This window comes from Coturnix japonica, chromosome 1 (genome assembly GCF_001577835.2).
Source record: "Coturnix japonica isolate 7356 chromosome 1, Coturnix japonica 2.1, whole genome shotgun sequence".
Taxonomy (NCBI): Eukaryota; Metazoa; Chordata; class Aves; order Galliformes; family Phasianidae; genus Coturnix; species Coturnix japonica.
Genome location: NC_029516.1, coordinates 63,687,130 through 63,831,308, shown reverse-complemented (window position 1 = coordinate 63,831,308; position 144,179 = coordinate 63,687,130). Strand labels below are relative to the sequence as shown.

At 39.6% G+C, this 144,179-nt stretch overlaps 1 protein-coding gene across 8 annotated transcripts; it reads left to right on the top strand.

Moving 5' to 3' along the window:
• The first annotated feature begins 41,398 nt into the window (after positions 1–41,398).
• Positions 41,399–136,917, top strand: SHISAL1 (shisa like 1). 8 transcript variants are annotated; one of them, XM_032446441.1, is made up of 7 exons: positions 41,399–41,576; positions 44,775–44,846; positions 60,338–60,389; positions 73,071–73,169; positions 81,738–81,951; positions 88,774–89,103; positions 136,842–136,917. In XM_032446441.1, the coding sequence occupies exons 4-7, from the start codon at positions 73,103–73,105 to the stop codon at positions 136,888–136,890; spliced, it is 660 nt and encodes a 219-aa protein (XP_032302332.1). In that variant the 5' UTR covers positions 41,399–41,576; positions 44,775–44,846; positions 60,338–60,389; positions 73,071–73,102; the 3' UTR covers positions 136,891–136,917. The 8 variants fall into 8 exon arrangements, with proteins under 8 accessions (XP_032302332.1, XP_032302327.1, XP_032302320.1 ...); XM_032446436.1 differs by lacking the exon at positions 60,338–60,389 and adding an exon at positions 56,736–56,849; XM_032446446.1 differs by lacking the exons at positions 41,399–41,576; positions 60,338–60,389 and adding exons at positions 42,019–42,036; positions 56,736–56,849.
• The last annotated feature ends 7,262 nt before the right edge of the window (positions 136,918–144,179 follow it).

The window sequence follows — 144,179 nt, the reverse complement described above, 5'->3', positions numbered from 1 at the left end:
AACATGTTGCTTCAGTATCAAACCAAATTGTACATCATTTGCTTACTGTGGGTTTCAGAGATCCTCAAAAGAAGAAGAAAAAACTAGGCCTATGGGGCATCTTTGCATAAGCTATTAGGATCAGCTGTCATTAAACTCTTGATGTGATAATAACCCCAACAGCCAAAGTGCTTAACCAGCTACCGAAACAGGAATGCAAGCCCTACATTCAGGCTCAGGTAAAGCTATTCACAGAGTATTCTTTATATGTGTTGTCAGCCAGACAATTATATTATCCACGTCTTTGCTTTGTGATAGTAGAGGAGAGTGTGAGAGGGGATGGTGATCAGAATGCAGATATTAATAATCCAGATTAACTCTTTGTGAAGGATAAAGGACTTGAGGTGAAGATCAAAGAATCAAATTATTCTGAAAGATGTAATGATTTTTCTGTCTTTTTTTTTTCAGTGACCACATCCTCACTGTGCATCACAGGAGTAGTTATCTCCCAGGAGGTACCCACAGGATAAGGCTTCTGGCAACCAAAGCTCAATTCCCTGTTTCACCAAGCACTCAGGAAATAAGGAGTGCTCCTGATCACTTGTGATCACTCTGAAGCACTTGTGATCAGGCGATAGGAAATATGAAGGATGAGCCCTTGGGAAGTTTGGTACAAGCAAGCCACCTTCATTTCCCTGAATTTTGCCTGGCCACACAGAGTTTTCTAGAATCTGCAGTATTATGCCAACCTTCAGCAATTGTTTGTATTTTCTATTTCCAACCTGCTCTATACGGTGTGAGATAATGTAGGGAAAATTCTGTGGATCTTCTAGGGAGTTATATATATCATCTAGGGAATCTTGGCTGCTGCAGCCATTCTCTGCCCCCTCTAAGAACCAGGTGGAGTGTGTAGTCTTCTGACTGTCTACATAAAATCCTGTTATCACGTAGGACATACAGAAATGGTACGTCTTAACAGACAGCAGGCTTCTCACACTGCTGTCTGCAGCACAGTCTACTCTGCATGCACATCAAATGGCAAATGCAAACTATTAGATGAAATATCACTAAGCAAAGGCAAAGGTGAATAATTTTAAAGTCATGTGAATTGCTCTATAAATGTCTGTTATCCTCAGTGAGGCTTTTGTGTCAATACAAAATGCCACACAGTGTAGCAATGTTTGTTTGTTTCATTCTGAAAAGGCCAATTCTTGAGACAAGACAAATGACAGATGAGCACATCCTTGTAGCCAAATATTTGCCAAAAGGAAAATCAATCTTTTTTTCCTTTTCTCCTGACTTTTTTTCCTCTTCTTGCCTGCAATAGTTCACTTCAAAGCTAGCAGAAGAGTGAGGTAACGTCCCTTATTTCCTGCACCCCAGTTCAGCCAGTGCAATGCCTGATGTGTGAGGCCAGCTCCTTTGCTTCTTTAAGAAGATCTATTGATTTACTGGGCCAATAGTACAGTCTTTGGTAACACCTCAAAACCAGCTTTTGTACCATTGTCAAAAGGTGAATCCTGGAGATTAGCCTGTCCACAGCCTACCCTCAGAGGGCAGATTTCCCTCTGAGAAAGAACACTTCTCATCCCTTTGACAGCTTCCTCTGCTCTCTCACAGGAAGCAGGATCCAGTTCCAGATGCACCAAGAGGAAAGATGGAGGCTGTATTTAGCTGGCTGCCTTGCAAAGGGGAAGATGACTCAGAAAATCTTTTTTCTTTTCCTCTAGTGCTGCTCAATTCCCCAACCCCTTTCCAGAAACCAAAGCACAGTTTGCTTCATCCTGAGCCTGTGTGCAGCAAGAGCCTGGAGGTGGCTGGCTGTGAGACAGGCGTGGGTGATCAGCTACCGGTGGCGATCAGCAATGTCATCTGTGCAGGTATCATCTGTAACAACAGGGTTCCAGCTTGAGCAGTGGCTGGGACTGGACAAGCCAGAAGGCTAGAACCTTCTCAAAGCATTCTCACCACATTTGGCAAGCTCAAGGAAAAATGTGTGAGCCTTTCCATTGTTATTGCCCAGCATCTGACAGAAAATAAGAGCTGAGCGCTCGGGATTAATGCAGTTATGTTTGGGGGGAAAAAATGAGGAAAAAACCAGGCAAACAAAAAATATGCAGCCTTGTGTAGTTGACATAACTTCCAAGGAGATGTGCTTAGTTTTCTTCATTGTAAAAAGTATTCAGACCTGTCTCACAAGTCGGTTAACTTTGGTAGTTTTATTTATGACATCTAAGGAACCTGTCATTCTAAATATATTATGGAAAGATGGACAAAAGTAGGGTTGTGCTTGCCAAATGCAGATTAATTCAAGATATTAACAGTGCATCCAACCCATTTATAATGAAATGACTTAATATTAATCCCCTCATTAGTGGGATAATTCTCTAAAAATGTATTAGAGAAAAGACAGTGAAGAAGAGAAATGTTCCAAGGGCTTGGAAGTGAATCTCATAAGCAGTATTAGCATTTAAAGGCTCTGAAATTTAATCAGAAAGATCCCCACAATGTAAAGCTGTCTGTAGAATCTCAGCTGAACATGAGCAGCAAATCCACCTGCAGGGAACCCACATGTGGTAAAGTCTGGACACATCCAGTGCTCCTTTACATGGCAGTTTATCCATATTTTAGTGTTAGATGTCCCTTCCAGAAATATGTGCAAGAGAAGAGGAGGAAAGCATTCTCTCTTATACTGGTGTTTGGGAGACTGTAAATAGGTGAAGACTCTGGATAAAGGTCATGTTATCCTACACAAATCTATGATGAAAAGAAAAGATAATGAAAGCTTCTGTCAGTATATACTGAAAAATGCTCACAGTTATTTCCTATGCTGTAGTTCATTTGGGAGGAAACATAACTCACATAATAAAAAAATTCAGTTCAGTACTGGATGCTTCTAATCTAAATAAGTGAACTTAAGCACACATAATATGCAAACTGAGAGCATGTAACAGAGCTGTGTTTTATCGCTTTGTTGAGTTCAAATTATATAATGGCTTTTTTGTGGAATTTCTATCCAAGGATAAGTGTCCTGAATTGAATTCAAGGTTTGTCACTTTGATATTCTTCTATTAAACATGTTGTGATTTACAGAAAACCTGCCCTCTCTCCCAGATCTCTGGCACACAGTTCCTTTCTTGACTTCCAGTCTTGCTCAGAAGGAAATGCTTGAGGATCTGAGACAGACTTTCCTTGTGTGGCAGGGTGACTGTATAACCTATCATTGTGTCAGGCAGGGGTTGCTGCCTTCCACTGCTAAAGCACCTATGGGCTTTGGGGAGAAGGAGTATGACAAAGAAAGCAGCACTGTGGAACAGATTAGGGCCATGGTGTAAAGCCATTCCTGGATGAAAATATGGCAGTAGCATAGTAGTGAGGTTTACAAACCTTCAGACACTGAAATCCTGTTGTCTGCAGTTTTCTATGTTTTGTTGTTGTTTACAACAACGTAATTGCTTCAGCAGTGCTCTGTTTCTTCTTAAAATAACCTTTCTCAAGTTCATTGGCAATTACCCGTAGCTGCTCTGGTTTGGCTATTGTTTATTACTGCAATAAGGAAGGAGGGCTGATTTTGTTTGACATGGTGTACCCCATGGAAAGACCTTGTCTGTATGCCAGGAATTCTACAGGAGCCATCTTCTTCTTTTCCACTGCAGTCACTTCACCTCAGTTCTGACAGCGTAAGAAAGTAGAACATTGCTTTGTGACTTACAATTATTAAATTACCACTACTTTGCAAATTTCTGTTTGCTCATGCTCTTTTTAATCCATCTGAGTGGAGAAGTAAAATTAGCTTAAGGAAACTATGTACTCATTAGTTAGCATACAACAAAGGTTATAGATTACCATGGTACCTGTTGATGAGCAGTAACACAAATCCCAGTACTTTCAGTACTCTGGATTGTATGACCATAGGCTTACAGCTTTTGTGCTAGCGTAACTATCATAGCTAAGGAGGGATCTGTTTATGGTTGTACTGATAGAATCCTTAGTATGGATCCATTCCATTGTTGTCAGTCCTTCTTCTTTTACCTTTAGATAACAGTAACAGTGAAATAGCAATGTGTCCATATCCATTTAGCCATGCTACAGGAAGGGCTTTGCTCCATATATTATACTTTGTAGAGAAAGCAGTTCAATTTGCATATCAACACAGAAGAAGGTGTTTAAATGGAGTGGGAGTAATACCTTTTAAATCAGAGATTTGACTACTAGATCAGCACTGCAGCAGTAGCTTTGAGGCAGCAAGGCCCTGGAGGTCTCTAAAAGGCAATGGAACACAGCTCTGCCCATTCCCCTGAGAGGTGTGCTGAGACTGGGATGAGCACAGCTGATGCTCAGGGCAATTATAGGCTTGTAACTCTGATGTTCTGCACAGTTTCTCATGATAGAGCTTTGTGAAACCTATTTTTTCACTGTTTTTGTGGGCATGAGATTACTTGTAATTGCCTAGTTCTGTTTGATGTTTAACCACACACGTATAAGATACTGCACATATCTCCTTAACCTTATGTATCTCCATAACACTGACTCAGCAACTTCTGTGGGGATTTTTCTTCCAACAGACTCCCTCATAGGCTTGATTTTCTGTTTTCCATATCTCTGTTGTGGAGCAAGGTGCTTTTCATGACAAATACTTTTTATGAGGTCTGTAATTGTCTTCAGACCAACGAGTCCCAAGGAACAACCTTTCACTTCAACAAATGTTACTGTATAAACCATATCTGTGCCTGACATGCACTTTGTCTGGGGACTTCTTGGCAACCAGGCCTGAAAAGCAAATCCAGCTTTGTTTCCAGTTTTGTTTGTTCTTCCATCAGCCTTGAGAGTTGCCATCCCAGCAGAAAATCTGGCTAACAACCAGAGGCACTCTTTGGAGAAGTTTTAAAAAGGGCTCCAAAGATCTTTTTCCACAGATAGCACCACAATCTCAATTTTTGCAATGGAAACATGGAAATCCTTGCTTACCTCCTTGAATGTCTTTAGTATCTTTTTGAGATATATTATTAATAATGCATAGTTTAATTTTTGCTATTACTGACTTTTAAAAAAAAAAAAAAAAGGGAAGAAATAAAATTTTAAAGGCTGCATTAATGTGTGATGTATGAGATAAAAGCTGCTCAGATTAAATCCATTAACAGTCACAATCAATTTTCTCCTTCTCCCTGGTGCCTTCATTTTGTATCCCTAGTCATAAGTCAGTAGACCAAATTTTTCTTTGACCAGATTTTGACACTGAACAGTGACAGGTACCATTGTCAGGTGCTGTGCACTTAAGAATGATAAAGGGAAGCTCAGTCTGAACTTCTGCATCCTAAACTCTCTGTTTGGACATAAGTGAACTTGTACCCATCCCAACCCTGCTTTCATAGAACAGCTTGGGTTGGAAGGGACCTAAAGGATCATCAAGCTCCAACCCCCCTGCCACAGGCAGGGCCACCATCCTCCACATTTAAAACTAGACCAGACTGCATTGGGTCCCATCCAGCCTGACCTTGAAAATCTCCGGGGACAGGGCATCCACAGCCTTTCTGGGCAGCCTGTTCCAGCACTCCATCACTCTAATGGTAAAGAACTTTGCCCTGACAACCAACCTAAATCTCCCCTCCTTCAGCCTAAAACTATTTCCGCTTGTCCTGCTATTATCTACACTTTCAAAGAGTTGACTCCCCTCCTGCTTATAGGCTCCCTTTAGATACTGGAAAGCTGCAATGAGGTCATTCCTCAGCCTTCTCTTCTCCAGGCTAAACAAGCCCAGCTCCCTCAGCCTGTCTTCACAGAGGAGCTGCTCCAGGCCTCAGATCATCTTTGTGGCCCTCCTCTGGACCCTCTCCAACAGCTCCCTGTCTTTCTTGTATTGGGGACTTCATACCTGGATGCAGTATTCCAGATGGGGTTTCACTAGGCAGAGTAGGGAGGAACAATCATTTCCCTGTCCCTGCTGTCCACCCCTCCTCTGATGGAGCCCAGGATCCCATTGGCAGGGAACCTTGCTTTTACCAGGACATCTCTTGCAGGGATGTTTAACCTCACCCAGCTGCTGGACCACTGAATGTTTTTTGCTTTGCTTGTGCTGTTAAACAAACGAGAATTTGACCCTCAGCTGCCACATCAGCAGCACAGCTCTTTAAAACAGTTTTTGAAAGCCTGTGACTCAGAGCAAGATGAAGTCAGAGGTGAAAGCTGCTTCAAAATCTGTATTGGTTCCTGAGTTAATTTCTCAATAATTGGGCCTGGTAACTGTTGAGAAGAGTAGAAAATGTTCTCTTCAACAGAGTACAGCAGAGCTTCAGTGTGACAAGTTTGTAAAACTCAAAGCCCTGTGGACCAAAATGTCTCCTGCATGGGAAAGTAACATCATACACCAGTACAGACAGTAGAAGCTTTCTCCCCTCTTACCAATATGCTGTGCTTCTCACACAAAGGGCATCATTTGAGGGGAGAATATTCTATGTGTGCCCTGAATGGAGACCTGTTTCAGAGGCCTTGACCCCTTAGCATAATCTTTTATTTTATCTTAATGGAATTTGTTTGAGTTTCTTTTTTATAATTCATTCTGACATTATATTACTCCTGAACTTCATCCTTTGGTTCTTTCCACTGAATACACAGAGGTTTTACAGCTCCACTTCCTGCCAGTACTTAACAAGGGGTCTTCAGTCTGGTCACAGCCCCTTTGAGCCTGGAAGTTCAGACAGTTTTCAGACCACCACACTGCTGACTTCTCTAGGCTGTACTTCACCAGTTTATCTATGAGCATCAGTGGTGACAGCTGGTGTGGAGTTTTGTTATTGACTAACGAGCCAAAAAACATTGCCATACCTTGGTCACTTAGGACCACATGCACCCTCAGTTGTGATTCTGTGGAGGGCAAACACCTGTGGATATCCCTCTCCATAACCCCAAAGTGGATGCAAACTACGTTTTCCTAACAGAAATCTTGCTGTCTGCACTGAAGGAAGGACTTTCCTATTCTACAGCACAGACTTTATAGTCAGTACAGCTTGTGAACATACAAAATGCAATACAGTGCTCTAGGTGTTTCCATAAGTAACACCACACTGTAGAAGGAAACGTTTGTGCTTTGAAGGATGGAACACAGCAGAATTCTTTATGATACAAGTTTTCTGCAAATAGGACAAAATCTTTCAAGATTACAGTGGCTGCAAATACAATTTTCTCTGCTGCTTGGGAATGTAGTCAGATCTCATGTACAGAAATCAGTGTTCTGGGCCTGAAGGAACTGAGGAATACGTTGCTCTCGTGTTGAATTCAGGGAAATTACAAGCCTATATTTTATTTAGAAGTTTAGAAATTTTATGAATTTAAAGCAAAATACAGAGAAATCTGAAAACCTTTGTATGATTTCTGGTGAAGCAATGCAATTACAGTGAGCTCTCTGATTTCCTTCTCAAGCCATAATGTGGATTAATGCTTATCAAATTCAGCCCAGCTTTGCTAAAAGTTTTATGAACTTCATTCAACCTGGAAACTAATTCGATTTTCAGACAGACAACATAATATCTAGGTAGAAAGTGTGTGGGTGGGAAGACAAATATGAGGCGATGACACAGGTTTTCATATCTGTTTGAGTTATATTTTGGAAAACAAGAACATTTGTAACAGCTGAAGAACTGACTTCAGAATCAATTTTCTTCAACAAAGCTTGGGTCGAATATCTGCAGCCCAAAGCTTATGGGAATTTCTGTCTTTGAGACTACTGCCTGAAAACAAAAAGTGAATGTTCAAGCTGCACTGGCAGAAGGAACTGCTTCTTCCTGGCACTCCCACATACCCACTCTCTCTTCAAAAGCTGAAATAACTGAAGCTCCCATAAGAGAAATTACATGTTTAGGTCAATTTATTTCTGACTGATGATAAAACCCCACTGTCAAAGATGGCAAAAAAAACCCAACAACAACAACGACAACAAAAAGCCAGAAATGTTTACCAGGCAAATAAAAAGTGTAGAAATAAGAAACCAGAGGCTGTAGAGTCCCATCAGCCTGTTGTTGGCTGGGGGACATCCAGGCTGGTAGAGTGTTTCCAGTTTAAACCTTATCTCAGATTTTCCTTTTCTAACGTTAAATAATTAGAGCAATCATAGTTTAGGACTGTTTAATTCCCTTCTCTCTCTGCCTATTCATGATGATAAAGAAAGCAAGGTGTTGCTATACTTGTTGAATAATTTCTCTTCACTGGTGGGTTTGGATGGTAATGTCCATTCCCCACGTGGCTGGGTGATCCAGACAGGTGTTGTTGCAAGATCATAATGGTGAGCAGAGAGGTGCTTAGCCCCAGATAGCTGTCCAGTAAATAGCATACCTTTAGTTGTCGCTGTGCTTAACAGCTGGCATATCTAGGCAGAGCTCAGCCTATTTAAAGGGCCATGATTCTACATGATCAACTACTCGTTAAATGTCAACTCGCTATGTAAATGAGCAGTCTTCACAAGGCATTGTCCTATGCTGGGTATTTTCTTTGGTTCACGCCTCATAAATCACTGGCAAGTTAAAAATCGGTTAACGTGTGTAAATGATGTAGAATTCTTTATGCAGTTAAATAATTTTCAAAATAGTACTCATTGCTATTAGGGCAGTTTCTCATCATGAAATAATTTTTCAAACAGCTTGACTCCATGGACAAAAGAGGCATTTGCAATAACAAGGCATCAATCTTGTTGCAAATGCCAATTGGAAAGCTGAAAGACAAGAGCGCTGTCAAATTCCAAATGATTCAAGTGCAGAAAAAAAAAAAAGTTATTTTTATCTGTTATAAAACAATCTAGTTGATTTTTTGAGATGTATTGTCAAATTCTTTCCATAGTTCAGATGTAAAGTACATTATAACTTCAGCACCCTGGATGAAAGAGAATTGTAGCTTCCCTTACTTTCTGAAGGAACAAAAGTTGTCCTTTAGATATTTCTTTGTGACTATAAAAAAAAAAAAAAAAAAAAAAATAAAAGGTAAATTTACTTCCAGGTTGTTTTTTCCACTGCAATATCATGCAAAATTTTTGTTTTCAGAATTCATAACAAATGATATTGCCAGCACAGAAGAAATGCTTTTTAGTTCTTTATAAAAAGTCTTCCGCCATATTCTGGCCTTTTTCAGCAAGTTGTTTTATCACTGTTGGAGGAAAAGGTAGAAATTCATAAATAATTCAGTTGTATGTGTTTACGCAAAAGCTTTATAGAAATGAATCGGAATCTTGAATGTACCCACACACTGATAGCATTGCTTCCACCTCCACCTGAAGGGCAAAATAAACACAACTGATACACTGTGGGCTTTCAGTAGGAATGACATAAAGCTGGCTGCTGAATGGGGAACATTGCTGCTTTGTGCTTGCGAATAGGGCTTTCAGTGACCTTCTGTCACTAAGTAGAGAAGTTAGAAGCTCCTTCAAGCTTTATTCCCTCTTTTGAGGCCCCCCTCATCACAGAAGACCGGTGAGAGCAAGTGGGGCCAGAGTTGCCTGCAGAGGGGAGGAGAAGGCTGGAAAGATTTGTCCAGAGTTGGACATGGGAGAAGGGCACTGGAGCAACCTGGTACTGTCACTAGGAAGACAACACAGACTCAGCATTTTCTTTCACAGAATCATAAAAGTAGCTGGGTTGGAAGAGACCTTAAAGATCATCTAGTTCCAACCCGCCTCCCATGGGAAGGGTTACCACCAGGTCAGGTTGTCCGAGGCCCCATGCACCCTGGCTTCCAATGCCTCTAGGAATGGGGTGTCCACAGCTTCTCTGGGCAGACAGTTCCAGTATTTCTGAGTAAAGAATTTCCTCCTAAAATCTACCCTAAGTCTCCCCTCTTTTAATTTAAAGCCATTCTCACATTTTCTATCACCATCAGACTGTGTAAGAACTCAGTCTCCGACCTGCTTATAAGCTCCCATCAACTATTGGAAGGTTGCAATGATGTCTCCCTGGAGCCTTCTCTTCTCCAGGCTGAACAAGCCCAACTCCCTAAACCTTTCTGATAGGAGAGGTGCTCCAGCTCTTTGATCACCTTCATGGCCTTCCTCTCGACCAGATCCAACAGCTCCACATTTTGCTTGTGCTGGGGGCCCCAGGCCTGGATGCATTACTGCAAGTGGGGCCTTGCAAGGGCAGAGAAAAGAGGAACAATCATCTCCCTCTACCTCTTTGTCCATTCCTAGTGTCTTAGGGCACCTTAGCTCAAACTGAGGCAAAATTAAGGGTAATTTCAAACAAAGAATAAAATGATACATAGTCTGACAAGCAGCACAGTTTCTTGGACAGGTTATAGGTTGCAGCTTTTGCACTTGAAAGCAAGTTTAGATTCAAGTATGAATGTAAAATGAAACAGCTGGTTTTGAAGCATGGATGTTCTTGTTCTTTAACAAATGTGTGCAGTCTGATATTGATTAATCCTTTACAAAAGCATGTTATGCTTGCATGGAAAGAATGAGATTATTCAGAAAAGGAACTTGTGAAGAAACAGCTACTGCACAAGGCCTTGTTTCACAGTGGCCATTCAGTGCAAGTCCCAGTTTTGCTGTTGTATCTCTTGGAGAACTATTTGCTCCACCTTCTCTCATCCTGAATAAAGCCATGGTGTATCTACAACACAGACAGTAATCAATTGCCAAAGTCAGCCATCAGAAGTTGCTAAGCAACACTACTGGGCCTTAGTGTTGCATTCAACCGTATAATACCCCCAGCCCAACACCTTCCAGAAACTGATCTCACATCTTCAGATCCTGCAGTTTAATTAAGCTCAACTAACAGGAATGATTATTTTGCGATTTAGCTCCAGTTACTCTGTAATTATCCTGAATGTAAAGATTGTTTGTACAATAGAAACCAATCATTCAATTAATACCCATCCATTTTAGATGCTAAAATCCATAATTTCTGATTGAGGTCAGCTGATTTTGTGATTTTAAAGTGTTAGTTGTAAAAAATGAACACAGGTATTGACATCATGTAAGTTTTGAAATGAGATAAACATTCATCCTGTAACTGTCGTAACTGTGCTTTATAGAAATGAGCCTAATATTGAGCAGTGTTCCACTGCTAGATGAGGGGGATGCCCTGGTAAACAGGGGACACTGAGAAGGTCAGATCCTGAACACCTTCTTTACTTTAGTCTGTACTACAAAGATTTCCCATTGCGAATCCCTGACCCTAATGGTAAGAGAGAGTGTGTGGGTAATGGCAGACTTCCCTTTGGTCAAGCTGGACATGGTCAGAGACCATTAAGACAAGCTCAGTGCACACAGATCCATAGGCCCCAAAGGGATGTACATACGCTGAGGCAGATGGCAGAGGTGATTGCTGAAGCACACTCTGTCATCTTTGAAAGGTCTTGGAGAATGGGAGAGCTGCCTGAGGACTGGAGAATAGCCAGTTGTCTTTAAAAGGGGCAAGAATCATAGAATCATCAAGGTTGAAAAAGACCTCCAATATCATCCAATACAACCATCCACCTGCCACTAATATTTCCACACAAAACCATGTCCCTTGGTACAACATCTAAATGTTTACTGGACCCATCCAGGCACAGTGACTTAACCACCTTCCTTCAGAGCCTATTCTAATACCTGACCACTCTTTTGAAGAAGAATTTTTTCCAAATATCCAACCTGAAATGTACAATCCAGCCATCCTCACCTCCATCCCTGGAAAGGTGATAGTCCAACTTGTTCTGGATACTGGCCTCCAAGCAATTGGAAAAGACAAACTCTACCAGGAGTCATCAGCATGGATTCATCAAGTAGACTGTTACAATGTCATTACTGGCTGAACAGATGGGAGGCAAGCAGTGGATGTTGACTTCAGCAGGGCATTTGACACTGTCTCCCACAGCATCCTTGTAATGAAGTTTAGGAAGTGTGAGGTAGTTAAGTGGAAAGTGAAGTGGGTTCAGCAAGTTTGGTAGTATCAAATGTTTTTAAACAATGAATTTTCAACTTCTTCAAATTTTTGGTTGCTCAAACATTCACAGGTCAGTGCAGGCATCTACAGAGAGAATTGATTGTTACTGGCAAAATAAATGCTTTTATTCATTTTTCTTTGTTTTGTTTTGTTTTTCCTAGATTTTTAAAATAATTTATGGCACTTAAACAATTTGCTGGCCACAGATAGAGATGGCTACTCTAAACTCCACTCTTTGTTCATTTTATTATATTGTTTATTTAAGCACATCTTGAAACACTCTTAGATAAAATCTGAGCAAAATTCAACGATGTTTAAGTGGAGTTTATCTTTCTATTTTCAAGCAAATCTCTACTCCCTTGATCTATGTAGGGGAAAGGGACCTAGGGGTCCTGGCATACAGCAGGATGACCAAGAGCTAGCATGGCGGTGCCCTTGTGGTCATGGCCAATGGAATCCTGGGTTATATTAGAAGAGTGTGGTTAGTATGTCAAGAGAGGTTCTCCTCCCCCTCTACTGTGCCCTGGTGAGACCGCATCTGGCATATTGTGTCTAGCTCTGGGCCCCTATGTTCATGAAGGACAGGGAACTGCTTAAGAGAATCCAGTGCAGAGCCACTGGAAAGGCTGAGGGAAGTGAATCTCTTTATTTTGGAGAAGAGGAGACTGAGGGGTGACCTCATTATTTGTAAATATATAAAGGGTGAGTGTCAGGAGAATGGAGCCAGGCTTATCTCAGTGACTTCCAAGGGTAGGACAAAGAGCAATGAGTGCAAGCTGGAACACAGGAGATTCCACATCAATATGAGAAAAAAACTTATTTATGGTGAGGTTGATAGAACACTGGAACAGGCTGTGCAGAGAGGTCTCCTTCTCTGGAGACATTCAGAACCTTCCTGGACATGTTCCTATGTGACCTATCGAGGTGTTCATGCTCCAGCAGGGGGACTGGACTACATGATCTTTGGAGATCCCTTCCAATCCCTGACAAACTTTGATTCTGTGATCTGAATCAGGTTAAAGCTGCTTGCTTTGGTTGGCCACTGAATGCAGGTCTGTGTTGCCATCTGTTCAAGCACCAGCCCCTTTGTGCAGAAGTCATTAGCTTAGGGGACTGGTAACGACGCAAGTAGCCTTTCCAAGAAGTGTGCTTGGAGGGAACTCGTTAAAATTCTACTTTTGTAAGTGGAAATTTTTTTGCCTCAGAGATCAGTCATTTTCCACGTATCATTTAACCGTGACTATGAAAGATGACTTACCTCTGAGGCTCATAAAAATGTTTAGCCTTGTGACATACATTATACTGTGTAAAATGTTAAGAGATGTGACATATAAAAATTCCCAGAGAAAAGAACCTGAATATTTCCGAGTAGCGCTGACTTTCCTGATTCCCTTAGAGAAGTCCCTCATCCCTCGTTTCTAACATCACACAATGGTCACTGTAAGGGAAACTGTTGATCACAGCCTGAACCTCTAATTAACCATCTGAGGCAAGCGATGATTCAGGTGCGGGAGCACAGGTGAAGGTAATTCAGCTGTGCTCCTGGAAGGGGTGGAGCTTGACTTCACCTCTCCTAGTATCCCATTTAAGGGTTGACCACCACTAAAGTAGCCTCTTTTTCTGGAGACTGCTCCTTTGTGGATCTTTTGTGGTATGGTGAGGGTCCATCTTCACCAAAGGCCTGAGTGTTGGTGAGTTTTTCCTTAGATACCCTCTGGCTATCCATTTACTCTGTAATTACCACTATACTTGTATTATTCCTACTATACAGTCACTAAAGAACTGTAAAATCAAGATTTTTTTTCACCTATAAAATTATTGAAAATTAGTGGTGTTTTCTTAACTGGTTATGGCAGGAAGGTAACAAATAAATAAATAAATAGAACATATTGTTAAAGCTGATAAATGAGGAAATCACAATTACCACAGTCCCACTCTCACCAAATAAGTGAATCCCATGTGTACTAACTGCTGAAGGTGTGCTAAGCATTAAACTAAACACAGAGAAGATAGAGGATGAAATCTTGGAACACTGGAAGAGTTAAAACCTCCTCTGCCTTCAGCAAGATAAAACATTAAGATTTTACTTGGATCACCGCTCTGGGCTTTTGCATCTCAGAGGCTAGCAGGCATAGCACCAAGAAATATGCCTGAATTCTAGCTCCCAAGTGCGAATTTAAACTCTGAAATAAATGACCTGATTTTTCAAAAGGGTTGAATGCTTTCTGGCTTTTTCTGATGACACTACTGCAATGAGTAGTCACTGTATCTCATTCTCACATGCTTGGACAAGTGAGTATTTAGTCCAAGTAAGCATTATTCACTTAGTCTTTTTGCATCTGTCACACTGCAAAAAAACTTTTTAGTGAAAAAGTAATTTTAAAAACTTACCAAAAATGATACTATAAAAACTACCCTTTCTCTTCTATGTTTTCTTCCCATATGTTTAGATGTAAAATGAGGATTGGCAACTTAGCTGCAGGATTGCAAGCAGATGAAAATCAGTGATTTACTCTGCTCCATGCTACATGGCCTAGATCCTCCACTGGGAATGCAAGGAAATAGCTGGTTCAGGAGCATGACTTGAACATATCAATGAAAAAAGGTAATCAGTATTGCATCAAATTGTGCATTGTAGAAAATCATTGTGATAATCAAAATGGTAGCTTTTAAATTTCTTATGCAAAAAGCTGCTGTGCTGCTGAACACTGAGTATATACTATGCTGTATATAAGTGTAAGAAATAAGTAAATAAAGACCAAATAAAGGATCACTGGAAGATATTAAATCTTTTTAAAAATAGGATTAGTTTCTAATACGATAATTATATGTAATGATTTTACGACATTGGTGGACAAAGGGATGGCTACCAATGTAATCTACCTGGACTTGTGCAAGGCCTTTGACATGGTCTCCCACCACATCCTTGTATTGGTAGTGGATGTTGCTTTGACCCAGGTACAAGACCTTGAGTTTGGGTTTGTTGAACTTCATGAGGTTCACTACACAATCCTAAACCCCACTGGATGGCATTCCTTCCTCTGGTGTGTCAACCACATCCCACAGCTCATTGTAAATCAATAAAGGAAACTTTCAAGTTACCCTCTAGTTTAATCCTTGGTAGTTTTGTACAAATAGAAACATAACGTAATTTTGTTTAGAAAAGACCCTTAAGATAATCAAGTCCAACCACTGAGAAGACAGTTAAGCAGAACTCAGGCTGATGTGAAAGTCCTGTTCTTGGAAATGCAGCAGTCACTTACCAGTGTGTTTGTTTACTCCATAACATCTAACCTGCTACTTAAAGTGTTGCAAAAGCAGCTTAAGTGAAGTCTGGTTTAAGTCTACTGAAACACTGTAGCCATATGTAGATGCACTTAAATCGATTTATAGTTGCCATATAAAATTCCATCATTTGAATTAAGCTAAATAAACATAAGCCAGTTGTAAATCAATTTAACTGTGTCCACATATAGATTTGCATCATGTTTAATGAAACTGATTTAAAGAAACAACCCTAGTGAAACCACTGATGCTTTCTTTTGCAGGCAAAGCCTATATTATGTTTATTTATTTGGAGCTAGAACTCTGCTGGCACACATATTGAATAGCCAGCATAACTCTACAGCTGCACTGCTGTACATAAACCTGAATTCTTGGTCTTGCTATTAATTTTGCTAATAAATTTCCTTGCATGAAACTAACTTTCTTCCTCAGTGAGACTTAACCCATGCATTTGTCTTCCCAAATAAGTTGGGATTTTTATTTATTTATTTTTCTTTTTTTGAGAGTAAGCAGATGAATTTAATCAATAGGGGATATTTAAACTCAAGTTTTTGTCCTGCCATATGTAACATAAGGTCCTCACATCCACAGTTATATTCTTAACATAAGAGTCTGGCTCTTCAGTTCAATTTATGAACACACAAACGAGGGAATTTTTTAATTTAATCAGAACAAATAGCCATGTATTGTCTAGCCAGCATGTTCTGGTAGGGTCTCAATTGTGTCTAGGAAATTTATGCTCCCATAAATTTATGGCTTCAGATGAGAGTAGTCTTTATGTTGGTTCTGATTAAATAAGAAAATCAGTTCTAGGATTGTAGCTGCAACTATTTGTACGTTTATAAATTGTGTAAAGATTAATTCGTCTCTGTGGCATATGTTTATATTTCAGTCAACAGAATTTTGAGAGTTTTGATTTCCTAACCAGAAGTCATGATATATTTTTCTCATGTGAATGTAATTCATTCTGATGAATATCTTCAAAAGGCAGCAAGAAAGGAAAATCTCAGACCAATTCCTAGCGTCTTCTCTGAAAATCACAGATTTTCAATCAATGAGAGACATACATATGAAATAATAATAATAATAATAATAATAATAATAATAATAATAATAATAATAATAATAATAATAATAATAATAATAAAGAGCACCTGTGGTTTTGTCCATGCTTCTTTATCCCTAGCTGTATCAGTTATTATAATAAGAGCTATTACCACTCCTTACTGACTTTATCCAGTTGGTGGACAATCTTTATCCAGCTGTAGATAATTAGAGCCACAGTAACACTGCTGCTGTTATGCTTATTGGTATTGTGTCTGCACACTGTCCAGTCAGAAATTCAGTAGAAGCATGGGGACACTAAGCTAAGGGAAAATTAGTAGTGATGTGGTGTCTGACAGTCATTTATTCTGAAATGATTTGCACTTCTATTAGCAGTTAATGTTGTGCATACTAATTTTTTCATTACTGTACTCCAGGGCAGTACTAGGCTTCTTATTTCACAATGCTAGATCCTAATGAATTTTTCTGCAATACATAAAGTAGTCTGTGGCAGTCATTTCTCTGTTGTCTCCACCTGCAGCTTTCTGTGAGCGCTCGAAAGGAAACTTAAGCAATAACACAGACCAGGAAAGCAGAAAAACTGTGACAGATGCAGAGCACAAGCCAGATCCACAACTCATGCTAGAGATACCAAGCGCAAATCTGTCTGCCAGCTGGTGTCCTCTCAGGGCTGTCATTCCCTGCACAGTGTGAGCATGATATTCTCAGTATAACACTAACACAAGCATCTCAATGTCTTGATATTTTAAGGGGAAAAAGTTGGAAGGCTATCTTGGACTTACTGTGAGTACTTTCTTAAAACTTGCCTTGGTGATTATAGCTTCAGTAAAGATATCCAAATGAAAATACTGAAGAACATGATCGGCAGAATAATCAGATATATAGCTACTGACTCAGTGTGTTTCATTACCAAAGATGGAAGTCTTCAGTCAAACTTCATATCTTTCACTACTTGAGCTAGGACAGCTGTCAGCTACCACTGACAGTAGTAGCAAAGATGGATAACCTTTGTGTAGACCAGTTCCAAATTACTCCATCAGTAGACATAATAAGTTTGTTGCCATCAGCAGATTAATGAGATTTAGACCACTATAGTCTCCTGGGACAAAGCCCTCCTTATTTTGACATGTTTTTGACCCATTTTACCTGCCTGTCTTTGAGGTAAACCCTTTCTACATCCACCATCTCTTGTCCTACATCTGCATTTTAAGCCTCCCAGTTCAGAATATCCCACTGTCCTGCCTTCATCTTCGATTCCCTGTGTTTCCAGTCTCAGATCTTCTCTTTGCCTTGTCCCAAGATACTGCCCAGCTCCTTCTGCCATTTCTTTCTTCAGTCGTAAGATATCGGAATGGTAATTGGTCTAGGAAACAATATAAGTTTTAGACAAGATATGCTTTCTACTCAGATGGTGGCCCATAGGGAATTCAGATGATTGAGAAGTTTTACAGGACAGAAAACTTAGCAGCTGCTGCTCTAGATTATAATTTCATGGTTAATTTGACAGTGATCTTTTTTTCGCTGTATATATATCTTAAAATATGTAGAAAATAGATTTTTTAAAATCTCAAATTTATTATATTCAACCTTACAATACTTTGAGTTGGCAAAATTGTCTATGCATTCTTTAACTTTACACTTTGGACTGACCGCATCTTTCATCCAAGCCATTGACTCTATTTTTGTTCCCCTAACTCATCTATTTTTACACAAGGTCTTTGTATGTTATACTTTGTGCTCTACTGATGCAGTCACACTGTCTTCCCTTTGTTCACTTTCACAGCTTCCAGAGCACTGTATCTTCCCAAAAACTTCTGTTTTTTGTGAGCTTTCCTGCAAGATTGTCTTTAGGCAATCTTTTGTCTTGTGATTGTCTTCAGACACTATTGTCTTTAGACTCAAGTCTCTACCTGGCGCCCATCCCATTGCTTCCAGGCACATATATCTTCTTGTCTTTTTATTTTGCCCTTGAAACTACTCCTGCAACTGTGAGATGTAGCTCCCTCTCTGTATGGTTCAGCAGAACTCCTCCTGCAGAAGCAGAGCAGTGCCTGCCCCTGCTCCAGCACCAGCCTCTGCCATGCTGTGCATTTATGCTGCTGCTCCCTGCTCACAATTATGTGCAGTGGAAGTAAAGTGGCTCCTGGTGACAGCAGTGTAAAGCAAACACGAAGTTTTTAAAGTGATTAGAAAGTTTTACCACATTTTCTTCAGATAATTTATATTCAGACCCTTTTGGGGCAGCCATTTTACTTATTTTTCTTCTGCAAAGTCAGAAAACCAAGTGCCATATGTAATTAGGCAATTTTAAAACTTGTCAAAGCTGCAAACAATGTAAGACCAGACAATACAGCATAGACATACCACATTAGACTGTTAGTTATAAAATAAGAGGCAACATGCATAATAGGGAAAGGAGTGAACTGAGGGCATGGGGTAGAAATGGAGGGCTGAAATTCCTTCAGCAGCCTCAGTGGTTCTTAAACAATTGTATCTCACTGCATGTTCCAAGTGTTTCTGAGCTTGTTTTATTGCTCTCTGGGGTGGAAAGCTCTTCACTCTTTGGCTGTTCCTTCAGAAAATCCAAGTACCCTTTTTCTATTCTGGGCTCAGCCTTATTTCCTGGTTTTCTGTAAACTCATGAACTTGATGCAGGCATGATCTCTGCAGCTGTCAAAAGCCAAACTCATCATGGTCTGACTTAATATATTTTGGCAAATGAACAAGTGAATGTGATTCACAGCAGAAGTTTGGCTACTGAAGATGGCTTTAATTCTTGATTCTCTCTCTGTTCCTTCAGCTGCCAGGCTGCTGGACAGACCCAAGTGACATTTACCCCCTGTTTTCATTGCTGTAACACTCCCAAGTAAAAAAGGCTTTTGCCTAGCTCAAACTGGATAATGTCTGATAAAGCTGATATTAATATTTGTTGTATGAAGAATTCTACAGGCCATTAAAAAAAAAAAAAAAAAAAAAAGCCTTTTCTATTATAATATACACTCTGTCACTGGGATCCTTCTGTGTGGTAACCTGCTTTCATAAAGTGTTTCAGGCTCATCAAGTTCTTCATTACCAAAGTGTACGTGAGAGAAGTTGTAGGGCGCTCTGGGACCTGTGGCAGTTCAATAGTATCTGACTGAGCTTCTTAGCTTTAATTATCTACACAATAGTAAAGACGTTAAGTCAGAATGCTGTTCGGTATTGGGAAAGGGAGAATACATTTGCCACTTTACCTATAATACTATTTGATTTCTTCAAACAATGGACAGGGTGCTAACCAGAATCACACAGGAGACCCCAATAAATGCTATAAATTCCTGTTTAATGAGTTAGAATAATATATACAGGGAGGCAAATGAAAATGTAGATATATTTATACAGCATCTTCATTTTCATACTTAAAATCTTTCTGCAGTAGCTCAGGAAGAGATGGTACTCCCTCTTCACCTCACTGGGAGAACTCGGGGTTTAAATAAGTCTTCTCTGGCAAGTTAAAATTTCTTGGCAGTTCATTACCTTGGTCCTTAATTGCATTCATTTCCCTGTGGAGCTTCACTGGAGAGAGATTCTCCATTACATGGCTGCTGGGAGATTTCCAACAATTCACATTTTTTCCACTTAATTTCAGGCTCAAATATTGATTCATTTTCAGAATGAGATGATAATAGGACTGAATTCCTGAGTTGGAGAGTCAGGTATATGTACCATGGGGTATTATCAGTATATGCTGTTAATGTATGTCCTATTGAGTGACTCTGTAATGTCTGCTGTCTAAATGAACTCACCAAGCTTTTCCCTCAGAAGCAAATCAAAAGAAATAACATGATGATGGCTTAATGCTTCTAAGGGTAATGAAATTGACAGACTCTTTATCTCATCGTGTGAGATGCTTGCGAGAATACAGGATCTGAATGCTGGAGCTAAGCACAGGCTCAAATCCAAAAGTTCATAGACAGTGGGTAAGTCTCCTTTTCCTCATGTATGCCCAATAAATCACACTGAGATCATTGGGTTTTGTGCTACGGTTCAAATAATTGGTGAATGTCTGTCAGAATTTTTAACAAATTCAACTTGATTTGGATGTGAAAAAAGAGCCCAAAAGCATTTTCAGGCTCTTCACTAGGACTTCATTCTATCTATGTTAGTTTCTAAGCAGCCTTCTGACAACACTGTTTAACAGATATATTAAATTGAAGTTCAAACACAGATAGATAGCGTGGCATCCCTGCTTTAGTCAGCAATCATGCTATTAGGACTTTCCTCATTATCACTGTCCAAAAATGACTCCTTAAACAGTCCAAGGATCTTTTAAGGAAAGAAGTGTAAGGCATGATGTGGAGTTTCTTGTGGTGATGTCCTCCAGGCTTTCCCCACTTTCAAGATCTTAACATAGAGCCCTCACACACACTGATGAAAGCTTCTCAGCTGGATTGCCTTTGCTCTTGGCAATTTTTGGATAAGTGACCTCACTACACTGGTGTGCTTACACCCACTGAGCCCTCATGTTATGAGAACTGAAATGATTCTTGCGTTCGACCAGAAACCTTCAGATGATGTTAATAATTTACCTGTTCTTGTAATAGAGCGCTGTTATCCTATTCAAAAGCTCTGTTTAAAGTAATCGGATCTTTCAGCCTTAATCAGCTGAGAAATGCCTATGTTTTCAACTAATGCCTACCTGTGAAAGAGAAATTCAGCTTGACATGCATGTACTTTCTGGAATCCATACTGCTATTAGCCAAAGATTGCTACATATCTGGAAATAGTCCACAACATCAGCTAAATTGAAGTTGTTCTGTTTTGGCTTTTTCCCCATCAAGGTATCTTAATTTTCCATAACGGTACATTTTAACCTTTCAACAAGACATATCTGATTGTGGATGTGTTACATGTTGAGAGAGTTTGTTTCTTCAGTTTGCACTAGAAAGTTTATTTATTTATTTATTTAATTAATTAATTTCATTTTATTTCATTTCATTTTATTTTATTTTATTTTATTTTATTTTATTTTATTTTATTTTATTTTATTTTATTTTTAATCTATTTCCCATGTGTCTATCGCTTGGATCTGTTACCATCCAGAGCACTACAGATGCTAGATCAGATAAAACAGTTGTGGCAGCAGAGAAGTCAACTAGAAAATTAACAAGCTTTTGCAAAGCAGAAAGAAATCTGTATGAGCACAGGACCAAGGTAATAACAAAAGTATGAATGATCTCTGTATACTGGATATATGAGCTTTCAGACATTACTTACCTGTACGTCTTCAAAATATTATTCCAGCAGCCTTGTAGTTTTGACTGGCTTACAGCTTTAAGGGCTAGATGTGCCCCACAAAGGGAAACAAAATACCAAAGCAATAATAGCAGCCATGTGTGTAATTTAATATACTAAAAAAAAAAAAAAAAAAAAAAATTAGCTGGAAAAGCATCTTAACCTCCAAAGCTGGGTGTATACACACAGACCAGCAGCAATTCATTGGATCCATCCTCATCTTGGTGCCAGGAACCTAGGGACACCACCAAGCTTTGCAACTACTTCTCTCATCCTGGGAGTTTGGCTGATGTGATGCAGATACAGGGTAGGGCTGCTGGGAAAGCAGCTAGATCAGGAGAAAGAACTGTGAGAAACCTTGCTGGAGGCCTCTCCTTCTATCCTGGGATCCACATTGTGCTCAGGCCTCATCCTTTGTCCTTGTTTAAGCTGTACTGCAGGTACACTCTGCCTGGCCATGCACTGATTTAATCTTGTCTTCATGGCTTGACTTCCCAGCTTGGTGGCTTAGGGGTTCCCCATCACAGTGGACATACCTCCTTGACATTTGTTAACATCCCTTCTTTCATCAGCTTAATAACAATCTGTGATGAAAAAACATCCCAATCAAGCTTACTAGCCTATTCATTTGAGATGGAGGCAGAGGTGGGACAAGACAAAAAGACATGATGTGCTTGTCAGGAAACTTTCTATCATTTATTATCTTTTCAGATTCTTTGCTTTTCACATGGCAGGACAACAAGCTGTTTTGTAGGGACATAGAACCTGGAAACTTAGAAAATGTGGTGTTCTTTAACTGGTAATAGGTGAATGGTTGGACTGGATGATATTTTAGGTCTTTTCCAACCTTGGTGATTCTATGATTCTATGATGTCAAAATGTTTCTGACTGTTATTGCTTCATCTTAATACCTTTGCCTAAGAGAGCAGTCACAGCAGCTTGGGTTTGAACTGAGATCTTAGACACCTTGGGAGCTTATTCTCTTCACAAGGAAACTTAGCACGCAAAGATCATTTCCTCTCTTATTTTAAAGGCAGATAGAAATGACTGAAGAAAAGTAGGTCTGTTGTCCCAAAGTGTAAATTCTCATCTTAAGGTTATTGTAGTGCATTTTATACTCCTTGTTGCTATGTTCAGGATCAAAGCATATTTACAGAGCCCTGGCTGAAAGACAGGGACAGAAAATCTCAGATACTGGGTAAGAGGGGTTGGAAAACAGGAGAAGAATCAGTGCCTGTGGAAGAGAGAGGACTGGTAGGAGAAAACGGGGAACATTTGAGGGGATAAAAGTCAAAGGTAACAAAAGAAGGACAGAGGAGAAGCTCTAAATGGATAGAAGTCACTGTACTCCATAGTCAACAACCAGTAATTACATTTGTTTTCTTTCAGCTGTCCCATCAGTGTGTCATCCAGGTTATTCATACACCATGCCATTTTGTGAGAGCAGCTTTCATCTGTGCTTCCAGCACATGCAGTCACAAACTTCTGTGGGCTCTGAGAAGTCAGACATGATGGAGGGGGATTCTGTGAGCACTGATTCTCAGAAAGAAAGTGAGTGCTTTCCTGCAGGGAAACCATCTCTTAGGTCTACTTCAGTGCTGAGATAACATTGCAGTATCCGCAAACAAATTATCCGTATTGATCTATCCAGCTAGGTGTGTCTGCCAACATGTCATTAACACTGCTACAGCTAGAGGATTCACAGAAAGCTCAGGTAGCAGATCACACAATTTAAATGCATTCTTCCTACTGATACTTCATTCCCCTAAGTGCTGTGTGGAATTAGTTTCTCCTTTTACACCCTTCCTGATTCAGCAATTTAGTAAGCTTGTTGTACCTATTCCAGGAGATAATAAAGTAGCAGAATGGAGCAGAAAAGATTACTAGATGCATTATTCACAGCCATTGGTTAATTTTTTGTACACAAGTAAGATAGACAACTGTAACAACTAAAAAGAATCTAGCGTGGGAAAAAAATTATATATATATTTATATTTCTTTGTTTTCTGAAAGTGAATATAAAACCAGTCTGAAAATTTCATGGAAAAACATGGTCTTCCCTGCTTAGCCTAATCCCTTTAAAAGTCTCATCTATCTTCTTCCATGTCTTTTGCCTAAATCATGAAAAACAATTGTCTTCATAATCTCTGTTCCCTAATACAGTTTCTTTACTTATCACAGACTAGCTGCATCAATCAATTCCTGAAGCTAAGAACTCAGTGTTGGCCTAGAAACCTGTAACCTATCAAAATCAAGTTTATTTTAATCTAAAAGTTCTTCATGGAGCAGGGGATGTAGTTTCGGACACTTCTGTTGTCTTGTCTTTTCAGGAACTCCTACAGCTGCAGAATAATCTCTGAAGTTCTCCCATTTAGGTCTGACATATCTTTGAATCTCTTATACTTGTCACATCATCAGCATGCTCCATTTGACTTGCTTCCTTCATATTACTGGTGTTTGCAAGTCCTTTAGTTTGCATCTTAGCCACTTCCTCCAGCTGAGAAATTGTGTGAGCCAGGCAAGAGAGGAAAAGAAGGCACAGTTCCTTTCAGCCCCTTGTCAGCTTGCAGCAAATAGCTACCCACTTACCTTTCAGAGGTTTTGAAGAAGGGAAGGGCCATCAGGAATTCATTGTGATGATTGGAAGAGGGTGCAGTACAGGCAACACCATAAAATGAAAGAGAACAAAAAGGAGTCTTAAAACAATATTTTCGTTAAGCAGTAGAATTTCCTGCTCTGGGAAACAGTGGGTGACAGCAGCTTACACAGCTTAAAAAGGACATTTGACAGGTTCATATGAGAGAAATACAATCAAAGGCTGTTAAATACAGAAGATGCCCCTAAACAACAAGCTTTTAGAAACTGAAAGAATATTGCTGGAAAATGTCATGCTTTGTTTGTTCCAGTGTTTACACTCCCCCCTTACTGGTATTTCTGGCTCCTGCTGGAGACAGAGTACTGGCAGAGATGGGCAATTGGTTTGACTCAGGACATGCCTTCCCTTACAATACTCGGCAAATAACCCACTTAACTTCACTGGGGGGAGGTATTTTTGGCTTGGGTTCTTTTCTGGGATAACAGGTCAGAGGCCAAAATGGAACACTGAGAATGAGGAACAGAAGTTCTTCTGCAAGGTGTTGATTTTTTTCTTTTCAAAACTTCATATACCAAGGTGTATGGGTTCTTTAAACTCAGCATGTTTTCCCATTTCATCTTGCCTTTTTTCCCTATTTAATCTAAAATGACCTAACCATCTAGAGAGTCCTGGATTCCTTTAACCTAACTTCAAGTATCAAGCTCAAGAATCTATATTTGGATCAAGGTCACCATTGGGTCCCTCTGCAGTCAATGAATAAAGCGATGCAACTCCAGTGGGTGATTCATTCCATAGGTGGGCTGCATCTCTCTCAGAAAGCATGAATTAACTATGTAGAAAGCCTAGCATGACCTTGTTTCTAATTTAAGCACATCAGCTAAGTGTCTAACTTGTCAGGGTCTCGAGTTAGCAAGGAACATAACTTACTATCCTTGTTGCTGCATTCTAGAGATTTATTATGTGCTTGTGTAGTGAAAAGTCACTGGCTTTTTCAAACTTCTAATTCATAGAAACCATGATAAAAATGTTGTGACAGAAATGTAAAATCTAAATGTACTGTTAAAAAAAAAAAAAAAAAAAAGGAAAAGGAAAAGTTGGAATCCTCCATTTCCAATTAGTTTTTATAAACAGATGAACGTTATCAAGATAAAAAAGAACAAGTTTTATAAGCATAATAGACCATATATAACACCATTTAAAACAAACATTTTTCCACTATCTAGCCAACAGTACAGCTCCTGGTTGACATGACTTATCATTCTTCATTTTCCAAGTACAGTAAGAAGGAGCCATAAGGGTTTTATTTGCCATACTATTGTTATATCCATCCCTATTGGAATTCCTTTCTAATTTAATAATTGAGCTAATTTTGTACACAATAAAATGTCATGATAACTTAATTCTGCATTTTGCAAGGGAAGAAGAAGCAGATGAATAACTGAGGTTTCCTGTAAGCAATCTAATGGAATATGATTCATTAAAACGATCACATAACGATTTTTACTTGGCAAAGGACAGTTACATACTGTTATCATAACCTTCCTTTGGAAGCATGTTAGAATGTACAGTATTGCTTCTTGCACTAGCAGCAGAGCTCTGGAAACTGTTATTTATTATTTATTTTCTGAAGAATTTTATTAGACGAGTAAGAGCAGTTTTGTTAACCATTTTGCTAATATCCACACAGAATATGAGGGTTAAATGCTATTTCTCATGATTTTACCAAATAGGTTTTCATTTTATGAAGAGATGATTCATAAACATATTGTGTTTGGTAAACCAGCTATAATGGTTTAACAAAAAGTAATATTTTTCAGTACTTATTTCAAGTTTCTTTTGTTTGGAATATCCAGATATGCTCATCTTACACATAAGACTCCTGTTCAAGTGTCTTCATATGCATCCAGAGAGCCTTATCTCCAGTTCTTCCATGATGCTATTTCACTTGAGAATGTCACGAAGCACCAGCTGACACAGAACTTCACAAAAATGCTAGTGGCCAAGCTATAATATGCTATTTACCTTTGAAGGCTACACTAGAGTCCACTCCAGTCCCCAACAGATGAACTTAAGTAATGTGTAGTAGAGACTTTTCACCCCAGAAGTAATCTCAGTCACTAAGTGGGTATAGCCTCAGTTTAACAGTGGAATCCAACACAAGACCAGTAGATCTCAACCTTGGCTGTTAATCACATAAGTTAATACACATCAATACAGTAGTAAAAAGAGATTCCTGAACTAGATGCCTGTTTGTGGTATCTACATACAATGAAGTTACCTTTAGCCTGATACTTCACTTGGGCACTTTACTAGTTCTTCTGGAGACAGCTGAGGCATGTCTACATGGTGTTTGTGCTACAACTCTAACCTGCTGATAGAAAACTCCTCTCCCAGTAAGCCATTAAGACAAGGAACATCTCTCATTGCCACAGAGCTGCTTGTGGACCTTCCATCCTGGCAGTCAGAAATCATATAGTAAGCATGAAGCTTAAAGAGTGAACTGTCTTATTTGCAACTAAATCACAGAGGGAGCTTAGGAAGCAAGAAATGTTTGGCCAGCTCTGAATATGAAAAGAATATTTGCATACCATCAAGCCAGTGTGGTGATATGAACAATAGCTGGAAGTGATTGGAACTGTGATGCTCTGTCTCATGCTAAAGCCAACAGTCCCGTCATTTTCCAGCTTTTCCACTGTTTCTCAGTAACTTTGTGTTCTCCAAAGGTTTTCTACCCCAGCTTCAACTCACTCTTACCCATTTTAGTGTTAAGGCCTGACAGCAACTCAGCCATGCCCTGGGAATGATACCAACTGTTCCCACCATGACAAAGAATTGTGTGAGAACACCAAGAGAAACACGTGGTCTTACAGAGCTTCTGGAAGAAAGAGTCACCAGCAAAGACTGAAACAACAAAAAGACAGCCTGCAAAAAACCTCAGGATGTCATTTTTAGTTTATCACACTCTCCCCCAGAAAAATAAAAAATCAATAATTCGGAGCAAATGGCAGTGCAGTCTGTTCTGAGAAAATTCCAGTGACAATTTCAAGCATACAACATGCCTTCCTACATTAAGGAAAGTTGATTTGAAATCTCTTCTTCTGGCTAATAAAGTTACAAACCCAATGGTGTTTGCAAAGTGAGGAATCAAGCACCAGTAAACAGATGGTTTTTCTACCATCTTCTTTAAGACTTTCTTTTTTCCCATGAAGTCAAAGTGTTCCCTGGTAATTTCTCTTCTTCTTTTTTAAATCATCTTTTCTTCCTTTGTCTCTTTTTTTTCCCAGAAATTTTATTGCAAGTCAAGACTCAAAACCTCCCAAAGAAAAAAAACAAACGGTCCAAGTAGGATAAATGAATAGTTTTCTGTTTTGATAAATGCCTCCCAAAGACCTCTATTTCTGAGAATATGAACACAGAACCCTTCATCAACATATTAAAAATCAAATCCTCATACACCTCTCAGTCCATCATTATTCATAAAAATAATGATGTCTTACATCTGTCATGATTCTACACTCTTGATTTCATTTGCAGTCATAAGCACATGGGTTAGCAGAGGTACCAGTAGTGCTTAAAATGTGAGGTTTTTTTAGAAAGTGCTCTTTTGTTTGGTCTGTGATTGTATAGTGTCTACTGCAGTCTGATCTGGATCAATAGCTTCAACTCAAAGACAGCATGTCAATGCACATAGCAAATAATGATGAGAAAACTATTCCATTCATGTGGGTCTAGAGACAGCAGTGATCCTTGCCCTAGCAGCTTAACTATATTTGGTGCTTGTCCTTTCTTTCTAGGAAGGATTGTCTTGTAGTAAAGCATTGCCAGAGACCTCAAAAGACGTTGGTTCAATTTCTGATTTTTTCTACAGATTTTTGGCAAAACAAGACAAATCATTCACTAAACTGAAAAGCAGATCATGGAACTTTCTTCTTCTACTCTGATATTTTATAAGCACTCTGTGTTATAAATGCTTTAAACAGAGAGACCACTTTTGTTTGTTCAGAGTAATTCAGTGGTAGCTATATTAGTGGGGATGTTAGGCTGTTCTCTAGTAAAAACTGAAAATGTTAGTGAGCATTCATCAATCAATTGCATGATTCAAGGTTAGATATATACACTTCATATTTTACAAATGGATCAGGCTGAGACATACTGCTAGGCAAAGAATGATTTTGGAAAATTATGACAAGCAGTGCCTTGAGTGAGTGACTCAGATTCATAAATTTTACTAATGATTTATTTACCAAAAAATGCATTTGTTCAATAGTCATAGCTCTTCACCGACTTGGCTGATAACTTAAAAATGAAAAAAAGAAAAATATCGGAAGTATAAAAATACTGTAATTCAATGTTTTCAAACAAGACATTTCTATTTTTGCCTTCAAAATTATTTTGAAGTTGCCAACGTAAAGAGTAAAAATTAAGGGTAACAGTTCTGCACTTCTATTTTGGTCAGCCAAAATATTTAGTAATTCGGAATGATTTCTTTTACAAACTGTTACTCAAAATAAAAATAATTGGGTTTAGCCCAGTAAAAATGTAAGGTAGCAGACACTCAGCTGGTATGGCTTAAAACAGGCAATTAGTAGTAAAGTTGACATATGTTGTTGGTTGGACTATCTAGCTGGCTGGGTATTCTTGGTTTTTTCTTAAAGCCAAACTATGAAGAAACTGCTTCTAAAGATTCACAGAGCTTTATTGCCATGAATATATGAGCAAATGTCTAAAACAGAACCAACTTTTCTCAAATTACCAACAATATGTCTCAAAATGCAAAAGGAGCTGTACTACTGTCCACATTCTGAATTTATTTTCAGCGTTCATCAGATGTGAGAAGATATGGTTAGCACCAAGAGAGACTTGGATTTTCATGTACTCCCTATAAAGCCATGGTCATTATAAAAGACAATCTGGCAGTGACATGATGTCACAGTAGTTGCATTATTCCACTTTAGAATATTAGCATTTCTCTTTCTGACTCACTAATGATGTTTGACAGTGCCTAGTGTGTGAAATAGCACTGCCATTCAGTCAGAATTAAAAGGCTTCATTCACTGTGACCAAATAACGAGCTCCATCTATTGCCTAAACACACCCCCACTCATTTTAACAGGCTTTTATTGAACTAAATGGCAGAAGACACTACTAAATGCAAGTCAGCAGAAATTACGGAAATGATACCTAAACTCCATGGCAGAATGGCTAGAAAGGTAGCTCTCCCAAATACATATTTTTAATGTCTTGTTTCCTAGGCAAGCATGAAGGCTACGTTGGCTATGCCTTAATGTATTCCCATGTGCTCCGACAACAGCATAAGCACAAAAAAAGTAAAAAATAAAAAATACAAAAAAACAAAAATGAAAACAAAGGACAATAAACAAACCAAGAGTATATCCTCAGCACAAGTCATCCAGTTTCTGCCAGGGGTTGAGGTAAAGTGCACAAGCATCTTACAGAAATGAAAGTGACTGAAGTAAATCAAATTATTTTTCTCTGTAAGTGAAAGGAAGGTTCAATTCATTGAGACAACCTAGCCTGACTTCTTCTGACTTCTCTCTAACTAGTCTTATATGGAAGAATGAAAATGGAAAGTTGTTTCAAATACCAAGTTTTCACCTTTCGGCCCCACCAAAATCTTCCTTTCTCCTTTCTCTTCTTATTGACTGACATTGAGATTTATGTTTGTCCACAAATGCAGAGCATTTGTTCTTCCAGTCTGTAGTAAGATGGTATTTTGGCAAAGCAATTTTTATCTTAGGAAGGACAGAATAAAACATACCAATATTTATTTTTTTTCATAGATAAGTCAAGGTGAGCTACAAGCTTGTATTTAGTGTGAACAACATGAACATTCTTCAAGGAAGAAAGACCCAAGCTATGGATGTTTCTTGAGTTCATGTCCCTGTTTTTATTGTGATCACAACTGAAGCTATCACAAAAGCTGGAAGAACAAAATCAGGAACTAGATGTTCATGTACATGGTGTAAGTTACTTCTAGAGATAAACCATCAGACTAATTGAAATTATAAGTACTTCTAACAAAAAGATTTTGTATAGCCTATATGTATGCCTTCCTGATGATTCCACATTATGATTTACTGTTCCATTCTCTAATAGTATTTCATTTTCTTTGACTTCATGGCTTATGCACTGTCATGCCATATTTCCTAAGAACTGCAAGAGTTAATTGGGAATTGCAGTGTGGCAATGTGCTGTATGTACTGACTTTGTTGAAAGTAGCTTATTCTGTTCAATTGAATCTCTGGCTTATTTTTTGTGTATCGCTGAACAATTTCAAAAAACATTTAACATAATTTGCTATTTAGTTTTCATCTGTGTTACACTGTAGTATCATGCTATGTTATATATCAGGCAGCCTACCATACAATGCTAAATGTTGTGCACTTTGAAAGCCAGTACACATTAGCTGAGTTGACAGCAATATGAATATTGCCTGTAGAATACAAGCCGATATTCTGACTCTCTGTAACCAGCGTGGGATAGCTACCTGGGAACACTGCTGGCTTATATTCAGCCAACTGTCCATTGGCACACCGATGACATTCCATTTGACAGCTTTCCAGCCACTCCTCCCCAAGCCTGTAGGGTTGCCTGGGGTTGTTGTGACCACAATGCAGGACCTGACACTTGGCCCTACTGAAACTCATGCCGTTAACCTTGGCCCATTGATCCAGTCTATCCAGGTCCCTCTGTAGTGCCCTTCTTCTCTCTGGCAGATCAACACTCCCTTCTCTCTGGCAGATCAACACTTCCTCCCATTTTTTTTTTATTTATGGTTCAGATAATCTTTCTTCTAACTTTCAGAGTACAGCGGACATAAGCACAAAAGCTCCTTACTTTGAGTAAAATTGACTGGGAGGCATTTATAAATCAGGGTTTCTGAATCCTGTTGCATGACACTCGTGCTAACGGTAGCATGGAAAAATAGTATCCAATTAAGGAACATCTTCTTGAATTCATTTAATCATTTAAGTTGTATTGTGTCGGACAAGGTGATGCTGTCTGTCTAGCCAAGGAGACTTTGTGCATTGAAGTTCTTGCACAATTCTCTGATGGTTCTTTCAAAATTATGATTGAATTCTGAGAGAGTACATTAAATACACTTTGTTCTTACACAGAGACACAGAGCTAGTTAAAACCTGCCTGCTAGAAGAGAGCTAGAATAAACCCTCATAGTAACTTAAAACAATAGTAAGATATAGATGCATACATACATAAAATTCCAAAGGAAATTACTGTCTTTAATAAATATTTCTTACACAATTTGCAATTCAAATGTTATACTGATGTGTGGGCGCTTGAGAGACCTAAAATAAAAATGACTGTAAAATAACTATTTTTATTGCAAACAGAAAGAAATGTACAAGGTAATCAAACAGCATATACAATGAAAGTAAATTAGATTTCTGAAACTATTCCTGTTTTTAGTGACTCCCACATGGCTTTTGCAACACAAACAAACTCACTTATTCTACAAGTAGCAGTCCAAAACCTTACATCTTCCATATTGCCTCTATACCACTCTAATGCCACAGGTGATGTTAAGTTGATGTCTTTCCAGCTAGCTTGAAAAGGTACATTGTCACCCTTCATATGCATCTAAGCTGAACTAAACAAACTAGGAGAGTTGGGCATGGACAGAATATAAATTAATACTTTGAGCTATGCAAGGAGCAAAATCAGGCCCAGCCAGCTGCATGTGAAAAAAGCATCATCTCCAGACTGCTCTGATGTGTCAGAGGACAGTCAAAATAACGTAGAATAAATATTAAACTGATATGTTAAGACAATTCTTTTCCTTTATAAAAAAAAATAATATACTTTTATGTTTTAATCAAAATTCCCAATCACACGTGAGACAGGTTAGAAACAGTGTTGGAAGACAGGAGATTTTACCTCAGTGGTGATTGTACAATCAATGAGTAAACAGAGGTTAAACAGATGTTTGGTTAAGAGAGATTATTGTGATGGAAAGACAAGTGACAATAAACGGAAATGCTCACTGATGTTGAAGGCCCACAGTAAAACTCCACAAAGAAGCAATCTCCAGAGACAGATCCTTCCTTACTGGCAGTCAGTCTTTACATGGCATCTAGGAAAGGTGCAGTCAGGCTCCCCCCCTTCCGGTAGTACAGCTGAACTGCCTTCACCTGTGCTCCCACAGCTGACTCATTGCTTGCCTCCAGTGCTCCATCAGAGGTTCAGTCCATGATCAACAGTTCCTATACAGTGATTCATAATAAACTGATCAGACCAGATAGATTTACTGGGAGCCATTTTAAATAATGGCTTTCATTTCTCAGTATTCTTCAGTATTTTGGCTTTCTAAATATTTTTGATTTAGCAACATCAAGAAGACTTGGAAGTTATGTATTCTGAGTTGCCCTCCTGCTTCTTCCATAATTTCCCTGGGTGATCCCAAACAAGTTACTTCATTAATTTTAATTGGATGCGTCATGAGAAAAGACTGGACCAGAAGTTTGCAGGCGTTCAATCCTGGTTCAGGCAAATGTCTGGTAATCCTAGTGGGACTTTTCTCTGTGTCATGACTGCAGGATCTGCTATAACTGCATGTGCTTAAAAGGCTGCAACAGCTGGATGTCGATTCTGGTCCCATGAAGATTTATTAGAATCTGCTATTAATACTTAACCTCATATCTTCTACTTGAGCATATTCAAAAATGGCCTTCTCAGCCCTTACCGCTTGATACCAGTCACAGCAGGAACCGTCAGCTGAATCTGTATTTATTCTAGCAGCTCTGCCTAAACCACCCAGATTCTGGGCAGGTCTTGGCAAAGAAGGAAAAAGCAGAAAATAATGTGTGACTTTTTTACCTACTGTTTTGCAGCACTAGACACTGGTTTCCCAGAAATTCTTATTATCTTGTCCCCATCTCAAACTGGGTTGTGACCAACCTGAGAGAAGAATAATGCTATCCTGACTTCATTTGTAGACCCAGCCAAATCTCTCCTTCAGTAGAAAAGACTAGAGGCAGTTTAAATAATTCTTACAAGACTCTTAAGAATACTGCAAATAAATGGAATGCAGCACGGTGTGAGAGTGCCTGATTTACATATCTTTGTAGAGCAAATATTGCTAATATAAGTAAAGCAGTAACAATCACTGATTAAACCATATCATTTTAGATGCATGCAAGAGTACAACAAGAATATATGAAAACTTGGTGAAAAAAAATATTGGAGCTGTGTAAAATAAAGACAGAAGAGATATTATTATGCCCTACTGCAACTATTTGCAATTCCTCTCACACTCAGTTCTGGTCCTCAGTAGACTAGGACAAGCACTTGCCATGTGGGAGGGATGAGGGGGATGTATTTGTGAACATTTGCTTTCACAACTGAGAAATAGCTCTGAAAATATTTGTGACTTCTTTTTATTTACTTATCTGTACATTTTCCTTTGCAAGTGTTTTTGACTCAAGAGAGTGGGATTTCATTGGATGTGTCTGGTCATGCTGGTAGCAATCCCTAGCTACCTTTAGCATGAGTGTCCACACAACAGGATTCAGAAACCGTGACGTGTAAATGCCACCATGCATTTGGGTAAGAAGGAATTGTGGTCACTATCACCATAATTAACATTAAAAAATTTGAGCTCTCTACTTCTGAACATGCATCGTGCAGGAGCCTTTAAACCCTTGCACACGAAACACCATAGCTCTGCAGCCATCATTTAGCAAGGGTAGCAAAACTTAAACATCTTATTAGGCTTGTACTGAATAGAAAAAAAACCTAGGTTTTCTTAAGTCTTACTCGTAATCCTTTCCCACAAGAAGACATGAAGAGCAAGATTTATCTTGCTGAGACAGAAGTGGCTGAGTTTCAACATGTGCTTCAGAAAGTGCAAGAATTTCTGATGCACTCAGGTCACCTCTGCTTGCTTTCTCCCTGGATTTGACTCCCAGCCCATTAGTCAAAACAATTCGTTTTCTGTCAGTGATGTGCAGCATCTTAATGTTGGTATAGCACATAAAATATTATTATTATTATCCTCAAGATAAACACAGTGCATGGTTAAGGGACTGAAATGCCAAGTAACCTACTTCAGTTCCTATTCACAAATAAAAAGGTTTCTGGAATAAATATGCAGGAAGGGAAAGGAGAAGCATGAAGCAAGCAAATTTGTATTGAAGTTGCACTTCAAAGTGGAGATAACATTTTCTAATACATCTGCGACCCAGATCCTCAAGGAGATGTAGAAGTTTTACTCCCATGCTTAAATAATATTAAGGTTATGAGTAGGGATTACTTAGAAGGATGGCTAAAACTCTGTCCTACAGTGTATTCCTTTAAGGAAAGGCTTGCAAAGGGGAAAATGCTTTAGAGAGTATAATACAGTGCATAACAGAGAAATGAAAACATTGTACAAACTCCTGAGAATGTCTAGGAAATAGCTGTGTAATGGTGAAGGTACTGGTGCAGCTTGGTTTACTGGCTCTTCGTATGTATTTCTGTAAATTACTGAACTAAGTAAGGGAAGTGACTGTCTCACTCTAAGCTGCAATAGCACCGATTCATTAATGTGTGCAGTTCTGGTTGCCACGGTACAAAAAGGACATAAAACTACTGGAGAGTGCCCAAAGGAGCGTTACAAAGAGGGAGGATTCAGTGGGAACATGAGGAAAAAATAAGCCATCACAGCAAGCTTCCATTTCAGGCAGGAGAGGAATTGTTCTGTGGAGTTAAAGGGACCTCTGCATCCTTTCCTGGCCCATCAGTAACCAATCCTAAACAGTATGATGGAATATTGTTCTGGACGTAATTGGCTATTAGACCACAGAGGTTTTAGATTACCAACCACTCTCACTAGAAGTACAGATATTTTTATTGTATACAATAGGTTGGCAGCCTAAGGCCTGTGAACGTGGAACATGGTGCAAAAGAAGTCTATTTACATGATGGTCTTACAGTTTATTTTTGCTGTGTCATTTCTCCTCACTGACAGATTCCAGAGAAATTGACTATAAAGGAAAACATAAGCAACTCTGTGAATTGTACTTCAGTCTCTGGATTCACCTCACCTCTTAAAAGTCCCCTGACCCAGTTTTTGCAGTTGATTGCATTACTATAGAAAAATCCCTTTATTGGTAGCTCTGTTACGTATTTCTCATTCAATTACTTTTTTTTTTTTTTTTTCCACAGCAGAGAATATCAACTTCAGGGGATATTCCCAGTGATATGTTAAGACATAAACAATGCAGATCTTTATTGTAGTAGAAAGAGGAGGGACATTCAACATCTTGGCTTCTTCTGCTGAGCAGTACATTTTGACACTTTCAATATTTTAGGTTTTCTCTCTTAATAACAGGGATTAATATAATGTGCCTACAAAGAGATTATCTGAATGAATTACATGGAAGATTAGGGGGATATCTCATTTTGTGTGCCCATCAAAATAAAACCTCTCCTGTCTTAAAGAAAAACAGCCTTCCTTCTCTCTCTCATTAGACCAGATCATTAATTGCACTACAGCAATCACTGGATTGGAGGCTGGTGAACCCAATCTACATTCCTAGTGAAATCCTAGACAATCTATCATGCAAAGGTCATTTATTCCAGCTAAGAAGTTGGGACATGCATTCAGTCCCATGTGCCTGCAGCCCATCTCACTTGTGCTACACATCTCTACCAGATTCCAAACCCCTTAAAGTGAGCCTGCATCAGGGTTTTAACTGCAGGAGAGCTCCTGTTGGCTCATGTTAAGCAAGTTGCAACAATGCCAATTCCTTCTCCTTTGAAGAATCTTAAAATAGCTTGCAAACAGTGCGTCCCCAGCACATCTGGGAGAACAGGTATATTTTTGTGGCTATGTTATGGGTAGCTAAACTAAAATGTTATCCACTCTTCAAGAGAATCAGGGAAAAAACAATTCCCAAGATTGTGCAGTAACCACAAGAAAACCTACCCTATTTGCTACTCTCCCTGCCTTGGTTTAGTATTTCCTAGTAAAATATAGTCATCAGACATCTGTTTGGCTCCTTCCATGTCAAGGATAGCAGGCTCCTCTAAAAACTGTAAAAGATACCGCTCAGCAGCCACAGTTCCACCCCTTAAGTGCAGCCTTATTGAAGCTGAAATGTAGCCACTGCTAAGCAATCCAGCTCTGTGTAATCCCTGTCAGGAAGCAAACAGTGACAAAATGAAACTTCTGGAAAAAGTATTAGCTGAGACACATTGTACAGTAGTTTAAAACATCAATTGTAGAGAATATAAAACTTGTCCCAGTGTTCACTGACTTTTCCTTTCACACTTCTCCATCTAATTAGAGTAACTTCACTTACATCTTTCTTCATCACTTTTATTTTCTTATTAAGGATTCCATATCGAAGTCCAAAAACTGCATCTAGGTGCATCTTTTTTTACAAAACTGGAGGGTTTGTCTGGGCCATGTGTCCACAAAGACCTGCTGTGGTATTATAGAGCCAATTCTTTTTCTTACTTTCCACTCCCTTCCTCCACTCTTCACCAGCTCGGAGTTAAGTGGTCCTGTCTAGCTCTGAGTCCTCTGGAACCGGTTCCTTCTCTTTCCTTCTCTGCCATGTGCAGGATGATTCAGAAGGGTGGATTGTCTCTGAAAAAAAAAAACAGATGCACTTAGAGAAGGCTAAGAAGATCCCTTCTTTGCTTTTCACGTCAGACAGGAACAGTGCTCCAGCTCTTTACCTTCTGCTTTACAAGCCCATTGTAACCCCATAAAAAGCACAGATAGGTCTATTAACCTTTTGGGAACAATGAAAATCATACGTTTTCTCTCAGATATGGAAAAGGAAAGAGCAGAAAGTATCTACAAGAAAGAAAAGATGTCAGCTAGGCTGGGGATGGTCCCACGTAGCTATTGCAGGATAACCAACCCACTGCATAATGTTTCTATGACAAGTGCTAATGGGTTTTAAATGTCAGGTGCTGTAGCATAGCCCATCATCTACATAAAGAAATAACCAGTATTTCTTTATTTGCTTCACAAAAATAGTTCCCCTCCTGTTGCTGCCTGCGGAACAGCACCTGTCTGTAGTGCACGTGAGTGGGAGAGAAGTGCTGCAGTCTGACTTGCTTGGTAGTCAGATTGAGTTCTGCATTCCCTGCATGTCCTTCCCTCCTTGATTATAGGATTAATACCAGTCCCAGGTATCAGGGTGTGTTCTGAGGTGAATTTACCAGTTCAAATCCTTGCCACGATCCATCACCAGCACTGTGTAAAGCTGTGACTCATTCTGCTTCCCTGGACAGGAGCTTGAAAGTAAAAATGTATATTTGTGTACATGTGCATATCTGCATGTATTTACTCCTCTGTAAATCACAGGACCGTGCATGCTTGCACTGCTATCACTGAGTGGTTTTTTGCCTTTGGTATTTTATGTTTGTTTGTCTATCTGTTTGTTTTTTAATGTTTCTTTCAGAAACCTAAGCAAATTAAAACATTAATAAAATGTTTCAGCTGTAGCTAATCCTTCCAAAGTCATTGCTCCATTAATGCTTACAGAAGTATATGCCAGTGTTTTTGATTCTCACCCATGTTAAGTATCAATTTCTTCTTGCAAATAGCACGTACGTATACGTGTTCATGAATACACAGCTTGGAGAGAAATACTAAGGTCTGTCCCTGAGTCATTTCCTTGACATTTGGTTTTGAAAAACATCTTTGGCAATTATTCAGGACCATGTGGTAGCCAGGGCTACATCCAAACCACCTGAGTTTGGACTTCCCTGTTGGCAGTCAGTGCTCTGATTATTAATTCACTACAGATGTCAACACTTCTCATCTGGTAGGACCTAATGCTCTGAGTGTAACTCGTTAGCATGCAAGTGCCTCACAAAAAATTGCATGGAAGTTCCCCCTTGATGATACTCAAAGATGAGTCATGAAAAATGGCCGAAATGATACTAGAACACTGCCTCTTTTCCAAATACAGTGTGGAAACACTGCGTGTTCCATGTCATAACAGTCCGATGAAAGCTATTCAAAGTACTAGCAAAGGTGAATTAGCCACTTCAAAAATGAATCTGATGCTGACATATGCTGTACTTGTGTGCTTATAGGGCATTATAAAGATTCCCTTGCATGGCATAGTAAAAAAGCAGTGTATATGATAGTAGTTACACAGAGGGTAAAAACACATGGCATTGCAAGGTTGGAACAATACATCCTTGTTGGGTTTGGCAAAATGTGATCCTTAGTGATGAAAACCTGAGAAACTTGGGGTCGATCCCACAAAGGCTTACACATATGCTTATCTTTATGCATAACTTGTGTGTGCAAATCATAACACTTGTCCTCTGCCATGTCTGCTTCAGCACAGTATTCTGTGCTTTAAAGACTGAGGTGTGATCTTGCCATTATTGGAGTTAGTGGATGGGACTTTCACTGTGAGCCAAGCTATCTGCGTGAGCCAGCATCACTGTTCTGGCCGTGGCTAACATAGTAAATTAGCTTCACAGATGTTGTGAACTTTAAAATAGTGCTTTCCTTTTGGTTTGGGATGAGAAATAAATCTACAGTTAGTAATGCTATACTGTGAGTACTCACTGGTTTGCGAGTATATTGTTTACTATGATATCATCTCAAGGCACAGATGAGGCTCCTGTTCAAGGCCTTCTTTATACCACAAAGTCACAAGCAATTGCTACCTGGATTGCAACCTTTTATTTTTTTTTTATTATTATTTATTTATTTATTTGTATTTTTATACAGAATTCTGTATTTGAAATCTTGAAATGGTGTAAGTTTGAAATAGTTTGGGCTTCATTGGGAGCTCTGTCACTGTAATACCTTGATCCTAACATCAGTTTCAGCACTAGTTTAGGTAGGGGTGAGAGATGCATCAGTCGCTTCTCCTCTTTTTTGTTTGGTGTCACTCTCCTTAATAAAGCATGTACTTCAAGATGGTGAAGGGCCTGTAGCATCTCCCCTATGAGGAGAGACTGAGAGAACTGGGTCTGTTTAGCCTTGAGAAAAGAAGGCTGAGATCCTTCTTCTGATTTGATCCAGGTTTATAAATACCTGAGGTGTGGGGGCCATAGTGGCGAGGCTGGTCTCTTTTCAGTAGTGCGTGGGGACAGTACTAGGAGTAATGGGATGAAACTACAGCATAGGAAGCTCCACACAAATGTGCGGAAGAACTCCTTTACAATGAGGATGACAGAGCACTGGAACAGGCTGCCCAGGGAGGTGGTGGAGTCTCCTCTGGAGATATTCAAGACCCAACTGGACACCTACCTGTGCATCGTGGTGTAGGGAACCTGCTTTGGCAGGGGGGTTGGACTCAATGATCTCTAGAGGTCCCTTCCAACCCCTACAATTCTGTGATTCTGTGATTCAAGTCTACACAATGACCGAAGTTGTGAATTTAAAGAGATGTTATTGTATGGCACATCAGTGCTAGAGCAGGAAGACTTGTCACTGTTTAAGAGAAAAAAAACAGTAGAAATTTTATATTTACTGCACAAGAGCCATACAGCATTGAACAGATGATGATGAGGCACTTGGGACACAGGCAAATGCCTGCTGCATTTGGAATTAGCACAGGATGGTCAAATCTCTGATCAGGATTTAATTTCCATTTCTTGTCCTAATTTGCAACTAAAGTCCTGTGGGTTTGGGAGCTGACCAGCTGAAGGCTCACAACAGTAAAAGTCCAATATTTCTTTCTGTCCTCATAAAAGAGGATATCTTCCCTCCTGCTTTTTCCTCTCGTGCATACACACATTCTACATCATCTGCTCCTCAGTAAATAGGCATAAATAATCCACAATCATTTGTGTCTTCTTTAAAGGAGCTTTTCCTTTGATCTCTTAGGACAATGGAGTGAAAGCATCACTCTGATAGAGAGGCCCAGAAAAGAATCAGGAATGTATGAAGCCTGAGCACCTTCCAAGAGTAGCTGTGAACCTGCATCCACGTGGGGAGAGGTTTCATGCTACCATTTGCTTAAGAAGAAAAATAAATGGAACTCAGGGTTGAGTTAAATTGAGATATCAGCACTAGCACAGAATCATAGGCAAAACAACAGACGTATTAACTGCTGGTCTACCATTCCTGTGCTCTGTAATTATTTTATGAAAGAACAGTAGCACCCACCTAGTCATAAGGAGTTTTATCTGGTGTCTGTAGAAGAATTAGTCCCACTGGGACAGTATAGCCTAGTTTCATGTGGCTGCGTAACGAGGGATACTCCAGCAAAAAGCTGGCACAAGATGACAGGGGACTTTGATTTCTGTTTGGAATCATTCAGCTTACAGATTCAAACAACTGGCTGAGCTTGGGGATGTGAAGAGAGTGAGAGCTTATATTGCTGTCTGATTTCAGAGGTACATCTGCAGCTGCTCCTTTCTATGTGCAACACCTGTGCAAAAAAGTGCACTTCACTTGCTCAGATATCCAAAGCTTACCTTCACCCGGGGGTATCAATCAACACATGTCAGGGAGAGAGAGCCTGTAGGGAAGCAGTTAGAGCCTGAAGACTGTGTTATGCGGCCACCTCATTTAACATAGCTCCATCCCCAAACAGTAAATAACGTACATGTGGTGGGCATGAGTCATCGCTCCCGCAACCGCGTCAGCGGAGCTCCCCGCTCTGCACGGTTTACGCATTAAAGTGTAAATGAAAAGAGAGCTTTTATTATACACCGAATCCGTACGAGGGACCATTCCGAGGCAGTGGCTTTATAGGGCCGTTTCCTCCTCGATCGCGGCTCCTGTTGGGCCGGGCGGCTGCGACACAAGAGGAGGGCGGGCGGGCGGAGGGAAGCTTTGCCATTTTTAGCAAAGTGAGCCCGTAAAGCGGCGTCCTCTCTCGGAGTTGCTTTGTCTTACGGAGGTAGGCTCTGCTACAGCAGCAGCGCGGCTCTATAGACCGCGTGGAGCCGGGGTCGCTCCCGGTCTCCCGGAGTCACCCCGTTAGCGAGCAGCGCCCGGCTGCTGTGTCCTCCTCAAGCCGCCCCTGTGCTATCGTTAGGAAGGGGCCGTGCGGTGCCCGCCCCGCAAAGCTGAGGCGCCGTCCAGCCTCGGAACCCCGCACCTCCCGTTCCCAGTCGTGGGGAGCTGCACCTGGCCCGGCCGTCCTTCCCAGCTGGTCGGGGGAAGTTTGCGGGCGGGACGATCGCAGCCGGTGCGGGGAGAGGCGGAGCTGGCGCTCCGACGTTCCACCCGTCGCATACAGGGACCGCGCGTGTAAAGAGCCGGCCCAGGTGGAGGGAGAGCGGCTGGTTGGGGCGGGGCGAGGGAGGGCAGCGGGAGAACGCGGAGGTGGGGACGCGGGCGGGGACGCGGAGCCGGGCGATGGGGAGGGAGGTGGAGGTTCCGAAGCGCCTCGTCCCTCGGCTCGGACTCTGACGTGCAGCCTCGGCAGCTGCTCAGCGCCGGCTGCGGGCTGCCCCCGAGGCTTTCCCGTGCGACCGTCGGAAAAAGTGCCCCGAGAACGACTGGGTGCCAGGTGAGCGGACCGCACGTTGGGGGTGTTTTCGCTGTGTAGGGGTTGTGCTTTACCCGTGGGTTCCCGAGCGCTACCTGCCGCGCTCCGGAAACTTTGTGCGGCTGGGGGCGGCTGGTTGGTTTGGCCACGAGCCGGGCTGCTGGCAGCGAGATTGTTGTGTGTGCACCGGGCTTGTGAATCAATATTGATCTGCGGGACTCAGGTATTAACCGCTTGCGTCTTAGAAGGCTCATTAGTGGTGACTCGTTTCCATGACAACGGGACCCCTCTGAGGCTTCGGGGTTATTGGTTTGCCCGCCTTGGTTTCTTTCCTGTTCGTGAGATGGATTCGTGCCACTGTCGTGTTTTGCCGCCGAGGAGAAAAACAAGCAATAAAGCCGGAGCGATCCGCTGCCCCAGTTCAGCGTTCTGGGCTGCGGTGCCTTCCTTAAACGATGCGTGGCCGGGACTGAGCAGTAGTGTGAGTTGTGTTAGGTCTCTTAGTGCTTGTTTTACTTCTCTAACCGTGAAGCTCAGACTAAAACATAGTTTGAATCATCGCTTGCTCCAGTTCTTCAAGACGCGAGTACTGGGGGAAGTGCGATGTTCGTTGTCTTTGTGTGTCTTTGATGAGCTCGGATTTCCCCCTCCCTCCTCCCCCATCCAAATCCGAGCTGCTCTGTGCTGGGATCTCTGTAGTTTATTGCTGCAGCACAGAAGTGGGGATCGGCTTCTTGACTTACAACGTTACAAAATCATGACAGTAACTTTGTCACCTTCTTGTTGTGTGACCTTGACAAGACCTTAACATCTGGGATCTTAATAGGAGGAAACACTGCCCACTGGTACCTGTGGTGCTCTCAGCTAATCAGGCAAACGGTTCTTCTGAGGTGAAGTAGTGTTATATTTGAACATATTTTTTTGTTATGAGTAGTAAATGTATCCTTTGCGTTCCTTTTCTGTTATGACCTAGGTGCAAATCTTCCCCTGTTTTTTTCTTTCTTAATTCCAGTCTTTATTTAATATAGGGTAGTCGCCCTACCTCTTCAAGATGCTCTGTCCTGTTATTATATAGCTGAAATCAATAATTCTAATCCCATTTACATGAACAACCAGTGACTGCCTTCTTATGTGTTAACTCTGTCGGGTTCAGGTAAAAATGGAACTCTTTGGCAGTTTTAAATGTGTAGGTATATCAACTATGACAACGAGTATATATCTAGCAAGGAGATAAAATAGCAGAGAAAGAAAATTCTGTAGAATTGAATGATGGTATTGGTCACTTGTCTTAGAATTGCAATGAAAGAGGGACTGAAAAGCTTTTTTCTTTCTTGGGTGTTTTGTTTTGAGAGCGAGAATGAGCACATGCTTTTAACTGTATGTCAAGTTAAACGTCTGAAATGGTTCAACCAATTTTCATAGTTTTCCAAGAAACATTTTGATATGTAGCTTTCTTCATAGAAGCATTGAGAGGGAGTGTGTAAAATGTTTTAGGATATACGTTTCTAAACCTAAACAGTGCCTGACTGATGTTCGGTAATAAGCATTTAAGATGATAGCAGTAGTATGTTAGGATAGCAGGGGAACTTCAGTAGGAAGTGTACATTTCTTTGTTGAAATGCTCCTTTCAAGTGAATAAACCATATCTGTTTTAAAATACGTATCTCCTTTATACCCTGAGGAAGAGCCTATCCCAAGCTCTGTTCAGCAAAGTGCTAAAATGCCTCGTTTCAAGTGCATTAGTGTTCTCTAATATCAGCAGAAAAACTGCTTCAAGCATTTACTTAAATATTCTAAAGAATCAAGCCTGTGACCCTGTCTTCTTAGCAGCTTGGAAGTGAAACGTATGTCTGAAAGCATCACTTGGGAACTGAGAACCTTCTGACCGTTACCAGCCCTAGTGAAGAAACTTAATGACAAACCTGCATAAAGAAAAAAAAAAGAAATGACGTCTGAGTATCTCATCTCCTTTAGTTGTCATTGAATAATGCTTCTATATTGAACTATTAAATTTTTACTACTTAGTGCTGCATAGTTAATGCAGGTAGATAAAAAGTGAGCCAGGTTTTATTCTGTGCTTTGTTCCCTCTGTAAAGATCAGTCTTCTATTACTTGTAGTAGTAAGACCAACAGGTATTCCATTTCAGTTCTCAGCCCCTGGTTGCTATGAGAGGGTAGATAAATATGTATTTCTTAAGACTGATAACAGAGTGGAAAGAAAGATACTTTCTATAAAGTCTGTATGATTTCTGTAGTTGCTTTTGAGAATCCTATTCTCTGGAGTTGTCTAATTGTATGAGCTGCTACTGCTAAAGGTGTTCTGTTTGAAGAAGCAAAGGGGGGGAAAAGCAAATAGGTATGAAGACTAAACCCATATGTATAGATGATCATATGAGTTCTGTGTTTTACTATACCAACATAACTTGGTTACAGTGTACTGGTTGTATTTTTGTTTATAATATATAAACTAAAGTGCTTCTAGAAGTGTTCATTTCCAAGCTATGTGTTGCACAAGCTGTATGTTGCTTCAACTTTACTGGCATGTGGAAGGTAAACTTAGCATTGTTTGGTGTTGGAAGTCCTTCAGGAGGTTTGGGAAAGAAGTAAATACAGGAGATGGTTGAGCTACTTTCTCTGTAACTGATCTGCTTTGGGCAAATTGCTTTATCCCCCTATTTCATCTTTTCTCTATTCATCGTCCCTTTACTTTATCTTTGGTCTTGTTTGTTTGGAGTGTAGGTACTTCAGTGTAAGATCTTGTTCTGTGCAGATATGGTGCCCAGACAAATCTCTGGAGCAGCAAAATGTTACAGCAGTGAGATAATGAGAAATGATAGGCAATATTTTTTTCTCTATCAGTCACCGAGCTGTTTGCATGAAAACTAGTTGCTATCTGAGAGGCAGTAAGTTTGTTACAGATCAGCGTGAAGGTATAATGGAGGGATTGTTTCTNCCCTTCTGTTCCTTTTGCTAAAACTTCTGGAGGAAAAGTTCACAGATTTAGAATTTGAGTAGTGTCTCATTCCTGCTTTTCTTGTATGTGTTTGTTTGCTGTTGGGGTGAATGTACTAGGCTTCTGGAGGTAAAAACAATGCAGTCATAAATTAAAGATTTGAATGGTGGTGGCAGAAGGCTCATCAACAGAAGAACTGAGTGCTAAAGAAATGAAGTAGAATCCACATTATTTATTTATTCTTTCTCTTTTTCCTGTGTTTGTAGGTGGGAGAAAGGCAGATGAGTTTCCAAGTATCCTTTTCAAGCTTATAAAGCACACAGCTTCATATAACAGCAGTAAGTAATGGCATTAGGAAGGTATGAGAGCTGTCGCTGTATTATTCCAGCTGGGAGCTTAATTATGCTCTCGATTAAACTACTGTAAGAATGTTTATACTTCAAAATATGATATACTTGGGGTAAATCCAGCTACAACTTTCTGGTTTCGTCTTACTTTTCAATGTTACTCTCATAATGGATATTGGAGATTTCAGACAAACTGGGCTTTTAGGCTGAGGTCCTTTTCTAGAAAAAATTTACAGATGAAAACTGATTTATTTATTTTTTAAACTAATCCCATTTCTGCTGTAGATAATAGATTGACTTCTTTTGTCAGAATTTAGTTGAAAAAATAAAGTAAAATAAGGTGAGGAACACATTTTTGCATATTATTGGAAGGTGAAGTAAATCTCTTCCATTTTGTATTCTTCTTAAAGATGGGGACTTTTATATATGAAGATCTAGAAAAGCTCTTTTCCATCCTTTCATTTACTTGCCTTGTTTTTAATGAGTTCTGTAGAATGATTTCAAAATGACTAGAATTTTAAGGCGCAAATATGAAACAACCCAAAGTTTTTTTTCTTTTAAATATGCCTGGCAGAGGAAAGGATAGGTCTCTAAAACACTTGATGTTGCAAATCTGCAAGCTGAGCCTCATAAATTCACTAGTGACTTGGTAAATTTTGGACCTGGGTCTATTTCCTACTTACAAAACAGGCAGGTGAAAGGATACATCAGCTTAAATTTGTTACCTCTAAATTTTATTGCTTAGACAATGGAGTTCAGTGGCTGTAGGGCTCAGCCAGTGATCAATTTGTATGTCACTGCAGTATAAACTATAGGAACTCTGAAGAGAAAGGCAAATCTTCCTTATCACAAAGACCCACTGGATGTGATATGGACTCCTACATGAAGGAAGAGAATACATGGGCGTTTATACAGACTTAAAAATTCAGAAAGGCATATGGCACTCTGTGAAGACTGACATTTCAAAAGATTTATGCAGATACCAGGGGTGCGAGTATTAGCAGTGGTGTTAATGATCACCAGAAGACCAGAAAAAGTGGGATCTGACCTGGAAGCAAGTTGACTGTGCTGCCTTACTGCTTCAGAAACACCAAATGAAACAGTGAATTTTCAAAGGCACTGAAAATAAAACTGTTTGTTGGCTTTTATAGATTCCCCATATGAAGTCTTCATGATCTGCATGCCTTACTTAACCTCAGTTGTAAAGAGCTCATCTTTCTGGGATTGGAAATGTCTGTGGTATAAGTCTGATTCAAAGAGGATGTCTGCTCTCAAGAGAGAAGCAAAAATCACATGAATGCCAAAACGTATGATATGGCAGATAATAACCAGTAGACCCGAGAATCCACTACCATCTTGAAAATGTAAGAACAGCATAGTGCAACCTTTGGAGCAGTTAATTTGCTTTAAATCTGATTTTATTTTTTTTTACAGTGGTGGGAAAAATAAAGGCAAATTAACCTATTACCAATTTCTACAGTACAGGTCAGATTTCTGCTTTTACTGGTACCTGAGGTATACACCAAAATGGAAATGAGGAACTCCCTACCCCTGAGAAATCAGTGGCAGCATGCGACACAGATAGTATTCCCCAGTTACACCTCAGTATTCCCTATCAATATAGATATTATATAGAAAGGCAACAGAGGGGCCACTGAGTACTTCAGGTAACATCACAACTTTTTGATGCTGATGCTGCATCTGAATGCCTATCTTCAGATGACAGTAGTACATCAATGCTTTTATGGTAGGGTTGGTGTGCTTTATTTCTTTGCTTGTAGGCAATAGGCTCTGAGCACAACAGCGGATGGATCTACCAGGCAGTGCAGGGTGGAAGCTAAGGTGCTGACTTTCTGTGTTCTCTGGAGTTAAGCAGGGAGAGACCTTATGTCTGTGTGTACAGCAGCCCCAGCATCGGCATTCATGCTTCTCCCTTTGAGTCTCTTGATTTGTAGGCTGACCTTTTCACAACGGTGAAGCTTAGCAGGCCCACACGATTTTGTCACTTTATGCTGGGATGTCTGATGTTGCAGACAGGGAGTCTGTTCCTGTTATATTTGGAGTCCAGGGCAAAATTCTCACTAATTTCCATAGGAACAAGTTGTGTTCCTAAACATACTTCAGTAGCTAGAAAGAAACTTCCTAATAAAGAACCAGACTATAACATCGAGCATAACAGTGAGCATTGTTTTATGCTTCAGACCCCTCGACAGTAATATGCTTGCAGACCAAGCATTGCAAACAACAAACCTCAGGGCATTCCTGGAAGGACTGTGGAGGATTGCCAACTCTCAGCCTGTGCTGAGGAACAATTGAGTCTTGATCATGTTACTGATAAAAAAAACCTCTCACTTATTCTAATGGGCACTATTCAGTCCATTAGAATTCCATTCCTGATGCAATCTAGTAGCAGTGAAGTTTGACTCAGTGGCATTACACAAGGGATTCACTCTCTCAAAGAGAAAAGACAGAGGGATTTCTGTTTACCCGGAGAAGGAGAAGGCTCAGCACTGATGGAGGAGACGTTTGGAAGATACCAAGAAAAACGCTGGACTGCATGCTGTTGTCTGAAGTTGTGATACTTTAGGCATATTCCTAAACAATCATCCTCCTCCCCTGCTTGGGTACTAGTTTTTGTTGTTTTTGTGGTTTCTTTTTTCTTTTTCTATTCTTTTTTTTTTTCCTTACTTCTCTTAATCTTACCCTTGGTGATTGCCTTGCTGCCATTCCTATGGTTCACTTAACAGAGAAACTTGTTCAGTTACAGGCTGGGGGGAGCTGAAGTGCCTAGAACTCATGGGAGGAAGACAATTCAAAAAATGTGTTTTGCAGAACTCTGTAGCTCCACGACTGCTTTTCAGAATCTCTGTATTCCACTAATTTTGCTGCTAGAGGGCTGCTGCTCTGTACAAAGCTATCAAAGTAGAAGGAGTTAGTTGCCTGGGTCGTGTACTCTGCACGTTTGTTTGTGTAGCGTTCTGAGATATGAAGATGCCAGGACTGACTTTTCCATACGGTTTTCAGCCTGTGGTAATTTGAACATCTCTTTCTTTGTTAAACATGTTTCACCTGGTAATCTCTCATCTTGCACTGGTTTGCTCTTTGTGGTGAGAATTTGTGAGATTTTTCTTTTGTATTCTTGCCCCACCTGGTTCTAAGTGTCAACATCTGACCATCAATGCTTACACTTTAAAATTATGTCACTTTCCCATTATGTCACTTCCCAGACTGTTCATCTTGAATATTCAAAAACGTAGGCAAAGTTCTGCAGAGGTAAAATTTTCCAAGGGAGATTGTATTCTTTTTAGATACTTTATCTTGAGTGGAAAACATAATTTTTCAGTAAACAATGATATCCTAAATACTGTCTTTTCACTACGTGGTTATGGATAAGTTTTTCTTTCTTTCTGCCTCATCTTTTCAGCCTTACAGTGGTATGTAGTTTGGATGGAAAGCTACCAAAATAGATACAATGAAAGGCATTCACACAAAACATCCCCAAATACAGGAACTGAATACAAAACTGACTGACTGATATACTTCTTTAAAGCTGTAAAAGACAGCATAAATCTAAAGGCAGAAATAGTATTAGCCCACACCATGAGACTTCATGGAAAACTTAAACTATCCAACTGATGGGAAACTGAATAATTATATCTTTACAGGATATACTTTATTGCTGTGTCATGAAAAATGTGAAGGCGCATTCCTCTAAGTACAATATTTTCCATTGTATCGAGTGTTAAATTCCACTTACAGTTGTATAGGAGCTCTGACAAAAGTAAAGCACTAGTTGCAACTATGGCTTAGTGGAAGTGTTGAGCATTGACGTGTTGGGCCAGAACTGAAAAGTCATGAGAGAACTAGGTCTGGGCTCTTCTCCATATTGGAACAATGTTTCCAAAGTAAGTTCAGTATTATCATTCTTGTTATCATTTTTTGATTATGTGGAGATTGAGTAATTCATTGCAATCCTGTTGTAAAATATGGTGACACAGCAGTATTTCCCTGATTAAGACGCTGCTGAATTTTCATGCTTAGAAATACTATTGGCAGGGATTTAGAAAGCTGGATTCTAGCCAGAGAATAAACAATCCGCTGAAGCCAACTATGCAAGGAGATTCTATATACACAAGTCAGAGACTGTTAATTATTGCTTTGCATTGCAGGCTCTCTTCTGTGTTTGGGCAAATCTGTGAATTCCCATGTGAAGTAACTCAGTAGCTATGCAACAAGGGCAGGGGCATTGGGGCATTAGCTAGTGCAGTACTTATTCGATCACGTGGTGACCCATGCTCTTTTCAGGACTTGTGGCAATGGAAAGGATCCTTTAAGCTCAGTGCTGTTCTACTTCTAATATGTGATTTGCAACAGCTCTCAAGTTGTTCTTTTGCTAGAAAAGTGGCGAAGTGTACAAATCATATGTTGTCTGAACCTGTGCTGCAAAGATCAGATTCAGCTACTCTTAGTTATTTCCCATTCCTATTCTTTTTTTTTAATTATTTTATTTCATTTCATTTTATTTTTTAAAGACTCTTTACGTACTCTGTCATTTATCTGTTGACTGTAGAGGTGTATACTTTATGTAAGAAACTGGCCCACATCATACATTGCTGGTATTTACTTTTTGGAGCCTTGTAAGTAGAACTGTACTTAAAAATTAAAAGCTCATATTGGATGAAAGAAAAAAAAAATCTTTTTTTTCTCTCCCTCCTCCCCATTCAGAATAGAAGAGCACAGGTGAAGAATTACTAAACAAGGCTCAAACTTTTATTTTTAATTTGAAATAACTACTTTCAAGACACAGGCCCTAATGACTGTGGACAAATTCCTATTTATTTGAATGGAAACGAAGTCAAGCCCCAGGTGGGAGGGATGATACTGTGAAAGCAAAGCCAAACCCCTTCTGAGTCCCTTCTGCAGAAATCAGAATGGACAATAATCTAAATATAACAACGTGATATTTGTGAAGAAGGGTACTGACATTAATAATACATCTTTTCCTTTCTACTCTTTTATCGCTAGCATCTCATGTTTTGGAGTCATTCTCTGCAGAGAACTGTTCAGTCCATTAACTGTCTTTCTTAGACTCTATCCTCTCTCATAATGACATATTCATAGCAGGGAAAGTTTTTATCCAACTTCAGTGTCTTAAGCCCTAGGGCCAGAGTCTGAAGCTTTGTTTCATCTTTTCCCCAGAATCTATTATATTGAAGAGAAATTAATGTATCAGTGCATACTCATATAGGTGTATGTGCATAGCTTTCACGTAAATGAATCTGCATAATATATGTTCACTTTGTACTCTTATAGTTGTTCTAATCAGTGATAATACAAGGGGAACAAGTTTACTGCTTATGGCAAATTTCATCCAGATTTTGAAACAGTTATAATAACTTTTTCCAACTCCACCTAGCTTCTCCCTGCATGTTCTGACTTCAGGCTACAGTGGAAGATTAATAGTAGCTTGAACACAAATCCAAATGACTGATTACTGGTAGGAACAAAATTTATTGCTTTACCTATTGAACGTAAGTGACAGCTTCCTAAACTTCCTGTGGTGGTGGAGCTGAAATATGGAATAAACATATTAACAATAGTTTAAAACATTTAATAGATTGTTTTTCTTGCCTTTTGTTCTTCTCGAAATGTGAAATTTAAGCCAGTAGTACTATCTAATTGCTGGTATTTATAGTCCAGCCTTAAAACATCAAGTAAGAGCTCTAAAAATACACGCATGCTTTTCAGATGTGCTCTGTACTGCACCTGTCTCACAGTAAGCCTTAGTGAAGACTCTTGGTGCTAGGTGCTTTTTTTAAGGAAAGATGAGAGGAGCAATAGTCTCAGTGCATTCAACACCTTTCTTAATCAGGCTGTGTTTATAGTGTTGTCTGTTTTGGTAATGAGTCTTTCAAAGCAAGCATTGTTTTTGCAGCTTCCTGCATAATAGTTATATTTACCTACAACAAGCAATTAAAAGCCATGTATAATATTTAAATAATGCAGATGAAGCTGTAGTGTTATTACTTAACATTCCAAGCTGAGTATTCTCTTCCTTTCTTCCTTCTGCCTTCTCAATCATGTCTCTCTCTTTAGATGAGTTTAGGCATATAGTGGAGAGATATATGGGATGTTTCTTTTTTTTTTTTTCTTAATAAATTATCAAAATCAAGACTGTGTTCTGTAGCATACTGATGTCATGGTGCACAGTTATAGGTAAACAGCAGTTAAACAGATGTTTTGTATGAAAGATTATCATGGTAGAAAGATAAGAGTTTGTTTTAAGGAAGTAAACTGTGCATAGCATTTTCTTGGAAACAAAGCTGAGTCATGGTCCTTAAGAAAGTTTATAATTTGAATTTTATACCCATAATAGTAATACTTGCTATAGAATCACTTTGTTACGCAAGTCCAAATAAAGTGTTCTTACTATGAAATATATAGAAAAGAATAATTTTATAGATACCAACTGGGTCATATGGTGGCATTGTCTCACATATAATTTGTGTATCTATGCTGAATACAACCTATCAGTATAAAGATTTTGCTCCTTTTGGGAGGAGGCTAGTGGGTCTGGAAGAGGAAGTTGCTTGAATTAAATTACCTAGCTATTAGTAGCAAAGCAGAACCAAAGAAGTAAGCCATCTGTTGCACAGCTTGTTACTGGTAATAAATGTAATGATACAGCAAATTCAGAGACTGGATTTTGAAGTATTGAGTGATGATGGATGTAACTGAAATTCAGTGGGATGGTAGAGACTTAGACCTTTCTGTACCTGTGAAAGGGATCCAGACCTTGCAGCAAGACTAAACTTGTCAGTGTTTTAAACTCGTAAGTTACTTCAATATTGCTGAGGTGCTTTGTTCTAGCAGGACAGTGAAGGATCTCTGAAAATGCAATGGTATAAATAGCTGTGGATCTACCCCATTAGAAGGCTGGAATAATGTCTGAAGAACATGGTTTTGTAAGCTAGAGGTGATAGAGTCTCACAATCAACAAATAAATGAAAATGCAATAGAAAGCAGAACTCTCAAAGCACACAGGTAATCAGCAAGACAAAAGTAAGAAGTATATGTGCTGAGATTTAGATTGCGAGTGGAGACAATGGGAAGATTCTAATTCCTTATGATAACAAACGGGATCTGCAGCTGAAGCAATTTAAGCACAAGCACAATTCTTTCTTTTTTTTTTTTTCTGAAGACCTTATTCTTCAGGAGCTAACAACTCAGTAGTGTGCAGACTGATCACTTCAATCTGCTGAAGTTTTTATCTGCTGTATACCCAAGGTTATGCAGAATTGAGTTAAATAGACAGTAGCTTTATGCATAATGATAAATGCATGTCAATATAGGAATTCTGTCCTTTTTCAGGCATCGAATGTAAATGTCCATTTGAAAAGTTCTCTTGTGTCCTCTGACCCTTAGCTGTGGCTTCATGGAATACTGCGGTATGAGAAGTTTCAAAGATGGTTTAACTCTTCAGTAAGACACAAGGGAGAGTGGGTTCTAAGTTTCAACTGGTGACATCTTTTTTTCCTGACTTTCTGATCTTGCATCTTTGATAGTTTGTATTTGCCTGTAAGCAGCCTGCAGTTACTTCCAGATATACACTCTCCCAGATGTATACTCTCCCAGCTCCAGGCCAACTGCATCACAGGTACTTTCTGCATTAGAGATCATAGCTTGGAGTTTAATAGCTGTTGATGGATGCTTTTATCCATGAAATGTGTTTGTTTTTAGAATATAAGTAGGCTGTTGTCATCAACAAATCCAGTTAAGCTGTATGTTATGTGGGGGGGGAACAAACAGCGCACCTCTTCTTGTTTATTTTTGAACTGCTGCCTGACAACACTGTTTGGCTTGCAGTTCTTGGTATCATGAGAAGTGATGCACAACTGTTGCTTATTCAGCTTGTCCATGCCACTCGTATAGACCTTTGAGTTCCCTTTACAGCTGAATCTTCCTTGTTCATTTAATTGCTTGAAAATATTTTACCTCTTACTATCCCTATTCTCTCCTGTTCCCTTTCCACAGTGCTATGTTGTGGCTGTGTGCAATTTTTATTGCACAGATGACAGTTTCAGAGATGGAAGTGGTACTTGAAGTTTGTTGCTACACAGCATTTTGGTCAGTAGAAGGAATTAGGCACCCCTAGTGCTGGGAGAAGAGACCTTCAAAATGATTTAGAGACTGTGTGCTATTCAGATTAGTTTAAAACTGAGACTTAGGCATTCAGCAACATTTTTTTTTTTGCCTCAGTCTTCACGAGCAACTGCTCTACAGTCCTCAAGCGGATCATTTGGAAGGTGGGGTCTGGGAAAGCATTGTCCATCCCACTGTAAGTGAAAATCAGGTTCATGACCACTTGTGGAACCTGAAAATCCGTGGGTCCTGATGAGATGCATCCCAGAGTCCTGAGGGAATTGACTGATGCAGTTGCCGGTTCACTCTCTACAACATTTGAAACGTCATGGTGGCTTTTTATGATGGCATAACTGCATCAGTGGACAAGGAAGGAGCCTCTGGTGTCATCTATCTGGATATGAGATAAGGCCTTTGACATGAGCTCCTATAATATCCTTCTCTCCACATTGGAAAGATACAGATTTGATGGGTGAGCTGTTCACTGGACAAGGAGCAGGTAGTGAGATCATACCTAGAGAGTGGTGGTCGATGACTCGGTGTCCAGATGGAGATCAGTGATGAGTGGTATCCCTCAGGTGTCATTACCAAGACTAGTACTCTTTAACGTCTTCATCAGTGACATCAGCAGCGGGATCAAATGCACATCCAGCAGGTTTGCAGATGATGCTCTGGGGTGCAGTCAACACACCCAAGGGACAGAATACCACACTCCAGCAATGGGCGCAGGCAAACCTGATGAAGTTCAATAAATACAAGTGCAAGGTCTTGCAGCTGGGTCATGACAAAGCCTGCTATTAGTACAAGCTAGGGGATATAAGGATGCTGAAAAAGCCATGGGAGTACTGGTGGATGGGAACCTGGGCATGAGCCAGCAGTGTGCACTTGCAGCCCAGAAAACCAACCATATCCTAGACTGCATCAAAAGAATTGTGACCAGCAGGTTGGGGGAAGTGATCCTGCCCCTCTGCACTGTGCTGGTGAGGCCTCACCTGGAATACTGCATTCAAATGTGGAGTCCCTGGTACAAGAGAGATGTGGACCTGTTGGGTTGTAACGAGGGGAAGCCCACAGAAATGATCCAAGGGATGGGACATCTCTCCTACAAGGACAGGCTAAGAGAACTGGAGCTGTTCAGGCTCAAGAAGGAAAGGATCCAGGGAGACCTGATAATGATCTTTCAATACCTAAAGGGGGGCTGTAAGAATGAAGGGAACAGACTCTTTTGCAGGTTCTACTGTCATAGGACAAGGGGAGGTAGTTTCAAACTGAAAGAGATTTCATTTGAGGATTAGGAGAAAGTTTTCTACAATAGGGGTGTTGAGGCATTGGAAAAGAGATGTGGTGGAAGTTCAAGGTCAGACTGAATGGGGACCCTGAGTGACCTGACCTAGCTATAGATGTCCCTGCTCATTGCAGGGGAGTTGGACCAGATGAGCCTGAAAGGTCCTTTCCTATTCAGAAGATTCTATGATACTATGCCTCTGTGTGGTACTCGGCCTTCTCATGTAAAAGAATCTCAAGATGTGTCTCCTCACAAAATGAAGGAAATCTCTAGGGTTGTCAAATCAAATCCTCAACTCAAGTTTTTCCCATTTGGGAAACAAACAGCATCATCAGATATTTAGGGGTTTTCCCTCCTCCAGTCTTTACTTTTCCAAAGGGTAATGATGACTCATGCTCTACCCAAGGTAAAATTCTGTAACTGCAAAAAATTATCTGGTTTGGTGTCTGTTTACACAAAATGCACCTAATCAAAATGCTGAAGGGATTTACTGATCAGTTAGTCTTTACAACAGTTTATTTCAAGGAAACAGGACAGTATCAATTCAGATCAGATTGCAGAAATGACTGCATTTTCTTTGAAGTACTTTTTGTCTGTTGTGGAATCTTCATGGTCATCCTCAACATTTTGAGGTACCTTAATTTCCAAGTATATTAATGGGATTTTTATTTTTAAAAGTGATTTTTATCATTACTAGTAGTAGTGATTACTATGGAAATACAAAACAGTACTCTTGTTATTTTCATTTAAGTCTTTCAACTGCACTGATTTTTACAAGAATTGGAACAGACTTTGAATTTTATTCCTGTATAACTGGTCATAGTTTCAAAGTGTATTTAGGGCAGAATACCCTTTTAACTATTACAGTGTTCAAAAATAGTTTGTCTGTACCTCATAATTGACTTATCAGTAGTGAGTAAGTGCCAACACTTTTTACTAAGCACATTTTCCTTGCTTTTATTACTTAAAAACAGATACTTCTTCAGTAGGAAACTTTTTTCTTGCCTCATGAGCAGCACCATTTTCAATTCTGTATCATGTTGCTAAGAAGCTTTCTCACTCATGGGAGCATCTTCTTATTCCTCATTTTTATTAATATCCCACCTCATATTACTGGTTGTTGTTGCTTTTTTTTCCCTTTACATGTACACTATATTCCAGTACTGTTATTAGGTGACGCTACTAAAAGACAATAAAAGGGTTTTTGGAGTAGATTTTAAAACTTTTTCTGTGGGTTTGAAAACCTGCTTTGTCACGTCTCGTAGCTTGTGACAATGTATTATAATGCCATAGTTTGTGCAGATCCAAAACATCAAGCTAGTAAGTGAACACGTCTTCCTGAGCTCACCAAAATTTAAAGTTTTGTGACACTGAATATGTATTATGTTCCAGTGATGTAAGTCATTGCTGATCATTCAAGGTTTAAATGCTATGCCCTAAGTGGCTGCTGTTTCTATGAACCTGCCCTGCTCCCTTGTCAGAGAGTAGAAAAAACCTGGGTAACAGGAGAAGTTACTCTGATGGAATGTGGTTTACCAAAAAATAAGGCCTTTTTATAACATTCAGGATAGTGTGTTCATGCTTTGCGGATTATAGAGTACAGCAGCAGTAGAGTGGGCACCTGCATGGTATTATTGGTGCGGGTGTAGCATTGCTGAAAAAGGATCCTAGCATTATGGCTTGTTTAAAAAAGTGGTAATTGTTGCCTTGTTCAAGAAAAACAGGTAATGGATTTTTGAATCACTTCAGCACAAACAGCTGAGGACAAACATTAAAGCAGAAAAGCCTGAAATGCTATTTCCATTGCGTTGTAAAGCATGTGTAACAATAAACTTTCAGAGGCAAGCTTTCTGTGATTAAATTAAAATCAAGAACATCGCCAAATCTTTGGCAACCATTTCTGCTCCCATCTGCTGCTTGCATTAAGTATTCTGACTTTCTCCAACACAGAATGGAGAGTATTCTTTCTCCAACACACTTCTCCATGACCTAAAGAACCAGCATAACAGTGACTTTGCAGAATCCAAAGGGTTAAAGTTGAGCCACTGCATGCAGGTGAGGGCTTTGTTGTTGTCAAGGCAGTATTAATATATATATCAGATTTTAAAACCCTTTACAAATACTGTGGGGAGTGGGAAAGAACATTAATATCCAAGAAAAATCTCTGACACTTAAGATGAATGCCTGAAAACATGTTGTCCCTAGATCCTACAAGAATCTTTTGAGTAATAGGGAGGTGATAGAGAATCACTTTATAGCATGCACTTTTTTTCCAGATGTAAAATTTCCTACATCTGAATCGAAGATATGCTGCCTGCATTAGTAGCACAAGCATTTTACTTGTTTATTTTTTATAAAACTTATTCATAAAATGAGAGATATTTTAAAAGGTGCAAGACCATTGAGAGATATAGGATCCTTTATTTTTTTCAATCTGGCTCTCCCTTTCTCAGAAAGCCTCTGATGAACCAGACTTCATCAATACTTACATTCTGCAATGCTGTGACAGAGCTAAAAGAGGAAAGAGGTGTGCATACAGTAATCTGTCAACCACTTGATTGTCAAAGGTAAGATCTGAGTTCTTAATTGGTCATGGAGTGCTTAAGTAACTGGACAGATTTTTAGCCCCTGTGTAGGTGAAATCACAGAGTACCTCTTAAGGCTGTTAGTAGCTGCCTGCAGAGTGTGCTTAAGTATTTGGAAATAATCTGTATATGCACTTTCAGTTTGAATCAGGTTTGCAATAGTGGAGAAAAAACTATGCATTTTCACCAGTAGTCGTATTGTACTGAAACACTGCTGAATTTTGTGATGGAAAACAGCTTTATTTATTTATGCAATTATCTTTTTCCAGTAAGAAAATTCTGAGGTGTTAAATCACATGCTTCAAGTTATATAGTTTTAGACTGAATCAGTTTCCTCATAGCATTGAGTCAGTGGAATAATAAACAAGTTGATCTCCATGAGAAAGGACAATATGATGTATGGATTTGTATGTCAGAACAATGTGAATTGCACAGAATGCATAAAGTTTTTTGGATTTTTTCCCCCCAAAATAAACTTTATTAAAAGCAAAAAGGTCTGCAGTTTGTTTTCTAGCTGTAAGAACGGGTGGTATCAATATATGTTGTGTAATACACATACTTCAGGCTTATATGTATATTTTTTCTTAGAGTACAACAGATCTTTCCAGATCTGTTTTTAATGCTCCAACTGTAGAGGTAAACTGAAATATAACAGAAGGTGGATAAAAAGTAGCAGGCTAATTGGGAGCTGTGGTATGGTGCTGACAGGTTGGTACATCCATAATAGTGGAAATGCTTTTGCTGTAATGCCTGCTATGTTACTTGTAATAAAACCAAACAACTTAGATATTGCATCATGTTTTCTCTCTTAAATACGAAGACACACATATACATTTTCCCTTGTCTATTTCTGCATACTCTTTGCCAGAAACTCTTGCATGCAGAAAGCCCAGGCTTTTTAACTAGCAGATATGCTGTAGGGGGCACCTATCTCAGCTGCTTCTCTTCTTTTACTGCCTTCTTGATATCTAGTAGCTTAGTAATGCAAGGGGTGGCTTGACTGGAGAAACCATGGGTAGTTTGGATGCTATTGCCTTGTTATGAAGCAAAGATAAAAGTTGTCACTAATGTTCCTGATGGTATTGATGTTTATGTATTCTCATGTTCACACCAATGTGCTGGTATGCTGAGTAAGGCTGAATTTAGTTGACTGTTTTTTTCCTCCAACTTTAAGACAAATAACGGAACTTAAATGCTTGCCTCAGGTTAACAGGCTTTTGATCCTTAATTTGCTGAGAAACCTTGTATATGTATTTCTGTGGGAGAGCTGCCTTTTTAAGAGCTGTGCTAGCTTTCAGAAAACCATGCTGATTATTCTGTTCTCACCGAGTTTATGTAAATGTCTGTGGGTAGTCGTACCAGTACACCACCTGGATTTTTTAAGTGTATAACTTCAATTGCAAATGCTTTGTTAACTATTAACATGCATACACTTCTCAACTGGTTTTGTTATATGGCTGCAGTGGAGACAGCACTTTGTTAACATCTTGTTTCAAATTCATTGAGCTGATATTCCCACAGGTCCCTTCTAAAGTGCCTCTATTTGTTTTGTGTTACATGTGTTTAGAACTCCATCAGAGGTCTTTAATTTTGAAGTCTATGCACTGCCAACACATGCACTGCTGCTTGGCTCCTTTCATTGCTTCTTGGGTTACAAACATGAGTAGTCATATTTGTCTTCATCCCTATACAATTTTCCTTTTTGCTTGCTTTAACAGTGTTTTCTAGTTTTCTTATGAATTGTTTCATCCTGATGAAGATCCCAGTTATATTCCTATTAGATAAGTGAATTGGTTTACTCTTTCGTGTTCATCGGGAATTCTTAGCTGTGTGCTTTTTGCACCTTTTGCCTTTATAAATTATCAAACTACTGTGCCCTACAAAGAAGCAGACTGTGGTGTTTAATTCCTTATTCTTGCCTCCTGACTTCCCTGGAAACAGAAACACTTCTTCGTTTCACTGTCAGTTCTTCAGATGAACTTTGATCTCATCTATGAGCATATTTTCCAGTTGTTTTCATTTGAAGAGACCCTTTTTGAAAAGGTTTATGACGTTAGATTGCAGTTCCAGTACAGATGCTTAGCCTGAGGTGAATCACCTTTCTGTGAAGGATTAAGTAGAACTTGGTGCAGTTTCAAGCTGCAAGCCTGATTGACTAAGAAATACTTTGTTAAGTGTGATTTTCTTAAATTATTTCTTAATCAGTGTTATACTTTTAGGTGAGTTTTCTTTTAAGACTGAAAGGAATTTGTGTTTTTTGTAAGTTAGAATAACCTTCCTAATTATTGTGAATTACCTTATAGTGTGAGGAAGGTGATTGTATGAGTGGCTTTGGAAATTCATTTGTTTAAAGTCCCTTTCAGAAACTGCTACACCTAGAGCTTAGAAGCAAGATGAAATTGTGTTTTCAATCATGTTACTTGGGCATTTTCAGTATACAGTTGGTGTAATGATTTGGGTAAGGTGGGAATATGAGCTGAAAGCATCCAGAGAAAGAAAATAGCTCCTAGCTAGGGGTATATTAGGTTAAGAACAAGGTGTCCTTTAAATTGACTTTATTATTTCCTGAATGGCATTTGTAATTGGTAGGGTTTCTGAGCTACTTATGATGTAAGTTCTTCATGAAAACACAATTTTTAAGCTATGTAAACATCAATCTAATGTAATAACTTTGAAATCATTTCTTTATGTCTTCAAATTAGTGGTGTTTCAATACATTTTCATTTTCTAAGCGTATCTCTGAAATAAGCATTATGATCCAAGTTATATGAAGAAGCAATTCTAGCTACCTAATTAAAGACTTTGGAACCCCCATATTCTCACAGGACGCTGTACTGAAATGATTGAAACTGTATACTGGGAAATAGGCTTCAAAAAGGTCATATAAAATTAGGAGTGATATAACAAAGAGAATGTTAGACTGGTCAAATAGCATTTACTATTTGTTTAAAACTAATCAAGAGAAGTAATTGAGCTAAAAGGTCTGTGCTGATAAGAGCTCTGCAGAAGGGCAAACACAGAAATAATGAAATAACTGCGTAATAATTCACTGTTACAATAATTAGAGATTTCAAGAGTAGATTTTATCTTCAGAACATTGTGAGACTCTAATTACAGGGATATCAAGGAAATTTAAGACAAATTTCTGCTCATGTCCATGTTCAAATATCTAGCAGTCTAGTTTGGAAAAAGAAAATGGAACACATGTCTGATGTGGCAGATGTTTCTGTTAGGAATTTCACTGTAACCTCTCCTGATCAACTGAAATATTTCTAAAAATCAACTATTAAGAATTGAAACTTCTATTCTTGTTCTTTTATTGAAACTTAAGGCACTGACTTTAGTGTAATGAAGTTGGTGTTAGAACTAGACTTTTGAGTTAGTGGTTAAATGGTAAAATTGAAGCATATTATACGTGGGACTGGACTGACATTAAATAAGGTTAATCAGAAACATTTTTGCCTTTTCAGGGAAGGAAGAAAAAGCTGTCAAGTCAACCAAGAATGTTTCATTTGACCCAGGGTAATGCGCACTTCTCTCATGCTGTAAATCAGAGAGAAATAGAATAAGCACTCAGATATTTCTAGGAGAACATTTTATGTTTTTTTGTTTTTGTTTTTCTTGCTTTATTTTTCTTCAGTGCCAGTGTTTAGGACATGAAACACTATTTTTAAAAAACATCAGTTTTGGCTGACTTTGTGAATAATTATTCTCCTTAGAAATCTTAAGTTTTGGTGCATACATTACGGACAAAATAACCTATTCTGATGTACACTACAGACTAGTAGGAAACAAAGGAAATGGTTCTTTTGCTCAGAGTAGACTTTATAAAAAACAGTAACTTGTGTAAACTCTTATGATTTAAATTCCATGGGAGAGTAGTAGATTCTTGTATTAAAAGAAAGACTGGAGCTGAACTGTCTAGAGTATAGCCCTCTGAGAGCAAATAAGAGGCAGGGAAAAAAAAAAAAAAAAAAAACCCAAAAAACTTAGAACTCATGCAAGTGAAATAAAATATCACTCTGGCTTTTGAGAACAATATAAGCCATCCTTAGGGGAACTGATTTCCCATAAGCAGTAAGATTTCAGTGCTTAGAATGTTTTCAATATTGTGAATGGGACAGGTTCAACTTTTCAATTGTATTATCAAAGAGTGGATAAGATGCTAAATAGGAACAAAATTCACTTTTGAGTTGAAAACCTTGGATTCCTTGTGGCTTCTTGGGAAGTCTGGGTTCATCTGATACATTTTGCTATAAAAACTACAAAGCTACCTGGCTACATTTAAGACCTATTGTAGCTACAACAGCCAATGCACTGGCTATTCAAAAGCCTTCGGAGAAGGCTGAAACGAGTCCTTTACTATTGTTGTAGTGCTTGTAGTTCATCAGACCTGAAAACAGGATAGTAATCTTGTATGGTGATGGTGTCCCACCAGGTGCACCTTAACACATTGCAGTTTGTACCCACCCTTATAACTGATGTGGAGACCAGGTATTGTAACACTAGAGTTCAGGGGCTAAGAAGTTTATCAATATAAGGATTTTTGTGTGAGAAAATGGGTAAACACAACAAAAAAAACCACAGGTTATTTATAAAATAGAAAATAGTCGGTTACCAAGGAAGCTGAAGAATGGACTGTTGGCTTGGTTTTTGGACTAGTAAAGATCATACGTCAATAAGCTTTAGAGATGACAAGTAGATAGAGAAGGATTTTGGAGGCAACCAGAAACAGCAGAATTCAAGATTTGGAAGTGCTCTTCAGAAGTCCTCTGGTCATTTTTATTCCCATTATTTTGGCTGTAGGGATTAAATCATGAATCTAGTAGCTGAAGTGGGTAGAAGCTGGAAAGGGATAGGATTGGTTAGACAAGAGGAGGAATCACTTCATCATCTGGCTCATACTTCCATACTGGAAGACCCCATTTTTTGTTAGAAAGTCACTTCTTAGACTTTATTAGAAAGTCACAAGTTTCTAATTTATTTTCTCTTTTGCCTCATAAGACATTAATAATCTCTTCCTCAGAGTTTTCCAGAAAGGTTTCTCTGAGTTGATACTTAAAGTAAAATGAGGAAGACAGATTTCAGTTATTCTTTCTGAATACCAGGCCTTTTCTTCTGGGGGTTCACTGGAAATTTGATTTGGAACCTATAGCTGAAGTGAGTTAATCCAAAATGAAAAGCTACTCTGCACTTCACGGACCTCATTAGAGTCAGTTTAACTACATTTGAGTTCTAAGGATTTCGTAATTCAGTGTATTTTGAATCTGATTTACTGTCTCAAGACAGAATTGATTGTCTGGGGTATATGACTTCATCCATACTGATAAATATATTACGTAGTGGGTATGAAAAACCTTATGGTTAATGAAAAGAAAATCACTGCAAAATGAGTATTTGTGGAAGCTGCCAAAAGAATTACAGTTCTATTAGACAAGAGGAGCCAAAAATTTTGTGACAAAAGATAAAATACTTGTGAACAGACCTTGAAAACCCATAGAGATATTACTTTAATCTTAATATTCTGCTCATAAAATTTGCATGCACAGTGTTCTCCCTTTGGAAGCTGTAGCAACATCTTTTCTGTTGTATGCGAAGTGTTATGATCAATTTTTTGTGTTGCTCATTCAAATAAAATAGCTAGAGCTATTTGTGTTATAAGATAATAAAATCAGCAATTAACAAATTAACTAATTTCACTTTTCTAAAATACCCAAAAGAATGGATCTTTGGGACTATACTGTGAGAAGTAGTTCCATATGCAGTTTAGAGATTCTTTACCTCGACTTTAGTAAGGTAATGCATATGGTGTCATTCATCTGTAAGCACGTTTTGTATAAAGATGGTTTAAAGCATGACTGTTAAACAATTTGGCTTGCCTGGGAAAATTCTTGGGCAGTATATGGTGTAGTTAATGTATATAAGAAACAAAATATATTTGCCAACTCTCCACTATTGTGTCTGCATTACTGCTTTTCTACTAATATATTTGCTGTCTAATGTACAATGAATACCATACTTTATCCCTTATGTATGAATTATTGGGAGTTACTGTTTTGTCAGTGGTGTTCTCTGTACTGGTCTGCACGGTAAAGAGGAAGTGATTGTAATCTTCAAAAAGATGGCTTCAGAGAGTTTGTCAAATGAAACTACATTGGCTATTACAACCAGAAGTTAAGTAATGTGAGAGTTGCTCTGAAAGTAATGCTTTCTCTTTTATTATGTTGGTCCATGGTATCAAAGATGGATGTTGGTGGGATGGCCACAGAGGGGCAGCCTGACGAAATGGTATCTGACATGGAAGTGGGTATCAAGCAAAGTTTTGTCATTGCATTCCTTCATGTATAAAAATTGCACCCACTAACAATCATCGACAGTTACTGAATGTCTGCAGAGATTAAACAGTGGTTGTGAGCACAGTGAGATGTTAAGTGTTGCATTTCAGAAATGGCCACAGCAACAGTGGGTCATCTGGACTGATGTAGATTTTTATGAGTGTGGCATGCAGGTTCTTGTTCATCACTGATGAAAATGGTGGTGGTGACTGTGCTGAGAAATAGCCATTTGTAGATGAGAATTTGCTCTGTCAAATAGTGTTATTATGCTCTTTGTACCTGTTGTAGTTTCCATGGAAAGAAATAGGTGGTGGTGCTTTTGGAGTGACCTACATAGTTTGTTACTGCAGATGCAAGCAGCTGATCTTATTGACTTTAAGAGTAAAATCTCACCAACTTCCATAAAACCAGTGTTTTACCCTGCAACTTAATTATAAGTTACCTAAAGAGCTAATCAAAACTCTGTGGTAAAGTAAGTTTGCACAATATGCAGAAATAGATGCCCTTTTTTGTGTGAAGGAAATTTATGTAGCATGAACCAATTGATCCAAATAAAAATGTGTGGATGGGTCATGTTTATTTTATGCGTGACTCAGTGCACTTTCCATCTGCAAGTCATAAGGTGCTTCCTGTCAGTGCATGCTGATGTTAGGTTGGATTCAGAAGGATGCTGACACTGGAAATGAAATACTGGCTTAAAGATGGATAAATGGTTTTATAGGAATGCTTTGATTTCTACCACTGAGCACAGCTGTCAATTCAGCAGCTGACACGTGCACAGGGTGGTAATTCCTCACTTAGTTGCTTTGTAGTCATGAGCCTGTGCTCTTAGTATCATTAATTCTCGACTGTAATGTGGGATGATTGTATCAGTGTATATCCAGAATACAGTGTGGGCTCCTCAATTTCCTCCCAGACTTGCACACGAACCAAGCCAAGGTGAAATTGTTTCAAGTTTAGGTGACAGCAAAACTTAACATCTGCAGTGGCACATTTTGGTGTCCCACTGAATTGCATATCTGAAGCAAAGTATGTTCATCCATCTTCATAACAGCATTTAATGCAGTTGCATTCTTTAGGCATTCGCTGTTTTGCATTTAAGCTGCACCATTTAAAAGTGCAAAGCTAATGCCTATCAATATTGGAATTTTTCAACATAGTGAACTATTCAGTTGGTTATACAGAGAGAAGTGTACATATAAGTCACATCATCAGTGCTAGCTTTGTGCAGGTATGATCCAGAATAGCATGTGAGAACCTGTTTCAGTCATAAGCTGACCTTCAGTCTCTCCTAGCCTATGTTATGTTTTCTGAGCTTCTTTTGATACACATTGCCATGTGTACTGCCATAATTAAAGACACATGAATAGCAAGTTTTTGGGGTAGAAGCTATTTCTTAGATATGCATCTGTGTGGAGCACAGTATGTCATTGTTGTCTGTGGCTTATGACTGGGTTTCATTGTACCACTGTGGTGCTTGAACACCAAGGAGTACATATGTAAGGCACAGACACCCAAATGAACACACATATGTATTGAACAAAAGATGTCACTTCTAATGAGCTGTAGCTTCAGTCTGAAGTTAATGCTTCTGGTAGATCACTGGGGGATTTTTGCTTGGCTCTTGTGGATTCAGTGAGGTGGGCATTTCTGTGCTTGATCTATATGCGATCATGAAATAACATTTTCAGCTCATAAGTCATTTCAAGTAGCTTCTATCACACCTGCCTCTGCAGGAGAAAACGTGCAGAAACCTTAAGCTATACATAATAAGCACTTTTTGCAACCTGTAAAACAAATAATGCGAAACAGAAATGTTGATGCCTTTGATGTCACAACCAGCAGCACAGCTATGTTTTACTTGGTATTTCAGTTTAAAACTATACACTGTAAAAATATCTAAATTGTTAAAAGTCACTCTTCTGTTGCTCAGCTTCCTTTATTTTCCTTCTGGTTTGCAACCTCCCCACCTGCCAGTCTGACTATTAACAAACTTCTTTCATTTTGTCCTGCAAGTATTTCTGCCTAAGAGGAGAGGAAAAAGGATTCACTAGCATTGTTATTATCAGTTTAGTGTTTTGAAGGCTCCAAAATCTTGGTGTTTTGTGTTTATTAGAATGGCGATACTCTAGTGTGATTGCAGTAACAATGGCACGTTATGTTCTTAAAGGCAGCTTTCTGAAGTGTTTTTTAAATCTATGGCAATATTTGTCTGTTAGACTAGGGAGATTTCAAAACATGTTAATAATAAAGCTTGTATGTAGTCTTACCTCCACAACTTCATTGTAATTTTCTGTAACATCTTTAAAATCACATTGAATACCCATTTCCAATAAAGTAGTAAAAATTTGCTTTATTAAAGACTTGGAATAATGTGGTATTTTAAATTAAAATATTTGCTCTGCACTGGACATAGGTCAAAACATAAGCTTAACTTTCCCTAGAGAATTTGGCATCTCTTGCCTAATGAAATGATATCTTGATTACCAGAAGAGATTTGTAATAATTTTAAACTGAATCCCATCCTGCTCTTCAGCTCTTATTGCAAATCTGTGTATGTTTCATTGTCATTCCTGACTCATGAGAGACCAAGAAGATCATTCATAATTTCAGAGTCAAATTTTAGTTGTTTCGGATTACTTCATTCTGTGAATGTCGGAACAGACTTGACAGTTTCACCTTGATTATGTATGTACGTATTAATTAATTTAATCTAGCAGTCCTATTAGCCACCTGTGTGAGCTGGAACTGGAAGTTGTTTGCACAAGAACCACTCATCTGCTTTGCTTAATGCAGATATATATCCAGGTACGTTTCTGAACTGAGGTGTACCTTCAGAAAACTGGGTTGAGTTGATTAAAAATAAGGAACCCGGATGGCTATAATAAGTGCCAGCTGCATATTCTTGTGTAGATACAGTACATGGAAATGAGAACATATGAATATTTCAGTCTTCAAAAAGAGAGAAAAGCTCTCTTCAGAGTATTAGGAGAGGTTGCTACTGCTGTCTGCAGAGGGAATTTTGCATCTGAAAAGCGAGAAAGTTGCCAGTAACTTTTAGCTGAAGTTAGTTACTGATGTGGGTAAATCATCACAACAGTAGCTGCTATTTTTACACATCTGACTGTCTACATGAAGTAATTTAGGTATTTTTTTCCACAGACTGAGGTCTAATGCACACAGTGGAGAGGTAATTGTAGGACGGAAAGTCATCTATCACTTTCAGACCTTCATTGGCAATAAATTCAGGAAATCATGTATTTACTCTATCAAATGCAAACAGGAAATGAATTGCACCAAGAAATTACCTGAAGTTTCTTTGGAATTCTGCAGTAAAGCTGCATTGCCATAATACCTTTAAAATCTTTACTTTTCTAACAGAGATGATAAGGAATTCGGCAGCCAACAAAGATTTCGTGCTAGCTTAGGGAACTTTCTCATCAGCTCTGTTTTGTGAATTTGAAGTCTGAATATGCCATTGATTCTCTAAAATCAATTATCCTGTTTTCTTAACAAATCTTTCTGACTTCTCTGTCATTCTGCTGTGCAATGTACTGCGTGGTCTGAGTAGGAACTGCTAAAATCCATCTCCACCTGGCATTCACATGTGTCTCTCAGGGTGTAGGGAAGTAATAAGTGTATGGCTGAAATGGGAAAGGGGCAAGAGTGGCAGGAGGTAAATGAGCAGCTTTAGTGTTTTTTGGTGTAGCTGTCAGTTGTAGTACATACAAGTTTCTTGGCTTTCTCTTATTAATAGCAACAATAGGCTACTTAAAGCTTGCAAGATGATCTGCAGGAAGTCTTTCATTCATAGCTTTATGTTTTAGCACTCATGCATGTTGTTTCCTCATAGCTATTTAGCAAGGGGGAATAATAACTGTAGCAGTGGGGTAGACGTGAAACAAATCTATGTTTTCAATTTTAAATTTTATGAAATAAGGAGGAAGAGTTTCATGGCCAGGAGTTTATTTGCAGTTGTGTAGAGACATAAGTATCTCTACATCTTTCATGCTTAACTTTGAATATATGTATTAAGATGCTTTTGGGGAAGTAATGAGTCATGTTAATGGTGCACTCTAATCTAGAAGGTTTCATCCCAGCAATTCCTTTGCATAGGTCTGTTTTAATTATTTAAAGTAAGCTAACTGTCAACTTAAAACTAGTACCTGTTTTTCACAAGCACTTTTTGAGGTTATTGCAGTGTGAAACCATTCTTTTTATCCTTCCAGGTACATTACTACCTTTGTAATATGACTGTAATTTCACTGTAGAAACATGCGCCGATTCATTCTAGATGCGTTTTTTCACTCTGAGTTAATGTGAGAATTTAGTAGAGCTGAACTAGAAGTTAGGGTTAGATCACAGCCTCATTTTTTTATCTAATTTTAAACAGTTTTCTCAACCACTGTGACTGCCTTGGCCACATTATTAGTCTCTTTACTACAGTCACAATCCAGGCTGTGTTGTCAGTTGCCTTGAAAAGAGCTAATAGGTTGAGAGGAGGCCATTTCCCTGCTAGTGACCCTCCTTGTCCCAGCAGCGTGTGAAGTGGTGTGGAAGATGGTTTCAGTGCCTTGCAGCAAATCGAAGATGAGGAGGAAGGAAGCCCATCATTGTTTTTGCCACTCTCATGATTTCCTGGGGCCAGGTCACTGGTACTTAGCAGGCTTGGAAGGCCAGTTGGAGACTGGTGAGAAAAGACAGTCATCCTTAATTATGTCACATGTAGAAGCATCTACCTGAGTACAGCATACATGTGTATCTTTTGATTAACTCTGAGGATTAGTAGAAGATCTTTGGCTCTCTGCACATTTGTAATGCTGTAATTTTATCTAACTTGGAAGAGTTGGCAACCACAGGGGAATTTCACAGGACATTCTGGACACTGATAAAATATAAATTAAACAACTGAAGGCATGTGCGCAGAACTGTATTAAATCTTTACTGTAAACTGTAGGGCAAGATATATGACAAAGTATAGAAAATATATTTTAAATGAAAAATTGTAAGAAGTGGAAGTTGCTAACCTAAGTAAAGACTGAGTGGATAGATAGGATGGCACTTTTTGAATGTAGTAATTGAATAGTGACACGGAGTGGTGTAACTGATGCGTATCTGGGCAAATTGTTTCTGGTCTGCTGAGTTCAAGAAGAGATTTAATCAAAGCAAAGGAGCTGCGAGTTAGGCATAGCCATGAGATTAGAGAAGTGCTGGAAGGGAATAGCCTGGGAAGTCCAGGGAACCACTCTGGTGGTGGTGCTACCTATGATTTAGGTGCACTTGATTCTGTGACAGTTGAGTTAGATGATCTTCTGAATCAGTACTAGACTTCTGTTATTCCTTAACTTCCAAGACAGTGCTGATGTATTTAATAATCCTCTAGCTAGCACCTTCTGTTCTTTAAAATAACAAACAAACAAATAAATAAATAATGCAAAATGTTCAAAGGATCTCTTCTAAACACACTTGTCTTTTCCCTTGAATTGAGGGGAATAATATTTCTGCATAAAATCTTGCTACATGAAATGGTTATTTCTCTTGGCAGCTTTTCTTTCAAATGATTCACCAGTTCCCCTCAAGAACACTCTGCTAGTTGAAACCATACGGATAACTAAAGTGGTGTACGCAGTAGCAAAGAACAAGCTAGAATGTCACAGTGTGGGACTAAAGAGTAAAGTCTGGTGCAATGATCTGATACGTATATCTACATCTATTGATTACATAGCGAGTGGGTAGGAAAATGAATTCAGTTTCTGTAGTGGTGGTGGGAGTAGAAAGTGCAGGGCAAACACAGGCTCTGCTGGCAGGAACAAAAAGCTACCCACCTGTTGTGTCTCATATNCGTCTGTACTCCTTGATCTTAACATCACAGCACCTTTCTTTTGAATTTTGTTCTCTTTGAATCATTCATTCTTGCATCTTTAGCAAGGGAAAGCAATATCCCTGACATAAGCCCTATACTGTAAAAAGAGAGCTTAAGAAAAATGTGTAAGGACCATTACTTCTATTTCACTTTAGAAATGTTGAAACAGGCAGAGAATTAAAAAACAATTACCCTCCAAAGCAACGATTCCTCAACTATTTTGTTAGCCTACTTTATGGTGTAGCTGTAGTGGTACTTATGATTGCTAGCAGAAAACAGAGTGTGGTGTAAGACAAAGAATGGGTTGTCAAGGGCCAAGGATAAGGATGACCATATTGACTTCAAATAGATTGAAATGTTGCACTGAAAGTTAAAATTGGTGCATTAGACCACACATCTTATCACTGATTTACAGAATGAGGAAGAAAACCTAACCTATTAGCTTCCAAGCCCTTTACCTTCTCTATTGGATTTGCCACATGCTGTTCAAATTTTATTAAAATAACACAGAAAAGTTCCTCTTTCATTAAAAAATATTTATCAATATATTTTTAATTTATAAAGCATTCTGTCAGTCTTGACTAATAATAATCAGAACAAATTATTCAGCCATATCACTGTTAAAATATATCACTCCATCATGTGGGGTAACGTTAGGATGATTTCTTTATGATTTCAATCCCTTCTTTTTCTATACCACCAGTTTTCCTGCCCATCCATTCCACCTGGCTGATTGAGTTTTATGAGGGTTGCTCCAAAAGTAATGCTTCCTATTTTATTGTGTTGGCCCACAGGGTAAGAGGTGGTATGGCAATACAGACTGAACCTTGCCAACAGTATTCCATTATGTTTTGTTACTGTGCAACAAATGGCAGCAGAGAGGCCATCTGACAAAATGGTATCTGACTTGGAAGTGCATATGAAGCAAAGATGTGTCACCGAATTCCTCCATGCAGAAACCATGTTCCAGAGACATTGTTTTTGGAGCAACGTACATAATAGCTCAGAGGGATCTTCACAATGCTGCACTTAAATATGGTTGCTTTAGTTGAACAACACCATTTGGAAGAAAATTATGATAACAATAATTGTAAAGTAGTGAATGCTTAGTTGTATCTCCAACTCATTGAAATGGTCATATTCAATGTAACGCACTGAATCGGTGGTTACAAAATCAGAACATTTCCCTATCTCTATACAAGTATGTATATATATATGTGTGTGTGTGTGTGTATACATATAGCATATATATATGTATATATATATATTTGTATCCCTCGTAGGAACAGTAATCACACACTCACTCTGGTTTCATGATAAACCATATGACCATGTGCGAATATACGCAATGACTGATAGATGATGCACTGTTTCATTCCTATCCACAAACATACCCAACTCTGTCATTTCCCTGACTTTGTTATAGGTCTTTAATTTTTTTGTCTCCCCACTTTGACCTTCTGAGCTGGCACTTAGCAAAATAGACCCTTTGGATTAAAATGTCAGAATCACTGTTGTTATTTCTGTTGGACATAAGTAAAAATCTTCCTTTTCTTGAAAATGTTCTAGGTTTCTGTAGGTTTATGTTTGCTTGTAAGGTTGTACTCTATTTCCTTTAAGAGTGGAAATTAAGGAAAAAGAAAAAAAAAAAAAAAGGCATTCTTTTTCCTGTCTGAGTTAATCTTCTGTTGACAAATGACATACAGTATTATTATTTTGCATTTATGTCATTTTTTATCAAAATGCATACTACTGAACAAAATATTTTAGATAAATCTGCTATATTATCACTACCTTAATTAGTCAACTTTCATCAAAAACAAAATTGAGAAATATAGAATGTACTTTCTGTAAACCCACAGTGATGTACATTAATTACATTACTCTCCTTAATTAGTTATTAATTGCTTTTTCCATTAACAATCCTTTTAGTTTTCTGTTGTATCGTCATCAGGCTCACAAGCTTATATTTACCTGGATTATCCAATTCACTGCTTAAAAATGTCATTAAGTTTCTTCTGAATGCTACCATGTTTTTCCAATTGAAGTAATGGAGGGGAAAAAAAGGATCTGTATACTCCCCCACCATCCCTTCTAAAATAAAGAGATACAAATTACACAGAACTGCAGTTTTAAAATTATAAACTTTGGTGTCAACTCATTAATGTCATCCTAAATTATTCTTGATATGGAAATATTTAATACTCTCAGCCCTACCAAACATCTGTCTCTTCCCAGATTCACAACAGAAATGCATATTGATCCCTTTAATTAATTGTCACTAATGCCAAGATTCCCTTCTGGTAATTAATCACTATCAGAATTATTGCAGTTTTGGTTCGTTCAGGAAATTATTCCTTATGCAATATAGGAGGTAACTCATTCTTTGTACCTGTTCCACTTGATTAAACTTCCACATTCTTAATCTCTGTCTTATGATCAGAATTACTTCTTTCTTATGAAATTCTGACTTTATATTTGCTTGGTGTTTTAACTGGTGTGATGTTCCTTCTGGAGAAAGGTAGTGACTTCTTCAAGCAGCGTTGATGCTTAGAAGTATTCTTTATATGCTCCTAATTAGCATCCATGATACAGAAGTTACCACTGATTTGTAGGTCTGTGATCCGTTTTCTTCATCTGCTAAGAAGACTTCTTACAAAATCTACTTGTTCTGGACATAGTATTTTTTTAGTGAGAAATCTGTTGCCTCTAAGCACTCTGTAAATAGAACTGTCTCCCCTCCCATGCCCTCAAATGTTACTCATAATGCAGTCATTATAATATATTATAATACTGATATATTCCCCTTCTTTTTAAACTGCAGGTACAATCGTCTTTGGATTTTAGTTTGCTGCTGTAGTCTGTTGAGGACATCAATCAATAGACTACATCGTATTTATCTGCTATAGTGCTGATTTCATAAGCATTTGGCATTGTGTTGCTCTTGAGCTGTCAGAAACAATAAATTTAATTTTTGACATTAAATGTCATTTTCCTTTCTTTCTTTTTTTTTTCAAGGCACTCTCCTATAAAGGCCATAATTATATTTTTTTTTAACAGATGAAGTGTAAGAGGTTCCCCAACAGTCTTCAGTAGTAAAAACTATGTTTTCTGATATAGAGGCTGAGCTCCCAGTGTTGTCATACAGGCCAACAAATTACCTCCTTTTTATTTACCAGCGTCCATGTGAGTTCAGGATGCTGAAGACCAGCATTAGTCTGCATTAGCAATGACAACAGGTAGCAGATGTTCCTGCTGGTGTTGGTGATGATGTTTGCGCTGGGACAGAATCTCTGCCATAGCTGTGACATACAGCTGGCGATGCTGAATCAATGCAGATGTAAGATGCATTTCCCCAGTTGTAGGGCTTTTCTGCAAAATAAACTAGGCTATCCTTTTTATGAATAACTACCAGCCAAACTGATCCCATCTCACCCTCTCTTCCAGGAAAACCAAGAAATAAGAGTGATTCTACAAAAGTCTTTTTGTTAGAATCAAAGCAATTTTTTCAAATGTTTCCAGACATTTCAGTTGTTCAACCCACTCTCTGAACGACTGCACCCTCTATTGGGGTAAAACAGATCAACTTCCAAAGTAGATCATTTATTTTCACATTGTTTATATCCTTCTGGTTCTTACAGGCATAATACAACAGCCCATTTATGTGCCAATAAGACAAGCACAGTCTTGCTGATCTTAGATTACAGGGGAAGTGTGAATATCCAATAAAGAGTTTATGTGATTTCTCTATACCCTGAGTTAATGAAAACAATGTAAATAGCTCTGTACATTCAGGGTAAAATGAGAAAGGAATAATAGGAATATTTTTTTCTCTTATAAAACACAGTCCAGAAAGAAGCATATTGTTGGGGATTTTTTTTGTTTGTTTTCTTGTTGTGTGAAGCTATTTCAATTAACCAAAGCTTTGTGGAGAAGTAAATGTTTGAACAAATGAAAGTGACATGAAACAGACAATTAACCACAATGTTGCATCTCATCAAACAGGTGATTCTCTAATGGACCAATGAAAGCCAACAATGACAAGTTGTGGTCAACAGTCCTTGAATGTGCTGATGGTTCTGCTTTCATTACTCTTGTCAGCAGGTAACTGACTTTCATATCTTGAATTTATCTATCAACGTCATGGGGAAAAAAGTGTTACAATTTGATATCGAATTCCTACAAAACCAAAATGTTCAAATGAATCGTTAATTGAATAACAAGTAAAGCATGCTTGCATCTAACAACTAAAGCTGAAATGTGAAATGCAATTGAACACTGAGCTTACAAAAGAACAAGTGGCAAGTCACTGACATAGTTCAACAGAAAAAGACACTCTTGCTACAGTAGTTTTTCAGCTTGCTTAAAAGAAAAAAAGGAAAAATCTGCACCACAATAAAATCCAACCATTTTGCTGAATGACAGTCTATTTAGGAAAAAAAAAAAAAATTGGGTACCAAATGTATGTTTTTATATGCGTACACAGAAACACATGAGCAGGTGAAAGATTGAAGATGGAACTTTAACTGTGTTTGAAATGAGTACACGTTTGGTATGATGTAAATTTCATTACATATATATACATACATACATACATATTACATACAAATATATATATATATATGTAATATACACACACATACTTAAAGAAAAATGCATGACATCATAGTATGCAAGTATCATTATTTTCCAGAATCTGAAAAACTAACTGAACCAGGAGGGAATATATGTTTCTTTCTGTAGATATTTACCAGATCTGCCCTAGGTATTTGGTACTAGCACACAGACTTTGCAGCAATCTGTTAGCTGTTGTACTGAGAATTAGTTGAGTGCTATGACTGCTAGTGGCATTTGTTCTTCAGAAGCTATCCGTGACATTGAAGACATGGAATATTTTTATAATGATAGATGAATGTTTAAACAACAAAAAGGTGAGGTGAATATTCACAGGCTGAACAGATTTGGTCCTAGGAATTTTTAACTCTGAATAAGACCTCTTTGGCCTCCATTCCTGAAGTGCTTTTTAACTGAAAATGTGATTGATGTTTTTTTCTATTATTGCTCTATATTCCCTTGTGCTGCACCATATCCGTAATCACCATACTTAACACTTTACCATGACAAGTAGGTATCTTCAGATACCTTTGTAATTCAGTAAGAGTTCACATGTTATCACATATGTATGATGCCTGTAATATGCAGTGTTATATCCCCATCATTTATTTGACGTGTGGATTTTCTTGCTCACTGATGCTTATTTGCAAGTGTTTAGGTTAATTCTTACTAATGATAAATCATTATCCAGCTATAACTGACACTCCTTTTGTGGAAATTTTACACTATAATCAGCTAGACTACTTCTTGGTGTAATCTTAAAATGTTATTTTCTTGTGGAGTCTTTTTGTTGCTATCCGTATGTATAGCTCTGCATCCCTAGTTATCTAACTACCTGCCTCCTGTGCACAAGAATCAGGCATGGGGAGCTGGAGCAACCTCTTTGTCTTTTTTCATGTTAAAGTCATTTCAGAAAGCTATTTCCCTGATATAAAAGAAAAGTCAGTTATTCAAGAAGACTTCAGTGATTACATCCCACCGATCAAACATCGCAAAGTTGTTCTGATCTTTTCTTTTGATTTTTGTTATGTTTTCATACTTTTACTGCTCATTTTGTGGGACTTCCACTAGAAACCACCTGAGACTCCACTTTTCCAATCATTTTCCTCAAGATAATTTAAATATAACTGTGTTCCAGTAAAATGAATGATTGCAATATGCATGCAAACAGTAGCAGTCACCTGCTGCTACACAAACACCTTTTACCTCAAACACAAACAAAAAGCCAGTGGCCTGACATATTTTTCTCTTAGGAGACAAAATTTAGTGCCTTTGAAATACAGTTTTTCATTTGAAACTGGTTATATATGACCATTAGTTCTTACACAATTTAGCTACTAACGTCAGTGTATAGAGTGCAGGCTTCATTTGGTGTCACCACAAGTCTTTCATGCTAGCTTAGTTCCACGCATCTGCTGACATGTGTAGGATTAGGTTTAAGCCATTGCTAAATGACCTTTCATGGGACATGGATGAAAGAATAAAATTTATTATTTATTATTATTTTGCAGCCAGCATGAGTGTACTTTTTTCTTGTTTTTGCCTAGGATCAGTTGCCATAAAGAAAAACTAATGGCTTCATGTGCTGAGAGTGACAGGGAAAAAAGAGACTGCTACTCTCACTGAAATTATACAAACAGCATTCTTAAACTGAGCTGAAATGAATATCTAAAGGCAAAACTTCTTGAGTTTCCTAGATTTTCAGATTTCCATCTGTAAGACTGTCCTCATTTCCAACCTTTGATGTACAAATAGATGCCACCTTTGTACTCGCATTCTTAAAGCTATATGCATGGTTGTGAACTGCACTCAGCAATTGGAACTGGAATTGGAATTGGAATTGGAATTGGAATTGGAATTGGAATTGGCTCTGCAGGCAGAAGGAAAGGGCAGAAGGAACAGGGGAGTTCCCAGAATAGCTGTTCTCAGGGCCCAAACTCTTTTTTTTCAGAAAGGGAAACAGTGGCAGTAGGTCTTCATAGAAGACTCCACAACCTTTTCCAGTGCACCTCCATCACCCTTACCATAAAGAAGTTCTTCCTCATGTTAGTATGGAACTTCTATGTTCAAGTTTTAGGCTGTTGCTCCTTGTCCCATAACTACACATCACCAAGAGGAATCTGGCCCCATCCATTTGCTTCCCATCTCCCTTTAGATATTTATAAATATTTATCAGATCCAATCAGTCTTCCCCAGGCTGAACAGACCCAGGTTACTCAGCCTTTCCTCATATGGGAGATGCTCCAGGACCTTTATCATCTTTGTGGCCCTCTGCTAGACAACTTCTAGGAGATCCCTGTCTCTTTTGAACTGGTAAACCTAGAACTGGACACAGTAGTCTAAACGTACTCCACCAGGGCAGAGTTGAGAGGGAGGATCACCTCCTCAACCTGCTGGCCACACTCTTTTTTAATGTACCCCAAGATGCCATTGTCTGTCTTGGCCATAAGAGCACACTGATAGCTCATGGCCAACCTGTGGTCCACAAGAGCCCCCATGACCTTCTCCAGTAGGTCATCCCCTAACCTGTCCTGATGCACAGAAGTAATTATAATATATATATATAATGGAATAAATGCAAAATGCTCTCAGAGAAGGGAGAAATAGACTGTGGGTCCATGAAATATATATATAGATATATAGATATATAGATAGATAGATATAGATATAGATATATAGATATATATAGTCCACGAAATAATATATATATAACATAAATATTATATATATATATAATCAAATTGGGCATGCTGAAAGTTCAGAATGATTTTGTTTCAGTGTTATCACAGTGATGCACAATTTCAGAATACATGGACATATATTAATTGTACTAACTGAGTAGGGAATGCCTAATAGAGGGAGAAGCAACATGCAGTCATACAGTCAGAACATCCTTTCAGACCACTGTAATGCCTATTTTTACTCTCCAGGAATACTGATAGTTAAATTCATATAATGGATTGAAAAGTACATCAGGATGGCATCAAAGCTTATACTAGCAAGCAAAATTTGATATTATTTGCATGTTACAGTAATTATCCTTTCAATTAAATTATGGATATTTACATGGTAATTGTCAGAGACTCTCAAATGATTGGTGTTGTGCTAAGTAAAATGTAAATATGTGAATATTTGTATAGATTTATCTGGAAAGCTTATAATGATCAGCCAATCTGAAAACACAGATACTTGAAAAATTATGTAACTAAATTAGAAAAAAATCAGCATTGAGCACTTTAACCATGAACAGGTAGGGAAGCAGCAGCTTGACGTATATTGGCTGTTTACATTTTATGGTAGACTGGATAAATTTTAAGTTGAGTTCAAATCAGTCATTTGAAGCATGACAGACTATTCTCTGGAAACTGGCAGGAACAGAGATAGGAGCATCTATATCATCAACCTGTTCAGTAATGCCTTTCAAAAACAGGAAGAGAATTTGCACATGCAAATCCACTCCAGAAACAGCTGCCATCTTTGCAACAGACAACCCACAGCCTTTCAGCTACATTACTTTTATCCTAAGTATTGCTGTAGTGATAAGGCTCTTTCACACTCAGGATTTAAGTTATTTTCAGGGGAAAAAAAATACTTTGTAAAACATTATATTATAGTTTGTTCTAGGAATCAGAGATCCAATAAGCAAATACAGCAAGTGAAATGATTGATTTATTGTAAGCTGTGTAATGCTTTTTCACAGTGTACTGGATTTGGCTGGATGGGATTATTTTTCTTTCCAGCAGCTTCTGTGGTGCTGTGTTTTAGACTGGTGACCAAAACAGAATTCATAACACACCAATGCCGCAGCTGTTGCTGGACACTGCTTACACAGCATTAAGGCATTTTCTGTTTCTCATTGGGGCTGTACAGCTGGACACCCTGAACCATACTGACCAAAGTGATATTTCAGAGAAGATAATGTCATGCCCAGCCATAAAACTGGGACAGGAGTTTGTTGTTTTTTTGTTTTTGTTTTTTTCTATAATTACCATTGCTTGGGGAATGGAATAGACCTCTCCCCACTGGTGGTGCGTGATTGCCTTCATGTCACCAATTTTTTCTCCTGCTCTTCTTCACAAATTAAACTGCCTTTATCTCAACCCACAAGTTTTCTCACTTTGCCCTTCTAATTTTCTCTTCCCCCACCCCTCACTAGGAGGAGGAGTTTATGAGCAACTCAAACAGCACTTCATGCTTTTTCTTTTCTATTTATTTTAATCACTAACACACATTTTACTATTTAAGGGTTTGTTTGGGAATACATTTTATTAGAAGCTTAACTCACACTCTGACCCAGTGTTATCTTCTATTCTCCCTCCTCTCTGTACTCAGCCTTCCCCATCTTTTCATCCCCAAAGTCAGCTGTGTTTAATTTTCCTTCTAAAATGGTCAAAGAACCTGTCTAGGGATCGGAGAACATTTCACATGCTGATAAGTAAACTACTTTGCAGTAAGGAGTAATCTAAACCTTCCAAAATCCTGGAGCTTTCTAAAGTGTTCTCACAATGCAGTTTCTCTCTCAGCACTGGATAGTTTCAGAAGCATGGAAGTATTCCATTGCTTATGAAAAAAAGAATGAGATACAGTTATAACAACATGCACAAGAGCCATATACAACTCAGGCCTAACCTCACAGGGCTGTTGTTCTCTCTCAGTAGTTTAACCTGGCTTTAATTTAATTTACCCAAGTTAAGCTGAAGGAATTATACATGAAAACCAGTAGTTTTGCTATCCTATTATTTTCAAAGCAAGTTCTAGCATTTTCTCTTAAAATGTCCGAAATTTGAAACAACAATCTATATTAAACACTGCAAAAATTACTAGGTAGTTGAAGTAATCTAACACTTCTAAAGGAAAAGGGCATCATACAAATAAATAAATAAATAAATAAATAATGACACCTACATTTTACATGTATATAGAATCATAGAATCACAAGGTTGGAAAGAAACTACAAGACCATCTAATCCAACTGTCCTCCCATTACCGTAGCTACAACAAACCACTAAACCATCTCTCATTGCTCCTCATCCAGACGCCTTTTGAACACTGCCAGGGATGGTGACTCCACCACCTCCCTGGACAGCCACTCCAGTGCCTGACCACTCTCTGAGAGAAAAAGTTCTTTCTTATGTCTAATTTAAACCTCTTCTGGTACAACTTGCAGCCATTTCATCAGGTCCTGTTTGTTGTCTGGTAGAAGAAGCCAAGCCCCTCCTCATCACAACCTCCCTTCAGGAAGTTGCAGAGCGCAGTGAGGTCTCCCCTGAGCCTCATCTTCTCCAGGCTAAACAATCCCAGCTCCCGCAGCCGCTCCTCATAAGACTTGTGCTCCAGACCCCTCACTAGTTTTGTTGCTCTCCTCTGGACATGTTCGAGGGCCTCGATGTCTTTCTTGTAGTGAGATGCCCTAAACTGAACACAATATTCAAGATGCGGCCTCACCAGAGCTGAGTACAGCGGCATGATTACCTCTCTGCTCTTACAGTTTTGCACTATTTCTAATGCAAACCAGGATGCCATTGGCCCTCTTCGCCACCTGGGCACACTGTCGGCTCATACTCAGCCAAGCATTGACCAACACCCCCAGGTCCCTTTCCTCTTTAAAGTCATCCAGCCACTCTGCCCCAAGCCTATAGCGCTGCATGGGGTTATTGTGGCTGAAGTGCAGGACCTGGCACATGTACTTGTTCAACCTCATCCCATTCACCTCAGCCCAGCAATCCAGCTTATCTAGATCTTATCTAGATCTAGATCTTGTAACAGGTCTCCAGCTGGACTTAACTCCATTAACCACTACCCATTAGGCACGGCCCTCTAGCCAGTTTCTTACCCAAAGAAGGGTATTCCTGTTCAGGCCACATGCAGCCAGTTTCCCCAGAACAGTATTGTGAGAGACTGTGTCAAAGGCTTTGCTGATGTCTGGGTAGACTACATCAACAGCCTTTCCTCATCTACTAGTCTGCATGAGAAAATACCAGTCTGGTCACACAGTCATAGAAGGAAATGAGGGTGGTGAAGCACAATCTGCCTTTCATGAACCCATGCTGTCATATGTCATAACATTAATCTAATTGTATATCAACTTAGGGTGATAAATGAAGACATAATGAGATACGTATGCAGGTTGCTCTGAAAGATATGGCTCCTTCTTATTTCTGCAGAAACTGTAACAAATACAAAGGGCGCACAAAGACTGTTTTAGGAGGATAACTGCTGTAAGATCTTCAATCAGTAGAAACAGACACAAGTGGAGATAGGAACTTTCATAAAAAGTGAATCAGATTTTATAGACATTTGATTGTCCTTGGAGGCCTTCATCTATCTCGTTCAGTGTTATTTTTTTTCCTCAAGAAATCTGTGGTTACAAAACCTAACTTTGCATTCTAGCCACACATCCTATTATCAAAGAGGACGTGTTTCAGGTAAATGAAAAACTAAAATTGGCATGAGAGGATGCAAATGAATTACTGCACTGATTTCGTGAAATTCTCATGAAATTTTTTTAGGCCTTAGTTTAGCTAAAAAAAAAAAAAAAAATTTAGACTGTAAAAAGTTTAGAGCGGTTCTCCTTCATTCAGAAGGGAGTATGTGACCTTGTTTTCTCTTAGTTTAATGCTTTGTTCTATGCTCCCTCTATACACATAAATAAAGAAGTCATTTCCACTGCAATGATCATTAAATTTTGACTAGGCCCACAGTAAAAGAATGTGAGAAACCTAAAAATAATAATGAGAAAACACAATTTCCAGTGAACAGGAAATGTGTGTGGAGAGATGCTGTGTAGTTAAGCTCAATCAATGCAAGTCATTATAGGTATCCTCATGTACTGATAAACAGATACTAAAATCATACATCAAGTTAGTAGAGTAGCCAGCCTAAAATGGGCAACTTCAGTTTGTAGTTACAGTTGTGTAACTTCAGAAAGCAAAGTTGCCCACAGCATTGCTGTGTCTGTGTTCTCTAAACAGAGTAAAAACATTTCACTACCACTTGTGCATTCAGATTCTCAGCATCTACATTTTGTTCTATTTGGAATGTAAGGCCTTTGGGCACCCTATGGTACATATAGCCTTTAGTAGTACAGGGCCTTCCACAAAAATGAATCAGTTAGAATGGTGGTGGTATATGGAGCTTTTCTTGTACAAGACTTTTCAGATGTATAAAGAATTCACATGTAAGTGATAAACAACTATGTTGGAAGGTCTTTCCTTGCTGCCTTTCTGCACGCATGGCTTCCAGTTGCTGGTAACAATTAGGGTTCCTGCAGTCTTACCATGTAGCTGTAACCACAGTGTGCCAGTCACTGCAGCAGTCAGCTACATTCAAAGGGTGTAGATGGCCTTCCTTTTATGTCTTTTTTAGGAAAAGTGATGGTAAAATCATTGTGGCAGTCCTGGAAAAAAATGTTCTCAGAGGTGTAATAAACACTTTACATGAGAATTTAATAAGAAGATCTGTAAGAATTCCCAGGAGTAGTTGTATTTCTATTAGTTCTGTCTCACTGCAAATTCAAAGCTGTTGAGATCTGTTAAAAAGTTTTGTACTTCCCATAACTGACAGAATAATCCTTACTGAAGAACTGCCTTCACAGTGGAAGAGAGATTTCTATCAATAACAGTGTCCATAGTTGAAGCATCTTCAAACTTCTGTTGCAATTTTTACATCAGCTTTTTGTTTTCATGAAGTCATTGCTGGAAAATCCAACATGAATATTGTTGGGTCTTTGTGGATATCTATATGCACGCTATGAAAATGTTTTCCTAAATACTTCTGTGTTTCTTGGCATGGAAGGCAGTTCGTCTCTTCCCTTGAAATCAATGACAGTTATCAGAATCACAGAATCATAGCAGTAGTAAAGTAAAAAAAAAAAAAACCAACAAATTCTAAATGCTATGTTTTTCAGTATATAGTGTTATAATGTTGAAAGTTCTGAAACGTTAACATTTTCAGAAATCAAAGAACAGCTGCTTAAGCTTAACCAATGAAAACCGATAGTTCATAGCATACTGATGACAGAAATGACTCACCACTCTAATACTGTTCTTTGTTTTGCAGTGTTGTCTGCGCATTTTCGGGTCTGCGAGCCATATACAGACTACAAAGGACGCTACCACTTTGGTTTTCACTGCCCCCGTCTTTCTGACAATAAATCTTACATCTTTTGCTGTCACCATAACAACACAGTATTTAAATACTGCTGCAATGAGACAGAATTTCAGACTGTTATGCAGATGAATTTAACAGGGAATGCAGATGGATATATGCATAAGTAAGTACTTGAGTTTTAAGTGCTCTTAACCAAACTGTTCCTGGTCTAGTAATGTAGTCTGAGGTGTGCTTAACGATGGGAGCATTTAAAATAATCACACACAGAGTAAAATTGCTGAAAGGTTTTTGCTGTTACAGGACTCTTAAAAGAAACTGTATTTTAGCTTTGCTTTAGTGTATACTATAAACATTTTTTGGACAGTATGTAAGTAAAAGCTGCATATAAATACAAGAGATATGAAGATATATATAAAAGTTACAAATGAACAGTCTCTCACCAGCTTCAGTCTTATCTGAACTATATTTAAATGTACATCTGTAAAAATAAACCAAAACCACGTCCATGGGGGAAGAGGGAGGGAGCTGATCTTTTTCCATGTCAGCCCTGTATTGAATCTCTTATATTTCACATGTAAATCTCTTGTAATCTCTGACCTTAGGGGAACAGAATGTATTTGCTTATATGCCTACACTGTGCGGTCTCCTTGCCTGTTACCTCAGATACTTCCATGTCATTCTGGGACCTATCCTTAGTTGGCTGTGTTTTGTTGGTTGTGTTTTGTTGGTTTTTTGGTTTTTTTTTTCATAAGAAGCTAATCCGTGGCAAGCAGATGTTTGTTACTGATTACTTATTTATGATGGCAAAATACTCACTTGTGATCTGTCTTGTATTAGTATTTGATATTCTGGCCATACTAATCCACTGTGATTTCTCTTAGTGCAGCCACTTTCAGCTGTTGTAAACTCCCACAGTCAAATTCTGATCTCTCTGCTTTACTCTAATGTTTTATTCTGGTATCCAGGCCCACCAGGACAAGAAAGGGACAGATTAAAGACTACTGGCATTCCAGCCTATTGATTTTGGTTACTACAGGGATTTCAGTGTTTTGTTTTCTGGTACAAACCTTGGTCAGCTTGTTGTCATTCATCCATATGAGACAAGGTGCAGAGCTGGAATACTGATGTTTGCTCCTTTAGCTTTTAACTGCAGCAAGCAGCAGCCAACTCAGTGTTGTCCTCCTTAACACCTCTCCTACAGCTCTGTCTTCTGATGTTTGAATCTTGTATAGATATAGAAATTGCTTACTGTAACTTAAAAGGTGCTAGCAACAATCACATAGAATAAAGGAGCCCGTAGTGTATGTACTGTAAAAGAGTGATACTTGCAAAGTAGTCCCTGGGATGTAGAACATTTCTCTGCCACCTGCCTTGTTGTTTACATGTCCATTCACATGTGCATGTATAGACACATGCTTGCACCAACAGAAATAAACACAGAGTTCTTTCTGATTCAGGGCTGCGAGGTGCAAGCAGTTCATCAATGGGAAAGAACGTTATTTGGTATTCTATGGGATACGGGATCTTGCTTTAATTAAAATACTTAGAGCTTAGTGTAAGCATTATTTTAGTTTTAATCCAGTAGTCACTTCTTTAAAAGTCACTTCACATAGTTGTGATAGAGAAAAGGCTATCTTTGTAGTGTTTGTTGGTATGAGTTGTTGAGAATCACCCAGAGAATGCATAACTTATATACATCTTTAGTCCAGAATTTCTTGTGGACATTAGTTATGTGCTGATCAAAGATGCAAAGCAAAGGTGTGTGTGAATATGTTAAATACAACAAAGAGCTTTTGGAGATGGCCTCAAGTTGCGCCAGAGCAAGTTTAGGTTGGATGTTAGGAAACAATTCTTTATAGAAAGGGTAGTTAGGTACTGGAATAGGCACCCCAGGGAGGTGGTTGAATTGCCATCCCTGGATGTGTTTAAGAGCCATTTGGATGTGGTGCTTCGGGATTTAGCAGAGGGTTGTTAGAGTTAGGGTACTAAGATTAGGCTGTGGTTGGACTTGATGATCTTCAAGGTCTTTTCCAGCGTGGGTGATTCTCTGATTCTATGTAGTTTAGAGAAGTGCATGAGTTAAACCAGTGTTGCCATTTTGTAACTTCCTGAAATATTACTTCTGATAAATCAGAAAAATGAAGATAAGCTAACTGTCTATTAAAAATCCTCCAGTGTAAAGAGACAGAGAGAGATCTCCTCATCCTGAGCTCACTGAGATTGGTAGAAGACTTTATGATTTTAATGTGCTGTAGAGGATCAGAAAGAAGTGAAGCCTAGATGCCTCCACTTAGGTCACTGTAATAAATATCTTAACACACTCAAACTTTATTTAGCGTATGTAATTTAACTTTATTTGGATTCCAATACATCCAGGTTTCACTATACTGTTACAAAGTCAGCTATTTGTTTAAATCTAATTTCACACACCACTGCAAAAAAAATAATTCTGGTGAAACCTATTGTACTGTGGCTGGAGAGAATGAATGATTTAAGATATGGCAGTAGCAACGAACTGAAAAAAAACATTATAGTTTTAAGGGAAGAGTGATTCATTATTATTAATATTTGGTTTATTTTTCCCCTTTGCCATTCTTGTGATCATCAAAACATATCTCTTGTTTTATCAGGCCATTGAGAAGAAAAATTAATGAAGTCATACATAATTCTTTTCTTGTGACATAACTGAAAAAACACATATCTCTTCTATAGTCATACAGAGTAACCATAGCAGGTTTATTTACATTACTTACATTTCCATAACTAAACAACTCTGCATTTTAGTAAGCGCAGAATACTGGTCTATATCTTTGCAATCACACAGACTAATCAGTTTGTAATATTTTTAGATGTTAGCAATTCATGTAGTATAAAATAACAGAAATACCAGTGATGTCTAACAAATAAAAAAGGTTCTACTATCCAAAAGTTTTTCTGTAACCCTTTGTCCAATAAGTTATTTAATTACTCTTAAAAATAGTATTAACCTGATTCTTGCATTTGTCCTCTCTCATATTTGCTATTTTGCATGTTCTGATGGGAATCAGCAGCAGTGCTGTGTTAGGAGTCCTTGATCTGACACAGGAACAGCATTATGGCAGTCTGTAATGCATGCGTGTTTTTTCTTATCTTTTATTCCAGTTTTTCAGAGTTGAATGGCTTTAGCACAGCACACTACAACACTGCACCAAAAGCAGTGTGAGAACAGAACAGCAGTATATTTCTCCATGTGCAACATGTCCCCTGCAGAGCTGGCATTTGGTTAAATATCTCCCAGAAAATCTTCTTTACAAGAAAGCAAAGCTAAATACATAAAATTTTCATTTCCACCACCAACTGTTCTAAAAAGATGTAATTTAGCTGGGAAGACCTCTTAGGTACTGCATCATCAGTTAATTCTTCAGGAAAATAGAAGATGGGACAAACATCTTTAGGTATTTCCTATTTTAATGTGCATGTAAAAAGTACTGAGGTTTCCTCAGTAATAGAAGTACCACAGAATTTGAAAGGAGGTGAACTTGCATTTGCTTGGGGCAACACTTAAAACGTGTTACTACTGCAAGTAACAGTCCTTTTTAACTAGAATAGGGAAAGAAGCATTTTCCATGGCCATCTGCCCACATTTATACTGCAGCTGTAGAATCCTGCTCACAATTGTTTTGATTTGTTGAGTTTTTTTAAGCCCGAATTCCTTAATGAATTATTTTCTGTTCATGTGCAGCATATAAAACAAAAACAAAAACAACAAACTCTTCTGAAAAACAGTGTAGTCCAAAACCTGCCTGCCATCTCAATCAAAAAGTTAATAAATCAGATGGAAGGAATTGCATGGGCAAAAATAATAACATAATCTGTCTATTTTCACTTCTTTGTAGGGGTGTCAGAGAAATCTGTGTAGGATTTTGTACATGGAATTGGAGATTCCTCGGAGAGCCCAATTCAAGGCTTCTTGAAGCCAGAGTGAATCTTTTCATAAGTAGGCTCTGCATCAATTCTATAGCATATATACACTCTATTTCTGTAAAAGCCAAAGTGCTTTGAAATAAAGAGCTCCTAAGCTTTTGTGGTGGACCCATGAACTATTCTGTTTCATGTACGAGCTAGGAGGTAATGATCATGTAACTTTACTCCATATTCAGTTTTTCTGTCTGTGGGCCTGCAACAGCAGAGGACTAGGCAGCATGGCCTTACACTTAAGCCTTGTACTGAAGCCAAAAGCAAAGCTCCAAAGACACCTACCAGGAGGGTGGGTGAATTAGGATGTGAAGACAGGCTTTTCATCCAGAGAGAGGGAGGAGGAGGCACAACCGTGCCAAAGCAGCCAATTAGACTTGACTGTCCCTGTGAAGGAACAAACTCCAATAATTGGAATCTTGACAGATGTGGAATCCATTCAGACTTATTTTTGATTAAAGCTTCTGCACAAAAGTACAGGAAAATCAAATTGCAGGGTGAAACTTTTAAAATTAAATCATTCCACTCAATGAAATGGGAGTGAGTCCTGAGTGCTGAATCAATTCCCAGTTCTTTGCTCTGTCTCTGGCCCTACTGTTATTCAGTGGTACAGAAGTAAGGTTGTTTATTATCTACTTAAGGTATCTGCTCAACTTGTAGGGAAGTTTTAATTTTTAATGTAGTTGGTGAAGATCAGCAAAATTAGTATTTTCTACCAACTCAATAGTGTGAGAAACAAAGTGTATTAAAATGCAGCATTTCTCTCTTTGTATGAAGCGCGCTATTCTATTAGTTTTGCTTGTGATCTTTCACAAGGCTCCTTTGATAGTGATGCTGTCCCACTGTCTGTTAAGTTAAATAAGGCACTCTTTCATTTCTGTACTTGCGAGGAACAGATGTTATTTAGAAGGAGCAGATGGAGAATTCGTATATAGCATGATTAATAAATTGTTGCTTTAAATTGGAACACTCAAAATAACTCTAATTTTCACTAACCAAAATTCTGATGGGTAAAACTAAATGCCTGAAATAGCAATGAATTCTTCTGGGGTAACCGTAAGAAATGTTCCTCCCTCTCAAATTGCTGCCCAAACGAAAATAACATGTTTTCTAATATTTCCATTCTTTCTGTGGATCAAACACAGCTCACGTCTTCGTAACACAGACCCTGTTGGCAGTAATGGTGCAGAAGGGCAGGATTTGTCACAGTGGATTTCTTTACGACTTTTGAGTTAAGGGCTCTCATGAGCACTATGCTTTGTCTACTTCCAATCTTTCCAGGAATTTACTGAAAAGTTTGGAATCCTGGGCTAGCATAATCCTGCAGTTACACAGAGAGGGCCTTTTAACAGGGCCTTCTGATCAAATGCAGTTCCCTGAAAGTTTCCCAAGTGTCTATGAACAAGCATGGTTGAGCTGGCGTTAGATTCTCTATGTAAACTCAGGTCCAAACAGACGGGAGTATTTACATAGTACTATTACTTTGAGATCATTTTCCCCCACGATTATTTTCCTAATGACATTTTTTTATTAGTATCTCTTCTGCTTGTTTATTTTCATAGTCTCTACACCTATTTCCACATTAGCTCTTAGGTCTAGATCAGTGTTCTTTCCCATACACCTAATTGTTTCCTTCCCCCTCTGCTCTCACTTCCTCTTCCTTACTCATAATTTCTAATCCAGACTGTACTTACACCTGGTAGTTGTCATCTTCTTTTAGTACTGCATCATCTGTGGAGCTTCAGAGCTTTTTCCCCTTTTTGATTTCCCAGTTCTCAACCTCCTTTCTTTTCTCTTTTCTTTTAATAACTCTACTCATCTGTCTTAGCTATAAAGTTCTGTGTACCATGCCAGCAGCTGATGATTTTTACTGCCTTTACCCATATACACCCTATAGCTACATCAACATGTACATACAAATGTAGTAATAATTTTTCTTCCCGTTGAATGAGTAATACAATAAGATCTTGTCAGTATTTTTTCTTCTTAAATTTAGTACCCGGAAACTAATGGATCTTTAGCAGTTGTGCTTGAGAGACTATACCTGTCATAGCATCTGCTGCATCCAACAATAATTAGTCTTAACAGTGAAGGCAAGTCCAAGTACAATAAGCAACTTTTAAGACTGGAGGTTTGTAATACATGTCAGCAGTTTTTTCATGTTTTCAATAGTGGAACCTCTTCAGGGTCAATGATTACAACATATTTTCATGTGGTTATCCTCACTCATATATGTCCAGAGAAGGGCAGTGAAACTCGTAAGGGTTCTGGAGCACAAGTCTTATGAGGAGCAGCTGAGAGAGCTGGGATGGTTCAGCCTGGAGAAGAGGAGGCTCAGGGGAGACCTCATTGCACTCTACAACTTCCTGACGGGAGGTTGTGATGAAGAGGGGCTTGGCTTCTTCTCCCATACCTCAAACATGATCGAAGGAAATGGCCACAAGTTGTACCAGAAGAGGTTTAGATTAGACATAGGGAAAAACTTTTTCTCTTAGAGAGTGGTCAGGCACTGGAATGGCTGCCCAGGGAGGTGGTGGAGTCACCATCCCTGGCAGTGTTTAAGAGGTATCTGGATAAGGAGCTACAAGATATGGTTTAGTGGCTTGTGGTAGCAACAGTAATGGGAGGGTAGTTGGACTGGATGATCTTACAGGTCCTTTCTAATCTCGTGATTCTATGATTCTATATAAACACCTTGTTGCTTCCAAAGGAGTTACTCTCTGGGAAAGGGAATTTGCAGAATAAAGCATAGGACCTGTCTGTAACAGTATGTAGAATGTCTGCTCTTTTAAGGGTATATGTGAGCAGATGAGAGAGAAATCTAAACATTTGTAGGACAGAGAGTCTTCATTTTTAAAAGCCTCCCATGTCACACAGTATTTATAATTTTTAATTATGTACTTTAAAATAATTTCTTTTGTTTTGTTTTCTGTGTATTATACTGACATAATTAAAGAAACAAATAACTTTTAATATGATGACGTAATACTGACATATTACCTGACTTGTTTTCCCTTCTTTTCTTTCACAGCAACTACAGTGCACTGTTAGGGGTGTGGATCTATGGTTTTTTTGTGGTGATCTTGCTGATACTGGACCTTTTATATTATTCTTCAATGAACTATGATATTTGCAAATTTTACCTAGCACGGTGGGGAATCCAGGGAAAGTGGATGACACAAGGACAGAGCCGATGGATTAATTCTGCTCAGGACCCAAGCCAAGTACAGACTCAGCCTCAGCCAGAGACACAGCCTCAAACTCAGCCTCAGCCACAGCCTCAGACATCACAGACAGTACATACTCTAAAAGGAGATGCTTTAAGCCCACCCTTGATGTCTTTTCAGAGTACATCTGCCTGGTAAGTAAAATAAGCCATACTGTGATGTATTTTTTGACTCCGTTACTTTGTAGTGTGAACAGTCATTTGCGTTTGGAAGCATCTGCAAATTCAGGGTGTGTGGTACCATTTGAGTACCTAAGACATAATTCTTTGTATTACGAATTGTCTTATGTAACTGCTGCTTAGGAGTGATTTGCTATTCTAGAATATCTTTTATCATCTTGTAATACTGATCTGTCAGAGAAATAGATGCTGCCATTTTTCAAAGGTAAATAGTTATGCTACTCCCATACAACATCCTTGTCTCTAAATAGGAGAAAGATGGATTTGAAGGGTGGACTATTTGCTGAAAAAATAATTGTCTGGATACCCACATCCAGAGAGTTGCAGTCAACTGTTCTATGTCCAGGTGGAGATCAGTAATGAGAATTGTTCCACAAAGGTCTGCTCTGGGATTGGTATTATCTGCTATCTTCATTAATGACATAGCCAGTGGGATTGAGTGCAAACTCAGCAGAGCTGGGTGGCCAGCATGGCAAGAGAGGTGACTGTCCCCCTCTGTTCTGCCTTTGTGAGGCCTGTCTGGAGTACTGCATCCAGGCCTGGGACACCCAGCACAAGACATGGAGCTGTTGGAGTGGGTCCAGAGGAGGTCATGAAGTTTCTCAGAGGGATGGAACACCTCCTTTATGAAGAGAGGCTGAAGGAACTTGGTTGTTCAGTTTGGAGAAGAGAAGACTCTGGGGGGGGAAACATTAAGGGTACCTATAGGAAAGATGCATTCATTTCCAGAAAAAATATTGTCACTACAAGTATTCACTTTAAGGTAAAGTGAGTAGATAGAGTTTAGATATTATGAATTTATTTTATTTTTTTTTACTTGGTGTGAGATGAGGCACTGGAACATAACAGAAGTAGCACACAAAATCTGTGGAAGCCCCATTCCAGGAGATAATCAGAGTCAGACTGGATGTTGCCCTGGACAACCTGATATAGTGGGAAATGTACCTGCCTACAGCATTAGGGTTGGAACCAGGCTGTCTTTAAGGTCCCTTCCAACCTAACCCATTCAAAGATTCTATTCTGTGGTATAAATAAAAGCAATTATAAATTGTTTTTCTACACCAACCATTATAAAGTTAATTTTCATCTAGTATCAAAGACTACTTGCCGTGTTTATCTATGTGTCTGTTGGTCTGGTTTTAAAAGGCTGTATAAATAACAACACTTGCTTCAGTATAAGATGTCACAGTTTCATCTGGGGGTATGAGACACAGAAACAACATGAAAACCGGGTTAGTTTTTTATATGCATAGCTGAAAAAGTATAGCTTAATCTCATTTGACAGGATGACACAAGTAGGCTACTGTAAAGTTAAATGCAACCAAAACAAAACAAAAACTCCACAACAAGACCAAATGGGAGACAGGTTCAGAAACAGTGAGAACGTACAATACAAACACAAGAAACTAAAGACCGATAACCATGGGACAAATTGTCACAAAATGATTTTTGACTCTTTTTACCAAATAAAAAGGAATCTAAGGAAGAGACCTGAATAACGTGATATTCTGAACAAGATGTCAAGTGGGGCAGTTGATTGTTTTGTTTTGTTTTTCTTGTCAAGAGGAGTTTTCTACACAGCATACAGACTCAGCTTGGGGGAAAAGGCTGCACCAGTGTGTTTGAGAAGTGTTCCAGAGAGTGGACTTTTGGCAAAGTAAAGTGATCCATGAATGAGCAAGGTGTAAAAGATGGTGGTAATTCTGATATCATGAAGCATGTAAAGTCGCAGTGTTGGTCTTGATCTGAAACATATGGGGAGTACTGTGTAGAAAACAGGGCGATGTTAGAAACAGTACTTTTATTACATAACTTGTTCCTTAACTTTAAATGTAAATCTGCAGTGAAAATCGTTGAAGATTTTTTTGTGATTGACAGAAAACTTAGTGATGAAAAGGATCAGTAAAAGAGAAGCTTATTTGTCATAGCAGTCAGTACTGGATGTATATGGTGCAGCTTAGACTTAGCAAGCCCTGTCCAAATGGAAGAATCCTAATAGTGTCACTTAAGATTGTACGTAGATAGAAGCATTTGTCTTTTCTATACTTCCACTTCTTTTTTTCTTCTCCTTTCAATCCCTGAAGCTTTTTTGCATGTAGAATTCCCAGTCTTTAGTCAGAACTCCATGCAAGTTAAAACCAACACTTCAGTCATACAGTGGTTGTGTTTTCAGCTTGATATACATGTGTATGTGACTGCATGAATATACGTACTTAAGTTTAAAATACTAGGCTGTTATATCAATTGGTAGTTCTGCCATATGAAAGGAAACTATTCAGTAATTTTTGAAGAATTCTTGATCACTTTCCTTTACTGACTTTTGTTGTTCTTTTTCTTTTTTATCTTTTTTGTTTGTTTGTTTGAAGCATTAAGCGGAGAATGTATGTTAGGATCAGGTGAGAATATCACATGCTCTTTTTCCTGTGTTTGCAGGCAATGAGCATTGATAAATTACTCTAGTAACCCTGACCCCTTCCCCACTGCACTGTCTGTCTATGGCCCTATTAGTTCCCATAAAATTATTTACTTTTCCTAGTTCCTTTCATTGCTCAATGAAAGAAGTAGCTGTTTCCTTAGCAAGTCTGTACTTATCCCTTGTATTTCAGGACACAGTAGAAGATACCATATTTTCAAGCTTATAACCTGCAACTTTTGAAAACTCACAGCCCTTGAACCAAATTCACAGATGTCTCAGTCTGCACTTAACACAGGAAAACACAGAGGAAAGAGCAGTAGGCAGTGACGATCACAGAGCAGGTGATGAGTGTGTGAAAGAGGTTTTTGAATAGGGAGCTCTCAGAAAAATAAAGTCTTGTCTACTATAGCACATACTAAGACAGTGAGGAATAAGTGTAGGTTGCCTGGCTATTTATTTCCCTATTAGATAATCTGCAGGTTATTTACATGAAAATATGGAAATATGTATGAATTAGATTTAGTTTCAAAGTATGTTTCTGCTGCAGTCTGTGTCTGATAAATTATCTCAGTACTGTCTTCTCAAAATTTAATCATTCTGTCAGGAAGGAGTGCAACGAAGCTACTGGATTTATCTTTCCCATCACTGCTTTAAAGACTGCTGAGTTATTAGTCTCTTTTAGTTTTGTATTTTCTACTTGAATTTCCATTATTCCTGATGATTACACCAACCTCTTGATCTGCTCTGATAACAGCAAGATTTCACTTTATAAAATCAACTTAAAACATCAAACTTATCCCTCCTTTTTCCTCCACAGAGAAAATGAACATCCTTTTCTAACACCACACAAATACAATTATGTATATGCAGTTGGTGTCATACCAAAAGAACAGCTCCAATTTATAAATGAACTTTCTTTCTGATCAAAAATGATAAAATACTACATGAAAATGCAAAACAGATTTTGTTAGTCTCGTAAGATATGCATATACTTGCATATTGTTAAAAATGTTTTCCAGAAAAACAGGGCTTCATGATGACAAAAGGTGTCAAAGTTTTAGTTTCCTGTACTGCGTTTTTCATAATACAGTTAAAAAACATCTTCATTCTGGAAGATAGTACTCTATGATAACAGGAATGTGATTCTTGCCTATCTTGCATATCATTCTGCCCAGAGAGGTTGGTGGATCCCCGTCCCTGGAGACATTCAAGGTCAGGCTGGATGGGGCTCTGAGCAGCCTGATCAAGTTGCTTATGTCCCTGTTCATTGCAGGGCAGTTGGACTAGATGACCTTTTATGGTCCATTCCAACTCAAATGATTCTGTCATTCTATGAAGAATCAAAGCAACACTGCAGGCTTTGTCTCATACCTGCACAGGACTGACAGTATAAGCAAATATCCCAAGAAGTGGCAGGGTTAAAATACAGCTTCTAAAGCGATGTGGGGTCTCCTTGGATTTAAAAAAACATGTGAATGCTCATTCTGTTATCGTTTCATTTAGTGTTTAGTTTACATACTGTGAATTGGCTATGAAACCAATAACTGAGGCAGAGATGTCAGAGAGAAAAGATAAAGCAAGCCAATAGAATATGGTGGGTGGAACCAACTCCAAGGTGTTTAAACATCTTGTTGTAGCAGACCACTTCATTATTTATTTGAGACAAGGAGCACCATGTATAGTTGCAATTATTATAGCTAAAGAAGTCTGGAATCCATTATACAAGCTGCTGGCTGATGTGTAGAGGGCTTGCAGTGTTGCGTAAGGACAGGAAGAAAATACATTAATCTCAGAAACATCGAGCCTGATTTAGAAGAGCATTTCTTCATCATGTAGTGTATAGATTTTTTGTAGCCCAACTAATGTTGATTTCTTCTTTAGTATGGAAACCATCTGAGGGCTGTCCTAAAGGCCTGTGTGGTCTGAGTCCAGGTCCTGGTGGATGTATCTCCTGCAGCCCAAACACCGTCACGGACTCAAAAAAGCAGCCTGCAAGTGGCTGAGCATAAGCAATTGTGGTGGTTTCTCCAGGTCCTCGCTGAGGCGCATGAGCTGTGTCCTTCCATGCTTACTGGTCCATGTGAGAATCTGCAGGCAGAGCAACCCAAACAGGCTTTTAACAGCTGGATATCAAACAGCAATGAGCAGCATGGAAACCCTTACTGCTGCATAGGAGTATGTGCAAGCCAGGGAGCAACACAAGGAAATACATTCTAATCTGAAGAATCAAAATCCAGACCAATGATAAAAAGTGGTCTTGCTACCCCAGGAATATTATTAGTCAATAAGGAATAAAAAAGATCACACAAAAGCACTGTGCACAAAGGCAGCCTAGCAGTGTTTTCCAGATTTTCTGTGGCTGTGTTGTAGCTGTGGAACAGATGAACGTGATCTGCCCTGTTCTGGTGATGTGAAGCTCCTCCCCACATCCATCAAGGATGCATAGTGCAGGGATGCTGTCATGAAGGCTGACTGCTGCCTCTGTCTTCAGGGCCATGTCTACTCTGTGTGTGACCATATATGTTATGCTACATGAGTCACAGTTTCATAAATTTGCTGCTTGCCCTGGATCAGAAAAGCTATCAGCCCAGCAGGGTGAGCTTGTGCTTATTTCCTTTATGCAGTTGGAATGAGTTAGACAAAAGCAAGCCTGTTTTAACTTCCCTATGTGAAATGTTGCAGCCTGCTTTTGCTGTGAGTTCCTCTGAGATGCATTGTCTTCAAGACAAAAAAAGTAGAATGTTTTTAGCACACCCGTACCTCAGACTTCTTCCAGTAACTACCAAACCTCTTACAGAGAGGGAAGAAAACAAAAACATACTCGCTGAGTACAAAAGCTAGCAGATAACTAAGCACATCCACAGTAGCTATGCAAAATAAAAGCCTCAGCCACTTTGCTGGTGGCTAAAAAGACTATGTGAAATAATTCCTTTGTTGCTACCTTTTGAAACACAGCATGTGTTACCTCTGTATCTAAATATCCACATTTGGTGGGCCCTCTGATTCAGTAATTACTAAGAGCTGCCCAGGCAGCCTTGCTGCTGTCACCTCACTAGGGACACTCGCTCTGAAGAGCGGCAGTTGTGCAATGTGACCATGGCCACAGCTCAGCAATAGTATGCAGTGCTGGGGTGGTGAGAGGATCCTGGGCAGAGGCTGCTGCCATAGACGATACTTACAGCAACAAACTGAACAAAATCTGCCCCATTCAAGGCAGATTTTATTTACAACTTCCTAGCTAGACTGTTGTATTACGTTCAAGATGAAGTATAGCAAACTAGAGCACCAATAGTTTTTGGTTGTTTGTTTTTTAAAGAAAAGAAAGAAAGAAAGTGAAATAATCTGTTAGGGCTTTTATGAGAGAGCTACCTAGGATTCAAAGTCCTGGAATATCTGTCTAGTAACAACTGTTAAATGTATCTGGTAACATCATCTATTCTCTTCATAATTTATTCATTTAGAATAAAGAGATTGTTAAACAGATTTCGTCTAAATATTCTTGTGTTTGATAGGAACTGCATAACTGTAAAAAACAGCAATTGCTTAAAAACAAAGCCAGGGATGGGACATCACTTTCTACTCCTAGTAGAGCTAGATGATAAAACTGATTTTGCATTGCAAATGCCTTCTGCCTGGGCTGCTACTTGATGTCAAGAAACCAAGAACACAAATAGACAACAGTCTTGGAACTGAGCACCCCAGAGTCATTAATACTCTGATTCCTGCCTATTTACCTCAGTACTGTAATCATGCAAATAACTCAAACGTTTTGAATTCCACCATTTTGCTTCAAACAGTTCAAGATAAATGAGTCATTGTATGCTTTCTTTCCTGGTTTGTTGGGGTTTTTTTTGTTGTTTGAAATTTCCTACTGATGAGAAGTTAAGACACTTTGCCCACTTCAGTCTAAATCCGGGCAAATCCTTTGTGTATGGTGGTATATACTGTCTCTTTTGCTGTTGCATAAATAATACATATGCTTTGTTTCACACCTATTCTCCTTTTCTTAAGTCAAACCCAGTATTGCAACATTTATCTCTGTATGTTCTTGTCACACTCAGATTCATTAGATACGGATGATCAATACTGTCTACATACTTACTTCTCAACCTTCCCATCAAACTGGGACTGCCATATTTAGCAACTTCATGAAAGTCTTTTCTTTTAAATAATCCATTGAAGTCATTTAACTAACTTAAATGAGACAACACACTGTCAGAAAACAGCAATTAGTAGAAAAGTGAGTAGTTAAATTACTATCTGAAGACAATTGCTAAATAAACTCTACACTCTGAGAAATGAAAGCTAGTAAAATGCTGAAAACTGGTCCTGAACAACTTCCATTTTCAACTTGTCCCTTATATTTTGAGTAGACTATCTTGGAGCCAGATCCTTAGTTTACCTGCATTATAACAAATCCAGAGGTATGCTGCTAAATTAGCAGATAACAGCATAAAATCCATACAAAATCAGAAGAAATCAACTAAGCCTGCAATTTTTCTGCATAATGTCACAACGCTACAGTGTCATACACAGGAATGAGCACAATATCATAAGTTTTATCAACTAATCCCATCATTTCTGTCACAACAAATACCACTTAATTTTCAAGGCATGATAGTTCATTAAGTAGTTCTTTCTCCTACCCATTACCTCCTCCTATAAGCCAGACACTCAGCAGCATAGACATTAAATGAAAATTTCATTGCTTTCAGTGTCTTGGAAAGTCACCTCCAACATAGATTTTAAAAGTAGATAGATTACTTCCTAACTCTAGGAGGAACAATGTAGGTTATGTACAGAGGAGCTTATCAATCTCAGAATTATTATTAAGCAAAAGATATAAGTAATAATCCTTTCATAGAGTTGCAGAAGATCTTTTAGAGCGTGTTAACATTACTACATGAAATAATAGTATGCCGTGGAATACCAAAAAATAATCAAAACATCAAAATCTTATTTAACAATGCCAAACATGACCATAAATGGTAACAGTGTCAGGCAGTTATTTGCACTGAAAGATGAGGTCAAGGATCTGCCACATCATTATTTCTATTGTCATTGTTGCTGATTAGTTCATGATGCAGATAAGGACAGCAAGCAATTAGGCATTCCAACAGAAAAGAGATAGAACATGTTTGTATGACCTTGGTTTTATATTGATCTTTCACCACACAGTTCAAGAAAAGGCCAGCAATTAGACACAGTCAGTGTGTTCATCATTAGGAAGATATCAGATAAAGGGTTGTTCTAGTCTCAAAAGCAAAATAGATGAAGAACCTTTGAAATCTGAGAAGCGTTAGAGTAATTTTACTGTCCATTAAGCCATGAGAGAATATTTGTGTCACTCAGCAAACTATTTTCAAGCATTTAAAAGGTTTTGGAGAAGTTATGTGAACAATGTTATTGCTTAGTGAGATCTTTTGGTGACAGGGGGACAGTTGGACTGGATGATCTTGTAGGTCTTTCCCAACCTTGGTGACTATGATTCTATGATTCTATGACTACATGTACACAGATATCTATGACCATAATTATAAAGGAAGTCTATTTACTGCTGGGGGGAAAAAAAAATGCCCCTGGAAAGACTTTAAAGTTTGACATAAAAAGTTCCTAGGAAATCAGAAATGCTGAAGAGATGAACTTTGTTTGAAACATTAAGCAGCAGGAGTATGACAAATATAGCTCAAGCAATTAAAAATATCAATAATGTTAGTCCAGTGGCAGGTAATAACATGATCCCAGACATAACAGGGAGTCAAATCTGCAACACGTGACATTAAACATTGGAAAAGACATGCTAATCAGCACAGTATTATGCAGCCTGCACAGAGCAGCATCAAAGGAATAAATGGTGGAAAGTGGGCACCCATCTTAAACTACAGGAAGCTGGGAAATACTCAGACCACCTCTCTTTACTACCCAATAGGGTGATCTGTTCCCTTTTGTTTATGTGTATTGGTACCTCGAGGCTCCAAATAGCTTTGCAGATGGAAGGATGGTAGAGACATGACCATTTACAGTATGTTTTATAGCAGTGTAAGGGGTTTGCTCCAAGGGTCATGCAGTCACCTGGCAGAGCAGAGTCTGATGGGCTTGGATTTAAAGGGCACAAGGACTGCCTACAGTTTTTCTTTCTGAAGGACTGATGCTACGGCACAATGTTGAGTAGGCTATGCATGAAGGAGCCTTCATGGCTAAGGGAGTTTGTGTGCGTTAATAGGAGCTAATCACACCACTGAGGCGAACTCTGCGTTAGAGCAATTCCTTGCAGTCATTAAAACGATGCTGCCAGGAGAGCTGAAATGCACTGAAAAGTCTGCCTTCTTCCTGTTGAAAATCATTACTATCACGTAGCAGCATGTGGGCAAGTAATTGCAGTGAGTTTCATCAAAAATTACAGTAAATTAATTAAAGTCATTAACTATATTCTAGCTTGATTAGCGATACAGATTTTAATCAGTCACGCAGATGAGGGCGGCACGTTATTTTCTACTGCATTCCCAGCTTCTCATCTCTTGAAAGTGATGAGTCACTGAAGCTCTGAGCACAGAACCTTTTATCATACTTTTACAAACAGCTCATCTTGATCACAGTTTCACTTGCAATATTCTGAAGAAATTCTGATTGGAAAGTGGCCAGAATCCCCTCCAATCTCTAAAGAACTCAAACTTCTCTTACGCTGCTGAAGTTAGTAAGTGAAATAATCTGCAAACATGCTTGCTTAATTTACATTCTTCAGGCATGTAAGAAAATTACACGAGTGGATGGGGACTGACTTTTTTACTTTTCTTTCTATTTTACTCTTCCATGAAGCCTCTGAAAGCTCAGAGCAAGATGGGTGTCCCTACTAAAAGAACCCCTTCTTGTACAACTTGAAGAGGATAAAAACGGGCATGAATTTTTGTGAATGTGTGAAAAATACAACCAGGCTGTGGTGCTACTGAAACAAAAAATTAATTTGGTTCAGTATTGGCTGGCTGTTGCTTAGGTGGCCTCTTTTCCCTGGGTGTACGTGAAATAAAAGGAACTCAAAGAGTGAGAATACATGAAGTAGTGACACAACTATACTATAACCTGTAATCCACAAAACAATGGAGATCATAAGGAAAGGTTTACAGAGAAGCACAGTAACAGCAAAAAAGCTTGTTAAGCATTCGGGTAGTGAGGAGTGATCCAGTTCCCATTACAAGTCCACATCTTCCGGTGTTTGCATGGGCAATCTGCCTTATTTCCTTTGTCCATTTCTCCCATTTAGATTACTGCAAATATGCTCTGGGGAGCTTAGATAACAAAATTAGTGAAAAATTAAGGACTTTGCTAGTGTTTCCTTATCTTTCTTGAAGTCAGTTCTCATGACCATTAGCCATAACTGGAGTTACATGCTGTTCTGTATGCTATAAAAGGAAATGAATACTTAATGCTCTGAGATGTATTTATCCTCACAGTGCTCACAGTACTGTTATTTTAGTGTGACAGATGAGGCAGAAAAGCTAACCTGGCTACTGGAAGCCCCACTGGAGGATGTACTTGACAAGGGCAAGAATCAGACACTGCCCTTTTCCCCAAAACTAATACCACAGTTTCCAGGGATCACCCATCCTTTATAACCAGCAATCAGTAATTCTTGGGACTGTGGAGATGTGTAGATGTCTTCAGATTGAGGCTCCAGCCTGCTCTTCACACAACATAGGTGAACACTAGTTTTTCCAGTTGGGTTTTGTGGAAACCACATGGCAGCACATTGAGTGGATCTGCACATATAAATCTCATGCTTGGGCAAGGTTCTTGGAGGCTGATGGAGGAGGTTCCTGCCTTACTGGAGGCTGTAGGAGGATCCTGCCTCACTGCACCAAGGATCACATTATGCATTGGGTATGTATATAAGAGTCAGGGAAAAAGCACAACCTATTCTTAACCGTTCTGCTGCAGGCATTGCTGATTACATTTAAAATATCCCGGAATACAATAGGTAATTAGCCACTATGAGCTTCCTGCACCACATCATGACTAAGTGAGCTAAATAAATTATTAAGTATATAAAGATGGAAATGCCAATTAGAGGTAGAGAGCTGTTATCCGGCTAGCAGCGGTGAGAGTGCTGGAGGGAAACATCACCTTCACCACCTGTAGCAGAAAACATGCTAATAGCAGGTTGGAGAGCAGTCAGAAAAGAGCTGCGGGCTGGTCTGACTTTCGGAAAGTCTGATAAACTGTGAGAATTTTAAAAAGCTGAAGGCTAAAAGAGCATTAAAAGTTAATTTGATCCCAGTCTGTAAATTCTTTGTGAGGAGATTTCAGATAAAAGAGGATTGTAGCAAACAAAGACAGAAAATGTCTAATATCTGGTTGATCAATTTATTCTAGTCTAGAGTGGTGATAAAGAGAAGGATTAACCTCAGTCTGTTTAGCCATCTGAAACTCGAGCATTTACCCCAAGCCAGTTATTTAGACATCCTGCCTGACACACTGAGAGAAACATTTCCAGAGGTCTGTTCATCTCCCTTCACTTAGGATGGGCTGAATCACTTGGGTGCTTCTCACTTCTTTTTTGGTCAGTATAATGGAAGATGAGCTTATATATGTCACTGGCATTGAACCAGCTGGAGTTTGGCAGATGTGTTCATCTCATTTAAGTGTACATTTCTGCTAGGAAATATCTTGGTATGCACCAAAATATCCCTTAGGTATGATTTTATAAAAAGGCATTACTTGTGGAGTGTAAGCAAGAGTCCCTGGCTTGGTTATATCATCTGAAACTGCACAGGAGGGCAAACAGGACCATAAGCAGAACAGTTGGGGAATGCGTGAGGCTGGGCTCCCAGAAGACACATACCATCATCAGTTTTTCTAGCACTGCATTCTCATCAGACTTACAGAGAAGAGGGACCAGCATCTGCACATCAAAATCACACAATGAGTTTTCCAATTGTTTCATCATCTGTTTGGGAACACATGGGACAAACATGTCCTTCTTCCTCCCCATCTCTCCAATAAACTCCTGATTATGCAGCTGATGCACAATAGCTACTGATGCCAATAGGACTCTGTGGTGGCTGCATAAGCAAACCAAAGCATGAAAATCTTTGGGCAAATTCTGCTCATAGCATCACCTGCTAATTCCTTGTCCCTTCTGTTCTGTGGCTGCAGAAAGCCCATGGTGGTAGGAGAGATGAGGAAGTGAAGGGTATTTTTGTCTGTTGTCAGCTTCCCATTTTCTATTTAGAAGTACTCTAAGATTGTAGTGGGCACAAGAACATGGACACAAAACAGCACGATTCTCTATTACACTGCATGTGTGTGATACCTGTTGTTGAATTATTCATTCTGAATTATTACTTCCTTTCTGCTTCTCATCTAATATTAAAGTGCACAACCCGAAAAGCACAGTCACACTGGGCAGCTGCAAAAAGCATGAATATCTGTCATGAAAAAATGAGCATGCAGTGGATCCACAATACAAACACGTATATACACAAACAAGTGAACAAATAATGACGAATAACACAGAACACAGAGCAACATCCAGCTGGCCATCCTAACTGCTTAAAACATACATTTCCATGCTTCATAAATGATTGTTCAAATCAAGTCACAGCAAGTGAAACACCTCAGCCAGATGACACCAGGCAAGCACAGCTTTTCTTCTGCACTCATGAACTGCTCCTCAGCAGGTGTTATATGCGGTCAATGATACATACGCAAAGCTCCTATTGCAACCAAACCAACCCAATACAGCCATGAGATAATAGGAAGGCAATAAGTCAGTCACAGTCCCACCACCAGAACCAAAGCTTTTTTCTCAGGTAGCCACAGAAAAAAAGGAAGTTTCTGCCCACTCTGCTGAAATTAGCCAGGGCCCTTGGATTCCTCTGTCCACACCAACTCATCTCCACTTCTCCAGGTCTCTCTCTGTGGGGGAAGTAGGGAGGGAGAAGGAAGGGACATCCTGCAGGAAACGTTTCTACAGGCAGCACTGTGCTCTTGCAACGTCTGCTCTTAACTACAAATAAAGTTAAGAACTGCATATTGCTTTAGTAGTTACGTGCAAAACAAACATATACTGGATCTACAACAGGAAACCAAACACCATAACCAGATTACACGACAGCTTTGCTTTTCTTCTCTTTAATTGTTGCCGCAATCATTCTGTTAACATTAAAAATGTTCCTATCTGAAGTGTATTCAGACTTTTATTTTAACAGAAATGGGTTTAAATTTCAGATAGCTGGAAAAGACATACAAATTCTGTTGGGGAAAAAAAAAAGAATCCTGCAGAAAAAGAGCAATTACAGGAAACAATGCTGTGATGCTTCCTCCTACACTGAAATGGAGCTCTCATTACAGAAATTGCTACCTTATTTTCTTGAGCTCTACACTATACATACTAGCCTTCCTGGTACTGAAAAGTGAAAGAAGAAAGTAAGCCTCTTTGGTAAAAGAAACAACTATTTCAAGAGACAAGTTTTGTTTCCCATATGTCACCAGTAAGCATTTAATTTCTAGAAATGAATGGATTTCATCTATGCTGCCAAGATAAATTTTATAAAGCTGATTTAACAAAGAGCAAATGTAAGACCCTGAGGTCTGGGGATCAGAATTCCAGTGCTGCTCTGGAGTTCTCCCTCTTCATTGACTGTTCTGCAGCTGGAGCAAGCTCAGGCTCAGACGGGGCTGAGGGACGCAGCACGTGTCTCAAGCCCTCCTGGAGGGGAAATGAGAGCTCTAGAAGGTCTTCAATATACAGGAGAGAAAAAAAGATGGAAATGAGAGCAAGAGAGGAGCATAACTGAGGAAGCCAAACAAGGGCTGAGGTGAAGTGGGCACTGAGGAGTGGTTCCAGCATGCAGAAGGACCCAGGAGCTCCCTGACTGCTGGGTGATGCAGGATTTGGCCACCTCCCTCTGCAGGCAACCATGCAGCCCCCCATCCCTGCACATCCACCTTGCTATCAGGGAATGAAGACCCTGGACTGTTCCACTGCACTAGGAGCTACTGTGGGTGATCCAGCTGAGATCCAAGCAGTACATTTATCTGCTCTGCTTTGCAGACCAACCTTGCTGCCTTCTTTTTGGTGGAATCCAAAAAAAAAAAAAAAAAATTATATATATATATATATATATATATATATATCCTGCTTCTAATATAATTCCTCTGCAAATTCAATGTCTTTTGCTTTTATTGACCTCCAAAGAACTTGAGAGAGTCAGAACCCTGCAGCTCTGCAGACAGCACAAGCACACTCAAATCTAAACCTCTTCCGAAGATTCCAACTGCTGCGTTTCCTGGACCAAAGGGGTTTTATACTCTGTTGGCCTTTGGGATGTGCCAGGCAGCAACACTAATACGCAAGTTGCGTCTGGCTGATGCCAAGGTGGGAAAGAGCACAAGGGCAAGAAGAGATAGGATGCCAGGAGCAAGCTAGTCACCAGATGAAGGTTAGCCCAGTCAGTCCTTCTTGAATTTTAAAAAGAAAAAGGGCTAGTGTCTATACGGTGTGTGTCCAGTTACTTAAAGAATCTGGCAGAGTATATACAGAACCTGTCAGCCTGATAAATATAAACTATGATTACTAGGCACGCTGTCAATATAATATGCAGGTGTACATACAAATATATGTGTGTGTACTCATACTTCTATACATCTACCTTCAATACTTACGTATCACCTCATTTTTCATTCACTTGGTATCTTTTCTGGGCAGCTCAATTAACGTCAGCTCCTAACCTGTATGGATCATCCTATAAATTATACGGAACTGTTAAATTCAAATTGTCAGCCAGCATGAAAGGAGCCTTTTTCTCATATCATGTACTTCAATTTTGCGTAGAAGGGCATGTTCTTGTAAAGCCTCTTGTACTTCTCATTGTGCTCTCTTGGATTTTAGAGTTACATCTGACACCGTTGTGTTAGAGCTCTGCAAATGTGAAGAACACTTGAGTATCTTATGTATGTCACGGCCCCTTTGTGAAAACAGATCTTGAAAGCCTGTAACATCAGCTTTTGGGAAACCGGGATGAGCTGAAATTGGAGACATTCAAATCATTCAGATTGTTTACCACTGACATAGAAATATTCAAAGGTTCTCAGGGTTTTAAAGAGCATTTACTGTTAAAAAAATCAAATAAAAAGAATGTCAAGGCCTGCCCCAAGGTGTGCTCATCCACTGCCCATCTACTGCAGCACCTGCAGTATAACTGTGCTTGCGGTATATCCTCAGTGACACGCTCATCCCACTTCTGAGCCACTGGGATTTCACAAGAGAGGGGAGAAACATTTGGGACTGCACATGCACATCCAGTATAAGAAATTGCTTGTCTGTCTAGATGCAGTAGTGTGTGAGGTAATAACCTACATGGCTTGGGTTTTCCATCAAAATCTTGTAGTAAGTTATAGGTCTTAAACACACGGATCAGATCAGCTTATTAGTAAACCCAAAGCAAGAACAGTTCTAGCCAGAACATGGAGACAGCAGAACAGCTTCCATTTAGTAATACCAGACTGTAAGCAGAATTGCTGGTTATATTTAGATGGGAAATTATATGTTGCCCTGTGTCAGCAAGACCCTGAACATTATGGTAATGGAAGTCCATACTGGTATTAGAAATTTTTATCATTAAGTTTTTTTTGAGTGAGTGGGGCTACTGATGCCCTAAGTTAGGCATCCTACTTCCAAATATCTGCCCATGAACTCATCATGCTGCCCTTCATTGTGGTAAAGACAAAGGAGAGTCCTCACTGCATCACCCAACCAACTCAGTGCCTGGCCCAGGAGGAGAACACTCTGAAGAGATGTCTGTTTCTTACTGGTGGCAGTGGGGTGCCTGGGGTCATTCTTTCAAAATGAGGACATCTGGTCATTTTGATGTCTAAAATTGGGTGAGATGAAATTCATTGATAGTATCTATACAGACACATCACACATAGCTGGAATCTTCTTTCTGAAGCATCAAATGTGCCTCAGAGCTCAAAGAAGCAGGGGAAAAAAAAAACAAAAACTCACAATTATCTTGCCTCTAGCAATGGTTCCTCTTAGCCTCTCCATGCCCAAATACTATATGTCATATCTCCCTGTATGATATAAATGCAATTAAAAATGCTGGTCCCTCCAGTTAGCTAAAAATACATGAGAATGACCCCAGTCTCAAATGGAACAAGAAATGTGACATAATTACATACCCCTACTGAGTTTGTCATCAGAATTCCTTGAAGTCTTGACAAAAATCAGAAGGAGTTCAAACTGCACATAATAAAACCAGTTTTTCTTGTGAACTATGCAAATTAATTGGCCTTCAAGTACATCAGTTATTTAATGGCTGCCACACATCAGCCTGCAGGAAAACTGGGCAACAACCAGCCAGAGGGACTGCAGCCTCAGCTGACCCAGCTGATCAGACACTGATGATGAGTGGAGGATTTCAGAAGGCAAATCAGGCAGTCCAGCTTGCTGCTGTTATACTTACAGGTGGTGATCCACACTTCTAAGGTGCTTTGGTGGTGCCAGGTTGTCTGGAGTATTTTTCAAGTCATTAAAGTATCTGTAAACTTCAGTGAAGGAAAACACATACAGTTTTCGGTGATCATCTTTCAATTTATGTTCTCAAACCTTCATCTGTTTCTCTATTCAGTGCTCATAAATCAGAAGTTTGAACACTCTTGTATTTCCTTTGAAAATACTCAATGTCTCCCCAGCTGAGTGGTTGTGTTGGGGAGTATCTGCCAGAAACTATCAAGTGAAACTCATGACTACTAATTGAAAAATACATGCTTTCAGAAGCATAGAATTACTTCAGAAACCATCATTCACAGATCAGGAACCATTATTCACAGTAAGTAATACTTACTTATGATAGCCACCCTATTGATCTCAATACACTATGCTATGTGAGAATTGTAAAATACAGCCTTTAGTAAAATACAGAGAAAACTGTATCCAGTTCATCTTCATTCTTCTCCCACCCAGCCCCACTTTTGGGACAGAAGATGTATTTAATTTGTGCAATCATAAATATTATTTAAACCCGTTTTCTCTGTTAGCTTAATTAATAGCAGACCTGGGATCCAAGCGCATCCCAAGCTCTGCTTACCAAAAAACTCTGAACTTTTTTTGCGTAGTTATTTCTCAAGCATTATAAGCAATTATTGCTATTGTTGAATGTATTACTGCAGTGCTCCAGTATTGAAGACAGCTAACAAAGCTTTCACTTTCACAATTTGCTTCAGTAGGACTGTAATGAACCCCCAAGTTTTTTCTTGTGTTGAAGTCCTTGGCACATGCCAGTACTGTTCTGAGCACACTGCAGAAGACTTATCAGTAAGCCTCAGCCCTCCAGAACACACCAGATAAAGACAATCTCTTCCAGTCCACAGCTGATCCCCATTGCAAATCATAGAACCACAGAATGGCCTGTGTTGAAAAAGGACCATAATAATCATCTAGTTTCAACCCCCCTGCTATGTGCAGGGTCACCAACCACCAGACCAGGCTGCCCAGAGCCACATCCAGCCTGGCCCTGAATGCCTTCAGGGATGAGGTATCAACAATTTCCTTGGGCAACCTTTTCCTGTCCATCACCACCCTTTGAGTGAAAAGACCTGCCTTTTGGTGATGCTCTTGAATCAGGATGGTTTGAATCATTGCTCATGAGCTAAGAGAGCAAAAGAGCAGGTTATGTCTTCCAGAAGGGCCAGGCAGAGAAATGCCAGTTACCTATCTCTTAAACCAGCAGGGAACTGTTTGGTTTCCTAAGCACTCTGGTGCTACACCCCAGAACTGAGACTCACATAATTTTGATTCACATTTCTCCATTTACACTTAGTCCAGAGCATGAAGTAACCTTTCTAGTCACCTCTCACACTCTCATACGTGCATTGGGTAACTCATGGTCCACCAGCTTAATGCAGTTGGTATATGCCTCAAAAAAGAAACCCCTACAAAACATCCCAGCAGAATATGAGCAAAATTCAGCATACCCATCAGTTCTGGGCCTCCCCTGCGCTTGTGGGCCTGCCATTAAGTCCCATGGTGTATCTTTACAGCTGATGGACAGCAATTTCTCAGGTATTTATGACTGCTTAGTAAAGGGCCCAACTCTCAGTTGGCCTCATTTAGATGCCCCCACCTCCCAAGAACATACCTACCAGGGCAGAAGTTCTGGTTTTGTTCTTCACACATCACAGGTATTTCTGCCTCTTTTTCTTAGGCCTGCAGCCTGGGAATAAACTTCACTCTCATCAATCTGACATTTGCTACGTATTCTTTCCATTTAATCCCTAACACTTCCTGAGGTATTGGCTTTCAAACACTTCTAGACATTTCCACCTTTGCAGAACTGTCAGCTAAAGTAGAAAGAACATATACAAGTTGAAAAATCAGAGTCTGTTTCTCAAGACAAAAATTTCCAGTGACTGGGTTTTGTTTAAACTCTTGAGCAGCAGATGTCTCTGCCCTGAGCCAACTGGTATTTTAGAAACATTAGCAATGGCTACCAGTGACAGCAGTAATTTTGCATAAAGATTGTAACAAAACCAGTTTGCCTCCATTCAAAGGCAGCCGTTTTATCTGACACCCTGCAGGTGCTATGATGCATGGGGAGAATCTGTAGGACCCCAGAGGTGATGTAAGCCAGCAAGAAATCACAGCCTGGGGCTGAAAACAAGGGCCACACTGATGCTCCTCTATGTCAAGATAGCAACATCCCATGCCACTGCCTGATGGTGAAATGCTCAGTCACTGCTCCAACCTGAAGCAAATGTTAGTTGTGCCTGAAGTGTTGCCCCTACGCTGGAAAAAAAAACTGATTCATTCACCTATTCTGATGTTCTCCTGAAGAAAGACAAGTTTTCCCAATGAAAACTTGTTTGTTTGTTGTTGTTGTTTTTGCATAGTCCATAGGCAGAGAGATTAGATTATGTTCTACTTCTTTCTGCTTTGCAATATATTTGGATGACTGAAAGGCTTTTCATTTGGTACTTGTCCTGCAATTCATTTCCCATATCCTTTCCTTTCAAACTTGCAAGGCTTTTTTATCAGCATCTCCTGCATTGTGCATTGTTCTCTCTTGTCCTTCCATTTATGGGAAACGAGGACATGCCTGGTGCCTGTAACAATCAGTGCATCCACACAGGGTTTCCTGCTGCAGAAAGTTGTCTTTTAGTCCAGCAGCCGAACTCCTCCTATGAAAAGCTTTTCCTCTGTTCCCAACACAAGCAGAGCTGAAGGCATTGCACCAGAACCTCAAGATCAGGGTGGGTGTTTTTGATCAGCATAATACAATTTTATACCAGCAAGAGATGATGACATTGCAGAGGCTGTTTGCTTTGTTATCTCAGCTCTGGAGGGGCTGTAGTGATTGATAGTGTTTTTATGTGAACACTGACTTTGCAAGAGGCCCTGGAACCAGGAATGTGGCAACTGTTTACTTCATTTGTCAGAAAATGACAAAAGTTCCCCCAAAAAGCCTTGTCTCCAGAGGCTCTGAATCACTCCTTTGTTATTAATGGATGTCATTTTTTTCTGTGGAGCTAAGCTGCTTTGCAAAGCCATTGCTGTGAAGGAAGAGGCAATCTCTTAGCCAGCTACTTCCGTGTCTGTCAGTGTGAATGGATAGGGCATGACAGGTCTGTCCCCTTAGTGTCCAGGCAGAGATGTAATGATGGCAGTCTGGGTGGCACATGGATGGTGACCTGTGCTAGTGAGTGACAGCAAGCTGAGCCAGCTCCAAGCACCACATCAACTCTTAATACATAAAAACCCAATAGAAGAGACCACAAGTGACCAAGACAAGGTTTCTGTTGCCAAATGAACTCTGGCTAACCATGCCTGAAAATCAGTGTTTCTGTCACTGCCCCCATTCACTTCTCACTCTGGGGCTTGGATCAAGCTGAGAGGAAGCAGAACATGGTCATGAAGTGGAATTTACTAGGCCTTTGTGCCACTCAACAGCTTGTAAGCAGAGGGTTGCACCTTTAGCATCACTTCTGGCAACACTTAGCCTGGCGTCTCTGCTGACTGGGCTTAGTTTGACCAGCCACAGCCAGAGCTGGGAGAGCAGGGGGCCGGTGCTTTGTGCTTGGTGCAAAAGGCTGACTTCATGGCAGCCTACAGCTTCCTCACATGGGGAGCACAGAGGAGCAGCACTGATCTCTTCTTCCTGGTGACAGTGACAGGACCCAAGGGAATGGCATGGAGCTGCATCAGGGGAGAGTCTGATTTGGGGTTAGGAAAAGGGCAATCAGGACCTGGAACAGGCTCCCCAGGGCAGTGGGCATGGACTCAGACTGCTGGAGTTCAAGAAGCATCTGGGCAGCACACTCAGCCATAAGTTTGGACTTTGGGCAGAGCCAGGGCTTGGACTGAATGGTTTCTGGGGGTACCTTCCAACTCAGGGTATTCTGCAGCTCTGTGATGCTACAGGTCTGATACTGGCCATTTCTACCAACGTCAAAAAAGGACAGTGAAAAAAAAAAACAGAATCCGAAGTACTTTTGCTCTATTTCCAATATGAATAAGGTTATCAAGGATATAGTGAGCATATACTGCCTCATACACCGAAAAGATTTAATGGGTAGATCGACAACCTAAAGCATGCTGATTCCCATGGATATTCTGCTGTCTGAACCAGATGTTTCTTTACATTTTATATGTTAATGAAATTCAACGTGTATAATGTAGCACATGGACTTGGGAGTACCCAATATGCAAAGAAATCTGCTGGGAAAAGTTAATGAAATATTGCTGCTACTAAGATACTTAATTGTGCCTCCAACAGCTTCTACTCACACCCTTAATGCTTTCCTACTCAAGCAAGCAGATGCATCGCTTCAATTTATCATTATTATTAGCAGTCCCCATCTACCTCAACACTTTCTGTCATTAGGCAACTATACATGCTACCACAGTTCCTATATCACAGTTACACACTCTGCACAATGTGAAGATGGGTAGAATTACAGAATTGTTGTTGCAAGCAAAAAAAATAAACACAACACTTCTGTAAGGAAAGCATAACTATAACATATCCTCATTTACATGTGCAGAAGTAGAAAAAAAAGCATTTTCTCATGATGTGAATGGAACTGAGGTTGGAGCAAGCAATATGTTTTTGGCCTGATGCATATTTTGGTAACAAGTGCAAGAAGAAAACTCCATGATGTTTGCTAAAGGCATTTACAGTATGGTCACAGGAATAGCTTTTTGCTCATGTAAACAGCAATAGTAAGATTGTGTAAGCAAATAAAATACCTTTTAAGGAAATATTTTATCTTGTTCATGGCACAGGTAGTAGGCAGCTAAACAGTGTGAAACAGTAACCCACATACACATAGCAAAAAAGAGATTGGGAACATAATCTGATTCTTGTCTTTCCCTCAGATCCGAGACTGTAGATTTTTCTTTCTCACCCTTTTCTTTGCTCTTTTTTTGCCTTTTTTTTTGCCTTCCTGGATCAAATCCACACCTGAGAATGCTACACATTTATCTTTACAGAAAATGCTTTGATGTTGAATGCTTACAAAACTTTGTGGGAACCTGTGTCTTTTATGTCTTCCAGAAAAGTATACTGATGTGCCTCAGGATGGGAGAGGTAAGATCAGACTCCACGGAGCAGCTTTCAAGGAAACCAACTCAATGACAAGAGCTTTAGAAATGGCAGATAAGCAGCAGAGAGAGAAAAACGACGGGATGGAGGTTCACCAAGTCACCTGGAGAGAAATGTCTTTTAGGCAACCTCTGTAGGGAAACAGTGTAGAAAGAGTTTCCAGAAGAAAGTAGTCCGTAAGCAATATTTGAATTTTAGACCAACAATATTATGTTTGAAGGGAAGCGTAATGTTTGAGAAAGTGCTCAGTTGGAAGAAAATAAAGTTGCTCTGGCAAATCTGGACAAAGGTGGAAAAAGATCACAAGACAAACCTTTGGTAGAAAACTTTTCTTTGCCTCCCCATCCATCTATTGCCATTTGAGCCTAATCTAAATGTCAGAATAAGGAATGTGAGTTTTTTCAAAGTTCTCTGGTGATTACTTTGTCACAATAGAGTAAATGCTGGCAGTCCCAGTGTTGTCATGCATAACAAGGTATGTGAAGCCTTCACCACCGATCAAACAGCAGGGTAGCAACTGATTCAGCCTTAGTGCATATTTTAAGATCATTGGCAATGATTTTGCTAAGATATCAAATATCTGAATACATCTCAGCTTCAGCTTCACATGCTTTTTTGAAGAGGGGAGCTTTTATTAAGAAGCAACAGATAACCCATTCCTCCCCCACACTCCTTGAAGCTGAAAGAATATTAGAAGGCAAGCAACAACCTTGATATTACAAAAGCAATAATACCATTGTCCCTCTGCTTTACAAGGCAATAATCTAATTCCCTCAGCCACTGACTGGCATCAGAGTTTATCCCTCTCAAATCTTAGGGTTCATTTGTAAGTCAAAAGAGATGCTGCCACAGAAGCACATGGAGTACTTGGTCACTAAGTTATGATAGCTTAACTTTCCACAGGACAGGTTTACTTAAAAAATCACACAGTATCAATTACATAAGCAAATTCTGTAAAATATAATCATTTGTTAAGATCTATGTATGGAGAACCTGGCAGTGACAATTGAACAGAGTTCAGCTAGAAATTGCAACACAGCTTCATGCTAATACCGAATTGATTTTTCCTTCCTAATCTTTTGTCCTGCAGATACAAGTAATTTTATCATAATAATGTATTTTATTGTACAACCAGCACGAAGAACACCTTGCCAGTGATTATAAAGAAGCACCTTGTGAATAATTAATTTTTTATTTAATTTTGTTTTTTTTTAGCCTTTTTGATTGGAGAGCATTTTAGTCTTAAGGTGAACTCCAAAGGGATAGATTCCTGAGAGATCTGAGCTAATTCACAGCTACTGGAGTATGTGACAGTATGCAACTTAAACACCCAGGAACAACTACTGTTATCATAGAACCACTGAATCATAGAATTACCCAGGTTGGAAAAGACCTTGAAGATGATCAAGGCCAACCGCAGTCTAACCAGTACCCTAACTCTAAAAACCCTCCACTAAATCATATCCCTGGGTATCACATCCAAACGGCTCTTAAACACAACCAGGGATGGCAATTCAACCACCTCCCTGGGGAGCCTATTCCAGTATCTAACTACCCTTTCTATAAATAAGTTCTTTCTAATATCCAACCTGTTGGGGGAGCCTGCAGGACTGGAGAGCATAGGAGTGCCTGGTCTCCAAAGAAGACCCAATCTGACGAAGAAACCAATATGCTCAAGTCCCTTTTCCTTGCAATCCAAATGATAAAAATAAATAAAGCAGAGAACCTCTGTATAAAGGCAGGCAACAACTAACTATCAAGAACTCCAATGCCACAGATAAGTATGCCAGCCTGCAGGCTTTAGGCTCCGTCTTGCGCTAGGAAAGCAGAAGCCTGGCTGCCCTTTCCCTTCACAGAATGTGTGTTCTTTGCAGCATTTCAAATAAAAAACATTCAGTACTTTTTAAACCTTGTTTCACTCCAAACACAGCAGACCTTAGGTTTTCACAAGAACATTTCATTAGCACGTGGCAGAGGCATTCAAGGAACTTCAGCTGGGAATAAAAAGGAACCTCCTGCAAACAAGCACTGTAAGTTGCTTGCAGATATCCACACAGCACCGATCGCTCTATTGTGGGAGCCTGGAGTTTCAGCAGAGGCATGAGCTGAGCTCTGAGTGCTGGCAGATCTCTCACAGTGAGGATGCATGGTGATGCTAGCAGGGCCACCTTGCAAGAACAGCAAGGAACCCAAGTAGCTGGAAACAATGTTATTCATGCCTCTACAGGCATTGTGTCCTCTCCCACTTCCACAATGGCTCCAAGATTCACAGTCCCTTGCAGGCAGCCACCAAAGTATCTATGCCTACAGCAGTCGATCCCACCTTGGTGTTTTGTAGTAGCTGTTTGCTCCTTTGGCCTTCTGTCAGCATCTTCTTTCATTGTGAGGCAATGGGCCACAGAGAGCTTTGTAAAAACTTATGTTCATGGAGGAATTTGTATTAGATACTGGTTTGTGTGAATTACTGTATTTTGTATGGGTTTTTTTCCCTCTGGGAATTGTGCGTTATTAATGAGCAGTTTTATGCTTTACTTCTAGTACATGTATACTCTGTAATTGATGAGCAGTTTTCTTTGTTTTCCTTTGATTCTATATACAAAGCCAGTTGATATAAGGTAGATACTCTCTGGCTGAAGTTCTGATTTTGCCTACCAATTAATTTATGGATAAATCCACGTAGTAGCTGATGATGTTCATCAACTGTGTTGCTATTATCACCTGATAGCCTACCTAGTTTTGCAGAATAATAAGACCTTGAATAAGACTAATGCTTGCTGGGCCTTAAACTAAGGGGAAACAGTGCACACGTTTCCCAGCCTCGACTGCTGTCAGCCCTTCTCCCATAGTGATTTCCTGTACTGACAAGATAATGCAGAAGAGCACTGCTAGACAAAAGATAGCCTCAACATGCAAAACTTCTGCATAGCAGGGCTCTGATAGCATCACGCATTCACCTGACCTAAGTAATTGTGGTGTACCAGATGAACTGCAATGAATCATTCAATTATTTCTGCAGAAAGAGCCTGGTTCAAACACAGTTTCTCTTCAAAAGAAAAGACCTGGGCTAAAATATATTTCTCAGTGTCCATCCTGTTATAGTTGGAAAAAAACAAAGGATATAAAATTAACAAAAAGTGCATAATTTCATTGTACACCCTGTAAACCAATGGCAGCTACTTCAGTGGCTGTTAGTTACATTTGTGTTCCAGGAGCCTCCTTCCTTGTCCAACTCATCTTCTCTCCTACGTTTTACTGAGAACTGAGTGTCCAACTTCTTAATAATTGCTGTGCATAACGTAGAACATAAAAAGATACATAATACAGCTTGTGCAGGACTTGGTGTTGTAATTAACCATATTTTGTGCCTCGTTATCGATTGTACAAAAACAGAAAGCGACAACAACCTGGCCTTTTAATGTATACATCAGCATATTGTAGCAGCTATTTTAGATAACTGTTTTTAATAGTTTTATTATGGTTGTAATTTCTATACGAGGACTGTCCGCTTGCAGAAGCGTTGAAGTAGTGTATCAAAGCAATTTTTGAAGCCAGTTCTATTTAATTACCAGCTGTGATGTATGAAAATTAGGACAAGTGAAACAAAACCCAAAACCCAACCAACTCACTGGAAGGAAACATATTCTCACATCCTTGAAAATTCTGTTGCATAAGACAGGCATTTTTTTCTAGTCCTCTTTTTACATAAGTAGTAAATCACTAAGAAGATAGTATATACAGTACAGTAGTCCATTTTAATAGCCTACAGTCAAATTTTAGGCTAATTAAGCTAACTAGAAATTCTAGGGTTACAGTGATTTCTCACTATTGATATGCTGACGATAATACTGTTTACATAACACTCGATGTTTGAAATCAATATGTGCCAGTGTCCAGTGATTTGCTAATCTAGTTTCTGATCTAAACCTGTCCTGTTTTTTGCAGCATACTTAACTTCATATTATGAATCATGTTGTCTTTCTAAAGTGATTGCCAAGTAAACCAAAAACGTGTTTTACACTGCTATTGCACTGCTCTTGTCTTTATATACAGTAGTTTTTATAAAGATGTCCTTAGGTTTTAATAAATGAGTGTAATGTAAACTATTCTCTGTAATAAAACTTGCTTTAATGCTTCAAGACCATCTGGAATAGCTTTAGAGGTCTGAGTTTCCAACTTCTTTCAGTAGCTTCAAGCTTCACGTCTTCCCTCTCCACGTGCAGGGATATCCCCAGATACCAGTACTCTGTAGTTTACACAAGTGGAAATGAAGAAGACTGTGTATTTAGCACAAGGAACGATGCTTGGGCTTGGAAGGCCTTTAGATTGGTGTCAGAGTTAGCACTTGCCAACACATGGTCCATTAATTCTGCATCACATTTCCAGCAGCTACTAATACCAGGTACTTAGGGGGAAAGTGTGGGATGTTTAACAAAGACTCCTAGAAATAAACATAATCTTTCCACTACTCAGGACTAGCTGAGAAGCCAAACGTGCAACTGAGCAGGAGTGCTGCTTGGCACACATGTGATGGCAGCCCCACCACCCCAGCTGAAGTGGGGTGAATACAGTTCCACTTGCCTGTAAAAAAGATTGGATCCACAGCTCACCAAGGCAAGGCTTATGTTTTTCTTCTTCTGTTGGACCAAAGGACTCAGAGTTTCCCAGAAAGGCTCAGACTTTCTAAGCACATGGTGCTCTCTTAAGTCCCTTTGTCACACATCATTTAAGAGGCATCACTGCCAATATTCCAGAAAATCTTCAGCACACCTAGCTGAAATTTCAGCTTTTGGACTAGTCAAAGGGGGCATTTTTGACTGCCAAGTTGTACCCATACAAACTCACAGACACAAACACAATTGCTGTTCTGTGTTGGCAGCCTTGCTTATACTTAACGTTACTCCTCCACTCACCCACTCCTCAAGAAGTCTCAGGAATCTTCAGTAGCACTCAGAGTGACCCTGGGCCCCAGCACAATGCATGGTAGCACAGAGAGTTGGAGGGGCTTTCTGCCCTCTGGTGTGAGCTGCGTCCCCAGACAGAAGCAGCTCCTCTCTTGCAGCTCCCTGGTTCTCCCATGTATGTTCTCCTACTCTGGAAAAGGCAGAAGAAAATCAAATCAAAATTAAAGTATAGACGTATCAGAGAAATCCATTGTAATGGCAATTATTTCCTACAATAAAGATCACTCCTGCAGTTTTGATATCTACGCACATCAGCTCAGAAATGGAACATTTTCATTAAAGAAACGCTTTAATAATTCTTCCTTTACTTGCAACTGCAATTACTTCCCACTGTGCTCAGTTACAGAGACATATGGCAAAGAATGGGAGGACAAAAGATGGTTTTAAAAATAGCTACAAATAATCATAGCCCACTTCCCTTCTCAAACTGTATTTGCAGTTATGAAGACAGATCCATTCATAAGGTCAGACAAACGACAGAAAAACAGTAAATTGATAGATGGAGTGTGTTACGGCTCCCTTACTAAATTTCCACAATGTTTACAGCACATTTCTAGTAATTGAGTAAGAATTATATTCAAGACATTATGCTCAGCAGGAACAGCCTTTATATACCAAGCGAGCAAATGAGATATCTCTGAAAAGTCCACAAAAGATGTTAGGATGTCGATAGTGACTTAGAGACTGCCATTACCAAGCCATTATCGTCAACTCATAAACAAACAGGAGCATCAGTTCCTTTAAATTACATGCTTGCTTTGCTAGAAAGAAAAGATGATATTCAGCTGCTCTCCATGCACACATACAGACAGAAAGACAAGGAGAGAAAAATGTCTTCAGAGTTGATATTTACTTCTGAAACAACAAAGCCCTGTTCAGCCCTCTTAAGATGTTCTCATCAGTTAACACAGTCCATGTATAAAATGGAGACTTGGGGGACACTGGTCTCTTAGGCATGTGTGGGCATTCGCGTGTAAGCACATCATGTCTCAAATTCCTGAGTCAGAATTCTGACCCTGTGCTTTGGAATGGTGCTCTGTACAGAGCCTCAAGGTCTTCTACATTTTCAGTGCATTGTTTCATCCTGAAGTGCAATCAGTGGGATTTATCTCAGGATAAAATTTGAGGATTTATTTATAAGGATAATTAGAAATCTGTTGGATTTTAAGATGAACTGAAGAGTCACCTGGAGAGAAAGAAACTCATGCCTCTTATCAATAACTTTCCATCAGCTAGCCTTTGTACCTTTCCTTTTTACATGCATTTCCAACATAAAAACAAAGTACTTTACTCTGTTGCAAATGAAGCATCCAATTGAGATGCCTGTATTCTCTTCTGCCTCTGTCTGCAAAGGACAGCACTCCTAGGAGTGATCCTTCCTGCAGCACTCACTCTTCCAGCTTCCCAGTGGGAGTGCAGCTCACACCTCCTAGGGGCTGATGCTGATCACCAAAACAACACAGCTTCCTTAATGTGAGTTGTGTGCCTGCATACATACTTCCTATTATGCAAGGCTGCTTTATTTTTCTGATTTATTTGTTTTTTAAAGCTACGGAATATTAACTTAATACTTCTCAACCATCTCCGTCCCTTTGCTCAAGCATCTAAAGAGCGATTTTCAGTTGACCTCAAGATTTACCTCCCCCACAGAGAACCTACCTGCTTCTTTTTCCATTATTTGCAAGCCCAACCGTTAGTATATTATATCACTGATAATTAATGTTACATGCTGTCAGACTGCACAGTAGGCAGCTCCAGGTGTTCATGGCAGTGCCATGCCTCTGAGCACTGAGCATACCTGCACATAGGTGCAAGGGCCAACACTGGGATTCCTTGAGCACTGCCCTGCCTAGGTGGCATGTGAGCATTTCCCAGTCAAGGCACCGTCTGCTGATGGCATTGGTTGCAGTCCTGTTCCCTTTCCCAAGGACCATCAGCCTCACAGCAAGGGGACAGGGACCACAGACACTCAGACATACCTGACATTGGAACTGATTCGGGACTGAGACAAAATAGGTTACTGGGGTTACTTTTGCACCACTTACTTACTTATTCTTACACCACTTACTCTTACTTCCTCCTCCAGCTTCCCAATGGTCAGACCTCAGGAAATCAGGTAATGGCATTATGGGGGAAACTCAGCAACATTAAGAAATCTTTTCACCTTCTACCCATGATGTGGATGAAACCGCGCATTAAAGCTTCCAGCATCATTCTGCACAGACACACATTCCTTCTCAGCAGGAATGAACAAATTGAGCAAATTAATCCTTAGTGCCATTTCTCTTTCCTGACAGATAAAAGAAAGGTACTTTATTCCAGCTTCCTTGGCTCAGGTTTCAGCGCAAGACACCCACTCTGCCGCCATGATCACATATAAGTTGCATCGCAAATGCCTCCCAGACTGCTTCATGCTTCACGCTTCTGCAAAAAAAAAAGCTGCACATATTGTTCAGTGCCAAAAAGGCATGGCGAGGTGTGACAAAAGCACAGGGAGCTTAGGGAGCCAACTTTGGTAGTAGTCAGATCCAGGTCAGCATGGGCGCTGCTCTTCATGACACTTCCATGGAAGAGAGAAAAAAGACAAAGGCTGAGCTACTTCTTGCCATAGGCTGTATTAGAGGGAGAAAACAGGAAATGTTCAGCAGAATATTGTGCTGCCTTCTTTACAGGCCACCCTAGGAGAGACTTACTGAATGTAAATGTAAGGGTGTTTTTCTAATGCCTTGATACAGAAATACATAAGTCAAGCCATGTGCATGACAAAACAGCCCTGTTAGAGCTTTATGAAAACCACTCTGGCTCACATATCCTCAGAGTCTGCTGCTCCAATGCTTCCTTATTGAAAAAGGAAGGAATTCAATAAAGGCCGGTAATTAATTCTACAACAATAGACAATAAGGAAGAGTTTGCTCATAATAAACAAAACAGAACTACTGATTTAGTGCAAACGTATTCAGAGGATCAGTATATCTCACAAATATATATATATATATATCATAAGCAAGAACAAAACAATAATAACCACTTTCCATAGAAAATATTGCTTGCTCCCCGGTGATTAATAAACCCCAGGAAAAATAAAACAGATTGAGGTTTTTCTTCCCTGTTTTCTCCAAATTGAAATGCACAACAGAGATAAATGCTGATCATGAAACAAAAGTCAAAATTTCATTACGAGCCTACACTATAATAGAAGCATATTGAGTCTCCCTCCCCCAGGAGCTTGAGGTAACACTGATAAATGAACAGTAGAGAAGGATTCTTTCCTCACTGGAAATTCAGCAAGACATTCACATCCCCTGTGCCTCCAGCTCCAGGCACTGATGCAGCAAGCTTGAAGCACCCAGGGTGCTTTGGCTGGGGCAGAAGGAGCACAGGACCAAGTCCCACCAGGACACTGTATGTGAAACGATTTTGGGCATGCAACAGCCCACCCATGTCCTGCTCCAGCAATGGGAAAGATACAAGAAGAAGTCTCTAACATCCTTGGAGGTGACAGAAAAGAGCTGTGGACTAGGTAGCTGTAACATCAGTCTCTCACCATTTTTCAGACCATAATCTGAAATTTCAACTAGAATATTGAAGCTCTCCAATTGGCCTAAGCAGGACAACCTATCCTCCCTTATAAGCCGCAGTGGCTGCAGCTCCATTACAAAGCAGGCTGCTGGAGCACATACAACCTCAGTCAGCACCTGTGGTTAATCCCCACTGAAATGACACTGGAGAAACAGCTAAAATATAATTGTAGTGTTTTCTCATCAAAGCCCTCAGCTCAACAGGACATTTGATGTCATACAGGCACTAAAAGTTTTAGATTTTTTTATTATCCTTTGTTGTTACATTTTTTCCAGATAAGCAGTAGCAAATATATATATATATATATATATATATATTACAGGTTAATAATGGTTTGTCAAAAGTCACCAGGGATTTTTTGCCTCACAGTACTCCTTAATACCACTTTCATCTAAAAAATCCTCTCGAAATCCACCCTGCTTTATTTCCTGGGGTTTCAATGTGAGCACAGTGTGAGGTTGGTCATCTCTTGGCTGTCAGCAGCTAACTGCAGGCCCTTAGGCTGTGCAGTACTTCTCTCCTGCTACTGCAGGTCCTTCATAAATGAGCACAAGGAAATTTGCACATCCAAGCCCAGCACTGTGAAGGAACGACCTGGAAATCCTTATGAAGTTAGTGATGCTCTGATGGAGAAGGCAGAGAGAAAGGCAGACACTCTATATGCACTTTGTTTTAGGCCTCTGAAAATTTTCTCAGTAATTCTATGAAGCGTATTTCCTCAGCCCTCTTCTCTGAACCATGGCCACCTCACCCCTTCCTTGCTCTAAAGGACAGATCATGCTGCCCCTGTAAGTGACATGTCCTTTTCCAGTGCCTATCTCCCTCCACATGTAAAGTCCCTTAAGCCCCACTGCAACACTCACCTCTCAGTGCTACATTCATCAGTAACCACAGAAACAACCTTCATGCACCACCATAAAAGAACTCTGTGCTCTTGGCTTGCACAGCAGCACGTAGAGCCCATTTGTAGACAAGCTGAGGTGCTCCTTTGCAATGAGCTTTTTTGGGAAGCCAACCCAAAGTCACATGTAAAGGAGAGGTAGAAACATTCAGAATAAGAGCAATGTGGGTATTTTGCTTGCTTTTCAGTTTGGTTCTTGGGGTTTCCTTGGCATCTTGTTTTGTGTTTCAGCAGCACGCAGCAGAGGCATCAGATCTTTGTCTTCACAAGCGCCTGTGTGCAAGAGCACATCTGCACATGCATAGTACAGCACTGGGAGGGAGAAAGGCTTTGTTCGAAGATGAAAGGCGTGTTCAAATCCTTCACACTACTCTTCTATCTCCAATTTCTGCCTCTAAAATGAAACTCTGCCATCTTTTGCCTGACTCCGCCTTGGTGCAGGTTGCTCAGTAACTAAACCTCAGACCCTCGAAAGGACTCTGGCTTCCCTCCAAACCAGAACACCAAAGGATGTACTTTTAGGAAACCAGATTTCCAATACAGTAGCATGATGCAAGCATTGAGTTACATGAATGTCTCATGATCATAGCGTTTAGTCTTACAGCTAAAGGATTCCCAATACACCTTGCTTAAGCAGATAAAAAATCCAGGAAATCAGAGCTCGCACCAATAGTGCAAAATAGGGGTTGGAAGGATTCTGGTAAAGTATTTCAACAGCTCCACAAAAATCTATGTATGTAGTAAGGCAGTCTCTGGACACTTCAAAAGACAAGTCTGAAGAAAGACAAAGAGAGAGAATTTTGTAACACGTAGTGTGAATCCCTGAAATAAAGAGCTCTATGTATACTCCTTTGAAATAAAAAAGCAATCCTTCATTCCAGCTGTGCTCACATCCTGTCTGCTTTCCAGGGTTAATCTGCTGAAGAGCTTTTAGCTGAGATTAATGTGCATCCAGCTGTCTCTGGACTTTTCCATTTTATCCAAAACTCAAAACACACCGAACAAAAAACTACTGGCAACAACACATTAGCAAAAAAGCCTCATTTCTATTCTGACACAATTCCCATGACATTGCTTTTCATTCTATAAGAATAAAGTGATTAAGCTTGTTTTCAGAAGTAAAATATAATGAAAGGAGACAAACAAAAGGTACTCTGCAAATTTATAACATTGTGTAGAACAGGAAGAGGTTAAAGGAGCTAATGGTTGGAAAGTGCTGATAATACCAGCAGTGATAACATCAACATGGGTGGTATTACCAATAGCGGTAATGTTTTCCCCTTATACCAGCACAGCCATCGGACCCTGTAAGCTTCACTTTAGTCTGCTGAATCACTAGGTTGCCATTTGCATCTTCAGGTGCTAAGGGAGACAAAGATTTCTTTGTGATCAGAGTGGGAGATAATGTCAAGCTGTGGAGCAAACCTTGCTGTATACACCTGCCTCCACTTGGGTTATGCATATTGGAACCCTGCATCCCCCAGCATCTCTGCACTAGTCTTCCTTCTCACTGGCATAAAATGAGAGGGGTCCTGCACTGGCCTCCCTCTGCAAGTCCAGGGAGCATACAGATTTAATACCAGGTTTGGGGCAAAGACTGGCATGGCATGGAGGAACAGCTGGGATGCAAATGTACCTCTCAGAACCAAAGTAGTCAACAACCTCCCTACCTTCTCTCAGGATCCTGTCCCTTTTGTAATTGCCACCACTATGAAAACAGATGCTGTTTTGTTGAATCAGGGACTAGAGAATCAAAATTACTTGCCAAAAACCACAAGCAACTTTTAAAAAAATCTTGATCCCTGTGGCTTGCTTCAGCAAGACCATCTGCTCAGCATATAAAACAGTAACAGTAGAAATTGTTTACATGCCAATAAGAGGCTGGGATGAGAAGTGATGTTCAGGTGGCAGTCCTTCTCTGTACAGGTGCCAAGGTCAAGGAGCCCCTGCTGCGAGTTCTGAGAAGCATGGCACAACTGTTTGCTGTCCCTTGAGCTGAACTGGAGGAAACCTAATGCGAGAAAAAATGTCAGGCAAAAAAAAAAAAAAAAAAAAAAAAAGCCTACCTAGTTTTGAGGAAAACCAAAGAAACAAAGAGAAAGAAGACAAATAAATAAAATAAATTCATATTTACAAGTTGAAAAGTTAAGGAGGAACAGAGTGCCAAAAACCAACCAAGATCAACCAAGGTCATGAACTTACACTTGGATTTATTGAATGTCAGGATACCATCCTGGGCCCACAGCTGAAGCCTGTGTAGGTCTCTCTGGATGGCATTCCATCCCTCAGGCATGCAGACTGCACTGCACAGTTTGGTGTCATCCACAAACTTGCTGAGATTGCACTAAATCCCACTGCCAATGTCACTGATGGCACTGATGATGAAGATATTAAACAGTGCCGGTCCCAATCACGGAATCATAAAATCACAAGATTGGAAAGGACCTACAACATCATCTAGTCCAACCGTCCTCCCATTACCACTACTGCCACAAGCCATTAAACCATATATAATGGCTCCTCATCCAGATGCCTCTTGAACACTGCCAGGGATGGCGACTCCACCACCTCCCTGGGCAGGCTACTCCAGTGCCTGACCACTCTCTAAGAGAAAAAGTTTTTCCTTATGTCTAAAATATATATACTAACCAATAGTAACCAATAATAATATTAACCTCTGTGAATATCACTTGTCACTGATCTCCATCCAGAAAATGAGCCATTGACCACCACTTTCTGGATTCAGGGCACCTTTTCAAGCCTTCCTGGATGCCTTAATGCATTGCCAAATATAACCTGAGTGTATTTAACTTAACATGCAAGACCCCACAATAAAAAGTATTTTACTTTTTGAGGAATGATCAGCCTAATTCCAGCTCTACGTAAAATATGTAGAGGCAAAGTCCAGAGAAGCATCAAGGAAGAGCAAAGAAGTTTTGTGAGCTCTGGGAGTTTCAGTGGAGGTCATACAGGAAGGCTGGACAGGACTGGGTCCATAGCTGCAGGAGATCCCTGCGTGGGGCACATACAGGAGGGGGCCATAAACCAGATGGCTTTTCACCGACAGCTTTTCAGTGGGAAATGCCACTCTGCTTCTACCAAAACTGGAAGAAAATAAAGGGAAATGATCTCATGAAGTTGGGCCTTATTCTGTCACAAATGTTTCAGAAAGAAATATTTAAATATGGATTTTTTAAAAAGCCGTATGGACTATATTACATTTTCTTCTGAAGTCTAAAATAGAAATAAAATGAGTTCTTGAAGTCTCTGTGCTTAATTTGAAGTGAGGAAGGGGAGCTCCTTCAAAGTCTCAATGTTTTTACAGGATAAAACGATCTGTTCTCTGATCAGAGCTACTGGCACATACAACTTTAGCTGCTTGGGTCCTCCACTTCCCTGACCCACAGAAAATGCACATCTATCAGAGCTAAGGAGAAGCTCAGCTGGAGCTGAAGAAGTGCCTGCTCTTAGGCTGGGAGTTTCCCCTGTTAGTAACAAGCACAAGAAACAAGAGGGAGTGCCATTTTCCATTTCCTTGGTTTTGTGGGGTTGTAAAAAAGATTAGCTTTAAATGCTGTATCTTACAAAACTTCTGTCTGTTAATTCTTTAAAAAGAGAAGAATAACAAGGGAAAAGTTTTCCAACATCAGCTTCCTAGGAAAATTCTTCAGAAGAATCAAAACTTCAGAAGAGGTTGAAGTGCTGACAATCTGACAAGGAATGGGAAATTCAAACTTCACAGAAGTTATGGAATTAATTCCCCTAACATCTGTAAAAGTAATTATCAGAAGAACCTTACAACATGGATTTGTTTGCTGGACTTTGGGCCTGATCAAGTTTCCCTACAGAATAACAGTGGGAGCCGAAGCCCGGCCACATCCAAAGCAGCCTCCTGAATGGAACTACTCAAAAAGCTTCACAAAGAGCTAAGTGCATTCCCAAATGTTCCAGACACCACAATATCCAAGCACCTCACTGGCAAATAGACTGCTGGCTGCAGTGTACCTAACAAATATGGTTTAGACTGTATATTAAAAATAATAGTAATAAAAAAAAAATCACTAAAAAAAGAAGAAGAAAAAGCAATCACAGAGAGTGCAAGACCTTAAAATGGGAATGTCTTCTGCAAAATAAGATGTCAGCAAAGTTTAAACTAGCAGTGACATGACATGAAGAGGATGAAAATAGGTTCAGATATTAGTGCTGTTTCTGGATCACTGCTACCATACCAGCCTTACCACCTCCCAGTCTGTTCATTAATAGTCTTTATTGCATCCCTCCAGGGAAGTAGTAATTCAGCCACATAGCAGTAAAACTGGCAGATTTAATACAGACTAAATCATTTATTGTCTTTCCTATAACATCGAAGTCTGGCTTATATCAGTAGACCACTGAAGAAGGCAGGATTTTCTTCTTCTCACCTTCCTCAGGAAACAGCTCCAGGTTTGCAAAGGCGCTTCTGCCATGTCCCCTAAGCTACAATAGCCATATTTATCCTCAGGAAGGATCAGAGGATGAAGCTGTCCTTATCCCTTTTTACTTCCAGAGAGCTGTGACTGTCCCAGAGCAGTGGGGTTTCCATTTAAGCATACCCCCTCCCACTGGCCTGCTCTCAACATCTTCTACCAATTTCATCTTGGCAGGTTTTCTGTCCTGTAAGAAGCAGCCTTGTTCTCTTCAAATAAAAATATGAAGGAATGGTTGAGAACCTCTGAGTCCAAACTCTGTATGCCTCAAATATTTTTCTTTGCATGTAAAACAAAATAACTAGCTTCTCTAAAAAAAGCCAGAGCATGCAGTGTGCCAAAGTGAAGGTATCATTGGAAAATTCAGGCACTGCATTTCCACAGCATGGGGTCTGTAGCCCTCCACAGCATGACAACAGCGAGCACACAACTGAGGCTTTGGTAACCCTAGCTCAAGAAGTTCCAAATTACCAAAATAAAAACCAGCTAATGCACTGTGCAAGGCATGAGATATTATCCCTTTCTTCAGGGGCAGCTCTATTTAGCAGCCTTCCTGCTTTATTTTTAATGACAAAATCTGTTTATTTTATCGGGCTGTTTTCCAGCAACTTACAAAAATTTCTGCAGCATTTGTTTTGGTGCTCACTTGTGCAACAAAAGTCACATATCATGGAAATAAGGTGCTAGCAAACAAGCAAGCTGTTGAAAAGCTGATGCCACTGAATGGCAATGCCTGGTTGGACCAAGTCTGACCATGAGCCTTGATCTATCAAGTGCCATCAGCAACTCATGTATGTCCCTCAGTGCCACATTTACATCTTGTATACCTCCAGGGATGGAGACTCCACCACTCCCCTGGGCAGTCCATCCCAATACTTAACAGCCATCTCCATAAAGAACTTCTTCACAATGCCTAATTAAACTTCCTCTGGTGCAGCTTGAGGTCATTTCCTTGCCTCATTTGTCACCAGAGGAAAGAGACTGAAGAGAGTTCATCCATGTCCTCAGAGGGGTGGCTAGTGGCACCCACACTGTCTGGGGTGGATGCAGCACCCCTGACGTTGTTCCAGGCTTGGGTGGTTGTGGAGATGCTTGGAAGTGCCTTGCACCACTCTTCCCAGCACTTCCCATGTTCCTACAGGGTCTACCTTTGCTGCAGAGCTGTAACCAGGATTAGGAATCAGTCATCTCTTTCTCATTTACATCAATTCACCTCTACTCATTTATTTATTTTTTACTTCAGTGTTTATATTTTTCCCATTATTGCCTTCTTTCCTCAATTACATGTCTGCATCAGAGCTTTTTAAGGATTGTATTTTTAAAGAAAAAAAATAAGACATGAGGCTAGAGATACATAAATTACCCCCATAATAATAACTATCACAATAGAGATCAACCACATCTTCTGAAATGCTTCCCCCAAAGGAACGGATTTGTCCCTTCTCAGCATTAAAGAAGAGTTGCACATGCCCTTCTGCAGCCTGTTTGCTTTGTTCTGCTTCCACTCTAAAACAATTAGGCTCCAGCAGGCTCACAAGCAGGCAGATCTGCAAACAAAGAAACCCTCTTTCTCAGTTTCACACATTGTGCATGCCCACATTACCCAGAACAGTAACAAACAACCAGACCACAAACTTCCAACTCAGTTCCCTGTGTTTGCTATTGCTATAATTACCCACCCTAGGAAAAAAATAGCTCTGGGGCTTTCTTTCAAGCCTGTGGGATCATGCAGAAAGTTCCCTAATTCCAGATTATTATTATTGTTTGTAATTAAAGTTTTCCATTCTCATATTTATTTCTTATTGTTTAACACCTGTAGAGCACTTCCTAGCTGAGTTATTTCCCCTCCGTAATCACTGCTAATCAGAAAAACCTCACAGCCTTCATGGGGACCATAGAATGCCTTGTGTTGGAAGGGTATTTAAAGCCCACTCAGTTCCAATTCTCCTGCCATAGGCAGGGCTGCCACCCACTAGATCAGGATGTCCAAGGTCCCATCTAACCTGGCCTTGAACACCTCCAGGGACGGGGCATCCACAACTTCTCTGAGAGGCCTGTGTGAGTGTCTCACCCACAACTTTGGCATGATCAGCACTACAGTCAAGGTATACTACAGCCTACTGCCTGCCCCTGTACCACTGTGCACTCTTTTGCTTCAGACAGCTACAAAAATGTAGAGAAAAACACGAGTCATGGTCTTGACATGTTTAATTTGGCTCTTTAAGTACTCTCATTTAAGCCTGCTGAATGACTACTGGGCAGCCATCAACTGGGGCTTTCCTTTCAAGGTGCAAAGGATGTTACTATTTGCCCAGTATTTTGATACAGTAAAATGAGGCCAAACCCATCCAATGGGAGGTAAAGAGATCCACTTCGGCCAGAGCATTCAGTGGTTCAGGAGTTAAAAATAAATAAATAAATAACACAGAATATAAGAAATAGAGAGAAATAAAGTCAACGTATTGCCTGCTCTCATCCTTACATTGGCTTGCACGAGTGGAAAATATCAGCAGAACACCTCAATCACAATGGACTGGAGGCAGATCTGAAACATTTGAAGAGAGTACACAGCTGTAGACTCTCCAAGTGCTGCAAACCCCATGCAGTATGTATGCGTTTGGACCTTCCTGTCTATACTAGATAACTCTAACACATCAAAGGTAAAATATGCAGTAATTGCAGCTTTATAGTAGTATATTGTGGAGCACAACCACTTATGTTACATAAACAAAGGCAAAATGAATTAAAATATAGGTTAGCATAAAACTTACCAGGCTTAAAAATCAGAGCAGTAAGAATTGCTTGAGTTAAAAAAAGATTTTTAATGGAGGCAAGTATTGAGAGTCTGTGGCACTCTGAAATCAAAAAGGTCAATCCAACTGGTCAGGAGAGTATTCTTAAAACTGATTACTTGTAAACTAACATCATTCTGTTCTCCTTAACCTCCTTCTCTTCCCAGGTCCTTCAATTAACATGAGATTTTTTTGTAACTGTCCACCTGTGATTATGAGAAACTGAAAACTTATTTTTAATAAACGAAAGCTGATGTTCTCAAGCAATCAATTGACAGTTGAGAATGGGACTTCAAAATGGAGGTGAAAGACATAAATATGCTGCTGAATCTGGCTGAGATCTGTGATAAAAGCTTTGGTAATTCATGACAGATCTGTGCCTAGATAGATTTGCAAAAATATACAATTGTATCCTACAATATGATACCAACAGAAGTTTGTCAGTACTCAGAATTGCAGTCCCATCCTTCCCACGGGGACCTAAAGGGAAGAATCAAAGTCATAGAATGGACTCATTCAAACCCCAGTCCTCCTGCCATGGGCAGCACTGCCACCCACCAGATCAGGCTGCCTCAGGCCTTTCCATCCCAGCCTTGAATACCTCTAGTGATGGGGCATTCATAAATTAGCTGGGCAGCCTATGCCAGTACCTCACCATCCTCTGAGTAAAGAATTCTTTCATAACATCTAACCTAACATTTCTTTCTTTTAGTTTAAATCCTGTCCTATTACTATTGGATCGTGTAAAAAATTACAAAATTTTTATTCAAGTACTGGAAAGCTGAAACGAGGTCTCTCCTTCTCCAAGCTAAAGGAGCCCAACTCCTTCAACCCTTCTTCATAGGAGAGGTACTCCAGCCCTCTGAATATTTCTGCAGCACTCCAACAGCTCCATGTCTTTCTTGTTCAGGGGGTCCCAGGCCTGGATGTAATACTCCAAATGGAACCTCATGATGGCAAAGTAGAGGGAGACAATCACCTCCCTCTCCCTGCTGGCCACCTCTCTTTAAGTGTAGCCCTGGACAGTCAGGAAGAAAAATAATAATACTAAAAAATAAGGGTACAAATAGAGACAAGAGATTAAAAATATAAATAAGGAGAAAAACAAAACAAGCAAACAAACAAAAAATAACCACCAGAAAGCGTAGGTAGAAACAGTCTTTTAACCTCTGTGATTCAGATATTCAGAGGGCTGCTGAACCACAGGTGTTTGCGGCTGTGCTCCCCAGATGCCTCAGTCTGGTACTTGTTCCTAAATGCTCAGGGCTGCATGTCTGTGCTGGGATTTTCTCCTGAAAAGAAAACATAAAGGCCTGCATGCTCACGTGCTGGATGCGCACCACAGCACACCAGGCTGCAAAAAGCCAAGCGCACTGGGAATGCTCTACAGAGAATGTCAGATGGACTCCAAGCAAAGTCCTCCCTTTGCTACCCAGCAGATCTGCTAAGCTTTCACATCCTTGTCAAACTTCCCAGCACCCGACACGAGTCATTTACTAGCTGGAGATGTGTCTTGCCAGCACCAGCTCAGGTCTCAAGTTTGCTTATTCTCCTCACGTAGCACAGCTGGCAGAAGAAACAGAGCAAGATCAAAAGGGAAAGAAACGAGATGGAAAAAGATGAAGTATGAAATAATACTGGTAACAGGCTGCAATTCATGATCAAAGGAATGAATCTGGTCCTGACTTAAAATACATATAAATAAGGAAGTGCCTTTCCCCATTTCTGAAAGGAAGAATTTGCCATTTGCTCTTATGTCACGCAATCTTTTCAAGTGCGGTTATACTTAGGTAGCAGAAAGGAAAGTAAAAAGGACAGAGTACCCCAAATCATGTTTGCTTCCAGCATCACAAAAGAGGATTCTCTTGGTCTCTCACTGCTTTCCCATCCATGTTTCACATTATCCACAAAACCAAAATCAAACCCCAGAACATCTCCCATTCCAGTTGAGCTAGTGTGGTGCCAAAACTCAGTCTCATGGTCATTACCAGCTCCAAGCAAATGGTTCTCAGCAGCCAGAGTGGCACTGTTTGCCTCCAGCTTGTGCTCTGATATTTTATATCTCAGACCAAAGCAAATCAAAACAAAAACACCTCAAAACTCCAGGAGGAGTTCTGTGGTGAAATCTCTCTTTGGCTTTAAAAGCCTCAAACAGAGACATAACACTATGACCACGGCATGCTAAGGAAAACAAAGATGCCAGGGTGAAACCCAGGCTGAGAGAAGCTCAGCAAGAAGCCCCAGCACGCTAGGGAATGGGAAGCAGCAGCATTCCTGTGACACATCCCAGACGTGCTCCAGGAACAGGCCCAGACCCATCTCCCCTCTCAGGGGCATTGGTGCCAGCAGCACCATGCACCCTACTTGTACTCTGACTTCCTGCACCACGGGAGGGTTTCCTGCTGAAGTAGCCGATCTCGCAGCAGGACTATGCAGAGAGGATTTGAACTTTAAAGCGCATTCACCAGACATCAGCGATAACAAAGGGGTACTCAGCAAAGCCCGGCATTAAAGGACTTTGGTCTCATGAGAAGGGCTGAGTTTCTCAAGACCCACTCTCTTCTGTGTTCTGTCACCAACAACGTGCAGAAAACACAGCTCACAGAAAAAGCTGCAGGTTTTGAATTCTGCCTTGTTTTCCTGTGTCAGCTCTGAAATACAGAGAGTGTCCACACAGAACAACAATTTCTAAGTTGATGCTTGTGTGCCAAACTTTTTCAGCATCACAGCTCCTGAACAGAAGGTAAATGTTAGTAAATATATTAAAAGCAAACACACCACTGTCAGTGGAATTAATTCCTCCATTCCTGTTGGAAAAGGTGGACATAGCCCCGTGAAAATCTGAACTTCACAAACTGCACATTCTGCAAGAAAACCATCCTTTTGATAGTCTCTGCTGTGACACCAGGCCAAGCAGCCTATTTCATCTCCATTCCTTCCCTCTGTGATTTCTTTAAATTACCCGTGGAGACATTCCTCTTGCCTTACTACAGTTTTTGAGTTGCACCTGAGTTTGGGTGCAGCTCACCTCAGCTCAAGCCCCATCTGTAACACAAATCATTTTGGTGTAAATCTGTACTGGATGTGTTTTCAAAAACATTTCATTTTCTGCCAATTATTTATTAGGTGACTAATGTACAGACAATAAATGTCTCCTGGTGCTGTGGACAGGCACAGTGCTGCTAGGAATAATAAAAGCATTATCCGTCAGTGCACACTTTTTCACTGAGGAACAATAGCTGCATGGATTTATGGCAGAGCAACACAGAAAGCGATGACAGCCAAAAGTGTGGAAGCTGGATGGCAGCTGCAGAAATTGAGAGTTTTGTTTGGCTCTGGATGGAAACTGGAGCCTATCTCAGCCTTATATTTTCAGCTGACTTGGCTGCAAAATGTTTCAAGTGGACCCAGTTAAAGCAGCGATGTCGGGCTGCTCCCCAGGCTGGATGTGTGTCCTAGAGCCTTGCTGTCAGCCCAGCATTTGAGGATCTGGGCTTAGCTCACTTCCCAAATTCAGAGACATTTGTCCCAGATGGAGAGCTATTCCATGCAGAGGAAAGCTGCTCACTGGCTTTGACATCTTCATGCCCTCAACTCACCTTGAACCGCATCACATACTCTGGGCATATGCAGACTGAGTGAATGCCTCCTCTTTGGCTTCATCCCTCTTCCTTGCACTCTGCCCAGCACCCAAGGCGACAAATGATGCAGGCACAGAGACCTGCTCAGGCCATCCCTGATAGGAACAGGAGAACAGAAAACTCCGGACCATACAGAGCACGACTTTCACCCAAACAGCTTCACAGAAACATTCCTGGTGCTCCAGGCCTGCTCAAGTTCCACGCTGTGCTGGAAGGATACTCATGACCCATCACAAGGCAGATGCACCAACTATACCTGGACAGACATCCTCCCTGAAAAGACATGCCATGAATTTGCAGGACCAGAAAGATACAGAAAGGTCTGGTTTACTTTTTCCAGTTGTTTTGGTTTACTTTTTTGTTTGTTTTGGGTTTTTTGTTTGTTTGTTTTGTTTTTTCTTGCGTAACCTCTTTGTTGTCAGATGGTTTTTCTTTAAAACACAGAAAAGCCACCAGAAATAAATCTCCAGGGGAGAAAGCCCTTCAGTGCTTGATTACTGCTGCCAGTCGGTTCCAATAGCATTTGCACACTTCAGTAACTCCCTCCCAACTAAATGTGTAAAACAACAACGCTACACATCATTTTAAAAAATTATCCTGGAGACAGCTTTATTCTTCATTCTGTCCAACTCAAGCTTAATGTGTGCTGTCTACAAAGAAGCAGAAAGAATCGTTTGTATTCTTGCTCTTGTCTCTATACTCACTTCCATTAAAAGCATGCGAGAGCATCAATATTAGATTATCTACTGAATTTAAGACAATATATAGATATTTTTTTTAACAGAAAACACCTGTAGTCATCAAGCATGATGAAACCCTAGTCATTTTGTGGAGCACAGGTGCTGCCCTGCCCCCACCCCCACCTTGACCCCATTCATTGGGCTCTTGGGGACCTTCCAAACTACCACCTTCTCTCTTAGCACAGAGTTTGGTAGCATTAGCATATATATATATATTTTTTTTTTTTTTTTTTCTTCATTTTTATGTCTACTTGCTTGAGCTAAGAACTCACAGACACGAGATTAAAGCCCCTGTTGCAAAACTGAACTCATCGGAACCAGCTGCCCTCGAAAAGCTCAGCCTCAATTCGTCTACCAGATAAAGCGACACTATTTGCTTTAGAGTGTGAGTCTGGGGGGCTGATTTTTATGGCTTGAAATGTCCAAAGGAGTATTCATTAAATAAAGAAATGTAAGGCACAGTCTGGCAGCCTATTTTTAGAAAACTAAATTATCAAGCTCGAACATTAAAGCTGAAGCTGGAGCACTGCAGGACTGAGAAGAAACGTAATAATGTCACCATTTTTGAATTCATTAAATATTTGCTCTTTTAAGTCAAATTGTACTTTTGTAATCTCTCAATTTAGAGAAGAGTTTGGGGAAATATTCGTGCGCACGATCTGACAGCTGAATCACCTCCATTTGCTGTGCATCCCATTTGCTTTTTCTGTATTATTCACTACCACAGAGACACGGTGATTTAACATTAATTTAATTTGCATATATTAAATGTGCTCAGAGTATTTGCACAGCTTGACTAGAACTATGGGACCTGCTTTTCACATGCAGCTAACTCGGTGGTAAAGCCCACAGGACACAGTTATTTGGCTGTGGAACACAGTCACCTCTTAACTCCCCCCCCCAGTGTAACCATTCATGAAGAGTTAATTATTTCTGTTCAAGATATCCACAGCAGTGTGGCAAGCCTTATGCGGTGGCATCTTGATCCTTCCTCAGACCCTTGCTCTGCGTTTACCCCAAAGCCTTTCAGAAAGCCTCAGTGTTAATAAATAGCTTTCCTTTTGGAAATCATAAAAGGTTACAAGCATAAAAACAATTGTCATTTGGAGTGTGAAGGGGATCTCTGGACCTTCACAGTTGCCATGTTGTTCTTCACATCATTTTAAGCCTTAGTCTGCAGTGCTGACTGCTGTAGATCATGGGTTAAACCACTCTCATTTGGTCATTATTTGGAAGGATCTTTGTTAGGCTCAGAAGCCCACACACAGCTGTACACATCCCACAACCAGTAACAAATAAAAGCAGTTGCTGCACTAGCTGATGGAGATGATGGGGCTATCATTTTTTGCTTTTAAACATGTTAGATAGATCAAGAACAGCCTAACCTTCACCTGCGGATCTCCATCTGTATTTCTATGAGGTCTGTGAACTAGGGGTTTGGCATCGGCATGACAGAACTTCTGCCTGGCTGAGGCTACATCCCATGATTGGGTCTCTACCCTTTTCCAGCACATCTTTGGCAATCATATAGAGATGTTTATACCTGAGCTCCTCCAGCGAGAGCAGCAATGCCCCACAGAAGTACGGCCACGGGCACAGAACAGCTCAGGAATTCACACACCAGAGAGGCTGTCAAAGGGCTGCTTACAGCAGCATTCCTGGTACATCACAAAAGCCACAGAGATGAAGGCATCCAGCAATACATGGCATTCAGCTCCCCCAGAGACTCCCAGAGCTTACACATTGCCAGATCTCAGCTCCAGCCTTCTCTGTTGCCTTAAGACAGCAGTGCTTCTATAAACTGTTCCAGGCAGCATCCAAGTAAGCTGCAGCTACTTACACTTTCTTTTTTCAATCAGCTGTAAATGATCAGAGCTTGGCTACTGGAGAAGAAAAAAAAAAAAAAAGAAAGAAACCAGCAAAAACAAAAAGCCATTAAAAAAACAACAGGTTAATAAAACACATTCCTATTTTGAATTTTTAATCTGCTTGAAGCAAGGCACAGCATTTTCTTTTCTCAAGTGAACAGAAATTGGCCTTAAGTGAAATATGAAATAAAGTATTAAGATGACTCTGAAGTCAACAGCTCGCATAATAGGTACAGTGACACTAATAGTATCCCTCTGCTGGCATCACAAAGATCCTTGCATCAAAAGATGCTCTATTCTCCTGCATACAAATCCCAATGTAGGTGATGCATTAAGGTTGCACAAAGCAAAATCCAGATTCAGCTTTCTTACTAAAATGAACGGTTAATAGCTCTGAAAGTCCAGCTATGGGAGCCCAGAGAGAGCAGCCAGACATAGCAAGAGAGCATCTCGACAATGGGGTGGAGAGATCCATTTACGGAAAGTGTCGGCTCCAAAAGCCACAAAGCAACCACCAGAGCCTGACAATAAGGTTAAGACTTGTAGTAAGGGATTAAAAGCACCCACAGGAGGTAGATACAACGGAGATTAGGGGATCTCAGGAATGTTACTGGTGTCTAAAGTCCTAACTCCCCAAAAAAAACAAGATAAACCACACTCTGCTTTGGAAATAAAAGCTAGAAAGCAATCTGTATTCCTTGCCAGTCACACCTGAGGAACTGTCCTTTCAGTTTCTGAAGGTGGTGATGTATTTCACTATGAGTCACCAAGCAAGACACACAAGCATCACCATCTCCTACATTTAGGAGGAGAAAATTCCCTTTTAGGCTGCTTGCTGAGACATTTGAAACCCTAAAGCATGAGAATAACACAATATAAATATGATGCTACAGCAATTCTGCTTCTTTCTAAAGACCCTTAGAAATACCCATACATAATTACAACCTGTATTTTCTGCTTGCTTGAAATCTCTTTTGTAGTATTACAAAGCCCTACCTTAGATTTTGGATTATTTTTCTCAGATGTACAGAATGACTTTTTTTATTGTCCACAAGTTCATCTCTCAGACGGCGAAAAACTTTCTTCTACACCATAGATAGGTTGTACATGAAGCCAAACCACTCATTTTGTGCAGTTCAAGTGCATCTGTCTGAAGCAACCAGGACTAAACACATTATGCTAAATGAGCCTTCAAGGCCATGAAGAATGTTAGTATTTCCCTGTCCCTTGGGGCTTTTTTAAGCAGAAGCAGGTACAACCACCTCCAGTTAATCAATACATCCAGACACATCTATCCCCTCCAACTGACTTGTTATCCTCTGCATTTAGCAAAATTTCTTCTTATTGATTGCTAAGTGTTCTTTGCCCCACCTTTCTCACTTCATTAAAAAACATCGTGCAGTTCTCCATCTCACCTAAGACATTTGGCTCATCCATATTTACTAAGAAATATGTTGAGCTGGAACAAATCCCTCACCATACAAAGAACCATCTTTTAAAAGGAGGGGAGAGACTCATTAATTACAAAGAGACCAGCCTCTTCTGTACTGCATGAGCATTGGATGTACTAGTTTTATAATCGTCCTCTTTTGGCTAGCTCAGGAAGAAAACATCTTTGAATGGCAGACGTCCCTCCTGCAGAATGCAGTATGCAAACAGAGGTACACGGCATTGTGAAAAGTACAAGAGAAGACAAGGAGATGAGCTCAGCTCTTCTTGCTCATTTTAGAACATCAATGTGGACACAACACGAAGAATGGCATACATTGAAAGAAGACTGCAACAGTAAGGAAGCTAAGAGAGCTAACAGACAAACTGCAGACAGGATTTGCTAATTAGCCATCAGTGGCAGCAAAGAAAAGTGTGCAGCAGTAGAAAGCTGTCACCACTGTCTCCTCAGGACTCACTCCCCCAAACATCTTTTCTTTCCATTCTCTCCACAGGAAGGCAGAGTCCTCGGGGACCAGCTGAACAAGAGCAGTAAAGCATGAAGCCCAGCAGCAAGGCAGGCCTGGCACCAAAGTACTGACATCTCAGAGATGATATGCCTATGTGAGCCTGCAATGCTTTTGCACTCCAAGTTGAAGATGAGCAAGATCTGGGCTAGCTCCAGAGTTACTGTCCTTCATCCTAGACAGACTGAGAGTTGGCAGAGCTTCACTTTCACTGAGGCTTTGCCATGAAGCTTTCGTCTTCTATTGTCTGGTCTTGAGCTGGATGTGCAAGAAAAACCACAAAACAGAAGTCTTCTGTTTATTAAACTGTACATAAAACTATTATTTCACATGGGTGCCATCTGTGTTAGCAGCAGTGGGTATTAAAAGCAAACAGTGGAAGTCTAAAATTCATGTTGCTCCATAACGACAGTTTGAGCTAAATGAGACTCCATGGTAAAGGTGTTACTGGAAAAAGGAGTCAGAAATCTGGTGCTAAGGCTGTTGGCAAAGTTTTGCTGAAGTACCAATTAAAAATAGGAAAAATAAATTTTGATTTGAGAAATACATAAAACACTTTTTCATCTCTATTTTCCACTTAACCTATACCTATGATGAAGAGCACTGCTGTAAAATGTGCTCTCACAGACAGATTTCTATAATCATGTTTTAAAGTCTTTCATTGCTCTTTTTTTTTTTCTTTTTTGAAAGCAAAACAGAACTGATAGTACAGATATTGCAGTATTGTGCTAATTCATGAGAAGCAAGGAGATAAGCCAGCTAGAAACAAAAGGAAAAGTCAGTTCTGTTTCATTGTGTACAGAAAAGTACAATACAAGGATTTAATGAAAAGGAGAAATAGGAAAGCTGGGAAAGTGAATGAGAGGGATCTCTTCCCTACTTTTAAATGGCCCCTTCCTTCTGTGCAAAAACACTGCTTCACAGAAAAGAGCCCATAGTCTGGGAGCCATGTAACCACCAGCACACGTTGAGCCACTGTCATCATCTACCACCGCATGGATGCAGTGTTTGTGCCTATGGCCCATCCAAGGCCATGGCCCTGCAGCTGCTCATTGCAGACCCCAAGTTCTGATCCCAGAGCTTTCTGGAACACCTTCTCCTCAATCTCCACTTTCACAGCCCACTGCATTGCCACGCACTCTCTTCAGAGCTTCAGCGTAATAAATTACCACCACTTTTACTCCTGCAAGAAGGGAAAACCATTCCTTGCACCCCAAAATACACCAGATCTCCCCTGAAGAAAGATGGTTTGAATAAGAAGAAAGGCTGAAGAACCAAAAAACAGTCACTGGATGGTATGAGTAATCCTGAAACGCAGAGGTTTGCAGCAGTCAAACTGGAATTGAATTTGGCACTGACGGATCCTAAATCTGTCATAGTAGTAACTGAAGAATGCAGAAGTGAGGAAAATGAGTTTTGGCACTTATTATTCTTAACTTGGACATGTTTTACATTTAAAATGGAAAGGGCATATTGTTATAAAGAGAATGGGTAACATATGTTTTCTGTAAGAGCAGGCAGGAATTGCGTCAGCATTAACACGATAACTTGAAATTGCAGAAATGCATTAAAATTTACACAAAGCTACCTGCTCAGAGCACCCTTTCTCAGAATTTACCTCACTGGTCTTTTACTTTTTATAAATCACAAACACTTGCACTGCCTCCTTGAATCAAGCATTTTTCAAATTCAGTCTTGGGTGGGTGGCAGCAGGAGAGAAGAGTCCATCTATATTTTAATTAAAGTTAGTGTTTCTCTTCTTATTTCATTCTTAGTGACAGAACTGGAACACAAGTGCCTGTGAGGAGCCCCAGTAACAGTTGAAATGCAGCCCAAATTGTTCATCATCAGGTAAGTGAAGGCTGATGGCAGTCACACCACTTTCTTGTCCTTTCTTTCCAGATGCCCAGACAGGACAACCACCAAGTTAGGGCTGTGCTGGACATCAGAAGGCTAAACAGAACATAAAACACTCTCATATAACTCAGTGAGGGTATTTCATATACCTCGGTGAGGGTATCCTCAGGCCTTGATTCAGCTGCACATTTGCAAGATGCTTCTCTAGCATGCCTAGCTCAGAAAAGCAAGTAGAGATCTCTCCTTTTTAAAAGTATACTGGTTCAGAAGATACTTGGCAGAGCTTGGGCTTTAAAAAGGCAGCCTTAGGTATTCCACTCACACAGTCTGCACTACGTGTGTCAGATCTCCGTTATGGGTGCCTGGTGCCCCTCACATCTACAGCAAATCATGAATCAGAGAGTCAGAGAATACTGGAAGTGAACATTAAAAGCCATCCAACATTCCTCCAGTGAACATGCACATCAACAACTAGATGTGGTTGTTCACAAGCTGATCTTGAATGTCTCCAGGAGTGTAGAATCCACCACCTCTCAGGGCAACCTGTTCCAGTGCTTCACTATCGTTATTGTCAAAAAACCTTTTCCCTCTACCCAATCTAAACATCCTCTCTTTTAGTCTGAAGACATTACCTCTTGTCCTGACCTCGATAAAGAGTCTGTTCCCTTCATTCTTATAGCTCCCCTTTATATACTGAAAAGCCACTATAAGGTCTCCCCAGGGCCTTCTGTTCTCCAGTCTAAACAGCCCCAGATCTCTCCACCATGTCAACAGCAAAGTCAAGTGTGGTGGTTTCAAGTGTCAGAATGCTCTCCCTTTCTACAATTATGTCATTTTCTATCAGGGAAATTGAGAAGAGTTGAACAGCACAGACTCAATAAAGTGGAATTTCAAGATTTAATGGAAAACCTCAGCTACTGAGATAAAATAAGTGTACCCTTTAATATTACATGTTCTGAGAGAGACTGCTTAAGCCAGAGTAAAAGACCAGAAAGAGAAGGAAGGGTAGGATCCTATCTTTAAAGAAAATAAGTAAGTACTGTTAAATGTGGTAGCAATTTTCATCAGGGGTTCCTTCCTTGTCAGTAAAACAGTCCACATTACACAAAGGTTCTTGCTGCCTTTTTGGAATGAGATTCAAAATTCACAGGAAGAGAAGAATAGGAAAGGTTGCAATGCTGTGACAGACATCAGAAACAATACTGCAGTCTACAACTGAAGGCACTGAGAACATGCCCACTGGGTTGACAGAATGCAGCTTGTGCAGAAGAGAAAGTTGGATTTTACTTTAATCACCATTACATCATCTTCCTCTAAGGGGGGAAAAAATTTGCAAACATTTGTATCTCCCATTTGATAGCAATACATTCAGCCCACGCACCCTCCCTGAAGGCCAACAGACTGTGAAAATCCATTTTCAGCTGTACAGACACTTGTGTGATCAGCCTAGCTGCAATCTGACAAGTGCTCAAGCACGCCTAAGTAGAGAATCGGAGCACACTTGTTTCTGCTAGCAAGCACTGCACCACATTTAAGAAACTACATGCAGGATGGGACAGCTTGGGAAATCTCCTGCATCCATCTCTCTGGAGCTAAAGCCCGGAACTTCCCTCTGAAGAAAAGAGTCAGAGAACATCTGTCACACACCACCTGTAAGACATTACAGTATTTACACTGCCTCCCTGCAAGTCTTTGTGAGGCTTGGTTGACCAGCATCCTAGGAATTTAAATCCAACAGGGCGGTAAGATTTAAAAGATATCCTCAGCACTGGTGACAACCCATGCTTCTTTCTGCACTGCAAGGTGTGTTGTCCGAGTCCCCTAAATAGGATTGGTACCCAAGAGCTGCACCAAGGTACCAGTACTCTGAGTATGAATTTGCTCTTTTTACCCAGGAAGAGTGAGAATCAGTTACCAAATCATCTTGCATCATTGTAGGTGCAAAGGGGTGTCCCACCCAGTCTGTAGTTGCTCTTGTTTCAGAAAGATGCATGCATTCTGAATTCTGTCATCTTGGTAATATTTGCCATCCAGGTTCAACTGTCTCAGAGTTCTGAAAACATCTCTGGTGGCCCCAGGACCCTAAATACGGACAGTAAAATCCTACTTTATGAGGACTACCCAAGTTACCACTTGCATAGCTTGTGGCAGGACTAATTCTTGGACAACAACCTTTTCCCTTCACTTTTAAGTGCCTTGCTACCATTCATGGTTCAGCGAGATCCACTTTCACGCTCAGGAATAATTAATACCAGCAAGACATTGATCTTCCCCAGATGTTTATATAAATACGCAATGTATGTATTTTGAAATCTAGAGGATATTCTCTCCAAATAAAGAGTAACTGCTGTAAATGCAAATAACAAAACAACAGTAGTAGTTTTAACAGGAGGAAGTTAGGAAAACTCACAATAAGATTTTTGGGCCAACTGTTTCAAAAGCAGAAGATGCATATTATAGCTCAGTAATTGTTATTCAGCATGCTCTGCCTGATTTCTGGCTTTGCAATGATCAAAAACAGACTGAATTTCTCCTGCTACATTCATGATACCAATACATGCAGAAAAGTTGGGATGTCCTATTCTTCATGCCAGGGCTGAGCATCTTCTTCCACAGACTAAAAGAAATCTGAGGTTTCATTATCTTGATAGATGAATCTCAAGAAATTTCCTTCAAATCTTCCAAACCTCATATAGAATTTCAAACCAATTCTAATTGCTCAAAATTGGTCACTACAAGAAAAAGGTGTCATGAAGAGTATACTGACACTTTAAAGCTCACCTGGAAAAGAATAGCAGTTTAAGATTTTCTTCAGCAAGAGAGAGAAATATGAGATCTTTTGGAGGAGTTTTACAGTCCCATAAGTTAGAAAGAATGCTCTCTTAATCCTATCCTGGGATCCATTCCTTAAAAAGGATTTTGCAGAGATTCTCCACATGCAAACACTACTCTAATGAAAGAATCTTAAACACTAGAGATATTATGGATGATCCAGAGATCCTTACTGGAAAACAAATGAGTAAAATGCTACTCCTGGTTTCGCCTAATTAATTCTGTTAATTTTCAAAAACTATCTCAGGTCTACATGTAGTTTATCTCACAGGTTTTCAGAAGGGTTAGACAAAGTTGATGAATTAATTTTAGCAAAATAATATCAGATGGCTAAGTGTTGATAGATGTGCAGAGTAGCAGGAAAGAGGGATGGAGGAGCACTTGTGTTGTCATGGAAGGAACAAAATTACTTCGATAGTCTCTCTCCATTTATAATTCCTACAATTATCTCATCAGGAAAATAACATCCAGAACATCTTGGTCAATGATACTTCTGTTCAGCTGCAGCTTTCTCAGACATTTTATCACATAACATTCACCAGAAATATTTTGTCCTAAGGTACCCCATTCCCAGACATAAAAGGTCACCAATGTGCCAGCTCAGTGCAGACACTGCACTTAGATTGGTGATTTTATTCACAAACAAGCAGTACCTTGTTTCTTGTAAAATTAATCTGTTGGAGGTTTGAGCACTAACACTAGGGATATTATTACAGAGCTAAGTACCACTGAACAAGCTCTTCTGTTCCCCATAACCCCACTCATCAGCATCAGCCAAAGAATGAGAGGCTGAGGCCAAGTAGCTGAACACTAAAATATCTCTCCCTGCAGAGCACTTGGCAGAGGGGCTGGCAGAAGCAAAGCACAGCAACACATTTCCCAGAACAGGCCAGAAACAGGCGACAGTAGCTTTATAGCCTTAAGCCTACAGCAACTTGCATATATTGCAGGGTGGGCAAGCAATATCAAAGGGCAGACAGGGATCCAAGATTTCTGGTCCTGAACTTTGCTTCTGAAGCCATGAAGGACAGTCATATTTTATGAATGGCAACAAAAAATTGTCTTGCTTTCAGAATTAGAGCTTCCCTATGGTAAGCATTCAATATTACCACCTTGGCTGCTACAGAAGTGGATAGCTCGTAACATCTCCCACATGGATTGATCGCTCCAGTCCAGGCTTTCAGTATCTATTTAGTGAAGCTGGAGAAAATTCTTTTCTTCCTAGACTACACAATTACTCTGTGAAAGTGAAACAGCACTGGGGTTTTCTCCCAGCCCCAACCCAGACAAACAGAAAAGAGTCTCTCCCAAGGTCATAGACAAGCTTAATCAAGCTCCTCACATCCTCACTCTCCACAACCACTATAGCTCTGCAATTGGCATTTATCATTTCTCTAGGTTTCACACTAGATACTTGCTCTTCCTTCTTTGTAGAAATCCTGGTAGCAGAATCAGTCTTTGCAATTATGCTCCTTATTTTAAGACTTAGATGCTGAATTTTCTTTCCACTGCCCCAGCTACCCAGGCAGTGGCAGTTCCTGCAGCTCATACAGCTATTAGACAAATGGGTGAACTTTTCATGCAGAAATATTTCTTTTCTAGTAGAAATTAAGTAGTTTCCTCACCGTGTGGGCTGAATGTACCTCCTTCCTTTTTAAAGACAAGTATTTCAATACAGCCTTTGCAAAATAGAGGGTTTAAATAAATACATACATAAGTAAAAATCAATAGATAACATAAATAAACCATAAAGACATGTTTTCCAGAATCAAAGAATTGAAAGGAAGATGACAGAGAGGAGGCTATAAGGTTATCCCTGGACACAATACTTAATCAGTGTATCTGCACTAATAAAGTTAGGGAAATTAGGGAAGCTGGGAACATGTTATCATAGGACGCAGAGGTTTATCATATGGCTTAAAGCCTGTGCTTCTAGAATCATAGGAGCACATTGAATTTTAACTATCTAATAAACAAATCAATAATTCTGCCACAGTTACTAGCAGAACACACATGAAAATATACAACAAGAAGGCATAAAACTAAAGCAAGGAGCTCAAGAGTAAAAACTCAGGTATTCTACTTCCCAAACAAGGCTTTCTAGACAATAAGAACATGTCAGCATAATACAGCTGGATTTTGTTCCAAGAAATGCAGTCTAATACAATTAACATTTATTTGGAGATCTGTAAGGAAATGATTCGCCACGATCATGCATAAGAGATGCAGACAGTTCAGTCACAAGTATAAGATACATGGTAGCGTATCTAAATGTAAGTAGGTTTTAAAGTTTTTTGACTGAAAGTTGCCATCAACGTGAAGAGTCAAAGGCATTTAGGATCATTCACTCAAATTAACTGAATGTGACCAAAGATCACCTGGATGAAATTACTTTGTACTCAGAGAATGAAAACAGGAAGCAAGGGGGGAGGCCATGCAGATAAAGGTGCTGATCAGCTGTGGGATTCAGATACTTACAGAAGCTAGCAGCTATCAGTAAAGAGGATAAAGAAGACAAATGATGCAATTCATTTACCTAATATGAGCACCAATGTTAGGGAAAACACCACCCCTTAGCTTCTCATCTTAATATGGTAGTTTACGTATAAATGTTTCTCCAGAATTCCTTGGATCTAATGGACAGATCTCAAGAACCTGATGCCTTTGGGATAGTCTCTCAGCACTGAGAAAGAAGTACACTCTGAAGTTGTTACAGACCCTTTTCCCTGGCAACATATGCAAAGCTTACTGAAAAGGCCTATTATATTAAACAGTGACCAGTTTTCTCTTTTGAATATGTATTCATACAAAATAAGTCCAGTCATGAAAATATTTTCACCCATCCCCTCACCCCTGATTTTCTTGGTTTTGTATGTTTTATACTTGAAATGATAGGTGATGCAAATAACCATTTGGCCAATTGTAGATTAACACATATTGCCTGTCACGTATATTATCAATAAGCTGTCTCAGTAAACTTTGAATCTTGATGCTAACTCATATCGAGTTGCCTCTTGATTCCAAGCCTTGCTCCCGAAGAGAGCCAATCCTTAGGTAAAACATACAAGGTTTATCTCTTAAGTACAACAGGCCATGAAAAAACAAATGTTGAAATTTAGGTAGACACATGTATAAATAAATAAATAAAAAGACAAGCTATATTTCAATAGATCCATAAAAAGGCTTTCAGAAACAGTCAGCATTTCTGAATTCTGATCTTAGAGTACTGTGTCTAGGTCTGGACTCCCCAGTACAAGAAAAGCAGGGAACTTGAGAGGCCAGCAGAAGGCCGCTAAGATTATAAGGGGGCCTGGAGCATCTCCCTTATGAGAACAGGCTGAGAGCCTGGAGAAGACAGAGGGGATCCTTTGGCAATCCTTCTAAAATGAGACAGTTCAGTTTTCTGCCTGGCCTACATTTTTACTGTTTCCTCCTTCCACTGCCCACCTGGAATCACTTAGTGGGATTGCAATTTGCATAGGATTGCATCTTTGCTTCTTGTCCTTAATGGCATGTAGCATTGTAGCAAGTTGGTACAGATCATATCTGATCAATACAAGGTGTTTGAGCGCAACACACACATTTCGGGATCTTCAGAACTTGAGAGGAAACATTCTGAAAACCATCATTACATTAAAAATTTAAACAACAGACGCAGGCTCATTTCAGCAACAACAAAAAAGAATCCATTTATTGTATCGAACTGACACTGAAGAACTCATTCTTCAAACAGCATCTAAATTTACACCTGTTTTAAGTACAGTTACTTGGTGCTAACTGGATAGTTCAACAGCCAGCTAAACGACCTGCACACAGAGTTGCTTTTAGACGTAGAGTTTACAAAAGGAAATTGCACGAACAACTTTGATACCTCTTTGGAAATGTGAAGGTACTGCCTTAAAGCACTAGAGATAAAGCCTTAGCCAGTGTAGCATGTGAGCTCAAAAAAAAAGACTGTGAGGACTCTTTGCTTTGTTCTCAGAACCTGGTACCCATATTAATTTTTTTTCCAATTTAAAAGCACAAGCCATAAAATAAAGACGAGGTTTTGAAATGCAATGCTTTCTGTTTGAAATATTCTATTAATACATGTGTAAGGAGTTCCCCCTTCCAACCCATGTTCTTAAAGTTCAGTATGAAATCTTCAAAAGCTTGAAAAATGACAATATCCTTTGTTCTGCTCTTACTCCACAGAGTGCATTTTTCCCCAGTCTTATTCATTCTGTTCCTGACAGTTCCTTCCACCAGAATTGATAGTATTTCATTGTCTTTCCCAAAAATGTGCTACTTTATGAAACAGAAAATTTAGCCATTCATAAGGGCAGAGTCTGAAAAAAATACATCAAAAAATGCCTTTATATCCAAATCCTAGTGAGTCATATTTGAACAATAAAACAGGTAATTCTCTTTCCTTGCCATCATAA

Coding starts and splice junctions, on each gene's coding strand:
- SHISAL1 (XM_032446442.1), top strand. CDS start 73,103: ATGACAAGTTGTGGTCAACAGTCCTTGAATGTGCTGATGGTTCTGCTT. Junction 73,170..81,737: donor TTCATTACTCTTGTCAGCAG/GTAACTGACTTT, acceptor TTTGTTTTGCAG/TGTTGTCTGCGCATTTTCGG. Junction 81,952..88,773: donor GCAGATGGATATATGCATAA/GTAAGTACTTGA, acceptor TTTCTTTCACAG/CAACTACAGTGCACTGTTAG.